Source organism: Hippocampus bargibanti, linkage group LG10 (genome assembly GCF_051943395.1).
Source record: "Hippocampus bargibanti isolate YZ-2025 linkage group LG10, ASM5194339v1, whole genome shotgun sequence".
Taxonomy (NCBI): Eukaryota; Metazoa; Chordata; class Actinopteri; order Syngnathiformes; family Syngnathidae; genus Hippocampus; species Hippocampus bargibanti.
Window position 1 is genome coordinate 12,963,441 of NC_142743.1, and position 131,966 is coordinate 13,095,406.

Genomic DNA, 131,966 nt, shown 5'->3' on the forward strand with positions numbered 1-131,966 from the left:
ATCACGGAAGCCCATTCTGAGTTTTTTTTTAAATAATTGACAAAGGAAATTAATAATTGTATTTAGCCATATTAAACGTTGGTCACGATAAACATTAAAATAATAAGTTTGAATAGTACATAGATTACTTTGCTTTCAATAGATAGATAGAGAACAAAAAGTAGCATCGTTGCTGGCTGAAGACGTGTGTTACAGGTTCAAGGAGATAAGCATGGATGGCGGTTAAGGGGGGCAGCTGGCCCTCACATACAAAGGATGTGCAAGGTGCTTTGCTGCTGTGAAATGTAAATTTCTCCACTGTGAGACTAATAAAGGCATATCCAATCCAATTCAAGGTGACCAATGCTGACTCGGCGGACGCAAATTGAGATCTCTCCGCCCCACCCTGCCTTGAGGTCAAAGGAACCAAATCAGAGGATGACACCACATATTGCACAGATCAGATAATGAGAGGGATCCAATGAAAAGTTGATTTCTTTGTTTGAGACAAATTTGAATATGCATGTAGAACCCTTAAAATATGGGCTCCTCAGTTTGGGTGTTGTTTCTCTCTTACTGATTTTGAGGTCACACAAATATTTTCTGTGTCAGGGAGCTGACACCCAGAATTCTGTTTTAGATCAAATTGTTTGGAATACATTCTCTGTGAGTAACTTGCCTGCTTTTTGGTTGTCTCTGTCACAACGAACGCACCAATTGTTAGGTTACAATGTCATCACAATAAGGTCATTATTTAATAATAATCCATTTCATTTACAAGCGCCTTTCAAAACTCTCAAGGTCACTTTACAGTCACAGGATCAGTTTTTCTGTGAGTGAACAGCGGCAGCCACACGCGCCAGCATTCACTCAACCCAAAAGTAACTCAAACACAGAGAAAGCTAGCTAATAGATAGCTAATCGCTAGATAGTTAGATAGCTAATCGCTAGGTCGTTAGGTAGCTAATCGCTGTCGTTAGGTAGCTAATCGCTATGTCGTTAGGTAGCTAATTGCTATGTCGTTAGGTAGCTAATCGCTAGGTAGTTAGGTAGCTAATCGCTAGGTAGGTAGGTCTCTACGTATATAATCGATAAATGCTAAAGGTAATTGTTAATGCAAATATTAGTGATATTTAACCTAACATTGACAAGATAATATTTCATATGATTTATGGGGCCCATGGAAACAAATCATGTGTCAACTGTGGCTAAAATCTGTGCCAAAATGTTACATTTTTATGTGTAACGGATCATAAACAATTATGATTATTTTTTGTTCCACTTTTTACAGTGTCTTCAACAATAATTTCAACTATTATCCTTGACTTTGGATTTTGAAACTGGCATGGCATAAATTTGTGGTGTATATGTCATAATACAATAAGAAAATTAAACATTTATTTAGTTTCACCGTTATGATGGACCAATGAGGGACGCTGGAGCTACAACCTTAATTATTTGGACACCTCTGAGTTACTGTCTGAGGACTTAAACATATCTGTTGTTGTTTTCTCGTGGAAAACTATGACTCATACCTGAAGAGGTGCTCGCCCATGCTGTTCAGAATGACCTCGTCTGCAGGGAAGAGCTCCAGTGCTTGCTCGTAACAGCCAAACAGGTCCTGAATGCGTCCCGCTGAGTCCAGCTCCTCAGCCCATTTAAAGAGTGTGAAGCGGAAGGACTCCTAGAATATAGGGAATTTTAGGTCAAGACACCCAATATTTTTTGTTTTTGACATTACCCTGGCAAAGTCCTTGAACTCAGGCGCTAGGTTGAGGACTAAAAGGTAGTGCACAAATGCGGGCCCATAGTCTTGGCTGAAGAGGCATTGCTGGGCACTTTCCAAGGAGCTGGCCAGCAGTTGGTTCCTAGCCGGGTCCTCTCGAGGACGCCTACGGGTTCTCCTGCCATTGTGCTTTGCGCTGGCATTAGGCATCCCCTAAAATTGTTACAGCACATTTCGGAACACAATCACATCCATACCCCATAAAATGGAAATGAAAATTGAATGTGTTGCTTGCATGCTTTTTGTCAATTTTCTTTTACGATTCTATTTTTCACACGTTGCTGTAAAACAAAGCATTTTTTGCTCAATGTATATTCCTCATTGTATGACCATTTCAATCTTGGTATGTTTTGCTCACAAACTTTTAATTTCAACCCAGCACATTTGTTGGTTTACTTCAGTGTTTCGCCATTTTTCTGTTAAATCTTGAACTGCTCTTTTTTCAGGCTACATTTTCAAATCACTGCTCAAGTGGTGCTGCTGTTTTGCTTATCATGGAATTTATTCATTAATCTTTGTATATGCGAAGAGTGTCACAGCGAGGGGCACATTTGATCTTGGACAGACCGACACTCCAATGAAATACACCAACATGATCTGAATCATGCGTCATGGACATGTATTAATTTTACAAAAATGCAACTCTCCGCACGTCACTGATGTTGACCCACCGTAAAAGAGTTTCGATCACAGCTAGGTAATCTCTGCAACGAGGTGCTTGTTGTCGTTTCAAGACCAAAAAGGAAACAGTACAAACGACGTTTTGGCTGACGTTTCGGGAACGCTTTTACGTCAAAATATGTCTTTCATGATAAGCCTCCGGAAGGTTCTTCTTCTCCCTGGGGGCATCTCGGATTCGGTTCCCAACAAGCAGAAAGAAACCACCAATACGTAAGGTTTCCCCCACTTCAATTCAAAAACACTGGCCGCGCTATAAAACGGAACTAAGGCACGATTGAGCTAATCGTTGTCCGTATGCTAAATTTACTCGGGTTTAAACACTTAAGAAAACCACGTTCCGCCTCAATACGTGGTCTCCGTCGTCTGAAACATTATTTTGCAAAGACATAAAACAATTCAAATACTAAAATTAGAAATAACCATGAAAATAACAGCGTTGATTCGTGTTTGACTTGAGATGTAGAACTATTTCATCGTATATCATTTTAGGCTTGTTCGTGGGCATTTGTTTGCACAATTCATTTTTATAAAGGGCGCCTCAGATTAGTTTGTTTTTACAATGTGCAACCCCAATATTCGTTTTTGTGATTATCCAAACGTATTTAAGAAGTATACGACTCTTCCCCTTTGTATGGCAAATACTGTCTTTTTGCGAACTTTAGTGCAATCTCTACAGGTAGGGAACGTCCACAGTTTAAATCAAACTGCCCGAGATATGTCAGAAAACCTCGGATGGGTAGATGGATGGATAGAAATGAATAAAAATAAATAATAAACAAATAAATAATGTGTGGGTCGAGGGTTAAACTGGGGGCAGATTTAGATGCCCTAATGCTCCTCGATAGCCCAAGAGAGTTCACTTTAATTCTCTTTCAGGACGTCACACTATCAGCCAACTCATAAAACACTAGGCTATTTGAACAACCAAGTTAGGTTAGAAGCCTCAACAGAAATAATGTTACTACTCGTGTTATTTAGTTTTTTTTCTGTATTACCCCATTATTTGTTTTGTTTGATAACAATTTGTTGGTTTGCTGTGCAAAAGGTGAAATGGTAAGGAGTAGTTTCTCTTAACAGCGCCGAGTACTCTTTGGTTTCAATTTCCACCTACACGCACGCAGTTGTCAGCCGAGTTTCTCAATCTGTCACTTTTCTAGGTGGAGTGAGTCTGTTGAGGGCAAAGAAAACATGCACGCGGCAGCTTTTTGACAACCGCCCTGGGGTGGACCTTCTTCAACCGATTCGACCTGTTTTCGAATAACACCGCGCCTCGCTTTTGCTAGCTCCTCTTTGCCCTTAAAATTTGACCATTAACGAGCAACACTCGCGCGCGCGTGATACGAGTAGTAAACCATGCTAGCCGCCGTTAGCCCATCCGAAGCTAACTAGCTATGCTGCTGACCCAAAAAGTGTAGGTTTTATCCAGGATTTTCCTTTCCCCCCATCCTTCAAAAGAAGCCGAGAAGCCTCCGGAGACATGGGACTTCACCCGCTGGAATTCAGCGAATGCTATTTAGACAGCCCCTGCTTTAGGGAAAAGATTAAGGCTCACGAAGCGGAGCTGGACAAAACCAACAGGTTCATTAAGGAGCTGTACAAAGATGGAAAGAACCTTATTAACGCCACCAAACGTGAGTATACTCGAAGTGGTCTATCTGGCCTCAAATGTATTGTCTTGTCTACTTATAACGCATATGGTTTGTAGAACAACCCCACCCCTTCATACCTGTTCAGTACGTTTGGATAATGTGAAATGCATTGAAGAGATTCAAATTATACCAAGATGTTTTGTTGGCATGAAGACACTATAACCATGTCTCATCAGTCACTTGCAGATTAAGAGAAAAAAAGTGTTGTAAAAAATATGATTTTATGAGTGCAACTGCCACCTAGTGTAGTTGATGTGCAATTGCACGACATTCCAGTACAACTTAAAATATGTACCCGGGGGGTCACCTGCCCCTTGCCATCAAACCATTCCGCCACTCCTAAAACGTGATGAATTAACTCAGATTTGCCCCCCCCCCCCGAAAAAAACAATGAAATTGCTTGAAACAGTTGCACACCTGACTAACCAAGACTCGTCTTTTCCATTTTTGGTTGACAGCAAATCGTTCGCCATGCGACAAGTATTTAAAAAAAAGAGTCTCAACGGGCTTCAGAAGTATACTTTGTTAACGTATATCTCCTCAAGCCTATTTTTCTTCACCTTTTACCCCCCCCCCCCCCCCCCCATCCCGCTGTGTGTGACTCGACGTCGTGCTTTGTGCGCCTGCGTGTTGTGTCACATCACGGGTGCTTTCAGTTCACATTAGCAAACTCAATTTGGTTTGTCATGTGAGCAAGAACATCAAAAGACCGGATAGCTTTCAATTTTGCGGGACGTTTTTGAAACCGGGGGCAAATTATGTCATCATGGATTCCTGTGGAATTCAAGGAGCTTGAAATTCTCATTATTTGTTTTTTTTGTTTCTCGTAAATTCAACAAGACTGGCAGTTACTCGTCATATTTCAAATTTAACATGTCACACCGGATACGGTGCTTAGTCAGTCACTCAGTAAAAGTGCACATTGTTACTTTCACAGCAGTTTTTTTGCTTTCCATTGAGGTGTTTTTTTTGTAACCTGTCCTTGCTGGATGCCATGTCACTGCTATCCTATTCTCAAAACCTGCTCGTCACATCAGGTACTTGGAAGCGTTCTCCAGATTCTTCTCTAAACCCCAAATTAAACTAATTTAACACTCATAAAATGATGATCCAACTATGGAGACAATAAAAAAAAAAAAAAAAAAAAATCTCAGTGTTCTAGAAAGCTTCTTGCCTGAGCCCTGATCCAGTCAGACCGAAGCCGATCCGGTACAGTAATAAAACAATAATCCAACTTTTAAGGAAGATTAAAATGCCACTGCCAGAAACGGAAAATTTCCTGGAATGTCCTTCTAAAGGCAATCCAGGACTAAAAACCTTTTAGAAACCAATGAAAAAAAGCTGATAACACAATCTTGGTCACTTCTTTAAATGCATTTTCATTTGAGTCATTACATTTTGGGTCACGGTCTGCGGTCTGTGACCTTTTGTTGTCTTTCATCCCGGGGGCGCACCAGGATGCCCGTCCGTCCTTTCTTCCAGTTCGCTCAAGATTTTGATGGTGAGGTGGTCAGGCCTCGGAAAGGATCCACAAAGTTAAAAAGGAGTTTGGTAGTATGTTACATTAACCTTAAACAAGGTGTGTCATTCTGGAGTTTTGCCATATTATCGTCATCATATTTAACCTCTTGTTCTTCTGCAATTTAGTCCAGTTTCAGGACACAAATGTACTTTTTAGGATGTTAATTTTACTGAATGAGGATTACAACCTCAAATCTCATATCAAGGTATATATTTTGGTTTTAAAAAACAAAAACCGCTGAAGTTTTTGACCTCCAAATGATCCGACGTTGCGATGGTGTGACGTCTCTCGCTCAGCAACTCCCTTCCATTCCCTCAACTGGGAGGATGTCCCGCTACGGAAAGTCCTTGGGTTTTTGGAAAGGAAACTTGGCATCGGGGATACCATGGCGGGGAGAGGGGTGTGAGGGACAGTGGCTTGACATGGAAGTGTCCACAAGAGGAGCAACAAGCAGATGGGCTTCTATTTCTTGAGCTTTCCTCCTCAGGAACCATGTCATGTCTATAACTGTCATCCTCAGGAAACATGGCGATCGATGATTTGTCGGACTGGAAAGAAAAAAAAAATTAAGCCGAATATCTGACGCATGGCCTTATTTTGACCTCTTGACCCCACGAGTGGAATTACTTGAGTATTAAAAAAAGGCGGCTTTGCAAGGGTCCGGGTAAAAAAAATGAAATAAAAACTAACCGGGCTGGCCTCCGTGTGCTTTGGCCCGCTCCGCCGCTTGCCATAATCGCACGACTTGTGGCAAAGAGCCACATCACACAGCCTTTCATTAAACTCGCATTAGCTTCATGTTCGTCTTGGACTGAATAAACAACAAGACGACAATTGCACTTTTGGGCATCGTCAAAGGTGATCGATCTTGGCGTGAAAAAAAGATGCACATCTACGTCCAGCCATATGGTCATTGTTGTCAGGAGCCTTTTCCAGCATGACCCCCCCCCCTCCCCCCAGACATGTTTAGAGAATCAGGAAGCGTCAGATGGACTAATGCATCCTCGGTGGGCAAGGGAGAACCGGATTGGGGGATAGGGTGGGAGGGTTATGATCTCTGAGCAAGGCCGCATTAAGGGCAAACGTCGGATGGGAGGGGAGGGGTGCTTTGGACTGGAAAAGATGGCAGATTGAAACAGGAAGGGGCTGCGGAAAAGCAAAGCGTGGTTGTCGCTCTATTCAACGTCCGGCCAACCAAACAGTTAAAGAAATTGCAGTTGATGCAGTACTCAATATATTTCGTTATACTCCTGGATATTTGTGATATTTATGACTTAGTCCGTAGTGCCATTCAAGCTGTTCTAATTTTGAAATAATTGTGATATAATTATCCACACTAAAGAAAGGGTGTCAAGCTCATTTTTTGCCACGGGCCACATTGTAGTTACGGTTTCCTCTCGGGAGGCTGTTATTAATTTGGGGAAGCCATTAGAATGTTTCATCCCCTCCATATATTACATATAGAGTGCATGACAAATTAATTCATTCACCACCAGACCATGTGCATAAATGTGTATACTCCCCTGCCAAGGTTTTTGTCATTTCGTTGTCATAAGTTCATACTGTATCCTTGCTATGTAATCTGTAACAGATTCCTTTACTACATACAGTCGCGTTATTAAATAGCACAGCAATACAGCTACATATATCAATATGCTTTTTTTATACTTGCACTATGTAGTTTTTTTTAAACATTTTTGCAGTTACAAAAAACACCTCAGTCTTCTTACATTTTTTATTATGCTTAGAATAGCATGTTTTTTTCTTTTCGCCCCCCCCCCTCCCGCCCCCAATTAAAGGCTTTCTGATTCTGATTGGTTGATTAATTACCTGATGTGTTTCGGCGTGTACTTCCGCCTTCATCAGAGTGTCACTGATGTTGTTGTGATGCGCCTTTATCAGCTGATATTGCTACAAGGGTGTGACCTACCTGTCATTTTCACTCAAATTGCAGCACACAGAATATTGAGTTTTAGGACTACATAAACATTCAATTCAGCATAAGAAACCTTAGACTCTCTTCTTTCATCAAAACATTTCAAAGTTATTTGGGTCTGGAGTTATCTGAGCTTGACATGGGGGCGACTGCATAGTACAATACGGTACATACATATTGATTTATATTGTGCTTTAACAACAGCTGAAGCTGTAACAAAGCGCTAACACGGACAAAAGGCAAATGCTGCCCCCTCGTGGAAGGGGAAAACATTGCCAGAGGTCGGACCAGCACTTACCCCCCCCCCCCCCACACACACACACACAAGAAAAACCAAGACCCGAACCAATTCGGGAATGGCACTCCATGCCATGTTTTGAATGAATAGCTAGTTTTCAATTTTGAAAACAAAAATTACTGTTATTGTTATTTATATGGGACAATTAAAAAATTGGGTTTGGATTTCAGCTAGCATTGTGGGATTTCACGAGTTTGATTTGCTCACGCGGGCTGAACAAAATTATGTGATGGGCCAGATTTGGCCCCCGGGCCTTGAATTTGACATTGTTGCATGCAAGATTTGGAAAGCAAAAAGCGGTGTGTGTTTATGTGACAAAACAAGGCCAGTTTGTTTCCGTACTTTCCAGGCTAGTCACAGAAAAGAAAAAGCTTGCCTGTAACATCAGATGGCTGCAAGGTGGAGTCAACTCATGACTCATCGCCTTGAGCCGGCGGAGTGAGGGTCTCTGGCCAAGTTTGACAGTTCCCAGTTTTGCCTCCAAAATGCCCCCCACCCCCTCAAAAAAAAGTCCTTGGTTTCTAGTTTCTCCGGGAACACGTGTAATTTTTTTTTGTGGTGGTGATTGTGTCTCATTGGTATAAAGACAACTTTGTGGGTGAATTGTTGGTATACAGACAACCTTTGGGTAAATGTGACTTTTTTGGGGGGATATTTTTTTTTTTCTTAAATCAATCAGGGACACAAACTCGATTTTGTTTCACTGAATGTTGCCTGTTGTTGATTAATTCCAGCGTCTCATGCTTTCATTCCTTGTGTTTTATGTCATGAAGTCCTCACAGCTTGTCCTAATAATGGCCTGTGTGAACCCACCCGCCCTTCAATCCGTTAGCCGCGCGTGCCAGACTTGCATCATCGCGCAATGGCCGCGGGCTTCATCTGCTCCATCGCATTTGCATGCCTTCGATAGAATACCACCTCTATTCATCTCAAATATTAATTTGACTCTTAGTTGTTAGCATTATTTTTTTAAACTGTCAGAAATGTGGTGTCATGGTTTAGCTAGTGTGTGTGTATAATTATTTATTATTGTTTATAATTGTATTCTATTTATAATTGTATTTTATTTATTATTGTGTCCTTGAGATCTTTGAAAGGCGCTTGAAATAAAAAGTATTTTCTCGCTGTCAAGGCAGCTAACTAGCATGGCTAACTTAGCAATTATTTTTTTTTTTTTATTTAGAAAATTCAATATATGTATAAGAAAGTTATTATATCTTCCTTATGTGTTGTCCATAGGACAATACCGCCAGTGACTTTTCAGTGTGACCTGGTGTCAAATCACGTTTTGTAGGAAGCGCCGTCTCTGCTTTGTCAAGGTGTGTCCCGAGTTCCTTGTCATGTTGTGAAAACATATTTGTGCTTTCAATGCGAGCAGATGAAGTTTCCACTCAAGAGTAGAGGGATTACCGGTACTTCTTTTCAAACTGTTTGCAAGGGGCAAATAACACAAAATCATGCTTGATCGTAAAAAGATAAACACGTTGCCCCCCCCCCCCCTACCGCCAATGAGACAGATAATGTGTTTTGCATGTTGGGCCAAAAAGATCCTCTCTTTGGGACTCCTCCTCGCTCGTCGTATGTAATGTTTGACAAGGTGGTCATTAAAAAAAAGTCTGGCAGTTGTGCAAGAGTTTGCGGAAGTAGTCATGTTATAGAAAACAAAATCAAAAATAAATTAAATAAGGGCATGGACCTTAAAAGTAGCGGAAGTACAAGGTGGCAGATTCACTGAGGGTTACCGTTAACAACCAGACGACACACGGTACAGTGAAGAAGAGCGATTAGTGCTGCAAGCACCATGACAAGAGTCACCTTTTATGGACTTGCACACCCTGCTCCGGATTCCAGCTCGGTGTGTGGTTAAGATTTGTTCTAGATTAACAAACGGTTCAAAGTCAATCGCAGGGGCTCCGTGGATTGTAATATCTTTTACTGCCAACAGCATTTTGCTGACGTGCGGTAGCTGCATTGCTGGTGGTGTACATGCTGTACTTGGCCGATAGATAGTTCTGAGCACTTTGTACAAAATACTGCACTTAATCATAGTCTACAATGAAGTTTCAAGTCACCCCTACCCCCCAAAAAATACAGTTTGTTTTTTGTATGTGTGTTGCATGTTTAGTAGATTGAAACCACATTTATCTTTAGGCGGCCTTGTAGGTGCTTTGCATTTTTTTACGTTAACATTCAAGCCTATAAATGTCCTCGCTGTTAAATGTGGCGCAAAGTGCACCTGTCATTTTGTCGCGTAAGCCTCAAAGTCTTTAAAAATAATGAGTTCAAGCTTTAACATTTACAGTTAAGACTTTTTGTACCGGCAGGGAAATTTTCAATGTTTGCTAGTTTGTTTTCAAGCCCAATTTTTATTTTAATTGTATTATTTTTAAATTTAATTGACTCAATAGCATACTTGATTTAATTTATTCGCTGGTTCGGCCGGTTTTGAATTTTAAATTAGATTCAATTAAATTAACACATTTACTGCCAGACAATGTGCAAAATATGGCCACTCCTGCTTTGTCATTTTCACTGAAATGGCAGGACCCTCAGACTATTGAGTTTTAGGATTACATAAACATTCAATGTAGCGTAAGAAACCTTACAATCTTTTATTTCATCAGAAAAAAGTTAATTCCTAAATTATATGGGTCTGGAGTTATCCTTAAACTCTTATTTCATTAGAAATAAAAAAGTTAATTCCTAAATTATATGGGTCTGTAGTTATCTGATCTTGAAATCGGGGCGGCTGTCTAAAAAGCAATACATATTGATTTATATAGCGCTTTAACAACAGACAAAGTTGTAACAAAGCGCTAACATGGCCAAAAGGCAAATGATGCCCCCGTGTGGAAGGGGAAAAGCATTGCCAGAGGGCTAACCAGCGCTTTATCGGCACCCCTCGCAAGAAAAAGTAAAACCCGAAAAATTCGGGAATGACGTTCTACGTCATATTTTCAATTCCTGAATAAATTAGGGAATGGCAGTGAATGAGTTAAATTTGATTAAATCAGATCAAATTAAATTCAATTAACCTTTATTAGGCTCACAGTGGAGATATTTACAATTCACAGCAACAAAGTTATGAAAGGGGATTTATTTGGTTCATTTGTTGATTAGCAGGTTGTAAATTTGGTTGTTTGCTTTTGTTAAATGGGGATAACTACTTGTCTGACTTATTCATCGTGAACACAATCATTTTTCTTGTCGCCATTTCTTCTGATTGACAGTTCATGTCCAACGCATTTCCTCTTCGTATTGCTAAAAAGGAACCCTAAAGTCATGCATCGGTGGTGTGTGTGTGTGTCCCAGCCCCCCCTCACGTGTTTGATGAGGCCATGTCATCCACAGCACATGTTTGCAAACTCTTCAGATCCCCTCGAAGCCAAAAGGTGACTCCCAACATTTTGTTGTATACGTGAACAGGAAGACTCTCTTTACGTTGCCAAGTTAGATTGTTTTCGTTGAGGCCAGAGACAACGCCAATGCTCCCTTGCGCTGCACTGCTCCGGTCTTAAAATACCCCCGTCTGCATTCTGCCATGCTTCTTCCCAAGAGGGGTGGGGTAGGGGTGAACTCTACTGCTGTCATATACATGCCAAGTCGAGGCGGGTGAGGGGGGTGTCCTCGAGATACTTTTTTTTTATTTTGCTCTGTGTGTGAATACTATTTTCAAAGTCCTTTTCATCAACCCACCACTTGACACAAGTTGCGACTTGCGGCCGGCCGCCCGAGCCTGTAAGACAAAACAGGATGTTTGCAAAGCGGGGTTCACCACAATGCATCGGAGGGTGACATGACGTGGTCGAAAAAGGACGACCGGGCAAGTCGATGGTTTCTGCCAAACATTCCGGAGGCAAATGGGCGTATCAGAAAAAGCAGTGATGTCATCAGTAAGAAAAGTCTGCGCCGATGCCGTCTGGTCGAGATGGTGGAGGAATGATGTCATTGTAACGCTCAGATTCTAGTTTCGTTTCCCCCCCCCAAAAAAAAAAAAAAACAACAACTCAGACGTCCTTCCTCCAAGTGTGGTGTATATTATTCTCAAGCACACTTAACACCAAGTCTGCTTACCTATTGCGGATAACGTTTTTTTACCCCCTCGGGTGGAAAATAATAATACATTTCATTTATAAGCGCCTTTCAAAACTCTCAAGGACACTTTACAGTCACATTATATTTTTTGTGTGGGTGAGCAGCGGCAGCCACACGCGCCAGCGTTCAATCAACCCGGAAGTGGCCCCCAACACTTGAGTACAACTCAAAACGATAAGCTAAGAAAACCGTCATTGGTCTCACAACTGTGAAATTACCTATTAGTGGCAGCAAAGTTACAAAAGGAAGTACAAGATCAAAATATAGGAGCTTCTGTAAAGGCAGCCATCTTGAAGTCAAAATTAAAAAAATAATACCCGTCACACAAGACACATGCAATCTGAACCATTTTTCTGCATCCTCTTTTTTTGTATACAATACAAATCAGAATAAAAAAAATCAGAAACACTTTTTTTTGGGTGGATGAAAAGGTTTCTTCAGCCGTCATCTGTACTTCTTTGAAGGTGTCGAACATTTTGCTTCTCATCCGAAAATCTTTGTCAGCAAACTAAAGTTGTGCTGGTAGCTCTGGCCCTATATAGGTGGTGGTGAGAGCTTACACAGACATACTTTTTTTGGTGCTTTTTTCCAGAGTTGGGGATGGCGCAACGAAAGTTCGCCCAGTGCCTGGGAGAGTTTCAGTTTGAGTACATTGGCGACGCCAAGACAGACGACGAGCGGTGCATCGGTAAGCACGACCTCAAATATATAAATACATTTTTTTCATACCTCCAGAGGATGACATTTTTTTTCTATTTTCATAATTGACACACTTTCTTGTGTATTAAAGCAGTGGTTCTTTGGAGCTTTGTAATGACTGGAACAATCAACGCTCGTTTCTGTTTGCTCAAGCTGCGTCAATGTAACAATGGCAAGTCAAATAACAAACATACGGTGACGCCTTGAGATAAGTTGTTCTGGGATCACACTTGGAAGTCAAAGATATGAATATTTGTGATTTCCAGAATCAGAATATAAAGACAGATGAAAGAATCTGGAATGAAATTCAAACCGTTTTCTTGCCGTAGCCACAGGAATAATGTTTTCATCATAGACAAACCAAGGGCCACCGCTACATAAGCAGCCATAGTGTGTGGTTTTCTTTCCACAGAGGATAAAGAATATATGACTTAACTCATTCACTGCCATTCACGAATTTATTCGGGAATTGAAAATATGACGTACATCGCCATTCCAGAATTTGTTTTTTTTTCATGCTCAAGGGGGCAGCATTTCGCTTGTTTCCCATTTTAGCGCTTTGTTCCAGCTTCAGCTGTTGTTCAAGCGCTATATAAACCAATATGTATGTACTGTATTGCATTGTATTTTGGACAGCCACCCTCATTTCAAGCTCATATAACTCCAGACCCCTTTAATTTGGGAATTAACTCTTTTTTTCTGATGAAAGAAGAGAGTCTAAGGTTTCTTATGTTAAATTGATTGTTCATGTAGTCCTAAAACTCAATGTTCTATGAGTCCTAAAATTCAAGTGACAATGACAAGACTGTACGTCTGGCAGTGAATGAGTTAAGAGCGAATATTTGTGTATTTTTATTAGCTTTTCATCTGTATATCTATTTGGTTATTTATTTGCTTATATATTTATTTATGTCTTTATATATGTATTTATTTACTTATTTATAATAATGCGTTTATAATAATTATTTATTTATAATAATTATTTAATAATTATTATTATGTATTTAAAATATGTATGTATTTTTTATTTGCTTTTTATCTGTATATTTGTTTGGTTATTTATTTATTTATTGATTTGCTTTTTATCTATTTATGTATTTGGTTACGTATTTGCTTATTTATTTATTTATTTGCCTTTTTTTGTGGATTGAGTTGAGTATTTTATTCCCCCTGTTTTTGCAACATTATCAGAAACCACCAAAACTCGTGTTTTCCAGATGAGTCACTACAGGAGTTCTCCTCATTCCTGAGGAACCTGGAAGACCAAAGAGAACTGATGGTGAGCGCTTTTGCCGACCAGTCAGAGCCTGCTTGCAAAAAGTCTGGGAAATACCTGCGCGCGTGTGTTTCAAGTGTGTGTATTTCCAACCAGGCAGCACATCCTAATGTCCATATTTGGTACTCGCATCTGTGAATATCCTGCTCCGTCATCCAGCAAAAGGTCCCGGGAGGCTAATTTCTTTTTTTTCCAGCAATAGGAGAGAGAGTGGGGGGTGGCTTCGCTGGTCACATGAATGCTGATCATGTTGCAAATCCTGCCTGTCTAAGGGTCACCGCCGCTGCGCCTTGACAAGCGTGGTCGTTACGCTCTTCCAAATAAAAATCCTGCAAGCTCCAAGGTCAATGTTGTTGTCGTGATGTAATTAGAAGCCAGTCACTAGCTAGCGACAACTGACTGTTTTTAGGGCCCCGCCCCCCCAAGACATTAGTGCGGTTAAAGTGTGAGATGACATCACCGTGCAGTAAGGAAAAGTGGGACGGGCTGCAAGCACAGACACGTCTCTGTGGCTGCAGTTGCAGGAGAACCCCCGCGGGTACTTGGGGAAAATATTTTGCCTTTATTGGTGGGAGCTTCAAATTGCCCCCCCTCCCAAACACCAAAAGTAACCCTAACTTCTATTATAACTAATTTAAAAAAATGGATCTCCTTTATTTATTTTCAAATGTTCCGTCTTTTTTTTCTTAACTCATTCACTGCCATTCCCGAATTTATTCGGGAATTGATTTTCTTACGGGGGTGCCGATAAAGTGCTGGTTAGACCTCTCGCACTGTTGTTTCCATTTCACAAGGGTACATTATTTGCCTTTTATCCATGTTTGCGCTCTGTTACAACTTCAGCTCTTGTTAAAGCACTGTATAAATCAATATGTATGTATTGTATTATATTTTATACAGCCGCTCCGATTTTAAGCTCAGATAACTCCAGACCCATATGACTTAGGAATTTACTATTTTTTTTCTGATGAAAGAAAAGAGTCTAAGGTTTTATATGCTGCATTGGATGTTTATGTAGTCCTAAAACTCAATATTCTGTGAGCCCCAGAATTCGAGTGACAATGACAAAAACCCCATGATTTATAATACTCAACTAACTTGAATAAGTCCTGATTGGGGATGACTAAAGTTGGTGAAAACCCTCTATAAACATAATAAATTGTATTTGTATAATAATGTAGCAGATATTTAATATGCAATCTTGCATTCATAAATTTACGGCCCCCTTGACCCCCGGCTGATCTGTTTCATTTTCCTCTATTTTAATTTCCCTTGGCTGGGATCCCTGAAACCCAAAATCGATCCAACTTTATATCTTGAAAATCCACTCAACGTTCTTAGCACCTTTATATTTAATTTAAAAAAAAGGAAAGCGATTCGTTGACATTTCAGGACATAACTTTTAGCTTTTAGCATAATCTTTTGCAGCGGGCATTGTCCGTAAACAAACGGAAACAATTCATGGAACGTTTCGGGTCTTGAGGAATTTAGCATTTTTGGGATGGAAGCAGAATTGTTTTTTAACGGCGTTTGTCTTGGCTCTTGTCTAGATGAGAAACATCACTGAAACCCTCATGAAACCCCTGGAGAAATTCAGGAAAGAACACCTCGGCACAGTAAGGGTACTGTATGATGGCAAATTGCCTTCTTTTTTTTTAATCTTCCCGCCCCCTTCTGAAATGAAAGCAGTTTGTTTGCCTTGCTTTGTTTCCTCCCTCTGCTGAGAGTGACACGGCTCTGTTGCTTGGTGCAGGCGGAGAGGAAAAAGTATGAGAAGGAGACGGAGAAATACTACAGCTCGCTGGAGAAGCTTCTCAACATGTCTGCCAAGAAGAAAGAGCCGCAATTACAAGAGGTATTTGGAAGCACGCTCATGGAAAAAAAACCTCTTGTAATTCTAAGGATCTTAATCTGTGGCGACCATTCGTGATATCACTCGTAAATCATTTCAGACCGAATATGTTCCCTTACTTTCCACGGTTGGTGTCACCTTTAATGTGCATCATTCAGAAATGAATGCGTGGGCGACCAAAAAAAACACAAGATGGATAAAAAACAAGACGCAGCAATGGTCGCGTTGGCAACTAACTTTAGGGTTGCACCGGCAATGTTTTTGATGTCAGCCGTTTTAAGATTTAACAGAAAAATTGTGGGGTGGTCAATCGCCGACGTGCACTCACATTCTTTTATGAAAGTTTGTACCGTGCACGTTTATATTTTTTAGGAATGTATATATTTATTTATTTATTTATTTGTTTTGTTTTTTTTTTTTTTTTGGTGCAATTTGAATAACCGAAAAGGCACATTTGAAAAACGTTTAAAGTTTTCTGAACAGTCTATATCAGGGGTGTCAAACTCTGGTCCTCCAGGGCCGCCGTCCTACATGTTTTCCAAGTTTCCCTATCGCAACGCAACTGATTCAAGGGAACGGGCTCATGTCAGACTTCCACAGAGCTTGCTGATGATCTGATCATTAGAATAAGGTGTTTTTTGAGCCTGTTCCCTTGAATCAGGTGCGTTGCAACGGAGACTTGGAAAACATGTAAGACGGCGGCCCTCGAGGACCGGATTTTGACAAGCCTGGTCTATATGAGGCATAGAAAATGCCCACGATGAGGGAACAAGGTTCTGCAATCATGGCCTTGATGTTTGAAAACAAGCCCCCCCCCCCCCAATAAGTAAATAAATAAATACATTAATTAAACAATTAGATGGATAGATAAAGAAAGAAAATAAAAAAAAAATGATGGATAGATAAATAAATATGATTTAGCGCAGAAGAAATAGAGGAAGATCCCCCACCAATGTGTCCACTGCAGGGTTTTTGTCATTGTCACTTGAATTTTAAGACTCATAGAACATTGAGTTTTAGGACTACATGAACAATCAATTCAACATAAGAAACCTTAGACTCTCTTCTTTCATCTGAAAAAAAGAGTTAATTGCTAAGTTATATTGGTCTGGAGTTATCTGAGCTTGAAATGGGGGTGGCTGTCTAAAATACAATACAATGCATTTTATATACATATTTTGATGCAGTTTACACAGCGCTTTAATAACCAGCCGAAGCTGTAACAAAGTGCTAACATGGACAACATCCTATGCCCTTGTGGAAGGGAAAAACAATGTCAGAGGTCTGACCAGCGCTTTATTGGCACCCAAGCAAAAACAAAACCCGAACAAATTCGGTCGTGTCTGGCGCTTTATGTCCTATTTTCAATTCCCGAATAATTTTGGGAATGCCAGTGAATGAGTTAATCGACATAAGTTAACCTTAAAAAACTTGTATAATTGGGTAATTCTTCCTGATTTGCAAAACATTCTTTTAGCCGTAGTAATTGTTTTTTTTTTTTTGTCATCTGTTTATCTTTTTTTTTTTTTTTTCTTCAAGTGACTCCACTCAAAGCCTTTGTGCCGCTCCCGAGCCTCTGAACGTTCTTGTTTAGTCAGGCCTTGTTTGGGCTGTGGTCTTCCGCCGCGAAACCTCGTTCGGACCACGTGTGGGCTACCGTTGACGCAACTTGGGGTGATAATTTTCCTCCTGGCTGCTTCGCAGAGGAAGCGTGCACTCTCTGTGACCGTAGCGCTGAGGTCACCCTTAGCCTGCTGCGGCGTGTGCAACAATCCATACTGCCGTCTGAATGGAGACCCCTGGTCACCTCTTGGGTTGCTTGTTTTGCTATCCCGTGTGAGTCCATGTAAGGTGATAAGCGAGGACACTCTAAACTGTTGACATTGCGGCTGTCGAAACTTTGTTGCCGCGCGGGCGGCGGGGTGCTGTGACATCATTTCGATGATAAAAACCGGTTGGGCGTTTGTCGTTTGCATGGCCGCTGTCACATCTAGGGCAAATGCTAAGATGGCGGTGCCTTGAGATGTGAGTTTAGTTCATTCCTTGACTACGCTTAAAACATAAAACATTCATGCGAGGTGGTAATTTGGTCTTTGATATTAATTATTTTTTAATGAAGAAAAATAGATTAATTTCTCCATTAACTCATTCACTGCCAGACGATGTGCAAAAATATGTCCATTTCAGTGCCAGGGTTTTTGTTATTTTCACTCAAATTGCATGACCACAGAATACTGTCTTTCAGGACGACATAAATATTCACTTCAGCGTAACAAACCTTAGGCTCTCTTCTTTCATCAGACAGAAATAGTGCATTCCTAAGTTGTATGGCTCAGAAGTTATCTGAGCTTCAAATGGGGGCGGCTGTATAAAATATAATACAATACATACATATTGATTAATACAGTACTTTAACAAGAGCTGAAGTTGTAACAAAGCGCTAACATGGACAAAAAGTCAATACTGTATCCTTGTGGAAGGGAAAAAACAGTGCCAGAGGTCTGACCAGCGCTTCATTGGCACCCCCAAAGAAAAAAAACACTACCCAAACATATTCGGGAATGTTTCTGCACGTCATATTTTCAATTCCCAAATAAATTCGGGACTGGCAGTGAATGAGTTAATTGGACAATTTAATTTTTAAAATGTTTTTATGGATTTTTTTCCCCAGTCCCATTATTTTAAACCAGGACTTTCTTTTAAGTTGACAGTGTCGAAAATGTGCAACCCGAAATTACAATTCCGTCACAGGCTTTGCGGAAAAAGTCAAAACAATTGTATTTTGATTTCAACACAGAACGCATGGAGGATGACACTAATATTTTACTCTTATAATTTTTTTTCTTGTTATTTTTATCTCTTATTTATTCTTTTTATTTTTTTACTCTTATTGTTTTTTACTCACAAATGTATTTACTATTGAGAAGCTGAATGACAAAAAATGTGAACAGTTTTTAAATTGAAAAGGTATGTTAAAAAAGTAACACAAATAAGTATAGTAAATACATAACTTAATAAATTAATAATAACTAGCTAACTAAATAAACACATAAATCAATGAATAGATGAATAAATTAAATAAATCTATTAGCCAAAACGTGTCGGCTGAAATGAACCCTGCTGTGACAAAACTTATAGCTAATTTGCATCATAGAAGAAATCATTTTCAAATCTTCTGCCTCCATTAAAGCGAACCCCAGAACCTGGAGAAATCCTCCCACAAGCTCTTCATAATTTTTATTTTTATTTTTATTTTTTTATTCATTCATGTGTAAACAACATCTCATGGCTGATGATAACCTGCCCTTTGATTCATAACACGCTCATAATTACAGTGATTATCTCGCCGGGATTTCCTCCAGTTGTAGGAACATGTACAGTATTCACCTAAAGTGGCGAGTCCTCTGTCCTCTTAGCAGTTTTATTTGATTTTTTTCCCTTTATTTCCATGACTACTTCTCGTATTTTTGTCCACAAACGAGACTTTCAAGTCACCGCCGGTTGATTTTTATCAACCTCAAGTTCGACAGAATGATTCAGACTCACCGCGAAGCATCACATATTTCCCCTGAAGCGTTCCCCTTCCAACTCGTTGACGGTGAATTCAAGCTGCTCAATTTTCAACGGTTTTGAATCGAGAAACGAGAGTTTAAGTCTTTGCGCCCACCGCAACATGTTCCACCCCATCCTAGGCTGTATCTGTGCACGATTAGAACGATCTTCACCATGTGTGTATGTGTTTCTTCTATCCAGGCGGACGTCCAGGTGGAAACCATGAGGCAGCACTTCCAGGAAGAGTCGTTGGACTACGTCTGCAAGCTGCAGGAGATCCAGGAGAGGAAGAAATTTGAATGTGTGGAACCGGTGAGTGACGTGCCCAGCCATGCACATTTGGAACTGTCTATACACTATTCATAATGCGCAAAGTCACCGAAACTAAAGTTCAGTGATTTTTTTTTTTATGGGGGTGTGGTAGGGACTGGCAGACATTTTGCTTTATTGACACGTCACCGTGAAGAAACCATATTCCAAAGCCCAATATTCAATTATTTGAAAACAAATAAATATTGTCAGACAATCCAACAAACCCAGTATGATAAAAAAATGAGATAAACAAAAATTAATACTAAATCTAATACAACTGAAATAAATAAGAAATATAAAATAAGTTGAAAAACTAAATATAATAAATCAACAAATAAATAAATATTAGAGAGGGGGGGCAGGGGAGAAACAGGGAGACAGAGAGAGGGCAGGGAAGAAAGAGGGAGACAGAATGAGAGACAGGGAGAGAGAGACAGACTCAGACAGATAGACAGACAGACAGACGAAACCAACTACTTTACCATGACTTTTTGTCAACCTCTTTTTGCAGATGCTGGCCTTCTTCCAGACGGTCTTCACTTTTTATCACCAGGGTTTTGAGCTCGCCAAAGACTTTGACCATTACAAACGTGCACTACAGATCAACATTCAAAATGTAAGTCCAATTGTTGCAAACCTCCTCTTTCAACTTTCTCCTCAAGTTGTTCCTACATTATAACGGCTATGGTGGAACCTGAATCTCTCACCTGTGCTACCATACATGCAGTCACAATCAGGCTCCAGCAATCTATTCGCTACAAATGTCACTTTCCACCCTTCCCCCCACACATCTCAGACGAGGAGTCGATTCGAGGGTACGCGCTCGGAGGTCAACGAGCTTATGAAAAGAATTCGAGAGACCCCTCAGGAGTACAGACAGACAAGCCCGATTAGCTGCGAGGGATACCTTTACGTCCAGGAAAAACGTAAGGATTTCTGTTGCGTTTGTCTTTTAACTCATTTGCTGCCATTCTCAAATTTATTCGGGAATTGAAAAGTGTGACCTGGAGTGCCATTCCCGAATTTGTTCGGGTCTTGGTTTTTGTTGTGGGATAGGGGTGCCGATAAAGCGCTGGTCAGACCTCTGGCAAATTTTTCCTAAAAATTTTCTATATTCTGTGGGTCCTGCAATTTGATTGAAAATGACAAAAACCTTGGCACTGAAGTGGAGAGACACATTTTTGCACATCGTCTAGCAATAAATGAGTTAATCATCACACATACTGTTTAGTGTCCATACAAACGTGCGGCATACTTTTTTGACTTGCTCTGACATGAACGGTAAAGCCCAATTTCTTTGTACCCGAAAGGCACTTAAAGCAACCGACCTCTCCGGAGAAGTTGTGTCCATAATTTGTAAAATCGCTTCAAATGACTTCTACTGAGCGTATTTTACAAAGATTCCACCGCATATAGCTATAGTTTACGTTTTAAGACTCGCGTTGAATATTCCGGAAGTCTTGTTTTTGAGTTGGTGACGAGTCCTCACGTCACGTTACTGAAGGAACGCTGAAAACTTCGTGTTGATCCGTGTTGATGGCGAAATTAGAAGGAAAACACATAACGCGATGGTGAATCCTTGTGTGTTGCACCGAGTATCTATATGTTATTCGCTGACAAAAATTGTAAGGACTTATTCAGCCCGTTTCCACGGACTTTGTCGCCATCTTCTGCCTCTTTTTGGTGCTACATCCCCCCCCCCCCCTAGATACCTCAAAATGACGGAATAAATTATTTAATCGATTGCAAACATTTATGCTTTCCTCTTCAGAATTATTTGAATCATATTCATAACTGGATGAGTAACAAGAAAGCATATTCTCTGAATCTGAAGCCATTGTTTTGATTCTCGAGCAAGGCAAGGTCTTGTCTTGGCGTGACGCCACGAACAAGGGGGCGGGACCTTCTGAAACTGGCCACTTCCGGTTTCAAATTTAAGTACTTTTTAGACACTTTAAGTCATTTTTATTGGTGTTTTGCATTTGACTAAAAATATCAGCCTGCGTGTTTTGGGTATTTTAGATGCTGTCAAAGGTTTTTCTGATGTCAGTTAGGAAACAAAAAAGTGATTGTCCTTTAAGTTGTCATTTTGAAATTTCAACTTGACCTTATTTTCCAACATGAACTCCTTCCCTCCTATTTTTTTTTTCATTTTATTTTGTTGAGCGGTGACGAGCATTTAAAACTTTCATATCAACTATTCTCATCCGTGGCATCTTTTTTTTTTTGTGGCGTTTTGTAGGACCGCCCCCTTTTGGTTCCAGCTGGGTAAAACGCTACTGCACGTTCGTCAAGGAGCAAAAGATCCTCCATATGGTGACTTTTGACCACCGATCTGGCGGAAGGAGTGTGAGTTAGCCATTTCACGCAGATCAGATGTTGAAACACCTTGCCATTTAGTTCTCTCATCCCGAATTGGTTTTCGTGTTCAGGGTGAGACGGAGTCGGTCACGCTCAAGTCCTGCGTCCGCAAAACGACAGACATGTTGGACAGGAGGTTCTGCCTGGAACTCGACATTACAAATCGGTAGGTTTTGATTCATTTGTCTTTTGAAACGGCCATTTTATTTGGACGGAAGTGTCTTATGAACGTACATTGCCAGTTTGTTTCAAATTATGTCAAATCTAATTCATGTTGAAACCAAAATTTAAAAAAAACAACACAGCTTGACAATTACTTCCTGTCTGAGTGTCTGTGGGGATTTTTTATCTTATTTTTTGCCACTTTGACCACAAGCTTTAGTGGCATATCGACATGTTCTTGGTGCTTAGTCAAAATCAAGCTTTCGGATTGTTTTAGTCATGTGGACTTGTCGAGCAATCGCATCCATAAACTGCCGTCGTCACACTTTGTCGATAACGCTCGGTGATGATTTTGGGTGAAAAAGCATCTCTTCAAAAGCTAGCCACTATTTATTGAAATACGCCGTTAGCCATGGCGTAAATGTGCTGCTTCTCTCAGGCCAGGCACAGCCCTCACAGTGCAGGCTCTGTCAGAGGATGACCACAAATTCTGGATGCTTGCCATGGGCGGGAAGGAACCTGTGAGTCAAAAACAACCTTGCACCATGTCATCAGCGGCAGCTCGCTCTGCTATGAAAGCGAAAGCAATTGTTACGCTGACACGCAGCTGCCCATTGACACAATAACAAGCATGTCTCGTTTCAGATCGGCCACTATCTCGGGAGGACATATTCAAAAGAAAGAGGAAGTAAGTGCAATAGCGACCGCACTGAGTAAAGAAGAGTCTGTGGAAAGTTTAAAAGAAAGTACTAATGTGAGGGGAAAAAAAAGGTCCTCGGTGACATATTTTTCTGTTGCAGTCGACGCTCAATTGGATGACGTTGGGCTGACTTTTGTGAAGAACTCCATCAGTGCCATCGAAACAAGAGGTGAGCATTGTTGAACAATTTCGTTCAAATTTGCCAGGGATATTACACGCTCTCAAATTGAGGAGAAAAAAAGGATGCTGACAATAAAACCGCGGAAGGCGGGGACTACCGTTGCACTGACTCTGTTTGCACACCAGGGGTCAGGCGTGCACCAGTTTTGAAAATGGCTTCCCCGCTCATCACCACAGTTGCTTGTTGCTGTATTTACATGCAAATGACAAATCGTCCTGCATTTATTTAATGTTTCTGCTCATTTTTATACAACCAAAGCCTTTTGGATAACACTTCAATGCGCCGTTTTATGGTTGTTACGCAGGAATAAATGACCAAGGCTTGTACAGAGTCGTTGGTGTCAGCTCCAAGGTGCAAAAGCTCCTCTCCTTAATGATTGGTAAGTTGTTGTTGCTGTAGTTTTTTTACGTTTCCGAGGTGGGGGGTTCCCACGTGCCTTAAAAACATGTGCCACCACCCTTCTTCAAAATATGCCAAAGTTATTTACGCCTAAGGCCGCAAGTCTGGTTTTAGTAAAAACCGAAGACAAGCAGATTCTGCTTGAACGGGTGAAGGCCAGAAAGAATTTTTACTCGTGTTAGCAGCACTTCATACAATTGTCAATATAGAACTGGTGTGCGGCGCAAGTTATGAGACGAGATTAGTGGTATTAAAAGGGAAATTTGTCATTTTTTTATCTTAATAAAGACCCCAACTTTGAGAAAGAAAGCCCTTAAGTTCTTGAGTTCTTGTATGACGATGAGGATGATTTACAGGCAATACATGAAAAAAAATAACTTAATTATCACATTGCGAGAATAAAGCTGCCAATTTTTTAAAGATTACCTGTGAAATTATTATATTTTTTTGTATTGAGATTTTAAAAAATGGCAGCGAATGAGTTAAAAGAGCAAAAATTAAGGCAAAATTGTGCTTGAAAATGTATGACAATCAAGTCCTAAACTTTTGAGCATTAAAAAAAACTCTCTCAAAAAACGAACAATATCGTTAGGAAAAAAATGTCCCACCCTCCGCATGAAATTATGGAAAGGAAATGTGATTTTTGCAAGCAAAATCACTTTGCTGCTGTGAAATGTAAATTTCTCCACTGTGAGACTAATAAAGGCATATCCAATCCAATCCAAAAAATTGGTAAAGCACGACACTCCCATGTACTATTCACACACGCACACGCATTCACAGAATCACCCCCAGTATCTATCCCCCCCCCACCCCCAGTTCTTCATTTGCTTCTCCCAACATTTACCCCCACCCCACTTCCTACTCCCAAGTTTGCCGCCTCCTCTGGCAGACACGGGTCTGACTTTTCCAGCTCTGTGTTCGGAATGGCAACAAACCCAAGCAGCGGGAGCAAGCAGCCAGGCCTGTCTCGTCTTCCACCAACGCGTTAGCCGACACTCTTGAGTCTACCCCATAGTCGAGCAAGTCAGGTCCAACGCCAGAGCTGCATCAAGAAAAAAAAAGAATGACACTTACTTATTCAATTTATTATTCAACCATGGTTTTATTTTTAATTCACATGATTTCGGATTTAAAATACAATCAATATAAAACACTTTTTTTCACTTGACTAGCATTTTTTAAACTCATTCACTGCCAGATGTGCAAAAATGTGTCCTCTCCAGTACCAGGGTTTTTGTCGTTTTCACTTGAATTGCAGGATTCACAGAATATTGAGTTTTAAGACTACATAAACATTCAATACAGCGTTAGAAATCTTTGACTCTCTTCTTTCGTCAGAAAGTTAATTCCTAAATTATTTGACTTGGAGTTATCTGAGTTTGAAATGAGGGTGGATGTCCAAAATACATACATATTGGTTTATATAGCAGTTTAACAACAGCTGAAGCTGGAACAATTGTTCCCATGGAAAAAAAGGAAATGCTGCCCCCTTGTGGAAAAGAAAAAAATATTGCCAGAGGCCATGGCCAGCGCTTTATCCGCACTCAAGCATGAAAAAACTAAACCCAAACAAAGTCGGTAATGGCGATCTGTTTTTTTCAATTCCTGAATAAATTCGTGAATGGCAGTGAATGAGTTAATTGTATTTTATTTCATTGTATTTATTTGCTAGCATTGCTGCTTTGTCGTATGAAAATATGCCTGAATGAATTTTGTGTGTCAGACAAAACTGACTCCACTGTAAAATGCATATGTGGGTAGACAGCAGTTCCTGGTTTGCGGTTAGCAAATAACTGTAACTCCTGCCAACCCTCTTTCAAAATTAGTTTAATTACGAGTATTTATCCCCCCAAAAAAATGAATCAAACTCGCATGAAAAAAAAGGTATCTGGGTCTGGGGTCTGCCCACTGTGGACCTGCCGCATTGCCCGCGATTAAAAAAAGAATGAGGTAAAATATGCCGGAAAATTGAGGACAAAAATAGATGACTAACGTTGGTTCCTGCGCCTGACATATGACGCAACACACTTCCGCGCCTTTCAATTCCCATCCCGAAAGCTCTCCAGAGTCCCTGCAGCGCCTCTGAAGTAGTGAGGGATTAATTAATCTTGTAATTAGTGTCGAACCGCTAACTTGCTCTCGTGTCCGCTGGGGCTCGAACGCGCTCCCATCTGCAGCGCTTTTATCGGCCTCCTACGTCTCGTTACAACTTTTACTGTGTATATTTATTCGCGCCTCGCTAAAGAAAAAAAAATCCCAATTTGCTGTTAAAATTGCGACTGCGTATTCCCAGAGGTGGCCAACACAGAAACTCGTGTTAAAATAAATAAATACTCTGGTTGAAGTGCAATTAGTCATTCCGGTACTTAAAAGTGAACTGAACGCAAACGTGCTATTTGCTAGGATGTGTTAGATGTGCCCTCACTAGTCTAGATTATTTGTATTTTTTCTCATCCTTTTCAGGCCAATAGCTCCCTCTGATGTCGACTAAAAGCGATGTCAAATTGCTCTCGGACTTGACTTGCTAATAATAATACATTTTATTTATAAGCGCCTTTCAAGCCTCTCAAGGATACTTTAGAATCACAAAACAAGCACCTAAATAAAACCACAGAAAATCATAAATTACAAATGATAAAATGTCGCGATTCAACTGTTCATGTGACATTCGCAATGGCAAGCCAAGTGCAGTTGTGAAGTACAAATTGACGAACATGTCAATTTGAAAATGTATTGATTTTACATTGACAATATCTGTGTGTTTTTTTTCAGACGAGAAGAGCAACGAAGTGGACCTGTCCACCAGCGAGGACTGGGACGTGAAAACCATAACCAGCGCGCTAAAGCTATACCTGAGGTAAGGTTCTGCCCAACAAAAAAAAAGAGAATTTTTCCTGATCAATGGCCGCTAAGGAGTCGATCGCGCAATGTTGCCCCCGTCGATTCGGCAGATTGACAGCGTGTGGGTGAAGCGCCGACATTAAAATGGTCTTTGGCTCCTGCAGGCAGTCTGTTGAAAAATATGGAAATAATTTGAAACTGAATTTGTATTATAATATTTGGTAGTTATTTTATTATTATTTTTAACTCTCCCCTTCATTCGTTCATTTGCAAAAGTTGTTGACTCTCGAGTAATGTATTTGAGTTGTTTCCTCAATATCTGTCCCGTCCGGATAAGACCAATGTCCTCACTTTCCGCCGAGATTTAAAGTGCCTCTGGACGGCGTCCAGCTCCGCGGTGAAAGTACCTTCAGATGAACTTGGTTATCTCAAAAAGGACGCTGTCTTAATCCCCCCCATCCCAACCCGTTCCCACCCCTTCGACCCTAGCCGCATTCATCATGACTGTGCACCCGTAAAACAGTTACGGCTGCTATTTCTGTCTCCCTTACTCCTACCCCTCTCACATATTTCGACTCTCCCTTCTACCCGTGCAGGAGCCTTCCCGAGCCACTGATGACTTACGGACTTTACAAAGAGTTCATCAGCCCGGCAAGTATGTGTTCCGAGTGCAATCAACATGTACAGGCGCACAAAAGAACAAAATGGTGGTTGCTGTTAAAATGGGAATGACTGTTTGATGGTTTAGCATTGGTGTGTTAATTTCTGTTATCCCATCTATAGTGTTTCACATATGCTAGCATCTTATGAGAAAGCCTCAGAGTGTAAGAAAATAACGTGGTTTGGTTTAAAAAAATGGTGTTTTAATGGGTCAATGTCTTTTCTTTCCAGTTTTATAATAAATTAGGAGTGACATCTTGAAGCAAACACGCTTGCCGCTTATTTATGCTAGCTTGGTTGAGAAGGGGTCCCGTATTTCCGCACTACGAGGCGCACCAAAAAGCCTTTAATGTTTTTCAAAAACTGAACATGTGCCTTAAATATGGAACAACGTGAGATTCATGTTTCTTTTGTGTGTTTACCGTTGAACAAGGTTAGTCGAATTGTGAATATGGACATTAGCACACGAACAACATTGCATTGTGATGCTACTATTGCTTTTCAGTCATTTGAGTTATTGTTATTGCTTTGCACTATTACGAGTGTTCCTGTATTGTGATTGCGCTCACATTTAATTTACCGTAACACCATCAATGTATTTTTTTGATGAGTTTACCAAATTTAGGGAAACTCGTTAAAATGTGTGGTATAAATGTTGCTCTACGTGTTCTACTTTGCTGTAGTTAAAAGATAACCAGTGTCATGAAAATACTAATACTTTACCGCTGAGGAAATGATAAAATAGTTTGTTATTCATTTTGGGAGATAATGGAGTTGTCAAAAAGCACCTTATTTATAGAAAAGGTTTTTAAATGTCATTAATTCAAGGTGCGCTTTATAATCCGGTGTGCCTTATAGTTTGGAAAATCTGGTACTCGAACTTAAAGGAGGGTGTTTTAATAAATTGTAATTGTGTTTTGAAAAGTTAAGTTGTAGTTAAACCATAGTTTTATTCTTGTTCACTCTGAAGCGACACCAAATGCAAAACCTTTTCATTGTCATGGATGTTTTTCATTTAGAAACAAGTGGCTGCTGCAGTAATAAATACCTGTGCGGGAACATAAGTGGCCAAATAATTGGTTGCACCTGCTCTAAATATCGTTTAAAAATGTTTATTATATTTTTGAGACAGATATTTTTGTATGATTGATTATTTTTGGTGGTCAATTTAACACATTTAGTTAACTTTTTTATTCAGTCGTGAGTGCATCTGAATTGTAATTCCCCTGCATCAAAATGGCCGCCATGACTAAATCATAAATACCATGTATTTATGAAAGCACTTAAGCTGAAAATCCACCACTTCAATCACACTTTGATTAGGTTTGACTTCCAAGTCCTTTACGGTGCTCGTCGAGAAGAGCCCCCAGCACGCCGACTGACTGGCTGAGCTTTTCTTAATTTTGTCTCGCGCTCGCTTTCTGTTCAGCATTTGTTCTTGAAACTTCTGGAGAGTTAAAACGTCAATGTGAAATGACATTCACGATCCACTCATCTATGGAGCACTCTTGTGTGTGTGTGTATGCGTGTGTGTGTCTTTACATTAAATCGCTTTTTTTTAAATATTTTTAAACCACGCTTGTGTAATGTTATTTCACATACCTACAAATGTTCCCTTCGACCTTGAATAGCAAGCATCCTTATTTCAACCGCCGTACGATTTTGTTTTTAATTAAATCTTATTCAAAAACAAGTGCTATAATTGGATGAGATTGACGGCATTTTTTTCATCAGCGGCTCAAAACGAGAGGAGAGGCTTTGAAAAGTGGATTAGCGGTGATTTTTATTTTCTTTATGTATTTTTTGGGGGGTGTTTGACAGATGACGCCCCCCCCCCCCCACCATGTCATCGTTTCCATAGTAATGCTATCTGGCGTGGGCGCTCAGATGCCCAAGTGTGAGGAGATATTTAAGCCATTCTTTTTTTTTTAAATATAAATCTGTCTCCTCTGCAAAGCCCATCGCCCACCCTCCACCACCCTCCCCTCCTCCATCCGCTTCTCCCACTGCCAAATTCCACCAGGCTTCACACCGTATATTATCATTACTCCTCTGAAACGGAAATGCATCATTCCCTTGCCCTTAACGCCACGTCCCGGAGCTTTATCACCCCTCCTTCCCCGATGATTGCGTCCTTAAAGATCTGCTAACTTTTTATTTTCCGTAATGTGTCCTATTAGGCGCTTGGGGCTAAGAAGTAGAATTGATTGGATGATTACAGTCTCTGTCCACTCTTGGCTTTCTGCCACTTATTTATTTTTTCGTTATTTTTTTTCAACAGAGGGCGGCAGTCCAGAGTCTCGCATCCAAGCCGTCCACTGCCTAGTCCACAAGCTGCCGGAGAAGAATCGACAAGTCCTCGGGCTGTTTATGAAGCATCTGGCCAAGTGAGTGATTCCCGTCCCCGTAGTGGTCATAAGTTCATGCAATCTGCATCCTCCCCAAGCTCGGAACTCGCTTCGTTCGGCCTGCCTGTCTGTCTGTCTCCTCGTTCTCACTCCACATGCTTCTTCTCTTTTCTCCCTCACTCCCACTCTTCAGTTCTTCACTCCCCCTTCCCTGCTGTCACTCCATCTCTTTCTTTGCCGCTGACGGCGCCAGCAGCCTCTCGCGCTTTAGCGTGTTTCTTTCGCCTTTTCATGTGTTTTGACAAATAACGGCCAGTGGGTTGTAGATTTGCTCAACTGCAGATGGGGCGAGGCATCTGCTCGACGAGCAGGCTAATATGAGGGAAGTTGTACGAATCAGAAGATTTTTGCAGAAATTCAGAATGATTTTACACTGAATTGAATTTAACGACCAGATAAGATTTTTTTACTTCCCATTTAGAGACACAATCGTTTTAGTCAAGGTAGCACTTCTTTCACTGCACCAATTTGTCAATCAAACGAACTCACAATCATCTGGGAAAAAAAAAAGATTTCACGTTCCAGCCGTCACGGGCAGACAAAGCGCGGAAGCAGTTTTGATGCAAATGAGCTAAATTGTGACATCACAATCCAGCCAAAACGGCTCGCTCGCTGTCACAATCCGTCAAACTATCCATGCGTCCTTTAGATACAAGCGATCAAAAAGTCACTTTTCCATTGATTCCATTTATATCATTTTTGCTATATAATATTCATCAAGCTTGAACTTCCACAACGTTATCTGTATCCTACTGCCAACACAAATTCTCCATGACAACATTTTCAGCCCCACCTCCCGACCGCACGACCGTTGGGTGATCAACAATTGGCGCATCACCTTTTATCAACCACATTAGATCAGCAAGAAATAATGTTAGCTAGCATTACAAGGTTTTACCTTGGCAAGCTTTTTATAAACCGAATATGAGCAAATTGAGGAAAAGTAAATAATCCCACTGCTCCCTGAGGCGGCTAACGTCTGCTATATCTTATTTCATAGAATCCCACTGCGGGATCAGGCTCTTGTTGCAGGCAGCGCTATTGAAATTTAATTTGGATTATCCGGCGTGAAATTCTCCAGACTGGGGACACTGAAAAAAATTATATACATGTATCTATATATATAATTTTGTATTTTTGTTGTATTATTTTGTATTTTTTATATTGCATTTTTATAGTATCATTACATTTTTATATTGTATTATTTAATATATATATATACAGTAAAGTTTCGTTATATCGATATTCAAGGGAGTCCGAAAAAATATCGATATAACCGGGACTATCGATATATCCGACCCTGTTTGCATGTAATTTTCTCCGTGCGTGCATAGAAATAGTATCGATATAACCGGGACTATCGATATATCCGATATCGATATAACGAGACTTTACTGTATTACATATATATATATATATATATATATATATATTTTTTTTTTTTTTTTTGGGGGGGGGAGGCTGCAGGAGCGGGGTGCTGGCGCACGTGCATGTCTTGCAGGGGAAACGGAAAGCAAAGCCAAAATTTCACACTCCGATCCGAAAATGGTTTCAGCGATGTTATAAATGCGAGTTGTCACCACTTTTTTTGTCTTCAAAGGGATCATCGGGAGCTATTTAAGAAGCCGTCCCCCCCAACCCCCCTTGTAGATGCGCCGCACTGCAGCAGAATTTGACTGTGAAATCCCTTCACCTGTCTTGAAAATAGTTTTTTGATCCCACTTTTTCCACCGCCTCACATTAACGAAATAACTTCCAATCATTTCACGATTTGACATTCCTTGTTTTACGCTTTGGGAAATAAATATGAGGACCTTCAACCTTTTAGTCTCTACAAATGTAAAAACAGGGATTTTTAGAAAGTACACCAACATTTCAAACATTTTTATTTGACATTACGATGAATGTAAACAATAGAAAGTAAATGCAGTGAAGTATGAAAAATGGACCCCTCAGAGGTAGTGAAAATTGTAACATCATTTTTAAGTTACCATCCATCGTCAGTGTCAATGCTACTTCAGCTCGCGAGCTGCCAGCTACTTATTAGCGGCTAACCCGCTACAAACCCTAGCCAAACTGTCTTTTTTTGTTTTTCTTCTAACTGCAATGTTTCTTCACCCTCCAGCGTGGCGGCCCACAGCAAGCAGAATCTGATGACGGTGGCTAATCTGGGCGTGGTCTTTGGCCCGACGCTGATGAGACCACAAGAGGATACGGTGGCCGCCATCATGGACCTCAAGTTCCAAAATATTGTGGTGGAGATCCTCATTGAGCATCAAGAGAAGGTGATAAATCTAATAAGGGGGGTTATCAAACTGTACTCCCCTTTTATCGCGTTTGACACATTTCAGATCTTAGGTGGGCAATTCTGGTATCAAGCCGGTGAAGTGGTATCAGTGGCAAAAGTATTGGGGTTTTTTTTGGAGTACAAAACATCCAGTAACTGGGTGTTCCTTCCCCAAAATGTTCTACCGGCAACGTGTGAGTCAGCACAGCAAGGCATTTTTAAAATAGAGTATGCGGCACAAAAAACAAACCACAATATTTTACCTATGTGAACCAAAATATCGTTGGTGTTCACTGTTAAGATTGTAAAATCCTTTTAGTGGGCAAAAAAACGTTCTCGTTTATTGATGGTTTGCTTTACGACAGATTTTACATGCATGGAGAATCTCTCAGCTGTGGTTCAAAAGCGCGACGGTCTCTCCACCTACGAACCAGCTAGGAAGCAAGCGAGCTCAACCCTTAATTAAGAAGAAATGAAACGCATCCAAACCACCATTTGAGCATGTGTGCCCCCCCCCACAATCTTGACAGCCGCAAACGTCAATCTGAATCCCAGTTATCGAACGCTGGTTTAAACAATGTAATACGGTTACGTGTTCATCTGATCGCCTAATCTCTCCATTCATTGTTACTTGCGCAGGAACCTCAAAGGAGGGAAGAGAGGAAAGGTTTGAGATTAGTTTTGTAATCTGTTTGGGAGCCGTGCTGAGATCAGACGGCATGCCAGCTAAGAGCTTTTCGTGTTGTGCGTGAGTGTATTTTTTTCTCTTTTTTTTTTCTTTCTTTGGCCTCATTAAATGAAAGATGTAAGGAGAAATCATACTGCTGGCAAATTTATCAGGAAATTACGGCAAATTCTTCTGCTGTTTTGTGTATATATATATATTTATAGCTACACCTTCCCCCACATTTTTCTTCAGAAATCAAATGATCTCTCATTTGTATTTTTAAGGTTGACTTTGTAAGATCTACTTGAAATACTGTTTCCGTGCTTTCGAATTATGATTTGTGCTTTTGAAAAAAAAATCATAAATTATGGATGTGGTGTGATCGCACCGATCAGTTTCCTGCAAATAGCTGTACAGTTGGGTGAGTAGAATCCCCTTCAAATACTATTTACTTAAATACAATAATCCTATCAATTGAGCAAAAACTGTAAATAGCCCACAATGAAAAACACCGTGCCCACACTGGTTAGAATGCAACGAGGAGGGACCTTTTGGAAGCTGGAGCGTGGAGGTTTGGATTGTGCGAGTGAGCGACTGACAGAAACTTTCCACACAGCCAGAGTCCAACTTCAGACTGTCAATGGTCTGCGAGAGCAGAGTAGCCCCATTTTACATTCACCTCCATCTGCCCAGAGAGAGGCAGCCCAAAGTCTCAGCCAAATCAAATTTCTCACTTTTCTGGCTCTCTCTCTCTCTCTCTCTCTCTCTCTCTCTCTCTCTCTCTCTCTCTCTCTCTCTCTCTCTCTCTCGCTCTCGCTCTCGCTGTCTCTGTCTCTGTCTCTGTCTCTCCCTGTCTCTCTTCCTCCCCCTCTGCCCCAACTCCCCTACTCTCTGCCTTGCTTGCTCCAACAAACTTTCTCTCTCATGCCATCCCCCCGTGTGTCTGCCTCGCCTGTTCACACTTGCATTTTCTCAGCCACTCGCTCACACACACACACACACACACACACACACACACACACACACACACACACACACACACACACACACACACACACACTTACTCGCGCCGCCATCCTCTTCATCCATCCCTGTGATCTTCTCGCAGGCTCTGTTGCTGAAGCTTCCTCTCTCCACGGCACGCCTGTCTCTATGTAAACACTGCCGGGGACCAAACCTTCTTTGAATCCGGAACCTGTTTGTTTTATTTTACCGGAGAGTAGGGCCAGTTTCCCTCAAGGGGATACTTAAGTTAGTTGTTTTTTTGGTCATATCTTCAACTCAGGTTCCTCTCAGCTCCACAGATCAGAATTGAATTGTGTTTCCCTGTGGATATGCACCTCCAGCATATCCTTGGAGATTCATTCATTTTTCAAAAACAAACACGTAGGCTTGCAATGTAAGCAAAAGTCTACAATAAAATGTTTTTTTTTTATTTATCTAGCTTGTTATCTAGCTAACAAGCTATCTATTTAACTATCTGGCTATCTGTTTAGCTATCTATCTACTAGCTAGCTATCTGTTAAAATTTTTTACGTAGCATTTATTTTCATTTTTCAATTCATTTATTTATTTATTTATTTATTTATGTGTTTATTTATGTTTTTATTTGTGTGTATTTATTTTTATATTTATTGTGTTTTTATTATATTGTATGATGTATTTTTATTATATATTATTGTATGATGTATTTTTATTTATTTATGGATAGGTTTGTTTATTTATTTATGGATGTATGTATTTATTTATGATTCCGAATTTGCATCATCTGCCGCATTCGATCCTCTCGGAAATGGGACAGCTGAATTTAGTTTCCATCTTTCCATCACAATCACCCTCGCAGGCACATGGAGTGTTTGAGCAGTTCATCATTTGTTTCGTCGATTTATTTGCAAATTATTTTGTGCATCAGCCAATCTGTTGTCGTTAACATTGCGACCGAATGACCCGATGATTGCGTTTACAGTTCACTCAATAACCCCCCCCCCCCCCCCACCCTCCAAGTTGTGAATAACTTTACAATCATTTTGTTTTTTCTGTTCTGCATTTCAAGTGACTGACATTTTGACAGCGTATTGATGTCAACGACGCCATTTTTGTGGTCACCCTTTTGACAACTCAAACCGTGACACAGGTGCCCGCGTATCGAGACTCGTTTTCCCGGCTCATTTTTTCCCTCTCTATTCAGATCTTTACAGACGCACCCGAATCGTGCCCTCTTTCACCTGCCGCCCCGTGCTTTGCCGCACCCACGAGGCAGTCCAAAAAGATGAATCGACAGAGCCGTCCGCTAGCTGTCTACAATCCGCAAGTTATGGACATTCAGACCGGTAGGCGATGAATCTTATTATCTTCCATCCGCTGCATGCCAGATTTGAACGAATCCAGACGGTCATTCTCACCAATCGCCGCGGTACGTTTTGAGATATCACCACATTTGACAAAACAATCATCTGCGTGACATTGCATCAATTCGTAGCCTTGTGCCGGAGGCGTATTGATGTTCTTTCCGTATCTGGAAGCTGTCGATTTTCTGGATGATTGAAAACGTATTTAGTTTAATTCTAATCAAACGGACAAGAAAAACTTGTTTAGAACACATTTGCTCGCCCAGTCAGACTTGAATGGTGTCAGCGGTTGTCGCAAGAGGCGTGGGCGGCGCAACCGGCTGGAGAAAAATCGAACCATTTATTTAGACCTCATGTCAAAAGCAAAATTGATCACTTTTGAGGTGAGGAAGTCACCACCATCCCATAATTGTTTGTTCAGAAAACCATTTTAATGAGAGCCCCCCCCCCCTGTCTCCTTGTCATTAGCCTGCGACACCTCCATCCTGGCCGCCGACGAGACGTCAATGGGCAGCAACGAGTCGGTGTCGTCGCAGTCGTCGTCGGCCTCGGTGTCGGATATCACCACGTCGGAGAAAAGCGAGCGTTTGCCTCTCAGCATCAGTCTCTCATCGGGTAGCAGTAACTCCAGGTGAGTCACGCGGCTGACGACCCAGCCCGCCGGCCCGTGAATGTCGTCCCGAATGTTGACGCAGCGAATGAATTGTGGGTTTGCGCTTGGCATTCTTCTTCTGCTGTGTCATGTCTCTGAGTTCACCTTGAAATCTTTTCCTCGTTCGTCCTTTCGCCGGGCTCCTGTCAGCGCCTGGCGGAGGGGGGGATTATGCGCTTCCTCTTTCATTCTGAACCCCCCCCCCCCCAGCTCCGCTTGCCTGTCTGCCTCGCAAGATATGCGTGGAGTCCTCCCACAACCACTATGTGTGCAGTTCTTTGCGATGCACGTCCCTCCCGTTTCGCATCGTCGAGACTCGCTGGGGGGGCGTGATGTTCTGCCAAAAATCATTGTTGGGCTTGGTGGTTTGGTTTTAAGGACATGCTTTGGATCTTATTCTTGCAAACAAAATACAAATCCGACGCATGCAGGAATTGTTTTAATGACATTTAAAATTACGTGTGAAAAAAAGTTGGCCGTCAAGAGTTCATAACAATCCAAATGATTATGTAAAACAATGCCAATTGATGTTGTTTCAAGTAAATTCACTCATTCGGTGTCAGCCATTGGTGTAATCAAGACCAAAAAAGGTTTGGCTGTTTTTGGTTTGAAACTACAGTCTACAAAATATCCCCCCGTAGTTGGCCCATCTGCGTCTGTTTTGTCACTTGGCCCGGAGGTCATCGTGAATCTTCTCTCGTACACCCAAAAAATGTTTTGCTGTGTTTGGTTTGAAACTACAGTCCACAAAATATTCCCCCGGAGTTGGCCCAAGTTGACCGTGATTTCGTCATGAATCTTCTCTCTTATAAAAAAAGAAGTTTTTCTGTGTTTGGTTTGAAACTTCTTTGTATTTTCAAGGGGTCGGTCGCCACAGCGAATCAGTGTCCTCCATCTTCAGAGGTTTGATTCGCGTGTTTGTTTTGGCCAAGCTTTTACGTTGGATGCCCTTCCTGACACCACCCTCAGTATTTATCCGGGCTTGGAACCGGCACAAGAAGACACTGGCATGTGTCACCTTCTCGCTACAGAACAAGCAACTCTATGAATTTAATAAAGGCGAAGACGCTCTGTAAAAGGCTCCCAAACACAAAATGGTCATCGGCATAGCAGCATTCAAACAAAGCAAAACGTGTTTTTCCTAAAATGGCGACAATCAACCAAAGAATGACTACTTCTGTATAACTTTTTTTAAAAAGTGAAGTTAGCGTATTTTCCGGTGTATAAGGTGCACCCAAAAGCCATGATTTTCCTATACGCAGGTGCGCTTATATGTGAAGTCATATTGAACCACAACTACTGTCATCAGCCACAGGAGCCACATACTCTACTGATCTCATATTAAAAAAAAAAACAAAAAAAACCATGGGACATTGATGTCATCTCCTAGTGGTGAACCAGTGAAGTTTCCAAGTGTGACATTTACAGTACAGTAGCGACAGATATTTCCCCCATCCATCACCTGTTAAAAAAAATGAAGTCCACTCATCAGTGGTGGTGAATGAGTGAAATGTATTTAAATCTGATGGCATTGGCATAAATGAAATGACAAAAATTAAGGGAAAAATAAAATCCCCTTTGTTTCAGACAATTCAAAAAAATAAGTAGCATGTGAACTACAGTCCAAAAAATATTCCCCCGGAGTTGGCCCGTCCGCGACTGTTTTGTCGCTTGACCGTGAGTTCATCATGAATCTTCTCTCTGACACAAAAAAAAATGTTTTGTTGTGTTTGGTTTGAAACTTCAGTCCGCAAAATATTGACAACATTCCCCCAACCCGCATTAATCAATTTTACCACCGCTGCCGCCACCCGATTTTACGCATGTACGTGTCCGCTAGTTGCTAACATAAGCGACAATTTATTTCCGTGGTTTTCATCGTCATACACCATTGAGGAATGTGGGTGACTTTCCCCTCATCTCACCCACTCGCTTGTGCCCGGAGGGTAGACCGTGGTTAATGAGCGGATTTGCTGCGCGGTAGCACTTTGTCCCCCCACACCCCCATCCCGATGCGGAGCTATGAATCACACTCAAGCCTGGTCCCAACAGAGCAGCCACCGCTGGGTATGGAGCGTCTGGGGAAACCGAAACGAGAAAGCTGCGCAGAATATACGCCATATTCTGCGCAGCTTTCCCGTTTCCCCAGCCTTTCCCTTTAATTCCCCTGATTAGCGTCTCTATGGAAGCGGCAGCTCGCCGGAAATTTGGCCCATTATGCGATGTATTAGCGCTGGCCCTGAGGCGGGCATGGGACGCAGAGGGACGCCTGGCTTCTCCTCACGCTCTCCTTGCCTCCAACTCAGCATTTACCTGGACCCCCCGCCTGCCGCTGTACGTCCAAAACCCGAGGAATCGGCAGTTGCGACAGCGGGCTACGTCAAGCACACCCGCGGCCGCTGATGCGCCGTATTAGGGTTGAATCCATTTACCGATAAACCCGTGATATCATTTCAGGCGGTTGGTGTTGGCGTTTCGAATTGTCACCATGGTTACTGACGTACTTAGCATCTCAGAACGTAGCAGTTGTCCTTTTTGGGAACAACGTGCAAAAGGTGGACGAAGACAAAGCCCAAACTAAGACAGCGTCACACGAGAGATAGTGGCAGATGTCATCTTGGCGTTACCCTTAAAAATATGACATTTACCCACGATTTGATGTCAGCAGAACCAAAAACAAAAAGTCAAAACTCCCCAGAACGTTTACAAAAAAGCTAGGCTAAACATAGCTCCTTCTGAGCTTGAATGTATCTTGAGATGCAAATCTTATCACATTTCTTTCTGCAGAGCGTCCATGGCAGCAGCCTCATGGTTAGGAGAAGGTCAAAACGTCTACACACCTGAAAAAGAAAAGCCACTTGAAAGGTATATAAAAAAATCTTACACTCTTGAATGTTGCCATTATTTGGATGTGCTACGAATGCAGCGGAAGCATCAAGCTCGGTCCCTTTTGTTGACAAAAGCGAGGCACCTGGGAACTCATTTGCCATTTTGAGTTGACCACAATGAAATTGGGGGCTGATTTGGCCGCTTTTAGATGCGACGCTGGAAATTGTAAACAGCTCTGTCCGGTCCATTAATCTTACGAACACAAATGTTGATGAAAATTGTTAACATGCAAACCTCACTGAGGCCTGTTGCTTTCCTTTTTTTCCCCCCAAAGCATCTTACCTTCCTTCATTGCGTGTCTGCAAGAAAAGAATATGAAATATTTATCAACTGTGCCGTGTGTTAGAAGCACTCGGCGCCTACCTGGCAGTGCTGCTGGCTTGGTGATAACAATTTGCGATGACAGGCATTTTTTTTCCCAGAAAGGACCAAAAGAAAATCTTTCTGCCATGTCTGTATTTGCGCTAGCCAAATTCTGAATTCTCCGCTCCTTATTTGAATGTTTTCCACACTTTGGGTTTAATGTGAATCCACTGCAGGATTGAGATCATGCAGTTTTCAGAAAAAAACGTATGGCAGCGTTAAGGGGAAAAATAAGAAACTCATGACATACAAAACCCAAATTAAAATCAGATAAAGCAAAGCAATTTGGAAAAAAATGCGACTTTGACAGTGTTCTAAAATGCAGATAATTGCCGACATGTTTAAATTTGACATCCTAATAGCAAACTCATCTCACATTATGAGCCTTAAAAATGATAGATGCCTTGATAGAATTTCCACTTACGACCCAGACTAAGCTCAGCTCCTCCCCGTCATTCAAAGGTTATTTCTCAGTCGTTTAGCTGTGTCACCTGACCCTACTTTCTTGACCCCAATGTACTACTTTCCTACTAGACAGGGCTTTGGCGGCATTTTGTGGCATCTTAGAGCCTTTCAGAAGGAGCACAAAAACATGGATAGGTGAGTTTTTCAGCTGAGGATAGGTGGGATAGGTTCCATAAAAGGAAAATAAAATGTAAATTATGAATGGATCAGTGTGAATATGCAGGGTTGTATTACCACAGAATAAGTCAGCGAGGGGCAAGTGCTAGGCCCCCCAACTAGACTTTGAGTGGCCCCATGATTAGTCTAAATGTCCCCTTTAATCAATTTAATATGTATATGTATTTATTGATTGGTTAATTTATTTGTTTATTTTTAAGCCCTAAAATATAAAAAAACACTGCTAAAATTTAATTGTAAAAATTCATTGTGTGTTTTCCACCAAATATGAGAAGGAAAAAAGTAAATGAAAAACTAATTCGAAAATTGCCTGAATAAATAAATAAATAAATACATAAATATAGTATATAAATAAAAGTATATAAAAATAAATAAATAAATATGGGAAAGTGAATACAAATACATTTCAAAATAACATTTGTGTAGGTGAGAGATTGCAGAGGTCGACTTTAGTTTTAAGTGATACTATTGTAATATGTCAATTCCCCTCTAGATGGCAGCCATTGCGGGTCCGATACCGTTCATAGGACTAATATTTTTTTTTCCAGTTTGGAATGTCATACAGGACGAACAAAGAACATACTAATTAATTATTAACCTTTGTTTTCCCTCCACACATTTGCCTTGAGTACAACCGTCCCCATTTCAAGCTCGGATAACTCCAGACACATATAACATGGGAATTAACTTTTTCGAAGGTTTCTTACACTGCATTGAATATTTATGTAATATTCTGTGTGTCCTGGAATTTGAGTGAAACACGACAAAAACCCTGGCACTGGAGTGGACACATTATGCACATTGTCTAGCAGTGAATGAGTTAATGTCGAAAATGAATTAGGTTGCAGTTCAGCAATTTTGTGCCATCCTTGAATTCTTATGGAAGCGAGCCCTCAAATTTTTATATTTTTATTTTGTTGTTTGCCTCAGGACAGTTGATCTTATACATTGAATTTTAAATTGCTAATGAAAAATAAAATCTATATTTTGTGTTTTTGTGATCATGAATGTGGCCTCCTCCAGTATTGAAGTTAATCATCCGTGGAATAGGTTATGTGCGTGTTTTTAGAGTATATACAGTATTATAGCAAAAAGTACTCTCACACACACGCAAACACGCACTCACAAATGTTAGCTCGCCGCATCCAATTTGAACCAAACCTGAAAGTCAAAACCAAAATATATTACCGAGCCATCGATAAACTCCTCACGGCCACCCAATCAAGCCATCGTTCAAGGGAATCATCAAACGCCCATCTCTCATTCTCTCGTGGTGCTCGGAAGGATCAGTTACAAGGTCTCAAGTCATGTTTGGACCTTTCGGCAATCCCCCACCAAATACCTCCCCGCTCAATGATTGCTTCCATTTTTCAGTGTCATCAGTAAGAAAGCCAAGGCGGTGTACCCGTGCGAGGCCGAGCACCACACCGAGCTATCCTTCCAGGTCGGCGCAATTTTCAACGCCGGTAAGTGTGATCGCGCAATCGCGGCGGGCCGCGGCCGACATTGGGATTGGGAGGAAAGGAAAAAAAATACGAACTCCCAATCTGATCTTGATCTTGAACGGAAAGATAAGATGGGAAGAGGGACGGTGGCGGTGGATGGCCGACTCATATTTCCTCCCCAGAAGTTCCGCAGAGTCTTAATCACTCTCGCAGGAAATGAAGATTAGGTTACCGTACGGATCCCACCATGCATTTCCTGTCCCCGTAATCCATGTTTTTTAGACACGTTTGTATCATTGGCATGCAGAATTTTCATACCACAATGAAATTATCAAAACTGGAATGGTGTGCAATTCTAGCAGTGCCTTTAAAATGCTCTTCATCTCAAACGTGCATCTTCCTTAAATCCGCAGATGTTTCAAAAAAATAAATAAATTGCAGTTTAGTGTATATGATGTAGTCCGATATGCCGACACTTGATGGTCATAATTTATAGCAAGGTCTTAAATTGAAATGAAGTGCTGTTAAAATATCCAAAGTGTGTCTTTATTAAATCTGTAGATAACATTTTATGGTTCTGAAGAAAAAAATTGCAATATACTGAGCCCATACTTGGTGGTTAAAAAAAATGTATGGATCACCTAAAATTGAAAAAAAATGGATACTAAATATGATGTAATAGCACGGGCAAGAAATTGGCATCATTTGTGAAAATATCATCCCCTATACTTCATTCCTTGCATTAAGACAAAATAAAAGCCGAAAACGCATAATATGCAAATCATGTTCAATCTATATTTATTTCCGGGAAATCACAACAAAGATTGTGAATGACAAAACTGATTGACGTAGTTTTTAGTAAAATAATCTCAAACGTAGAATTCCATGGCATGTGGCGGTCATGTTGCAAAAACAACGTGCAGTGTCTTAAGTGGCCATATTAGATGTGGTGGCCGTTCATGTGACACACACATTTTTTTTAAAATTCAAAATCAGGATGAACCCCCCCTAAAAAAATATACACTCACTTGATTCCCCTGTGCTCTGTTCTTATCTTACCCTCCGACCGCCGAACACCGTACTCCGCAAAAACCCCACCCCTGCCACCACAAACACCAACTCCTCCTCATCCTCCTCCTCCTCCTCCATGTCACCTCCTTCTGCAGTGACCCAGTCCACAGAGCCGGGCTGGCTGGAGGGGGAACTGGAGGGCAAGCGGGGCCTCATCCCTGAGAACTATGTGGAGATGCTGTAGCCTCCAAAACGGACACAATTATGGGATTTTTTTTAGTTGACGTCTTTTTTTTTTTCACCTGTTGTGTACTCTCAAGCCATGGACCTTCTTTTTTTTTCACACTTATACATGGTATCCATGAAACATCCCCCCTCCCCCAGCACCTCCCTCACAGCAATGCTGAATTTTAACGGGTATGAATAGCCGTAAATCATCCACAGGGTTTTGCTTGCATATTCCGAATGAGGCACACTTCGATTTTTTTTTCGGGCCTTCCAAAACTCATTTTACACCATCGGTGCACTTTTTTTGGCTTTTTCCAGCAGACATCCAAACATCACACCTCTCTACCAATCGTGCCTTTTTGTGTTTTATATCGTTCATGTCAACATCAGAAGGTAACTTTCTATTGAGATTATTATTATTGAAACTAACTGTTTTATCATTTTAATCTTTTTTTTGGGTGGTTTTTAAGCTTTTAAACTTCACGTTGCCTTTTCCGGGCAGAAACACTCCAGCAAAACAATGTCTTGATTTAATATGATTTTATTTCAACCAAAAGGAAAAAAAAAAAAAAATTATGTGAAACAAGCTCATAGAGTATTTCAATTTTATTTTATTATAATTTTTTTGTGCGCATGGTATCTTAATAATGAATGTCGAGGTTGCTTCGCAAAGTTTTAAGGTGGAAGCACATCACTTGAGTTTATCCCACCGGTGGTTGCAATAATTTCAAGTGTTGATTTGTGGTGGTGTTGTTTGTAAAAGCTTTTGGATTCATTTTTATACATCTTTCAACGGGGGCATCCTCTCAACCAATGTTCTATTAAAACATGTATTCTTGCAGTGAAATAAATGTTCCAATTTGCATTTTTTTTTGAAGGGATTGTGCTAAAATTGTTGTTTTCAGTTCCATTTTTTCCCCCTTAGTCTCTTTAAGAAATGCAGTCGAGTCAGTCATAAAAATCTTATCACACTATGGTGCCTTAATATAAATAAAAAACAATCCAAATGATAAAAAGACCCCACAGCTGGTCAAAATCCACTCCCAGTTGAAGTGCACAGTCAGACTAAAATACAAATCAACGAATTAAACTTTTATTTTGAACCACATCCTGGCCTTTCAGTTCGCTAGCTTCATGCTAATGCTAATTAGCGTCTATGTTGCGGTCGGTGCTTTCACCCTTGAAGCAACAGAACGCCCGAGTCTGTTTACTTGTTTATTGTTCGATAAAGTTGTAAATACATTTTTTGATACTTGGTTTATTAAAAAAAAAAGATACTGGTAACATCCGAGTTACAACATGGTTCCGTTCAGAAAAAAAACGGTAGTAAGTCGAGATTCATTCAAAATGGCCGATGTGACGTTTACACTACAGGATAGTATACGATGTCAATCTGTTGTTTTTATGCAACGTTTTCTATTGAATACTATTATATACCAAACTGCTGACAGTTAAATTATCCCATCTCATCTCATTTTCCGTACCGCTTATTCCTCATTAGGGTCACGGGGGTTGCTGGAGCCTATCCCAGCTGTCTGTCAAAGTAGGAATTTGCAGATGAGTCAGATAGCGTTGGGGGAGAGAGAGGAGGACCAACAGCGAAGAGGAGGAGGCGGAGACAACAAAATTGACAGTCTGGCTGGTGTCGGCGCTATGATTCAGCACTATTTCGGGGGTGGGGGGAATGAAGGGCCCAGAGGGTGGATGTGGCAGTGATTGGGGGAGGGGAAAAATCACCCATTTCATCAGTGGTAGCTTGCGTTATGTAATAAATGTGTGTGTGTGTGTGTGTGTGTGTGTGTGTGTGTGTGTGTGTGTGAGAGAGAGTAGCTACAGTAGATACAGTGTAAACACACTCGAGTGGATGAAATTATCCCAATGCCAAATATTTGCTCAGTGAGAATCGAAGGACTGCCTACACATTTTTTTTCTGAAAACCATTTTATCTTACGATGCGAGAATTAAAAAAAAAAGATGGTTTTTGACCGGTTTAGATTGTATGTGTATGGATCGTCACCACATGCCCGTTTTGTTCCTTGTTCCTCAAAATGATTTGGCTAAATTTAACTCTGTATTTATGATCTTGATTACGGGGTTCTGAACGTTTTCATTTTAAGTGGTGACAATAAGTAACGTGCAAAATTTCAAAACAAAACAACATGGAGACAAAAGCCATTCACTATTACTTTACCTAATAGGAGAGAAGAAAAATCAATCAATCAAAGCTACTCGTCGTTCCTTTATTTGAGCCAAAACAATACCAACAATCTTTGAAAACATTACAGCGCAATTTTTTTGTTGAATGTTACCAGACATTTTTTTTCAAGACAAACTTGGGTGAAGAATCCAAAACTGATCTCAGTTTTTCTCGATCACATTCTTCTTTTCCTTTCGGCTTTTCCCTTCAAGGGGTCGCCACAGCGAATCAATAACCTCCATCTTTAGAGGTTTGATCCGCATGTTTGTTTTGGCCAAGCTTTTACGTCGGATGCCCTTCCTGACACAACAACCCTCTGTATTTATCCGGGCTTGGGACCGGCACAAGAAAACATATGTCCCTTTGTGGCTACAGAACAAGCAACTCGCTCAGTCAAAGGCTCCCAAACACAAAACACTGAATTTTAACGTTTGATAAGAAAGGGGTGTGGCCTCCGTCTTTGAAACTTTAGATCTCCCCGAAAAATAGTCTGTAGGCCAAGATTGTATTCTCGCCAATTTAACGTTCGTAAGGTAAAAGTTCGTTAGCTAAAGCGTTCGTAAGCTGAGGTATCTGTATATTCTCAGTTTTTCTCGATCACATTTATATATACAGTAAAGTCTTGTTATATCGATATCGGTTATATCGATAGTACTGCTTATTACGATACTATTTCTATGAACGCAAGGAGAAAATTTACATGCCACAGGATCGGATATATCGATAGTCCAGTTATATCGATATTTTTTCCGACTCCGAGAATATCGATATAACGAGACTTTACTGTCTATACAGTAAAGTCTCGTTATATCGATATCGGATATATCGATAGTCCCGGTTATATCGATACTATTTCTATGCACGCACGGAGAAAATTACATGCAAACAGGGTCTGATATATCGATAGTCCCGGTTATATCGATATTTTTTCGGACTCCCTTGAATATCGATATAACGAGACTTTACTGTATATTATATTATCCAGTGACACACACACACAGTGATGCCTCGGTTTACAAACGCCATGGCTAACAAACTTTTCGAGTTACGAACGTTCAATTCACGAGAATTTAATCTTGGCATACAAATTATTTTTTTTCAGGATACACACGGAGCGCCACAATGAGTGATGTGTCGTTCGCGGTTTCCTATGGGAAATTAATGTTTGGGATGTATGTATGTATATATATGTATGTATATATATATATATGTGTGTGTGTGTGTGTGTGTGTGTGTGTGTGTGTGTGTGTGTGTGTGTGTGTGTGTGTGTGTGTGTGTGTGTGTGTGTGTGTGTGTGTGTGTGTGTGTGTGTGTGTGTGTGTGTGTGTGTGTGTGTGTGTGTGTGTGTGTGTGTGTGTGTGTGTGTGTGTGTGTGTGTGTGTGTGCGTGCGTGTGCGTGCGTGTGTGTACACACACACACACTGGAGAAAGCCAAGTGCGAAAGTGGGCCAAAGATGGCGCCGCCATGTGCACGGGCCTAGCCGTGTAATCAGCCTGATCCAATAGATTTTGTTTATCTGGCACCACTACAAGTGAAAGTGATTGAAAATCTGGGGGAGATTTGGAAAAAGGCCTTGCGGATCTGAATGGGATAGGGGGGAGGATAGAAAAATAAAGCAATACAGTCTGGCAAAGAGACGCGTTTGCAGATTGTGAGGTCAAGTGGTTTTATTTTTTTTTTTCTCCCCCTCCGCTCAGGCTTACCTTTTTGTTTTGTTGGCTTCTGAGTCGTCAAGCATGGCGGCAATGCAGTTGCTTGAAATTCAACCGTTATCAACAAAGTATGTATCTTCTTGATTTTTTTTTTTCATTCAGCCTCTTTGAACAGCCGAACTTGATTCGTGGTTAAAAAAAGAGTCACTTCAAATCTTGGAGAATTGCTTCCTCTCATTTAACATGATTGATTGAATTGGTTAATTGAGCATAGCTTCAACTGCAGTCATAGAGGGGTGTGCACACTAATTAGATAAAATTGATTACAGTATTTTGGGGTGGGTGGGTAGAGGATTTTTAGGCCAAAACGTTTTTTTTAAAAGATGATCAACCTCCAAATGAATTCAGCAATACACAAATATTATATTTTTTAATTAAATCATTCACTGCCAGACGTGCAAAGATGGGTCCACTACAGTGCCAAGGTTTTTGTCATTGTCACCTGAATTCCAGGACCTCCAGAATTTTGAATTTTAGGACTACATAAACATTAAATGCAGCATTAGATACCTTAGACTCTCTTTTTTCACCAGGTCTGGAGTTATCTGAGCTTGAAATGGGGGCAGCTGTACAAAATACAATACATATGGGTTTGTTTCGTGCTTTAACAACAGCTGAAGCTGGAACAAAGCGCTAACATGGAAAAAAGGGAAATGCTACCCCCTTGCGGAAGGGAAAAACATTGCCAGAGGTCATGGCCAGCGCTTTATCGGCACCCAAGCAAGAAAAAAACAAAACCCGAACTAATTCGGAAATGCCGCTCTACCTCATATGTTTAATTCCCAAATAAATTCGGGAATGGCAATTAGCTAATAGGAGAATCAGGTGCTGGACTGTAAGTGAGTTAGGGGTGGAGATTATACTGTAAACGTAGCGATTAAATAATATATTTTTCTCTGATTTTCTTGAATTGATTAAAAAAAAGGCAAATATGACTGCAACGAAATGTAGTGACTTGTTGGTTTTATTGTGGTGCTGGTCAACAAACTACTACAAAATAAACAACCCCCCCAACCAAATATAAATCAATCACTTGACACATTTTGTTACAAAAAAAGAAATACTTTTTTTGTCACATGAGAGGAAAATAACACACACAAAAAAAAACAGGGAAAAAAGATTGCCAATATCTTCTGTGTCACATTCAGATACTGAGTCTGTCACAATATAAATCGTGTACATTCATTTCTCCTTCCAACACAAAAACGCATTAGGGGGGGTGTGTGTGCACACATCCTTCCGTAGAAATTTTTTTCACTCAACACAAACGATTTTTTTGTTAAATTTGTCGTATGTACATTAGTGTAAATCGCATGTGATTAAAAAAAGGCACAAGTTTCCCTTTTTCGTTTTTTTGTGTCTTTAAATACAATGTAAACATCTTGTCATTAAAACGCATGCATATTTAGCAATATCTTACAATAAAAAACAAAAAGAGAAATTAGCTTTTTTTTGTTGACAAAAGTAATATTATTTTCCAGCAAAATATAATTCTCTCAAAAGTACTTTCCTAGTCAACTTTTTATTCCGACGTTTGCGCTGATTCCTTACGAAGGACAAACAAATGAGCGGGATGAGAGGCCTTCGCTTGAAGGTCCCTCAAAAAAAAGTTAATTAAAATCATTTAAAAATAAAAATATTGCATCATTTTCATTTTTTCCTATCGTGAATACAGTGAAACCTTCAAAATAGAACTGAATTTTTATTTTTTTCTAAACTATAACGTTGTCAACGGTTACATGAACTCGATAATGTCATATAATACTTTTAAAATTCCACTAGGTGACAGTAGTGTCACTGCAATCGTCTTGGATGCCTCCAAAGACTGTACAGTGATACCTCGGTTTACGAAGCCCTTGGCTTACGAACTTTTCGTTTTACGAACGTTAAATTTATGACAATTTTACCTTGCCATACAAACTTTACCTTGGCATACAAACTTTTTTCATACACGGTGCTGCCTCAATGAGTGATGTGTCGTTCGCGAACGAGCCTGTTCTTCTAACAACAAAATGGCAGCTGACTTTTTTGTCCTCTATTCCCTGCCCCCAGTCTTCGGTTAAAGCCACATGATTGGTCAGGAACGCAGCATTGAGGGGAGGTTTTTTTGTTGACAAAAGTAATATTATTTTCCAGCAAAATATAATTCTCTCAAAAGTACTTTCCTAGTCAACTTTTTATTCCGACGTTTGCGCTGATTCCTTACGAAGGACAAACAAATGAGCGGGATGAGAGGCCTTCGCTTGAAGGTCCCTCAAAAAAAAGTTAATTAAAATCATTTAAAAATAAAAATATTGCATCATTTTCATTTTTTCCTATCGTGAATACAGTGAAACCTTCAAAATAGAACTGAATTTTTATTTTTTTCTAAACTATAACGTTGTCAACGGTTACATGAACTCGATAATGTCATATAATACTTTTAAAATTCCACTAGGTGACAGTAGTGTCACTGCAATCGTCTTGGATGCCTCCAAAGACTGTACAGTGATACCTCGGTTTACGAAGCCCTTGGCTTACGAACTTTTCGTTTTACGAACGTTAAATTTATGACAATTTTACCTTGCCATACAAACTTTACCTTGGCATACAAACTTTTTTCATACACGGTGCTGCCTCAATGAGTGATGTGTCGTTCGCGAACGAGCCTGTTCTTCTAACAACAAAATGGCAGCTGACTTTTTTGTCCTCTATTCCCTGCCCCCAGTCTTCGGTTAAAGCCACATGATTGGTCAGGAACGCAGCATTGAGGGGAGGTGGTTTAAACATTAAAGAGAGGCAGACGACAGTGAGAGAGTTTCAACTTTGATAGTTCAAAGGCAGAGTGTAGACTGTAAGGTTAAAATATCTCATCAATCAGGCTCCACAAACAACCCGCACAAGCCATCTGTACACTTGATGCAAAAAGCTATCAACCCAGCTAAACAGAACACAATTGATGAGGAACCAGATAGAATTATCACAGAGAAAGCACCTACAAGGGATCATTCCTCAAGATGGTCAAAGAAGATTACGTTCCTCATTAAGTGTTTAATGCTGATGAAAGCGGCCACTCCATTCCATCAAGCCATCAACGACCATCACAAAGGTAAATAAAATGACTTTATTATATAGTACAGTTTATTTCTTTAATTATAATACCATAGCACATTTATACGTGAAATAAGGTATATTTTGTGTAGTTTTAAGACTTAGAAAATTAGAAAGTAGGAAATTATGTATTATGGGGACCTGGGAACAAATTATTCTCATTGTAATGGTTTTCTATGGGAAATTTATTTTTGGGATACACACCTTTCGCCTTACACACTCTGTCTGGGCACCAATTAAGTTCATAAGCCAAGGTATCACAATGTTATTTTTGTATTTTTTCGTCATTTATTTGTCCACAAGATGGAGCCAAAGTTATACTTTTAGTTGGGCCGTGAATAATTATGCCCTATGAACTCTGCCTAGCAACAAGCGCAACACCATTTTTTTCTGCGAAATGTCTTGAACATGACACAAGCTCAATTTATCATAAATTTTCGATCGCTTCATCTTTTTTTCCCGCAATTTGTTATCTTCATATTCGACATGTTTTATGAATGCTACAGAAGTTTGACTACGCCGACGAATTTATCGGCATTGTTCTCTGTGTGACAGTGAAAAAAAATAACATTCTAGCAACTTAAAATTGGAAGTTCCACTGTATTCAAAACAAAATGCATTAGGGGAGGGGCGTCCTTATTCCTTGCTGCACTCGTCCTGAATTGTCGACATAAAGGACGACAAACCCCGCTAGCTACTTCTCAACCCTCCCTCCTTTGTGAAAAAAAAAAAAAAAATAAGCAAACATCGATCAACAAATTCACATCATACACTTTTCACACTGTCAAATTTCTAGGGAAAGTAGTAGTTGGTGATCTTGGGGTTCAGGGGGTGGGGGTGAAAGGGGTGCAGAGATTGCATTAATCATACTTTTCAGTAGCATCACGGTTTCAGGAGAAGTCTGCGTCAGCCCCGATAAGTGTCCAAAATCATACTGTCATACCATAATGGGTTCCTCCAAACTTGATAATAGGTTGCGCTAGTTTGTTAGAAGCTGTACATGTAGTAATGCAGATTAAAGGACAACCGACGTCTCCGGACAAGTTGTGTCCATAATTTGTAAAATGGCTTCAAATGACTTCTACTCAGCGTATTTTACAAAGATTCCACCGCATATGGCTATATTTTACATTTTAAGACTCGCGCTGAATATTCCGGAAGTCTTGTTTTTGAGTTGGTGACGAGTCCTCATGTCACGTTACTGAAGGAACGCCCCTGACCGAAAAAAAGACTCATTGTAGCAGTCCTTCCATCATGTCATTGCATTTTGCTGTACTTGTTTGGTCTGAAAACTTCATGTTGCACCAAGAACAGGCAGAAGAGGGCGACAAAGCGCCGTGTAAGGAATTAATCAGCCCGTTTCCACAGGCTGATTAATTCCTAACACGGAGCTTTGTCGCCATTTTCTGCCTCTTTTTTTAGTTTTACCCTTATTGCCTCAAAATGGCACGTAAGGACTTCTTTCATCGATTGCAAACATGTATAATTTCCTCTACAGAACTATTTGAATCATATTCATAACTTGATGAGTAACAAGAAAGCATCTTCTCCGAATCTGAACTCTCTGAAGCCCTTGTTTTGATTCTCGAGCAGGGCAGTTTGTGACTGTGTATCATGGCGTGATGTCACGAACAAGGGGGCGGGACTTTCTCAATCTCGCCATTTCTTAGCTCATTTTATAGCAGTTTTGGGACACTTTAAGTCATTTTTCTTGGTGTTTTGTGCATTTGACTAAAAATATCAGCCTGTGTGTTTTGGGTATTTTAGATGCTATAAAACGTTTTTCTGATGTCCGTTCGGAAACAAAAAAATTGTGTCGGTTGTCCTTTAAAGTAACTACAAATATTTCGCCTGGCATCGGTAAGAAATGAAGCGTCTTTGTGTCAATGAAGCAGCTTTTCTGAGGGTGTGTGTGTGGGGGGGCGGGGGGGTACAATAAATGCAGACAAGTGTTATAAAAATGATTTTATTTGTAGGGAAGAGTCAGGTCACAAAGGGCCGGCTTTGCTTGCGCGTAAAAATAGACGTGAACTCAAGCGACAGCTGCTCTGGAGAGAACACAAACGGTCTGCCGCCATTACCGACTGCCCAGCCAGCCAACGCATTAGCCGCATTTTATACTTGTTTTTTTTCATGTAATTTTTTTAAACAAACTTCATCACTTGACATTATTGTCTTAATTGTATACCCTCACGAGTGACTCCATTAATCTTTTTGCATATAACTTTGGATTGTTTCGCTGCACCAAAAAAAAAAAAAAAAAATGTACCTATGAGTCCAAAATAATTCATGCCGCTGTCAGAAAATTTGACGTTTGAAGTGAGTGAACAAGGCTGGGAAGGAGACAAGAAAGTGATTTTCATCAAGCATTTCAATTTGTTTTGATTCGCATGTCTGATCATTTTTGACTCATTTAAAGGACAACGCCTCCGGTCAAGTTGTGTCCATAATTTGTAAAATCACTTCAAATGACTTCTATTGAGCGTATTTTACTAAGATTCCACCGCATATAGCTATAGTTTACGTTTGAAGACTCGCGCTGAATATTCAGGAAGTCTTGTTTTCGAGTTGATGACGATTCCAGACGTGATGTCACGGAGGGAACGCCCCTGACCGAGAAAGCGACACACATCGATGAAAAGGTTTCTTCAGCCGTCATCTGTACTTTTTTGAAGGTGTCGGATGTTTCACTTCTTATCCAAGATGCTTCTTCAGTGAACTAAAGTCTTACTGGTAGTATCGGCCCTAGTAAGACTTTAGTTCGCTGAAGAAGCATCTTGGATAAGAAGCGAAACGTCCGACACCTTCAAAAGAAAAAACCTTTTCAACGATGGACCACTCCTGTACGCCTGAGAGCTTACTCAGACGTAAAGCGACACACAATGCATTTTGGATACTTTGTTTGGTCTGAAAACTTCGTGTTGATGGCGAAATTAGAAGGAAACACATAGATAACGCGATGGTGAATCGTGTGTCGCTGACACAAATTCCCAGCAGACAAATCAGCCCATTTCCAACGGAGCTTGGGCGCCATCTTGTGCATTTTCTGGGACGCTACATTGCAGTCCAGATGCATCAAAATGACACGGAAGGAGTTCTTTAATCGTTTGCAAACATTTATGCTTTCCTCTTCAGAACTATTTGAATCATATTCATAACTGGATGAGTAACAAGAAAGCATATTCTCCAAATCTGAAGCCATTGTTTTGATTCGAGAGCAAGGCAAAGACGTCTTGGCGTGACGTCACGAACTGAGGGCGGGACTTTCTGACAATGCCCAATTCGCAGCTCAATTTTTTTGCAGTTTTAGCACACTTTTATTAATTTTTTTTTATTGGTGATTTGCATTTGACTCAAAATATCAGCGTGCATGTTTTGGGTATTTTAGATGCTATAAAACGTTTTTCCGATGTCAGTTAGTCGGTTGTCCTTCCATGTTTAATTAAATATCCCAATTATTTAAAGTAAAATTTACCAAAAAATCTCAGAAAACTGGGATGTATTTTTCTTGATTTTTTTTTTTCCATCCAGATTTCAAATGTTTACTTTCCCTCATAAAAGTAATTTCCTAAATTTTGTCTTTAAATTTAGTACTTTTAAAATGGTTTTTCCAGGAAAAAAAAGCTCTTTTTAAAAGGCTTTTTTTTATTTGGTGTTACGGTTTTCAAGTGTTTTTTTTTCTGTTCTTTTACAACTTTTCCCTCGTGAATTCAAAAAATCTATTGTGTCTATCTTTATTGTCTCACATGTGATTTAAAAAAAAGACCTTTTCTATCGAAATGCACCCGAAAAAAAATTAATTGTCAACTGAATGTCAAGTTATTTTCCTCACTTTTCCAATGTTGTCTCCTGCATTGAAAAAAAGAAGTTAACTCAGGGTATGAATCACTTTGGACATTGATAACACCAATTGAATTCGAACGTGAGCTCAATGTTAAGCATGTACATCTGTTATTCATACATGTAGCCCTTGGAATATATTCGATTGTTGACCTTTGGCCTTTTCGTCAAGTGTGGTGTTTGTTTATTTTATTTTATTTTTTTGTCTGCCCTGTAGTCCTACTGTAGATACGCTGCAAAGCAAATGTCTGGCTATTGGCATATATACCGTATACTTTATTGATTTGTGTATGTGAGAGGCTGTATATAAGCCGCTATTAACTCATTCACTGCCATTCCAGAATGTATTCGGGCATTTGAAAAGCATGACGTGTAGCGCCATTCCCGGTTTTGGTTTTTCTCGCGGAGATGCCGATAATGCGCTGGTCAGACCTCTGGCAATGCTTTTCCCTTTACCCGAGAGGGCGGTATTTGCCTTTGGTCCATTTTAGCTCTTTGTTACAGCGTCAGATGTTGTTAAAGCGCTATATAAACCGATATGTATGTATGGCGTATTTTGTACAGCCGGCCCCATTTCAAGCTCAGATAACTCCATACCCATATTATTTAAGAATTAACTCTTTTTTTCTGATAAAAGAAGACTGTCTCAGGTTTGTTACATTGAAGTGAATGTTTATGTCGTCCTAAAACTCAGTATTCTGTGGGTCATGTAATTGAAGTGACAATGACAAAAACCCTGGCACTGGAGTGGACACATTTTTGCACATCTGGCAGTGAATGAGTTAATTTGAGTGTTTTTTTTTTTAAGTGCATCTGTATCGTGGGGTGTGTTAGTGTGAACGTCGCACTAGCACATCCAAGGAAATGTATGGCTTTATCTCCGTTGAAAAGATTGTTAAGCGTCTTTGGGGTGCACAAGGGGGACGGGGGGTTTAGGGTAGGCGGGCGGCATGGTAGAGGGGTTAAATTACCGACTCCGATCCGACAATTCCAGTCTTTTTTTCTTTTTTTTTCTCCATCACGACGATCATTCTCGCAATGTTTTCCGCCCCTTGCCGTTTCTCCAAAGTTCTCGGCCAAGCGTTTGTGAATGTTTTTCAGTTTGACTTTTTCAATTCAAATTTTTTGGGGGGTGTGGGGGGGGCAGTGTCACTTCTTGTGGAAGTAGATGGTGTGGGTGAGTCCCGACTCCACCTTTGGTATCTGGTCGCTGATGATCTCTACCAGCATCTCGGGGAATGCCACTTTCAGGGCCCGCGACTCGCGGAAGGTGTAGAAGCAGAAATCCAGCAGGTTGGCCACCAACTGCCGCACAAAAAGGAAACAAATAATAATAAACAATTTTTTTAAAAATTATATTCCATACATAGTAGTTTCTGACTTTTTTTTCCATTGGCCAACGGGCCACATAAGTTTAAGCCTTTTGAATGATGCCAAGCAATCTTTTTTTTTATATATGACCCAGGGGGAAACAAAAACTGAGCTGCTCTGCTATGCAAGTCAAAACAAGTTTTTGTCAGCTAATCATGTCGTCCTTTAACAACTATTTTTTTTCCTTAAATCATTTTATGTGCTCTTAAGTGCTGATTTTTCCTTTCGGTTCTTGTTGACTTATTATTTGATTAATTTCTCAACAAGTAGTTTCTTCTGTAACTGGTAAATACCAATATATTGAAAACTTGATTCTGACCGATGAATTCTGCCTAGCAACAAGCTTTTTAATATAAGGGGAAAGAATGGTAAATATGTAAATTCACAAGTTTGTTTGTTGTGAAATCACAAAAAAAAATACTATATATATATATATATATATATATATATATATATAGAGAGAGAGAGAGAGAGAGAGAGAGAGAGAGAGAGAGAGAGAGAGAGAGAGAGAGAGAGAGAGAGAGAGAGAGAGAGAGAGGGGAGGGGGGGGGGGGGGGGGTAGATAGATAGATAGATCTCATCATTGTTTTGGTGTAATTTAGAATTTTTCTTTATTGGCAATTGTAGATTTTTTGGGGGAAATAGGAATTTTAATTACTTTTTAATGTCATCGGGAAGAATGATAAATATGTAAACTCACAAGTTTATCTTCGTTTGTTGTGAAATCACTGAAAATAATTTATGGAAGCCAAAATCTTATTACAACATATTACAATTATATTCCCCCGTATAAATTTTTTTGGGGTGTTTTGAAAAGTTTTTGATATTTTTGGGGGATATAAGAATTGTTGTTACTTTTTGAGCATTTTGATGCTATGATCGAATCTAAACTATTGGTGCAAAACTACAATGGCATTTCTACGTCCGAAAAAAATAACCCCATAAAACTGGGTTTGGATTATTTTGCAACTTCATTCTTACAAAACAATCTCTGCTCAAATAGAAATATGAAATATGAAATATTCATATTGCGATCTTGGCGTTGTATATTCTTGCGCTCCGATTCATACTGAATTTTGCAAAATTGCAAATGTGTCATTTTTGGTCCTGGAAGATGCACAAAAAATACAGAACACACTGACATTGGAAATCAACTCTTCTTTGGACTATTATGTAGAGAAATCAAAATGGACTCGGACTCTACTTTCGTTTTGAGTAGCGGAATGGACTCTGACCACTTTCTGGTTCAATCGACTTCATCCCACTTATGCACGCATTCACGTTTGCTGTCACTTGGCATTCACCCCCCTCCTCCCCTTCTGTTCTGGACAGGCCGAAGTAACGGCAACCCCTCAGGGGGCCAGATTGGGATGCGCTAAGTCTTATTTGGAGCCGCTGCATCAGCCAACCGCTAAGTATGATCCAAATCCTCTCTGCTGCCATTCCAGAAAGAAAAAATTCCAATGATATCAGCCAGCCAAATTTACCAGTGAGCACCTCCCATGCCTGCCAAAGTGAGTGGTGCGACCGGCGTGGTATACTTACACCGTGCATGGCGTCCAGTAGCTTGGTGAGCTGGAAAAAGCGCTGCCAGGTCTGGCCGGAGTTGTTGGTGGCCTTCCCCACGGCGCGTCGGAGCTCCTTGATGTAATTAACTCGCATTTCCTCGAACGCCGCTTGGTTCTTCAGACCCTCTTTGGGAACTGCGAAGCAAGCAGATAAGACAAGGTCGTCAAACTCATTTTTTTGTCGCAGGCCACGTTGTAGTGACGGTTTTCTCTCAGGGCGCGTTCTGAATTTGGCGAAGCCATGACAATGTTTCACCCCTCTTCCCCACATATTACATATATTAGCTATCTACTAGCTGGCTAACTAGCTTTCTATCTGTATTTTAGTGGCATTCAGTGTATTAGCTAACTAGCTAGCTTTCTATCTGTAGTTTAGTGACATTCAGTGTATTAGCTAATTAACTATCTAACTAGCTAGCTACATAGCTATCTAGGTGGCTAGCTATCTAGCGAACTATCTGTTGGCTATCTATTAGCTATCTACTAGCTGGCTAGCTAGCTTTATATCTGTATTTTAGTGGCATTCAGTGTATTAGCTAACTAACTATCTAGCCAGCTAGCTAGCTATATAGCTATCTAGGTGGCTAGCTATCTAGCGAGCTATCTGTTGGCTATCTATTAGCTATCTATCTGTGTATCTTAGTGACATTATGTGTATTAACTAACTAACTTTATAGCTATCCAGCTAACTAGCTATATAGCTATCTAGGTGGCTAGCTATCTAGCGAACTATCTGTTGGCTATCTACTAGCTATCTACTAGCTGGCTAGCTAGCTTTATATCTGTATTTTAGTGGCATTCAGTGTATTAGCTAACTATCTAGCTAGCTAGCTATATAGCTATCTAGGTGGCTAGCTATCTAGCGAGCTATCAGTTGGCTATCTATTAGCTCTCTACCAGCTGGCTAGCTAGCTTTCTATTTACTTCCATGATGAGTGAACGCTAGCGCGTGTGGCTGCTGCTGCTCACTCACATCAAAACTTATCCTGTGACTGTAAAGTGACCTTAAGAGTTTTGAAAGCCGCTTATAAATGAAAGTTATTATTATTATTATTATAAGTAGTAGTAGTAGTATTAGTAGTAGTCGTAGTAGTAGTATCATTTAGAATGAACAACAAATGAATGAATAAGTAGTTTTCAAATTTGAAGTCAAAACGACCGTTATGGTTGACATACGACAATTTGAAATTTTGGTTCAGAATTTTACAAGTTTGATTTGCTTTCGCGGACTGAATAAAATGATGTGGCGGGCCAGATTTGGCCCCCGTACCTTAACTTTGACAACTGTGTCTTAGGTGCGCAAGAAATAGTGTACGTGATCCACCCATCCAGTAATTCAGATGTGCAGGTTTCCCTCATCTACTGGAGTCAATTGGTTCTGTTGTTTTAGTAGTCGTCGTAAGAATTTAACTCATTCTCTGCAATTCCCAAATTTATTCGGGAATTGAAAATATGACGTAGAGCGCCATTCCCGAATTTGTTTGGGTTCTGGTTTTTTCATACTTGTGCTGATAAAGCGCTGGCCATGGCCTCTGGCACTGTTTTTTATTCTTTTCCACAAGGGCATTTCCCTTCCCAGCATTTCCCTTTTTTCCATGTTAGCGTTTTGTTCCAGCTTTAGCTGCGCTATGTAAACCAATATGTATGTATTGCATTGTATTTTGGACAGCCACCCTCATTTCAAGCTCAGATAACTCCAGACCTTTATAATTTAGGAATTAATTCTTCTTTTCTGTTAAAAGAAGAGAGTCTAAGGTTTCTTGAATGTTTATGTCATCATAAAACTCAATATTCTGTGTGGGCCTTGCAGTTTGAGTGAACATGATAAAAACCCTGGCACTGGAATGGAAACATTTCTGCACATGTCTGGCAGTGAATGAGTTAATCAATAATCGACCTGGCTAATGGCATTAAATATTCCATTCCCAACGAGAAAAAAAAAAACATTTCCTATATTCTATGACTATCGCTTTTGTTTAACTATTTTTTTTCCTGTCGTCTCAGTCGTGAGCATTAAGAGATATGAGGAAGTTTGATTTGCTTTTGCGGGCCGAATAAAGCGATGTGGCGGGACAGATTGTGCCCCCGGGCCTTGACTTTGACAACTGTTAGATAAGATAACCTTTATTAGTCTCACAACGGAGAACTTCCCAATTCGGAGCAGAAAAAAAATAATGGCCTTAGGAAAAAATAACTGGGTGAATGTGTCAAGAATCCGTGCCTTGATTGAGTTGGACGTCTGCCATTTTGTTATGGGGAAGCCAGTTTGGGGACGAATTCCATGAAAAAGTAGCTTGGAAAAATAGACAAAAATGAATTTATTGCGTTGAACACAAGTCACTGTTTTATTGCGCCATTTATTCATTTTTTTTAAATCCAGCAATGCTTTTGACGAGCCAACAACGAAGAAGCCCGTTGGCCACTTCCTGTCAGTTAGCATTGCATCCGTTTAAGGGCGCGACGCAGCTAAGGTCAAATGCTCGGGAAAGCGCTCGCTTGCGTATTCGTCTTGATCGTTTTTGGCTCTTTCGCGCACAGATGAGCAAATTCCTGGAGGCGCGGCTTTCACCAGGAAGATTTAAAAATAGACACGTTGTGTGAAGCGGGCAGAACTTATTTCATGGCTAACATGACAACAATGTGCTAATACCCAAAGCATGTGTTTGGGCGTTTGTTGTTTTATTTTGTTTTTTTCCTTGATTTTATTTCCTTCCTGCTAACATACATAACCTGAATTGAATGTGACCTGGCATTTAGGAGCGAGACAGAGGATGTGCCCACTCCACAGACCCCGTATAGAGGTAATTGGTGCCAGATATGTTTTCGCTGCGGGTAACGAAGCCTGTTTAGAGGCCTTGATATGCCTGAAATTTGATTTCAAACTTGCTCAGGGGTTAACCCTGGAAAATTTGGAAAAGTTTGGGTGTATTGTAGCGGTACATGAACAACATGGATCAAAGTCTGAAAATGAACTGTTTTAGTTTGGGTGAAGCAGCCATTTTGGGGAGTCAATTCCATTAAAAGAAAATGGCTATGGAAATACACACACACACACACACGCACACACACACACACACACACACACACACACACACACACACACACACACACACACACACACACACACACACACACCTATTTCACAGCTGTCGACACGAAACTCGCGCGTGAACGTGATTGAGCAGGAAGTCTGCCATTTTGTTGTGAGGCAGCCATTTTGGACCACTTTGATTAACCCTCTACTGCCCGAAATATTTTTTTGTAAGAAAAAAATGTTTTTGTTCAGTTTTTATGGTCATTGATGGATATAATAGCATACTAGTAGCTTCATTTTTTAATATTTTCCAATAATAAAGAAAATTTATCATGTGCCTAATTAGGTACAATCGTCATGAAAGACCTCAATTGAGTGGGTGCCTTTTTTGGAACATATGTCAAATGCAACTTCAAAGACTAGACTTTTATCCATATGACAGTTTTTTTTTACAAAAAAAATAAATATTTACATAAAATAGCAATATAATTTACATAATATATTTATATAAAATATTTACATAAAAATACATCGTTCCTATACAGATACAGAAAACTAACTAATGGAATAATGTTTTTTTAATGAAATTCTCATGAAAGACGAGTTTTTTAAGATTTTTTATGCTGTATTGAATGCTTATGTAGTCTTAAACCTCAATATTCTGTGAGTCCTGGAATTCGAGTGACAATGACAAAAGCCCTGGCACTGGAGTGGACACATTTTTGCACATCGTCTGGCAATGAATGAGTTAATAAAAATGTTAACAATTGTCTATCGACGTGAAATTTTCTCCACATTTGTTTTCGCAGAAGTCATAAATAAATACACACACATATATATATATATATATATATATATATATATATATATATATATATATATATATATATATATATATATATATATATATATATTTAAAAAGGTCAGGCTGGTGTTATGCAATCTTTTTTATTATTGACTATTCTATTGACTAGACAAAAAAAATGACGTCATCTAAGAGCGGGAGTGTGATTGCAACACGATTTATTTATTTATTTATTTATTTATCTGTTTATTTTTTATTTTAATATTTCAATAAATACACATATAGTGGTATATCTACTTGCAAAATGTTATGGTTCTGGAAGAAATTTCTTAACAGGAAGTGAAAAGGGACATGTTGTCCATGTAAATGCCCTAATCCGTTCCAAGCCACCCAAAATTCAGACAACTATTTCATAAAGCATAAAAAAAATGATTGAAAATATGTAACAAATGCATGTTGCAATTGGCTCATTGCGCAATAAATGACAGTCGTGCATCATGTAGAAAAAAATCAATCGATTTTATTTGTTGTCCTCTTTTAGACCATATTTTGGCTCAGAGATGTTTTTTGCCTGCCATTTTGATTTTTTTTTTCATAACACAAGCTTTTATTTTCCCGTTGAGGCGTTTCGTATCTTGAAAATTCCGTTTGAAGGGACGGACCGAAGTAGCTTTATTGTTCGAAGCGGTGATTCATTAGCAGCATCGTGTCAGTCTACGCGGCAGTGAGGTCAAAGCGCGACGCCAAAACGGGAGTCATCGGACACCGCGGATCTGGGTTGCAACCCAAAGCCAAGGTCAGAGAGAGCGTCAGCAGCTCTGAATCTTCCTCGGCTTTGCCTCGCTTTAGCAAATGCTCGAAAGTAAAAATGGCGGCAGCTTTTGGAGGTCGGCCGGGCCTCGGTGGCAAAGCTCCAGGCAAGACCGGACGGGGGAGGTTGCGGCAACAGAAGGCCCAGCCATGACCCCCCTACCCCCCTTTGACTCTTCTTTTGTCTTTGTTTTGTTTTTGTTTTTTTTTTTTTTTTTCGTTTATCCGTGTGTCATGAAATGTAGTCTGTTTTGGAAAAAAATCCACTTTTGCTTTTTATTGTATTTTTGTTAAACAATATCCAGTCTACTTTCAAGTCAAAAATTATCCAGGCAGGTTTTCACGATTTAGTCAGGTTTTTTAATTTTAGTTGTTTTACATTTTTTTATTCATCAGAATATTTCTGGCAATTGACCCAATGTGTCCCGTTTTATGGACAGCTGCCCTCATTTCAAGCTCATATAAGACCCATATCATTTCGGAATTAACTCTTCTTTTCTGACGTCTGCGTATGCTCTCAGTTGTACAGGAGTGGTCCATCGATGAATGAAAAACGTTTTCCAAATATAATATAGAAATCTATAAAATGTTTCCAAATATAAGGCACACCACATTATGAGGTTTTACAGTAGAGACTGAGGTTATGCAAAACTTCTAAAGGGGCGGGGGTATTAGTTATCTATTAGCTAGCTAGCTTTCTATCTATTTGAGTTATTCTGGGTTGAGTGAACACTGGCATATGTGGCTGCCGCTGCTCACCCATGGAAAAACTTATCCTGTGACTGTAAAGTGACCTTGCGAGTTTTGAAAGGCGCTTATAAATTAAATGTATTATTATTATTATTAGTAGTAGTAGTAGTAGTCGTACTAGTACTATTATTATTACAGTAAAGTCTCGTTATATCGATATCGGATATATCGATAGTCCCAGTTATATCGATACTATTTCTATGCACGCACGGAGAAAATTACATGCAAACAGGGTCGGATATATCGATAGTCCCGGTTATATCGATATTTTTTCGGACTCCCTTGAATATCGATATAACGAGACTTGTATTATTATTATTATTATTATTATAAGCTATCTATCTATTAGTTATCTATTAGCTAGCTAGCTAGCTTTCTATCTATTTCAGTTACTTCTGGGTTGAGTGAACGCTGGCGCTTGTGGCTGCCGCTGCTCACCCACAGAAAAACTGATCCTGTGACTGTAAAGTGACCTTGAGAGTTTTAAAAGCCGCTTATAAATGCAATATTATTATTATTATTATTATTATTATTATTATCAATATTACTTCACATATAAAGTGCACCGGCATATAAGGCGCAGTTTCATCTTTTGAAGAAAATCAAGGCTTTTGGGTACGCCCCGGAAAATCCGTTACACCAGGTCTTACTTGTGCTGAGGAGCAGCAGGACTTTCATGGAGAGGAACTCGTTGTAGGTGAGCTGCAGCCGAACAAACTCTTGGCTCACTTGCCTCATGCCCAGGCAGAGGCTGTACATGGCAGACTGCTGCATCCGCTCCCTGGAAAATACATCGGGGGAGGATCGTTAAATACGGCGGCGTTAAGACGAAAAGGAAGCGCTCCATTGTTGAAAAGTATTGCTCGATGAGATGCCAAACATCCAAAGACATGATGCCAAACATCCAAAGACTCACTTGAAATATTTTATTGTGTTTATAAAGTGGTTTACGAAGTATGGGAGGTCTAAAATTTAACATCTCACTCCCCAATTTGTTGTTGTTTTCAATGTAGTCTGCTGCAATTTCAGCGCAGAGCGCCAATACGTATGTGGAACTGTCGCGGCTTGGAATTGAAGCGGATTGACGTGGCACAAGAGATGTGAGACAACCTCTTTTCGTCAATGGATGCTACAGCTGCGTGTATGCTTTCAACATTTAGCTTTTAGCAGATGTGCACATTCCACCATGACATCCCTGATGCACTGGTGAAAAGGACGCTTTGATCTTCTCTTTTATCTAGAACTGCTTCATACAACAAAGAGGGTGCAGAAAGTGCTTAAGATTGAATGACTGTGTCTTTGTGTTGTTATTATTTAGTTATTTAGTTTTTTTTTTGTTTGGACTTCAAGATGGCTCCGCAGGAGTGACTGCCTTTACAGCAGCTCCTGTATTTTGTTTTCATACTTCTTCATTTCCTTTCCTCTTCCTTTCATTACTTTGCTGCTGTGGACTGTGAATTTCTCTACAGAGAAACTAATAATGGTTAATCCAATCCAATTTATTTATTTCATTTAGTTTGTGTGTGTGTGCGCGTGCGTGTGTGCATGGACCTACTCATTGAAGATGAGGTCAGGGGCAAAGTAAAGCAGCTGTCCGTTAGTGTGTTTGTAGGAGCGCCAGCCGAGACAAAATGAAGACAGGCACATCCACGAGTACTGGATCAACGTAATTTGGTCCTCGATGGGCAGGCCACGAAAACCTTCAGCAAAAATAAATAAACAAAAATACATTAATTAATGAACTGATTAATTAGTTGATTATTTTGGGTTGAGTCATATGTTGGGATTGAAATTGTTTACAATCGACTCATCGACCGCCGATTCTGTGAGCAGGTTTTTTTAAAGCAGATTTTTATTTACATTCAAATTGTCAGAGTAGCAAAAGTCCCCACCCAAAAACGGTACTATGATGATTAGGTGACTTATTTGCTCCATAACATTCCAAGATACGCAGAAATGTCGATTGTTGTTGTTTTTATTAATGACGCTAATCCCACTGCTAGCATAGTTGTAGTCGATTCATCAATATGCCTTCTAGAAGCATTTTTTTTCAACTCACAATTGATCGTTTCTGATCGTACACCAAACTAGAACTACTTTAAAGAATGACGTCGAATTACAATTGGGTGCCTCGCACATTTCTCCGAACGGTGACCAAAGAAAGCTAATAATTGAAAACAGACCAAAGTAAGTTAACAATTGAAAACAGACCAATGTAGGCTAACAGTTGGAAACAGACTAAAATAAGCTAACAATTGAAAACAGACCAAAATAAGCTAACAATTGAAAACAGACCAAAATAAGCTAACAATTGAAAACAGACCAAAGTAGCTAACAATTGAAAACAGACCAAAGTAAGCTAACAATTGAAAACAGACCAATCTAAGCTAACAGTTGGAAACAGACTAAAGTAAGCTAACTATTGAAAACAGACCAAAGTAAGATAACAATTAAAAACAGACCAAAGTAAGCTAACAATTGAATACAGACCGATGTAAGCTAACAATTAAAAACAGACCAAAATAAGCTAACAATTGAAAACAGACCAAAGTAGCTAACAATTGAAAACAGACCAAAGTAAGCTAACAATTGAAAACAGGCCAAAATAAGCTAACAATTGAAAACAGACCAAAGTAAGTTAACAATTGAAAACAGACCAAAGTAAGCTTACAATTGAAAACAGGCCAAAGTAAGCTAACAATTGAAAACAGACCAAAGTAAGCTTACAATTGAAAACAGGCCATAGTAAACTAACAATTGAAAACAGACCAAAGTAAGAAAAAATTTGAAAACAGACCAAAGTAAGCTAACAAAGGAATACAGACCGATGTAAGCTAACAATTGAAAACAGACCAAAGTAGCTAACAATTGAAAACAGACCAAAGTAAGCTAACAATTGAAAACAGGCCAAAGTGAGCTTGCAATTGAAAACAGGCCATAGTAAGCTAACAATTGAAAACAATGAAAATGAATGGAATAGCAGTTGTCCAGAGCGGGCCGCAATAGCTTTTCCTGAACGTCGTGTTATCTCTATGATTTATTTAGCCAGTCAGGAATAATGTCGCGTCTGCTGCTAAGATGCAAAACCCCATTGAGGGATTCCGTTTATGATGCTTTTGCGAGGGCCGCCATAAATAGACGGCGGAATGGGAACGCTGCCAAACTCTCAATCAATGCCTGGCGAGGAAATCCACATGCGCCACATAACAAGACCCCCCCCCCCCCCCCAAATAATAAAAAAAGCCAACTGAGGACAGAGTTATCCGCCAGGCGCTGGGACTATTTGCATCTGTGGGGATGTCGCCACGGTTATTTAGAATTGCTTCATGCGATCGGCCGCTGCCTCGACATACAAGTTCAGTTTGTATCACAATCGTTTTGCAGTTTTTCACCGGTGAAAATAACGAAAATGCCATCAAATGTGTTTCAAATGTTGGCTTGTCAATGTTTTGGTGTAATAAAAAAATTAATAAATAACAAGGCAATTTTGAAAATAATCAAGTACAGTGATACCTTCGCTTACGAACTTAATTGGTTCCCAGATAGAGTGTATAAGGCGAAAAGTGTGTATCCCAAAAATAAATTTCTCATAGGAAACCATTACAATGAGAATAATTTGTTCCCAGGTCCCCATAATACATAATTTTCTACTTTCTAATTTTCTAAGCCTTAAAACTACACAAAATATAGCTTATTTTGTGTATAATAAATGTGCGATGAAATTTTAATTAAAGAAATAAACTGTACTGTATAATAAAGTCGTTTTATTTACCTTTGTGATGGTCGTTGATGGCTTGATGGAATGGAGTGGCCGGTTTCATCAGCATTAAACACTTGATGAGGAATGTAACCTTCTTCTTTTACCATCTTGATGAATGATCCATTGGAGGTGCTTTCTCTGCGATAATTTTACCATTTTCCTCATCAATTGTGTTCTGTTTAGCTGGGTGGATAGCTTTTTGCATCAAGTGTACAGATGGCTTGTACGGGTTGTTTGTGGAGCCTGATTGATGGGATATTTTAACCTTGCAGTGTACACTGCCTTTGAACTATCAAAGTTGAAATTCTCTCACTGTTGTCTGCCTGTCTCTTTAATGTTTAAACCACCCGCCCTCACTGCTGCGTTCTTGACCAATCACGTGGCTTTAACCGAAGACTGTTGGCGGGGAATAGAGGACAAAATTAGCCCACCGTAAGCTAGAAAAATGAGTAAAAAAAACAAACGTCTTAGGAAAGTTTCTTTATCCGCCGGTCTGTGAAAATAGTGTCTGACATTAAACCGGTCCGTGGCGCAGAAAAGGTTGGGGACCACTGCTTTAAAGCATGTCAAATTCACACAAATGAAGAAAAAATATACTGTATTATAATTCTAAGGCACGTTCACGACTTGTGGAAAAGATTCAACATTGAAATAAAAAATATCTGACTATCAATAAATCCCCCAAAATATCATTTTACAAAATCTGGTTAATTCAAATGGAGATTTTATCCCGATCATTTGGTACATTAAAGCTATACAAACTTTTTATTCATGGGTCAACTTGTTGAGCACCACAACAGGATGTGATTTAATAGGCCTCCGACTTTGAAGCTAACCAGTTGATCTTCGCAGACGGAACATCCTTATCTCATTTCACTTCACTTTAATGAGACGAATCAGAGGCAACATCTGGCCAAAGCCGCCATGTAAAATGCCTTCACTCTTCTCACTCCACATTGCTATTTAACGCTCAAATAGGATTCCGTCGCTAATCTTATTGTAAGATTTACCAACCCGTTTGCGGTCTCTGAAAGGAAAGAGGGAGGGCGGGAAGGAGACAGGAAAAAAAAGCCTGGCAGACACCGTGCGCATGAATATCGCCTTCATTAAAATGTGAAATTGCATGAAAAGAGGCTTTGCGGACAGACACTTCATAGAAAGTGGAATATTCAAAGTGCAAAACTAAAATGACAATTTGTCAAATCGAGGAAAAAGGTTTCTTCAGCCGTCATCTGTACTTCTTTGAAGGTGTAGGATGTTTCGCTCCGCATCCGAAGCGCTTAGTCAGCGATTTAAAGTTGTGCTGGTAACCATGGCCCTATATCCCTAATGTACAGACGGACCCCTGCTCTGTTGGGTCCCTGCTCTACGATTGGGGGAGCAGTAGACCCTGGCTTTGGATTGGCTTAATGTTTGATTTAGACCGTGCTTACAACAGACTTCTTAGGCCACGTAGGCTTAGTCATGCTAATGAGGTAAATCAGGGCCAGGGATAGAACATTAGAGGTAATCGGATTGGCTAATGCGGTGAATCTAGAGCCAGGGACAGACCTATAGAGTAATCAGAGTGGAGAGGTAATCAGATTGGCTAATGAGGTGAAATCAGAGCCAGGGATAGAACAATAGAAATAATCAGATTGGCTTCAAGCAGTGGTCCACTGCTCCCCCAACTGTAGAGCAGGGGTACGTCTGTCCATTAGCGATATAGGGCCAGGGTTACCAGCACAACATTATTTCCCTGACGAAGCTCTTTGGATGAGGAGCCAAACGTCCGACACCTTCAAAGAAGTACAGATGACGGAAAAAGAAACCGCTTCCTCCATTTTTTTTTTTCCAGGAATCAGGATGTTAAAATCGTACCCTTATAGCACTCCGCCATATTTCATTCGTCACATCATTGTTGTTCGCATTTTAACGCACTGTTCAATTCAAGGTTATTGCTCGAAATAACATTCTTTTCAAATGAAAAATAAATAAACAAAGCTAAGCCCAAAATAGCATCTAGGACCCCCCCCCCCCCCCCCCCCCCCCCCCCCCCCCGTCCGCCTGCACTAACCTGGAAGTACTTTGGCCCACTTGACCATGCGCACCATCTGCTTGCCGGCCAGGCAGTTGAGGCTGGACAGCAGGTGGTCGGTGGTGTCGGGCTGCGTATTATCGAAGCCCGAGTACACCTCTTCGGGCTCGATGAGCTCAAGCACGCTGCAGATGGACGGCGGCAGGAAAGGTGTGACCACGCTAGCCCCACGGGGCATCAGGGCAGCGCCGGCGGCGTTAGCATTAAGCTCCTTCTCTGACGACAGGAAGTCCACGCCGGATGCCGGCTGGCTCTCCTTGGCTGCCTGTAGGTCCTCGCCGACACCCTTTAACTTGCCCAACTTCTTGGATTTGCGAGCTGTGGGAAGGTAGCGCAGTGTTAGCCGCAGTTCGCCAAGATGACACCCCAAAAAATTGGTTAAATAGGCTGTGAGTGACATATTTGACAGGATGGAACTACAGTAAAGTCTCGTTATATCGATATCGTTATATCGATAGTACTGCTTATTACGATACTATTTCTATGAACGCAAGGAGAAAATTTACATGCCGCAGGATCGGATATATCGATAGTCCAGTTAGATCAATATTTTTTCCGACTCCCGAGAATATCGATATAACGAGACTTTACTGTATTTTGGTTCTGTTCCGTTCGCCGAAGAGTTGCTGAGTCGTAATTTTCTTTGTGCAGCTTCACCAACTGATGTCGGAAAGCCGTACTTTTTCAGAAACTCATAGTCTCGTTTAGAAAGTATATCTGTCTTATATTCGCACAGTCAAAAGGAAACTTTGTGGCACTCGGATATTTGCTTAGCATGTAAATGGGAAATAAAATGGGACCTAAAATTGATCCTTGTGGTACACCAGAAGCAAGTCTTATAGTCGGGCGAGTCGTGATTACCGATTGGTAACGGCAATTAGGTTTGTTTTTCAATGAAAAGGAAAAGGGGGTGTTTTATCGCATTCGCATCTTAGCTACGGTACTTGAAATCCTCACCTCCGAGATTCATCCCGGCCTGGAGGCACTTGCGCACGCGGCACGCCGGACAGTTTTTTCGTCGGATCTTGTCGATGATGCAGTCGTTTCTCCCGGCGCAAAGGTAGTTGTGCTGGCCTAAGAAACAAATGATACATATCAGCATATGATGCGCTTTTCGGGGGTCAAAGTAGTGCAGTACTTAACATCGGGCATGGTTGTTGTGATTTGACCGATATTTGGATGACCGCAGCATACTTGCAAGTGAGCACTTATGCATTCACATACAGTCAAACCTCGGTTTTTAAACGTCTTGGTTCTCGACCAATTCGGCCACAATGTTAGAGTTTTTTTTTTATGCCACGGTTTGTAACTGAAAATCGGATCTCGACCAAACTGAGCGCACCTGAACGCATCACTCGACTCCCCTTCGCTTCCTTATACGTCACTTCATTGTTTCGCGTCTCATTGTGACCGACGCATTAGTGCTGTTGAATAACGTTTTTAACTCATTCACTGCCAATATGACGTGGAGCGCCATTCCCGAATTAATTTGGGTTTTGTTTTTTCTTGCAAGTTTGAGTTACTGGTGATCCAGCTTCGTCAGATGGACAGAGTCTCATCATGCGGCATCAAAAATCACAAAGTCAGAAGTCAAAATCAGCTTTATTGTCAAATATGCTAATATGTGTGATATACAGCACAGATGAAATTATGTCCTCTCTGACCCAGCATGCGAGGCACTTATAATGACTTTAACAAACATAATAAACATGAAAACGGCAATTTGCCGGGAGATTTGGCAACAGTTCAAAGTCCTGTAGAAAACCATGATTAACGATCGAGAGGAAACACTGCCGTTTTTATCCATAAATCACCAAAATATACATCCCGCAGACTGAATTGCAGCCATAAAACATTGAAATCCCTCTGTTGCAAAATGAAAACAGCGGGGGTTGAATTCTTTGTGGTTCAATTCTGAAATAATTTGCTCCCTCCTAAGTCGCTAGCTAACATGCTAGCTCTCCATCTTCCCAGAGCGCAAAGTAAACTAAATCGAAAATACAGTACAGCGCGCCGGTCGTGAAAAGCACCGTGGAACAAGAAGTGGACTCCTTCTAAAATTAAAGCAGAAAATTACTAAATATCAAATGAGGACTATGAGTCGCTAGCTCTGCATCTTCACTGAGCGCAAAGAAAACTAAATCGGAAATACAGTACACGGCGCCGGTCGTGAAAAACCGCGCCGAACAGGAAGTCGACTCCTTCCAAAATTAAAGCAAAAAAGACTGATTTCCAAATGAGGGCCATGGGAAGTGTCTCCAAGAAGCAGGCACGCGCAACAGAGATGCTAACTAGCCTCACGTCCCGCCCTCGGCTACGGCTAGTCGGGCTTTCTCCTTTATCTTCCTCTTCTTATCCATCCGTCCAGCATAATGCGCTCATGCTAATTGTTGCTAATGCTAAGTATGGAGAGCGGTCTATGAGTAGTGTTTTTTAGTGTGTGTATGCGTGTGTGCCTGTGTGTGTGTGTGTGTGTGTGTGTGTGTAGTGTGTGTGTGTGTGTGTGTGTGTGTGTGTGTGTGTGTGTGTGTGTGTGTGTGTGTGTGTGTGTGTGTGTGTGTGTGTGTGTGTGTGTGTGGAGTTGTGTTCATGTGTGTTTTTTCCACGTCCCGGCGTCCGTTGCTTTTTTTTGTGCCAATAGCCAAGGAGGCGAGCTGCAGGAGGAGAGGCAGCAGCTGTAGCCCCGCTTCACTATTTCTGGCAAAGTCACATGACCGTTACATAAGCACATTTTTTCCCGCTCTAAAAAGCAGTAAACTGCGACACTGGAAACACATAGAGCAAGCAGGAGCGGCCAGTGGACCCAAGACCACTCCCCTCCCCCTTCCTGCCCCCCATTTCGATGCACAACACAAACCCGCTCACACAAAACAGCATTGCAACTCTTGACCGTTGCGCTCATTTCCCCGAGTTGGGTTAATGATTGTGAAGTTGTCACGTGGGCAAAAGTCAATCAACGTGCATACGCTAGCAGATGGATGCAAGAATGACTGCAATGTCAATCAGCATCAATCTATATAATAATCAGGGCCTGTAAAGACCTGTAATTTCTTATTCAATACAACACATATTGTGCAAGGGAACTATTCTTAAAAAACCCACACACATATACACACAATTTCTTTGAAGTAAAGCGAAACGTACAATTCATTTCTAAACACAGTAACATTGAAAGGACAACCGACGTCTTCAGACAAGTTGTGTCCATAACTTGAAATGACTTCTACTGAGCGTATTTTACAAAGATTCCACAGCATGTAGCTATATTTTACGTTTTAAGACTCGCGCTGAATATTCAGGAAGTCTTGTTTTCAAGTTATGACGATGCCTGACGTGATGTCACGTCTGGAACACCCCTGACCGAGAAAGCGGCACACAATGCATTTTGGGTACTTTGTTTGGTTTGAAAACTTCATGTTGATGGCGAAATTAGAAGGAAAAAACATAAATAACGCGATGGTGAATCGTTGTGTGTTGCACCAAGACTACTATTTGATACTAGTTGACACAAATTCCCAGCAGACAAATCAGCCCATTTCCAACGGAGTTTGGGCGCCATCTTGTGCATTTTCCGGGAGGCTACATTGGAGTCCTGATGGCTCAAAATGATACGGAAGGACTTCTTTAATCGATTGCAAACATTTATGCTTTCCTCTTCAGAACTATTTGAATCATATTCATAACTGGATGAGTAACAAGAAAGCATCTTCTCCAAATCCAAAGCAATTGTTTTGATTCTAGAGCAAGGCATGATGTCCTGGCGTGACGTCACGAACAAGGGGGCGGGACCTTCTGAAACTCTCCATTTCTGGGGTCACTTTTAAGTAACTTTAAAGGACAACCAACGTCTCCGGACAGGTTGTGTCCATAATTTCTAAAATGGCTTCAAATGACTTCTACTGAGCGTATTTTACAAAGATTACACCGCATATAGCTATATTTTACGTTTTAAGACTCACGCTGAATATTCAGGAAGTCTTGTTTTTGAGTTGGTGACGAGTCCGTACGTGACGTCACTAAAGGAACGCCCCTGACCGAAAAAATGATGCAATGTAGCAGACCTTCCATCACGTCAATGTATTTTGCTGTACTTGTTTGGTCTGGGGACCTCGTGTTGCACCCAAAAGCCGCCAGAAGAGGGCGTCCAAGCTCCATAGAAGGAATTTATCAGCCTGTGGAAACGGAGGTGGCCACAGGAGGTCGCCATTTTCTGCCTCTTTTTGGTGAGACATTTCCCCTCAATGTTGCCTCATAATGGCACGGAATAAATCCTTTAATCGATTGCAAACATGTATGCTTTCCTCTTCAGAACTATTTGAATCATAGTCATAACTGGATGTGTAACAAGAAAGCATATTCTCCGAATCTGAAGCCATTGTTTGGATTCTCCAGCAATGCAAGACGTCTTGGTGTGATGTCACGAACTGGGGGCGGGACTTTCTGAAAATGCCCAATTCGCAGCTCAATTTTTCGCAGATTTTGGACTCTTTAAGTCACTTTTATTGGTGTTTAGCATTTGACTAAAAATATCATACTGCGTGTTTTGGGTATTTTAGATGCTATAAAACGTTTTTCTGATGTCAGTTAAGAAACAAAAAAGTGACGTCGGTTGTCCATTAAAGCCTAAAGGTAACAACAACAGGCGCCCCACTTGCCCCCCCCCCTTCTCTTCAGTACTAGCAAAGGCCATTCAGCGCCGCCGCTTACGTTAACGCAAAAAAAGCCGCCATCAATGTGCTAAAATCCACGTCAACCTGATGACGGATTAACACATTTAGTCAACCATTCATGACTCCCCCCCCAAAAAAAACATGTTTGTCCAACAACCCGAGGGAAACCAACCTGAATGATTGTTAGCGGCTAGCGCTGATAGCACTGACATTAAAGTTGGCTTTCTTGTGTTTGTTGCGCACGGTCTGGTACTCACGATTTGGCATTTTTCCAACCCCGCCAGGCTCCGCTAATGAGTTGTCGTTTTTCTTTTTACTGTAAGAATAAATCTTTTAACTCATTCACTGCCAGACATTTGCAAAAATGTGTCAATTCCAGTGCCAGGGTTTTTGTCATTTTCACTCAAATTCCAGGACCCACAGAATATTGGGTTTTGGGAAGACATAAACATTCAATACAGCCTTAGAAACCTTCGACTCTCTTTTTTCATTAGGAAAAATAGAGTTAATTCCTAAATTATATGGGTCTGCAGTTATATGAGCTTGAAATGAGGGTGACCGTACAAAATACAATGCGATTTATACATATTGATTTATACAGCACTTTAACAACAGCTGACGCTGGAACAAAGTGCTAACATGGAAAAAAAGGAAATGATGCCCCCTCGTGGAAGGGAAAAAACATTACCAGAGGCCATGGCCAGTGCTTTATCAGGACATAGCGCTTTATCTGCACTCGGGAATAATAATAATAATCTTCTTCTTCTTTTCCTTTCGGCTTTTCCCTTTAAGGGGTCGCCACAGCGAATCAGTAACCTCCATCTTCAGAGGTATAATAATAATAATAATAATAATAATAATAATAATAATAATAATAATAATAATAATAATAATAATAATAATAATAAATTTATTTTTAAGCACATTTCAAAGCTCTCAAGGACACTACAGTCACAGACAAGCATAGGTACTATAATAAATAAAATACAATCACAAATAGAATACAATCAATAAAATACAGTTATAGATCGAAACAAGAGAAAGAGCTACACAGAAAATGCCATTTTAAATAGGTGGGTTTTGAGATGGGATTTGAAAGTGGGAAGAGAATCGATGTTACGAATGTTGGGAAGAAGTGAGTTCCAGATTTTGGTGACAGAGCAGCTGAAAGCCCTGTCCCCCATTGTGCTGAGATGGGCAGGGGGGGGGGCATACAGAGGTGGAGGGAGGAAGAGGAACTGAGGGAACGAGAGGAAATGGAAATTTGAAGAAGGAATGGCACTCTACGTCATATGTTCAATTCCCGAATAACTTTGTGAATGGCAGTGAGTGAGTTAAAGGCTTTTTTCAAAGCCACTTAGCATGTTAGCTTAGCTTCTTGAGAGTCATTGTGGGGCTGGGGGGGCAGAGGGAGCTGAACATGCTTGCTGCATATTTTCCTGGCTGGCTAACCTGAATACCTTTGTCAATGTGGGTCACACACACACACACTCTAGTCTGAACACGCGAATGTGAGCGTCTGGAGCCTTTGCGATTACGACTTGTATGTTGCTAGACGTGTTGGCGAGGTGGCTGCGCTCCAGCTGTTGTTACATAATCAGCACACACACACACACACACACACACACACACACACACACATAACCTGAGCCATTTGTTTCTGTTGGAGACCCCGTCCCGAGCTGGGAAATAACAAAATAAAAAACGATTGGACGCCCGCCCCCGGTTAAGCGCAGGCCGGCGTCCTCGCCTGACCTTTCTTGAGTGCGAGACGTAAGCGCCCTGGCAAGCGTCCGTCCTTTTGGAGCGAGGCGCTGCTGGGCTGCTGCCGTCCGTAAATCTTTTCGCTTCAATGAGAGTGACTGGCAAACACCAGTTAAAAGGGGGGAATGTAATGACGAAGTGGGATGGGGGTCGGGGGTGATCGTGAAGGGTTTTGGGGGTGAGGAGGGGAATTTTAAATTGAATGCAGGGAGTATGAGGAGGTTTTTAAGGGCAGTGGCAGGGTTTTATTGTCGTTTATTTAGCTCAAATTTGAATAGGAAGTCGGCCATTTTAAGTTGAAGTGGCTCGTACATTTTTGGACACCATTATTCGCTTTGTTTTATTCTACTTATCGGCAACCCGGGATCTGAGTCAGATCGGGTTGCCGACGTCGCCTCGCAGGCACAGAATCCCAAAAATAGCCCTGCCCCAGCCGCTTCATCCAGCTTATTTTCAAGAGGGAGTACGAGTGTTGTAAAATATTTACAAAATAAACTACAGTGATACCTCGGTTTACAAACCCCTTGGCTTACGACCTTTTCGGTTTACAAACGTTACATTTATGAAAATTTTACCTTGGCATACAAACTATTTTTCGGGATACACACAGAGCTGCCACAATGAGCGATGTGTCGTTCGCGAACGAGCCCGTTCTCCTCAAAGAAAATGGCAGCCGTCTTGTTTTGATCCTTTATTCCCCGCCCCCAGTCGTCAGTTAAAGCCACGTGATTGGTCAAGAACGCAGCAGTGAGGGGTGGTGGTTTAAACATTAAAGAGACAGGCAGACGACAGAGAGAGAGAGTGACAAAATAGAGAGAAAACAGTGAAATTTGGACTAGTTTCAACTTTGATAGTTCAAAGCCAGAGTGTAGACTGCAAGATTAAAATTCCCATCAATCAGGCTCCACAAATAACCTGCACTAGCCAGCTGTACACTGGATGCAAAAAGCTATCAACCCAGCTAAAAAGAACACAATTGATGAGGAACTAGGTCAAATTATCGCAGAGCAATCACGTACAAGGGATCCATCACAAAGGTAAATAAAACGACTTTATTATACCGTCCAGTTTATTTCTTTAATTATAATACCATAGCACATTTATTCTACATAAAATAAGGTATATTTTGTGTAGTTTTAAGGCTTAGAAAATTCAAAAGGAGAAAATTATGTTTCATGTGGACCTGGGAACGGATTATTCCCATTTTAATGGTTTCCTATGAGAAATACATTTTTGGAATACACACTTTTCGCCTTACACACTCTGTCTGGGAACCAATTAAGTTCGTAAGCCAAGGTATCACTGTATTTTTATAACTTGTTGACCGTTCTGCTGGCTGGAAAACCAGTAAATGGCTAAATTCGTCAGCCAATCAGAAGAAAGCGATCTCACGATGCATTATTTCGAACAAATCACACCTCACGCTTTGATCCAAAAATGAGAACCGCCTTTGTCGTTTTAACCCTCCACTCTCGCTGGATTCCAACCTTTGAATGCTAATTACTTTTACACTAATGAGCTCAGTTAGCAGCCCAAACGTTGGCGCTCCCTCTCGGAAAAGAAATCCAAATGAGGGTCAGGTTCTTCTTTTTTTGCCCTTGTACCCATGCCCACTCTCTGCTGTTCCTCTCCATAGGCCACTCGGAGAAGGAAATCGTGCAATAAAAGGGTAGGCGGGGACATGGGGGGGGGATGCTGCTGACGCATGGCTTCCCATCCCTCTCCATTCCCCTTGTCTCGTTATCTGTCTGACTTTTTCTTTGTCCTTCCTCCCCGAACTGCATCGCCGTCCTCTGTCTCTCCTCGCCTCGTTGCGTCCCTTCCTCTCTGGAGTGGACTAGATGGGGATGGGGAGGGTCAGGCGAGTTGCGATTGCCCGGCAACCTTGGCGGCGTCACGGGCTGCCCTCATTATGCGACGAGTGTTAGTGCCGTCGCCAAACCCGAGAGTGATTCTTTTGTTGATGTTATTTTCGGACGGACGAGACAACGTAAAGTGGAGGACGTTGGATCGGTCTCCGTAAGGGACGGACGGGTGTCAAGTCAAATCGGCATTTGATTTGGAAAAGTGCTTTTGTTGAAATTGTCGGACGAGCACTCGAGGGGTGGGGGGTGGGGGGGGGTGCTGAGGCGGGTGACTGCACCGCTAGGTCTGGGTTTCATTCGGCAGATGTAAAAATAAACCCTGAAATGTCAAGCTAACCAATTCAACCTGCCCTCTCGTCGCCCTTTTTCACAGTGAATGCTTTAAATTATTTGTCTTTTTTATATAAGATGAAAAATGAATGAACGAATGAATAAATAAACAAATAAATAAATAAATAAATAAATAAATACATAAATACATGTGAATGAATAACCAAATAAATTATTAAATCAATAAATAGGTAAACAAATAAACAGAAAAACAAAGAAACAGTAGATGAATGAATGAATGAATGAATAAAATAAAATAAACAAATGTATAAATACATAAATCAGTAAATAAATGTCTGTAACTGAATGCATACATGTGAATGAATGAATAAACACGTGATTAAATAAAACAGGTAGATTAAACAAATAAACAGTAGCTAAATAAATTAACAAATGGATGAATGAATAAATAAATGCATAAATACATAATTCAATAAATATAACCATGTTATTGAATGAATACACATGTGAATAAATTAATAAACAGGTCGATAAATACATAAATAAACATTAAAATAAATAAACATAAAAATTAATAAATAGGTGATAAAAAATAAATGAACAGATGAATAAATGAATGAATGAATTAATGAATGAATGAACAAATAAATGAATAAATAAATAAGTGAATAAATAAATAAATAAATAAATAAATAAATAAATAAATAATATGAGGATATGGGTGTCAAGCACAGGGCTCGGGGCCAGATTTGGCCAGCCATACCATTTTTGACCGGCCATGAAAGCAAATCAACTTTCTACCCCCACAGCAGACCCCCCCCCCCCCACCCCCAAAAGGCTTCTTCCTGCCAGAATAGCCCAACTTCCTGTTCAGTTTTCCCTCCCCCATCTTTCAACAACCCGACAAAAATTGACCCACCCGCTTTTTTTCGCCGTCGTACAAGTTGGGCATCTTACCTTCCACGGCTCTTTTGAAGAAGACCTTGCAGCTGCCACACGTCACCACGCCGTAATGGCATCCCGACGCTTCGTCGCCGCATACGAGGCACACCTTGGCCGTCGAGGAAGGTTGCCTGAGCGGCGAGCTGCAAGGAAACAAAAAACAAACTTATGAAGCATTGCTTGAGGCGCCGGCAGTATTTGTGTCACGTTCAAAACAACAACCACGACCCGACTCCACAGCTTGAAAATATGGCGTAAAGCACCATTCCCGAATTTGTTCGGGTTTTTTTTTTTCATGCTTGGTTACCGATAAAGCGCTGGCCATGGCCTCTGGCAATGTTTTTCCCTTCAACAAGGGGGCAGTAGTTCACTTTTTTCCAGGTTAGCGCTTTGTTCCAGCTTCAGCTGTTGTTCAAGCTGTATGAATCAATCTGTATGTATTGCATTGTATTTTGGACTCATTTCAAGGTCATATAACTCCAGACCCATATCATTTTGGATTTAACTCTTTATGCCCTTTTTGTGATACAAGACCATTTCTGATTCAAATATCAACTCCAAAATTTGGTTAGTCGCCTCTTTGTGTACCAAGCCTTACTGGCCTTGAAAACTAAAGAAAAATATGTGTTTATGAAAATGGATCTTACAGGTGTCCTGTTCACCCTCCGCTTGCCTTTTCGGCAGCCTCTATTTTTATGTTATTTTATTTTATTTGGTTTTATTTTATATTCTAGCTATCGAGCTGGCTATCTAGCTGGCTACCTAGCTAACTATTAGCCATCTATCTAGCTAGCTGACTAGCTAGCTATTAGCTATCGGTTAGCTAGCTATCGAGCTTTTTATCTATTTGAGTTATTCCGGGATGAATGAACGCTGGCGTGTGTGGTTGCCGCTGCTCACCCACAGAAAAACGTATCCTGTGACTGTAAAGTGACCTTGAGAGTTTTGAAAGGTGCTTATAAATAAAATGTATTATTATTATTGTAGTTTTTCAAGACTTGTTTTAAAGTTCGTTCATACTTTAAAAAAAATTGCACGAGTTGGTGTTGGTGTTTTTTTCACGCATTCTGCCAAGTGCCCTGTATAGAAATCGAATAACCCTCACGCACATTTCATGCGGGCGCGCACGCATGTAGGTGGGTACACGGTGAGAACAACTTGTATCAAAACATCCAAAGTGGCCTCAGCTTCCCTCTTCTTTTTTCTCCACTAATTGCCTCCCTGCCATCTAAATCAATGAGATGCAAGGTGATTGTCTGGTTAACATTCTCCTTCCATCCTTCATCAAGATGGCTGCCAACGTCTCTCTCTCTCTCTCACTGGCGCTTCCTCCAAGCTGGGAAGGGCTCCCGGCGTCGGCGGTACACTCGGATGCAATCAGGAGCGCTGATCTAATTCCCCCTCATCCATCTACACACACATTCAATTTGTTAGGACGCTTCGAGGAGTCTCTGGTGAGGTGTTTTTCTGACTCTCTGGCACTGGGCCGTGTCATTTCCGCTAATGTGTGTGTGTGCGTGTGTGTCCACGTACAAATCCAATCCATGTCCAGCCATGTTTTTCAGCATGTTAAATCTACACAACAACACATGTGAACATACGCCGGACCTTATCAAACCGTGGCGAGCGTTGACATCGCAACCCAATCGCTCAGCACTGTGACGAAAGACTAACCACGACAACAAAAATAAAAACACACACAACATGTGCATCCCGACTCACATTAAGAGTGAGCCAGCCAGCCAGTCCCATTAGCAAGGTGACTTTCTCTCCCCTGGAGGGGTATATAGGTCACTCACTGCACGCTTACAAAAGCAGAGTTGACAGGCTAGGCTGTGGTGACTGTACACAAAAAAGAAAACAAAAAAATAATAAAAAATAACTAAACACCGCCCGCTACCTAACTAGACATCTGATGCATCTCTGTTTGCCAGAATTGAAATTGACCCATATGATATAAACAGGCAAGAAAAGAGACAATACATGAAAAAAGCAAACTAACAAAAAAATCCTAGATACTGCTTGCGTTAGCGAGAATCAATTCCCCTGTTAACTAACCAACTTTTATAGCCTGGAAATTAGCTTAGTATCTAAATTAGCTTAGCATCGGCTAAATCACGCAGCTCAAATGAGTTTGAGCTGTGTAAGTTTGAGCTTAGTCGATAGCTGTTTTTTTCTGATCCACTTCACTCGTCTCATTTTTAAGCTAATAAAAATGTAACACATTTAAGTAAAAGTTTAGAAAATGTCCAAAAAACTGAGAACAATTTCATGCTGAATTGTTGAAGACTCCTTTTCAACATGACACCACGCTATTCAAGTATGAAGCGCTACCATTTCAGACAACCTGGCTAGCAGTCCGCTCGTTAGCTAGATAGCACGCTAAATAGCATGCTAAATAGCTAGCCTGGAAGTCCACAAGACCCCTCTCTATTATGTAGATCCACACAAAACAGAAAATTTCATGAGTCGCTGAGTTAACCGCGGTCCCTGGTCCGCAGGCTAATGAGCTAGCTAGCGAGCCTCACAGGAGACACTTTTGGGGAAAGTTATTCGCCGCTGTGTTTATGAAACACATGTTTTACAGCCAGTGGCTCACACAACAGACAGTTGTGCACATGTGACCCACAAAATAAAACGTGTTTGAGTGTCAAGGCAGAATTTTTAGCGTATTTAGTGGACAAAACCACAATGTCGGGAAGCCTGAGGAGGAGGTATTTTTTTTAACACTGATGAATTTATTTTCTATTCATACACATTTGTCAAGCAGCTGATTCTCGTCATGTCTCCGACAACATAATTTTGCTCCATGATCACCCCACTTCTTTTCCCTTCTCTTTATTTTCCTTCCTTCCCGCAGAAAGCCCAAAGCTACCGCTCCATTGTTTTCTGCGTCCTTTCATCACTTAAAGAGAACATACAAAGAGAGCTAACTGGTGGAGCTGATGTTTATTTCCCCCGACCGACGCGAGTATACAAGGCCCCCCGTTTTCTGCCGTTTCTCAGACCGGCGGGGGCTGTTTTACAATGTGGGATAAGAATAGAACCGAAAGGCCCAGTGTAACACTAAAATGTTTGTGCCGTGACTACTCCTCGAGCTTTTCCTCAAGTCCTCCGCACGCTGGGAGAGAAAAAAAAACAAGCTCGTAGCAGGGAAGTCCCACCAGTGATTCATCACATCTTGCAGTCAAAGCCACTCTATCATGGACAGTAGAGTCACTTCGGGCCTGACGACATGGCGAGAGAAACTGCCTAGTCGGGTTGCTGATGGGTGCTGGTTTACTTAGTTTTTTTTTTAATTTCCCTGTATGACACGTTCCAATATGCAAAATGACAGGCTTTGCTAAGCATAGAAACCGCCTTGTCGAGCTGCGGACGGTTTCTGGGTTAGTTTGGAGTTCGTTTTTTGTTTTTCCCCGTGCACACTAACTAGTATAAAAAAGTGATGGACAGACTTTGGTCAGTGTAGAAATTACCTAGTCGAGCTGCGGTATGTTTTTTTGTTTTTCCCTACATTAACGAGTAAACAAAAGTGACGGACAGACTTTGGTGAGCATAGAAGCTGCCAAGTTGGGCTGCGGATGGTTGCTGGTTGAGTTAGTTTTTTATCATTTGTACTACACTATCCAATATACAAAATGATGGATAGACTTTGCTGAGCGGAGAACCCGCCTCGTCAGGCTGCAGATGGTTGCTGATTTAGTTAGTGTTTTTCCCCTTGTACTACACTATCTTGTATACAAAAATGATGGATAGATTTTACTTAGCATAGAAACTGCCTCGTCGGGCTGCGGATGGTTGCTGGGCTAGTTTGTTTTTTTGTTTTTTGTTTTTCCCTGGACACACTAATAGTATACAAAAGTGATGGACAAACTTTGGTGAGTGTAGAAACTGCCTTGTTGGGCTGCAGATGGTTGCTGGTTTAGTTATTTTTTTATCCTTAAAGGACAATCGACGTCTCCGGACAAGTTGTGTCCATAGTTTGTAAAATGGCTTCAAATGACTTCTACTGAGCAAGATTCCACCGGATACAGCTATATTTTACATTTTAAAACTCGCACCGAATATTCGGGAAGTCTTGTTTTTGAGTTGGTGACGAGTCCGTACGTGACGTCACTAAAGGAACGCCCCCTGACTGAAAAAAAAGACACATTGTAGCAGTCCTTCCATCACGTCAATGTATTTTGCTGTATTGTTTGGTCTGAAAAACTTGTGTTGCACCCAAAAGCCGCCAGAAGAGGGTGTCCAAGCTCCATATAAGGAATTTATCAGCCTGTGGAAACGCAGGTGGCCACAGGAGGTCGCCATTTTGTGCCTCTTTTCTGGTGATCCGTTACTCCCCAATGTTGCCTCAAAATGGCATGGAATAAATTCTTTAATCGATTGCAAACGTATGCTTTCCTCTTCAGAACTATTTGAATCATATTCATAACTGGATGTGTAACAAGAAAGCATATTCTCCGAATCTGAAACCATTGTTTTGATTCACAAGCAATGCAAGACGTCTTGGCGTGACGTCACAAACTTCGGGCGGGACTTTCTGAAAATGCCCAATTCTCAGCTAAATTTTTTTGCAGATTTTGGACACTTTAAGTCATTTTTATTGGTGTTTTGCATTTGAATAAAATATCATACTGCGTGTTTTGGGTATTTTAGATGCTATAAAACGTTTTTCTGATGTCAGTTAAGAAACAAAAAAGTGACGTCGGTTGTCCTTTAATACTACACTATTCAATATATGAAATGCCAGATTGACTTTGCTGAGCGTAGAAGCTGCCTCGTCAGGCTGCGGATGGTTGCTGGTTTAGTTTGTAGCTTGTTTTTTTCCCCCTGTAATACATACACTATCTTGGATACAAAAATGGATAGACTTTGCGTAGAAACTGCGTAGTCGGGCTGTGGATAGTTGTTTGTTTAGTTTGGGGCTTTTTTTGTAGTTGTATTTATTCATTCATAGAAAATTTGGATGTCATCTTTTGAGAAAAAAAAAATGTTTTATTCTCTTGTTCCGTGCCCCTGCAAACGTGCTGGTTACCTTCACCCATCCTTGACATTACAGTAGCACTACTGTAATATTTACACAACCGAGCACACGCGAGCATCCCAGATTCTATTTATACTGTCCTCGACTTTGCATATTGGCAATGGGAAAGGAGCAAAACTAAACAAGGGGTGGGGGAGAGCTTACATAAGACAGTCTAAACATTTAGGCTGATCCCTGCTCGACCGACGGGAAGAGAGTGAGAAAGACAGAGAGCAAGGGCGTACGAGAGCTACCGGCGATTCAGTTACGCTCGCCAAGGTGACCCTGGCATCATGCCCGACCGAGCGGCAAACCGGACGTATGGAAAGGCGAGACGTCCCCTTTTTGTGACTTTGCCACTTCCTTGCGCTCTCAAGGTGGACGCCGACTTTTGCTCATTTGCACATTTACATTGCAAGACATCAAATAGGCGCCTCCGAATCATTTTGACGCTACCATAAAGAGAACTTCAAATGTCTCTCAAATTTTGGGGCGGGCCAGCACAGGACATAAGCCAATAACATTGTATCGTGTTATTGTTACAGGCTTAGACAATGTAAACCAGTTGAAACCTATAAAATAAAAACAAAAAGCATCCCACCATGGATTTTCAAGTGTTGATAGACCAGCCCGGATATTATAAGTTGCCGGCAAACGGCCCCCTGCGCTCGACGCGTGGCCGACTGGGTTCACGCAACAGGTGACCTCCAAGAGCTTAAAGGTCCACGGCGGGAGAAATCCCTGGAGAGGAAGATTATCCTGAAAGGTTTTCAGCCCTGACCTGAGTGCACACACACGCACAAACAAAACACACACACAAACAACACACACGCACACACACTACTCATAGGCCACTCTCATACTTAGCATTAGTAATAATTAGCATTAGCAACAATTAGCCTTGCAACGACTAAATGATTGAGTTTTTTAACTCATTCACTGCCATTCACAAATTTATTCAGGATTTGAAAATATAACGATGAGTCCCATTCCCGAATTAGTTTCGTTTTTTTCATGCTCGGTACCGATAAAGCGCTGACCATTACCTCTGGCAATGTTTCTTTCTTTTCCACAAGGGGGTAAGATTTGTCTTTTTTCCATGTTTTCACTTTATTCCAGCTTCAGCTGTTTTAAAAGCGCTATATAAACCAATATGTATGTATTGCATTGTATTTTGTACATCCACCCTCATTTCAAGCTCATATAACTTCAGACCCATGTAATTTCGGAATTAACTCTTTTTTGCTGATGAAAGAAGAGATTCTCAGGTTTTTTATGCAGAATTGAATATTGATGTAGTCCTAAAACGCAATATTCTGTAGGTCCTGGAATTCAAGTGTCAATGACAAAAACTCTAGCATTGTAGTGGACCCCTTTTTTACACATCGTCTGGCAGTCTGTTTACATTTTTGGGTAAATGATTAATTATTGATTCATTTTGCTCAATCAAATTTGTCATTGGTCCGAAAACATCCATATTGGCCAACCTGGTGATCCTGCTTGTTTTATCAAAAGTCCACCAGAATAGGGACACTGAGGAGGACAAGCAGGACAGAAAATGGCCGGACGGATGACAGCGACCTCAACCTCGAAAAGCAAGTCAACCGAACTGATGCACAAAGGAAAAATTAACCCGGCAAATAAAAAGAATCCCTTTTCGACGTTGACCTTTGCGTCTCCGATGTGACTGTGTGGGGGTGGGGGGGGGACCAAATGTGGGTTAACATCAGCTGACACATGTTGCTGGCTAGCCTGCACAGTCACCATCACATGTCACCATCCCCCATTCCCACCAGTCATTTAGCATCCGACAAGAGAGAAGACCTTAGGGGGGGTTGAAAATGGGAGGGGTTACACACCAACTCATGCTCACAAACGCACACACACTAACCCCATTGTACAACCAAACGACGGCTAAAGTTAGCCGCGTCAGGGGTGTTTATTGTTTGTCCAATTAACAGCCGAGCGGCGGGCTGAAATCGCAGGGAAGCAAAAAAGAAAGAAATTCACGAATAAACCGAGACCAAAAGAAACAGGGCTGTTAGCAGCTGGCTCCCGTCCAGGCGGTTAACACCGCCACTGCACATTCTGCACGTCCGCTCGAGAAGTGCTCAATCGTCAACGCCTGGGAAGCAACTGACGACCCGTCAGCGAAGCACTCAGCTATGAAATATGTGCCGGGACAGAGATGGACGTGGTTGTCTTGCATCGTTTTATCAGTCCACTCATCTATTTTGAAAACCACCTATCCTAAATGGGCTTCTGATTCTAATGTCTCTGTCTCAGTTTCTCTCTCTCTCTCTCGATTAATCACATTCAAAAAATGAATGTAGGTGGTTTTGATGGATAAATAGATAGATAGCGAAACAGCTACCTAGCGAGCAAGATACGTACGTAGGTAGGTAGGTAGAGAGAGAGAGAGAGAGAGAGAGAGAGAGAGAGAGAGAGAGAGAGAGAGAGAGAGAGAGAGAGAGAGAGAGAGAGAGAGAGAGAGAGAGAGAGACGGGGGTATTAAGTAAGTAGGTATGTAGGTAGGTAGGTAGGTGGGTGGATAGATAGATAGATAGATAGATAGATAGATAGATAGATAGATAGATAGATAGATAGATAGATAGATAGATAGATAGATAGATAGATAGATAGATAGATAGATAGATAGATAGATAGATGGATGGATGGATGGATGGATGGATGGATGGATGGATGGATAGATAGATAGATAGATAGATAGATAGATAGATAGATAGATAGATAGATAGATAGATAGATAGATAGATAGATAGATAGATAGATAGATAGATAGATAGATAGATAGATAGTGAAATAGCTAGCTAGCGAGATAGAGAGAGCAAGACAATGAGCGAAAGGAAGAGAGACAGATGAGATTGGAGAGAGACAGACAGACAGACAGACAGACTGAGACAGAGAGAGATGATAGATAGATAGATAGATAGATGCATAGATAGATAGATAGATAGATAGATAGATAGATAGATAGATAGATAGATAGATAGATAGATAGATAGATAGATAGATAGATAGATAGATAGATAGATAGATAGATAGATAGATAGATAGATAGATAGATAGATAGATAGATAGAACTCAGCATCTGGACCTCTCACAGTAAAAAGCTTGCCATTACTTTTAGAAAAGGTCATCCGAGATTGCGAACCGTGAGCTAGCAAAACATGCACTCGGAAAAGAAAGTTGGATGGCAAACACACACACAAACGCAGGAGTGGTGTGGTGTAGTGCAGTTCGGTTAAACTAAATGTGTCTGCGCAGTGACCTTTTTCAAATTCAGTTTGCTCACCTCTGAAGGATTACAGGCCCAGATGGCCAACAGATGAACAATGCAGCACCTGCTGAGGGACATGACGCTATTAGCTTTGACTGAAAAAAAAAATGCGCAAGAAAAAAAGAAAAACCGCTGTCTGTGCATAATGGGCAGCATGTCCTTATGAGAGTTTTTAAAAAAATGGTCTAAGAAAAAAAAAAGATGAGCACTAAATAAAACTCCGAAAGTTTCAGAGCATTGTCAGTGACACCAAATACTTGATAAAAGTGATACTTGGCCACAAAAAAAGCACCAGATTCGAACGGAATTTGCCTTTACGTTATTTTTATCGCTTTTTTTGTGTAAAAAAAATGGTACACTGAACCTTGTTCAAACCACCTAATGCATACAAAAGGAGTTCGTAAACTGAGGTATCACTATAAGTAAGTAATCCATGTCAAAAAAATATTCACATCCAAAAACGCACTTGCTGTTTCGACCTGAGTAAATTGAAGGAAAAAAATGCATTAATCAACTTCTAGCTGGAACGCTGATGCGCTGTGGAAACGTTTTGAAGATTCGCTTGGACCCAGATTCATTCGCTTGGACCCAGATTCAAAGCCAAAACGGAAGCAAGCTAACACAGGTCACGTCAGTAAACTTGACTCAGGTGAGGGCCGCCACACACTTTTATAATGTTTATTTAATAAGGCGCTGCGTTTGCAGTGGTGCATGAGGCCGCCCTTTCCCCACAAGTCTCTCTGCAGGCCTGCAGGGGATTGTGGAATTGAAGGACACGTCAGACACGACTGAAGAAGCAGTAAACAAGTTCATGCAGAGACAGCGGAGGCCGGTTTTAAACACGAGGAACTGCATTACAAACATTTTGGGGCATTTTAAGGCCGCTTGATGAAGCATTAAAGGACAACCGACACCATTTTTTTTGTTTTCTAAGTGACATCAGAAAAACGTTTTATAGCATCTAAAATACCCAAAACACACAGGCTGATATTTTTAGTCAAATGCAAAACACCAATAAAAATGACTGAAAATGTCCCAAAGCTACTTCAAAGTGACCTCAGAAAGTTTCAGTTTCGGAAGGTCCCGCCCCCTTGTTCGTGACGTCACGCCAGGACGTCTTGCCTTGCTCGAGAATCAAAACAATGGCTTCAGATTCGGAGAATATGCTTTCTTGTTACACCTCCAGTTATGAATATGATTGAAATAGTTCTGAAGAGGAAAGCATACATGTTTGCAATCGATTAAAGAAGTACTTGCATATCAATTCGAGCCGTCAATGACAGCAATGTAGCGTCCCAGAAAGTGCACAAGATGGCGCCCAAGCTCCATTGGAAATGGGCTGATTTGTCTGCTGGGAATTTGTGTCAACTAGTATCAAATAGTAGTCTTGCTGCAATACACAACGGTTCACCATCGCGTTATTTATGTTTTTTCCTTCTTATTTTGCCATCAACACGGATCAACGCAAAGTTTTCAGACCAAACAAAGTACCCGAAATGCATTGTGTGTCATTTTCTCGGTCAGGGGTGTTTCAGACGTGGCGTCACGTCAGGCATCGTCATCAACTCGAGAGCAAGACTTCCTGAATATTCAGTGCGAGTCTTAAAACGTAAACTATAGCTATATGCCGTGGAATCTTTGTAAAATACGCTCAGGTGATTTTACAAATTATGGACACAACATGAGGTGTCGGTTGTCGTTTAAGAACTTTCAGACATGTTCTGACGTGTTTTCATGCTCAGCTGCGATTATCTTTTACTTTATTTTTTAAGAATAAATATATATTTACCATTTTTAGTGTCTGTTGATAATGTTTTTAATAGGTGATTTTTTTAGCACAGCTGGCCTAAATGATTCTTTATTGCGGGGTGTAATTCCACAAATGACCACTGGTTGGCGGAGCAGCATTGAGAGCAACAATATCAACTTGAAAGAGGAAGAGAGACCAGGAAGTGTGAGCCACATTATTTCCCCTAGAAAACATGAGCAAGAGAGTAATGTTTGTCTGAATAGCAACAGCAGTAGATTCATTTTTTATTTATATGTTTTACAACTTTGGTCATGATCATTGATGAACATTGTGAGGTAAGTTACATTTCTTAGTTTAAGGGTTATGGGGGGGGTGGAAAAATAGGGATATTGCTGTTCTAAATATGGCATTTGTTTTTTGTCATGTGTGTTATAGCTTGACATATTAGTTTACGGGACACATGGAAGGGTTAAAAACATTCTCATAAAACCACCCCCCCCCCCTAAAAAACATGTCTTGGGAATAGAAGAACAAAATATAGGAGCTGGTGTAAAGGCTCCTGTGCCTAATAAATAAATTTTAATGAAATAAAAACAAATAAATAACATGTAAGCAATAATAAATAAATGAATTAATGAATTAATACATGAATAAACATAGCTAATAGATAGCTCTCGAGAGATAGCTAGCAAACATGATAGTTATATAGCAAATGGATAACTAGCTCGATAGCTAATGGATAGCTAATAGATAGCTATTGAGATAGCTAGCTAGAAGGATGGCTATATTGCTAATGGATAGATATCTATCTAGATAGCTAGCTAGATAGCTGGCTGTCTGTCTTGATAGCTATCTATTAGCTATTGGTGAACTACTGGCTAGTTAGCTAGCTAGCTAGCTTTCTGGCGCGTGTGGCTGCCGCTGCTCATCTGCAGAGAAAAACGTATACGGTGACTGTAAAGCGACCTTGAGAGTTTTGAAAGGCGCTTATAAATGAAATGTATTATTATTATGTAGCTTGTTAAATGACATGTTAGCATTTGATGAGCAGAGAGCGACGCATTTTGGAGATCGCTGGGGATGTTGCCATTCGGGGGCCGCCGTCGTGTGGCGTCACGGTTGACAAAGACCTCTTGAAACGATCCGTATGTTGCCCTTGGGCCGGAATTAGCATTTTTGCTAAGCTAGCCTGTTGGGCTACTCACTTTGGTCCCAATGGAAGCGGAGCGCGTTGGAAATGCAACGTTCGACGCCCCGGCGTCATCTGACACCAGCGTCCTTGGCCTCTCGCTCGAGGCGGCTGCAGTCACGCGTTTACTCGTGTTTCATCGGCACATGTATGAAGCTTTTTGCCGCAAACTCGTCATTGAACCTTTTGGCTCCGCCTTTAATTTAAAGAAGAATAAAATGGGCTTTGCCACAAAGATGGCATTCAAACACAGCTTTCATCGGGGACGGGAATTCCAGCATGTTTCCAAGAGAGGAAGCCTGTCGAGTCATTCCTCTGTTTCCTCTGCCCCCCAACTGCTCCCCGCCCCCCGCACTCGCTCAACTTTCGTGTGCGCACGATATTGACTTCTTTATAAATACGTGAAAATTGTGTCAAAATTTGGGTGACAGATCATGGGTGGCAGAGCCACAGCTGCTCTGCCCTCTTCTTCTTCTTCTTCTTCTTCTTCTTCTTCTTCTTCTCATTCATTCTCATTATTATTATTCTTATTATTCTTCTTATTATTATTATTATTATTATTAAAATTTCAAGTCAGAAAAATTGTGGTGTTTGTCCAAATCACACAAAAAAAAAAGTTATGAAGCCCAATTGTATTTATTGATTTTGGGAAGGGGGTTGTCTTAAGTCGTTAAAAATCTTGAAAATTTGGCTAGAAGTAAAATATGTCGATAAAATCACCCAAAATCTCACCGAAATCAGCGCCGCACTGATGACTCAAAAGTCACACAAATTGCCACCAAATTTGGACAAAATCTTTCAAATTTTAAAACAGATTAAATTGCATGTCACAATGCAAACCCAGACAAAACCTCACATTTAACTCATTCACTGCCATTGCTGAATTTATTCTGGAATTTAAAATGACGTGGAGCGCCATTCTCGAATTTTTTTCGGGCTTTTGTTGTTCTTGCTTGGACTGCCGATAAAGCCCTGGTCAGACCTCTGGCAATTTTTTCCCACACCTCCACGTCTTTTCCCGACACTCCTGGTCGTCACTTTCGACTGCCCCGCTTTTGCACCCCACTGAGTAATAGGGAATACTTCTTCCCATTCGAATTAAAGCTATTTGCTGGAGGGTGACGTGCTCGCCAGACATCAATAATGGCGCGCCGTTAAACAAATCCATACGCGACGAGATGAACCGATGGCTGAAAACGCATCGCGGTTGAAAGGGCCTCGGCTGTCAGTCAAATCTGCATCTGTATTCATTTATAAAGAACTTTTCCCAGGCGATCTGAAAGTCGTGCACAACTTGTGTGCCAATAAGCTCGCAGCCATGTTTCCACCAAACGCGAGTCCAGTTCAATTCGTCGGGCTTTGGCTTCTGTAGGCGATCAGCTACGTCAATAGCATGGCAATGAAATATCTGCTTAGGCTGCCCGTGGTGCAGGACGGTCTTGAACTTTATGGGTCCGGAGAAAAATTAAAATACACAATAAGCCAAATTGAGTACATTCATTCACACTCACTAAGAGACGGCCATTTTGCTGACAAATGACAGATTACTTAAAAATAATCATCATCATAAAAGTAAAAAAATGGTGGACTCAGGATTGATGGAAGTGGGTTATCATCTGCCAGCGCTCATCGGGTCACTGACGGAACGCCCGTTTTTTTTTTTTTTTTTTTTGCTGACAACGAACAGAAACACGACCGATTTATATGTGGGAGTGAGTGTTATGTTTTCAAGATCTCTGCTTCGAGGAGGCGGGACCATCTGTGATTGGCTAAAGAGGCAGACCAAGGTGAGGTCACTTAACTTGACTCTGACGACGCATGTCTTCAATCTGCCGTACCTTAGTGAACTTTGTTGAATAGACACCTTCGCGGTTGCGGTTTTCTGTTGAATCTTGGTGAAATAATTATTATTCAAACCGTGTCATTCACGGGTCTGAATTGAATTGGAGCAACGTTGCTTCTGTTGACTAGCGATGGAAACATTCCTGTACAGTAGGTGGCGGTATACATTTATAACCGTAATACAGCAAAGAAGAAAAAGAAGAAGAAGCGGTAGCAGTTGTCCTTTTAGCGGTAGTGGTAGTAGTAGTAGTAGTTATTGTAGAAGCATTTAGCATTAGCGATTTTGAAAACAAAAAGTCATCCCACATGTCACAACATAATGATCATAATGGGATTATTGCGCGATGTGTACACAAACATAACACAAATAAAATTAATACATTAAATGGAAATACTGTATTTTTGGAGTATTTTGGGAAGATATGCGTCTCAGCCCTTGCAAATGCCCACGCAAATGACTAACAAGTCTGGTTTGTGACCGGCAAATTTGCTTTTGGCTCCTCATTGTGTATTAATGTCCAGATGGTTGGTCGTAATCTGCCCAGCTTCCTGTTTACAGACAGGTAGGGTTATAAAGTGTCTAAATATAACACAAGCTTGATTGGAAAGAGTGCAGACACGCTGATAAATGCGCTCCCTGGCGCTAACGGGGAAGGCTGAAAGCGCTGTTTGCGTTATTTACTGATTTATCACAGATTCATTTGAATTATTTTGCCAAGTTAAAAAAACTTTTAAGGCCACGATAACTCATCAATTAAGTCTGATTTATCACGATTTTAATCTCACTTTTGATGATGAATTTGTTTTGGTCTCCATTGGAAAACAAGCATGGAAAAACTGCCAATTACCATGGTGGCCACTGCTAGCTTTAGCATGACGTGGCTTTTTTTCCCCCAGTAATTGATGATGAACAGCATAGACTCCAGTAAAATGTGACTCAGAAGTACAGTACACTAGGAGAAGTACATAACTCTATTATACAAAATAGATATACAGTGATACATTGGCTTGCGAACTTAATTGGTTCCCAGAAAGTCTGTTTACGGCGAAAAGTGTGTATTCCAAACATTAATTTCCCATAGGAAACAATTAAAATGAGAATAATCCGTTTCCAGGTCCCAATAAAACAATTTTCTACTAAATAAGCCTTAAAACTACACAAAATAAACCTTATTTGATGTATGATAAATTTGCTATGGTATTGAAATTAAAGAAATAAACTGTACTGTATAATAAAGTTGTTTTATTGACCTTTGTGATGGTCTTTGATGGCTTGGAATGGAGTGGCCGGTTTCATCCGCATTAAACACTTGATGAGGAACGGAGCCTTCTTCCACCATCTTGAGGAATTATTCCTTGTAAGCTTTGGCAGCTTTATCGTCAGAACTGGCTGCCTCTCCATGATAATGACACTATGAATCCCTGTACGACGCTTAAAGTTCTCAAACCATCCGTGGCTAGCCTTGAAATCATCAATGGATGACGAACTTCCAGGTTGCCTCTTGACAATATCCAAGTGAAGTTGCCGTGCTTTCTCTGTGATAATTTTACCTAGTTCCTCATCAATTGTGTTCTGTTTAGCTGGATTGATAGCTTTTTGCATAAAGTGTCTCAAGGAGCTCTGGGTTGTACATCTTGGAAGTTGTGATATTGCAACAGATGCAGGCAGACACACTAGAAACTTCATTAATAGCTGGTTCCCTTGCTTGTCTTTTCTCTTCAAATTGTACAGATGGCTTGTGCCGGTTATTTGTGCAGCCTTATTGATGGGATATTTTAACCTTGCAGTCTACACTCTGACTTTGAATTATCAATAAAGTTGAAACGAGTCCAAATTTCACTGTGTTTTCTATCCATTTTCTCACTCTCTCTCTGTCGTCTGCCTATCCTCTATAATGTGCTGCTCTGTGCCCCCCCCCCCCTCACTGCTGCATATGTCCCCTCCCTCCTCTACCACGGATCTTGACCTATGACGTGCGGCTTTAACCGAAGACCGGGGGCGGGGAATAGAGGCCAAAAAAGTCGGCTGCCATTTCTACCTCTGAAGTAGAACGGGCTCGTTTGCGAACGACACAACACTCATTGTGGCGCTCCGTGTGTTTCCTGAAAAATAGTTTGTATGCCAAGATTAAATACTCGCAAATTTAACTTTTCCACGGTGAAAGTTCGTAAGTTAAAGCGTTCGTAAGCCGAGCTATCACTGTATCCTAATATTTCACATCTTAGATTATACCACATCTAGCAGTCGAAATATGTATGAATACAGCTTTTCAGACTCCTACAAAACTGAAAAGAAGAAATGCAGATTTATTTGTTTTTGCCTAAAAGCACACCAGATATTTCGGAAAAGCGGGGAGGTAAGAAATCCACCACTGAAGTAAAAATTAAATTAGAAAAGCACACAAATCACAACTACATTTGACCATCGTTTTTCGGAAAAACTAGCAGAAGGAAATCTGTTTGTAGAGCCACATAAAACCAGTTTTTTGTTTGGTCCTTGTTTTTTTTTTCAAAACCATTCAAATTTCAAAGGGCTGGGCTCGCCAGGGATAACACCGTGTTGTGTCAAATTTAAAAGACATTATTTTCACTTTCTAGGCTCTTTTTTTAAGAAGGTGTCACTTTTAATTCTTTGCATCTTGTGACGCTTTTCATCCCGTCGCTCACACACTTACTCCACTGTATGCACTTATGCATGATGAAAATGAGACTCGCTCTGTGAGCGCAGCTGCGCAGGCAACGTTTTCTAGGTCAAGCGCGTGCACGTGGCCATGCCGCACATATTTGCCGAGAGAACCTGCTTCCTTCCAATCTTCCTTCAAACTTTTTTTTGGTCAGGTTACGACGTTGGGGGGGGGGGGGAGCGAAGTCGCGGAGGGCCTGTCGATGGAAACGTCTCACGGGGATCGACATACTACGTCGGCGCCGCGTTCCGTGTCACTTCGTTTTAGCGTCACTGAGATTATGTCAGCGCTCACCCGCCCCCGCTAGCCTTTCCCCTCTTACTCCACCTATAAAAAACTCTTCCGACATCCACTTGGATTCTGAGGCTTACATGTCAGTCCCGTGATATCAGTGCCTTTCACATTAAGCGCCTTAAATGCGGTGTCAATGCATAAATGTGGGCCAATGAGTGGGCCCCGCTCAATCCAATTAGCCGTAATGAAGGCGAGGAATCTCTGAAGCGACACTTTCTAATCGTTTTCCGCCACATGACTCTGAGAAAATACGCCGGCTTTAAATAGCAGCCTTTATTGTCATGCATTGGACCGTATCCAATACAATCAAATTTGCACCAATTTACGATTACACCCATTCATGTTTGTTTGTTTTTTTGGGCGGGGGCGTATTTACAGTGAACGGAGACAAATTCCTTGTGTGTGCTACATGCTTGGAAATAAAGATGAATCTGATTCTGAGTGAATATTTGTACATTAAAAACCATGTCTAGTCATTGATGTAGTACAGAGTAGTTTAGGATTGTCTATCCACTGTGATGACCGTCATCCCGGAAAGGGTTAAAATGTCCGCTTCCATCCAAAATGTCAAATTGGAAGTATCTTGTCGATCATAAATAAGTCCATGAACCCTTTGTGTGGGTCTCATTAAGATCTAAGAGCCAGTGAAAAAAAATCTGTACGCCCTCTTATATCTCTCTCATCTCATCTCATTTTCCGTACCGCTTATTCCTCATTAGGGTCGCGGGGGATGCTGGAGCCTATCTCAGCTGTCTTCGGGCACGAAGCGGGGGACACCCTGAATTGGTTGCCAGCCAATCGCAGGGCACACAAAGACATACAACAGTCATTCTCACACTCACACCTAGGGACAATTTGGAGTGGTCAATCTGCCTGCCATGCATGTTTTTGGAGTGTGGGAGGAAACCGGAGGACCCGGAGAAAACCCACGCGGGTCCGAGGAGAACATGCAAACTCCACACAGGGAGGCCGGACTGGGACGCGAACCGGCGACCTCTGCACTGTGAAGCCGGTGTACTAACCACTCGACTACCGGGCCGCCCGCCCTCTTATATATGACCTTAAAATAACTATTTGATCAAAAATGATAGATTTTAATCCCTTTTTCGCCATCAATGATTTCTTGAGACTTTTTTGGGGTTTCCGGATGATCTAGAAGCTATTGAAAAAAAATCTGTAGAACCTGTTTGATATGACCTTAAAGGACAACCGACACCATTTTGTTGTTTCCTAACTGACATCAGAAAAACATTTTATAGCATCTAAAATACCCAAAACACACAGGCTGATATATTTAGTCAAATGCAAAACACCAATAATAAAGTGAAAAAAAAGTGTCCCAAAACTACTTCAAAATGACCTCGGAAATTGGCTTCAAATTCGGAGAAGATGCTTTCTTGTTACTCATCCAGTTATGAATATGATTCAAATAGTTCTGAAGAGGAAAGCGTAAATGTTTGCATTTGATTAAAGAAGTACTTGCATATCAATTCGAGCCGTCAGGACTCCAATGTAGCGTCCCAGAAAATGCACAAGATGGCGCCCAAGCTCCATTGGAAATGGGCTGATTTATCTGCTGGGAATTTGTGTCAACTAGTATCAAATAGTAGTCTTGGTGCAACACACAACAATTCACCATCGCATTATTTGTGTTTTCCTTCTAATTTCGACATCACCACAAAGTTTTCAGATGAAACAAAGTACCCAAAATGCAATGTGTGTCGCTTTCTCGGTCAGGGGTGTTCCCTCCGTGACGTCACTTAGGGGAGTAGTCTTGGTGCAACACACAACAATTCACCATCGCATTATTTGTGTTTTCCTTCTAATTTCGACATCAACACAAAGTTTTCAGATGAAACAAAGTACCCAAAATGCAATGTGTGTCGCTTTCTCGGTCAGGGGCGTTCGAGACGTGACGTCATGTCAGGCGTCGTGATCAACTCGAAAACAAGATTTCCGGAATATTCAGCGCGAGTCTTAAAACGTAAAATGGTGGAATCTTTGTAAAATGTGCTCAGTAAAAGTCATTTGAAGTGATTTTACAAATTATGAACGCAACTTGTCCGGAGGTGTCGGTTGTCCTTTAATACCTTTTTCGTCATGAATGATTCCTTGAGACTTTTTTGTGGGTTTCCGGATGGTCTGAAGCGATTCAAAATAAATCTGTAGAACCTGTTTTATATGACCTTAAAATGGATATTTGATCAAGAATGACAGAGCTTCATACCTTTTCGCTATGAATGAGTTCTTGAAATGCTTTTTGTGGGTCTCCTGAATACCTAGGAGCCATTAAAAAATCTATAGAACCTGTTTTATATGACCTTAACATGAGTGTTTGATCAAAAATTACAGATTTGAATACCTTTTTCGCCATGAATGATTTCTTCAGACTTTTTTGACTTTCCGGATGATCTAGAGGCCATTGAAAAGAAATCTGTAGACCCTGTGTTGATAGATCTTCATACCTTTTTTGCTATGAATGAGTTCTTGAGAGTTTTTTGTGGGTCTCCAGAAGATCTAGGAGCCATTGAAAAAAATCCGTAGAACCTGTTTTTTATTACCTTAAAATGACTATTTGATCAAAAATCATACATTTTAATACCTTTTTCGCCACAAATAAGTTCTTGAGACTTTTTTGTGGGTCTCCTGAAGACCTAGGAGCCATTAAAAAAATCTGTGGGGCATGTTTTTTTTTACCTTAACATGACTGTTTGATCAAAATGACAGATTTGAATAACTTTATGGCCATGAATGAGGTCTTGGAACATTGTTTATGGTTCTGCTCTTGACAAGCAAGTTAACCAAATATCGTGTTGCAAAGTCCAACCCATCTTTTTCATGTTGGGGGTGCTGCTGAGTCAATGTTTTGTTTAAACAATTTATTTGGCTTTGTGTAGTATTAACAAAATTTGATCCGGATGGACGTACTTTTGGACTTGACTTTAGCTTACGTAATATTGTGACAGTACAGATCTAAAAAGCAGATGTGTTGTTTACTTTGTGCACTTTTTAGACAAATAGAGTCTAGCGTGGTGGACACAACTATCAGTTGGTCGCATTGATTCTGGCACAACCCACTTACACGCTCATTTCCTGCCAAGTTTATCTGCACAAACGCCTGACGCGGCCACGTTTTCGAGGCCGGACGATGGTGCTGACAATTGGTTCTTTTTTAGCACCCGCTTTTGGCTCACTTTCGTCTTCCAAAACATGAAACGCTTTGGCCGTAGCAAGGAGAAAAGACAGACTCTGTGTTAAGTTGCAGAAGCTGGCGTTTGCCGTTTTTGACGGTTTGTCAAAAGGAGAAATGACAGGAAGGAGGCAAGCTACACCATGCGGATTGTTAAATGATCTTTTTGGTGGGTCTGAATGAAATTTGTTTTGAGACACTGCATGTATGTTTAATTTCGCCTGACTGTATGTTAGCGTTAAGTTAGCTTGTATTTATTAACGTAGCAGCTGTTTATAATTGATTCACTCCTAGACATGTGCAAAACTTTGTATACTCCAGTGCCAGGTTTACCGATCCATGCGCACCAAATCCAGCAGACATTTAAACAGCTTCTTCCCCCAAGCCATTAACTCTTTAAACAGTAACCCAAATAGAATTGTATAGTGCCTCTTTGCAATTTTTTGATGATGATAATAGTGCAGCGTGTTCTACCGGGAAAAAATTCCTTGTGTGTTCTACATACTTTGCAATAAAGTTGCAGGATGCACAGAATATTGAGTTTTAGCGTATGAAACCTTAGACTCTCCTTTCATCAGAAAAAAATCAATTCCAAAGTCTGGAATTATCAGATCTTGAAATGGGGGCGGCTGTCCTAAAGGCAAATGCTGTCCCTTCGTGGAAAGGAAAAACCATGACCAACGCTTTATTGGCACCCCACCGCAAGAAAAACTAAAACCCGAACAAATTCGGAAATGGCGCTCCATATCACATTTTCAATTCACGAATACATTTGTGCATGGCAGTGAATGAGTTAAAGACCAAAACATAGCAATGCTAATTTTGTTTTTCCATCTTTGAATTTGTTTTCTTGCAACATGAAATTTGGCAGCCTTGTCTATCATGCGAAGACCCACAAAAACTCGTTCTTGTCATTTTGTTCAAATGCAACCAAATTTTTGCAATGACGTGTCGGTGGAACATGGCCGTGAAGTTTGAAGACTCACAATGAATCGATACATATAGCAACATAAAATTTGGAAGCCATGTCTACCATCAATTGACCCACAAGAAAAGTCTGCCATTTTGTTTTAAGGCGGCTATTTTTGGGTCATATTGTCCAGTACCTACTTCAAAATTGGATTTACCGTATTTATTCGAGTGTAACGCAAAATTTTCTACCTAAAAAAGAACTCAAAGTATGGATGCACGTTATAAACGAGGCCTGGGAAAAAAAATCTCATATATTTAATGCTTTATCCCTTCCAGGAGGGGGCAGCATTTGCATGGCTATTCTCCATAGTCGAGCTTTGTTTCACCTTCAGCTTAAAGGACAATCGACACCACATTTTTGTTTCCTGACATCAGAAAAACGTTTTATAGCATCTAAAATACACAAAAGACGCAGGATGATATTTTTAGTCAAATGCAAAACACCAATAAAAATGACTTAAAGCGTCCAAAAAGTACTTCAAATTGAACCTGGAAGTGGCCAGTTTCAGAAGGTCCCGCCCCCTTGTTCGTGACATCACGCCAGGACGTCTTGCCTTGCTCGAGAATCAAAACAATGGCTTCAGATTAGGAGAAGATGCTTTCTTGTTACTCATCCAGTTATGAATATGATTCAAATAGTGATGAAGAGGAAAGTATAAATGTTTGCAATCGATTAAAGAAGTTATTCCTTGTCATTTTGAGGCATCTGGACAGAAATGTAGCACCCAGAAAATGCACAAGATGGCGCCAAAGCTCTGTTATAAATGGGCTTATTTGTCTGCTGGGAATTTGTGTCAGCGAATATCAAATAGTTGTCTTGGTGCAACACACAACGATTCACCATCGCATGATTTATGTGTTTACCTTCTAATTTTGCCATCAACACCGATCAACATGAAGTTTTCAGACCAAACAAAGTACCGCAAAATGCATTGTGTGTCGCTTTCTCGGTCAGGGGCATTGCTTCCGTGACATCAGGAATAGTCACCAACTCAAAAACAATACTTCCTGAATATTCAGCACAAGTCTTAAAATGTAAAATATAGCTATATGCGGTGGAATCTTTGTAAAATACGCTAAGTGGAAGTCATTTGAAGCGATTTTACAAATTATGGACACAACTTGTCCGGAGGCGTCGGTTGTCCTTTAAGGTGCCCTTCAGTTTTGATTCTCGGAAAGACCTGGATCATGTGCATTCTTTTATTTTTATTGTTGATTACCATTTCTTTAGCTACGCTTCATTTCCTTTCCTCGCCTCGCCCACACTCAAACGTGAGTTAAGCATTGCTGTTTTGCAGAGTTTCGATTCAGTGTTGACATTGTCAATAAATGATTTTTATCATGGACGCATGTGTTGTTACTTACAATTCTTTGTCTGAGCCGAGAAAAAGTCAATCAAAATTTTATACCGATTTTTAATTGAAAATTAGGGGTGCGCGTTATACACGTGCGCGCGTTATACTTGAATAAATACGGTATCTTTTGAGCTGACGACTCTGGATTTATTTCTCTCTCTCGCATTTCCCTCACTGGAATGCACAAAAAAAGTGTAAACTAAACACGAAGCACATGGTCACGCAACACCCGTCTAAAAGCTAAATGTATTGCCACCATGTGTCTTTACAATTCGCTTGCATGGGAGCTAATTGTAAGGGGGGGGGGGGGGGGGGGGGGCAGTGAGTTCAGACTGGTCTTTAATTTCATCAAGTGACCGTTTCTCCGAAGTGTAGATTTTTCCTAGTTGTACTTGCGCTTTCATATAATCGACATCTTTATTTAGGACAAAGCACCATTCATGGTAAAGTTCGAAGCATCGGTTCGAGTCATTAGCTTATTTAATGCTCCACCCAGTACTGAAATGTATCTTTGTTTTTTTTTAATTGGCTGTTAATGTCGATTTTTAACGCAAAAAAAAAACACTTCCTGGGATCAATAGCAAATGTGGGGGAAAGTTTGAGCCTCCTCAACATGTATTCATTCATCAACGTGCATTAGCTTCTTCATCTTCATTTTTCCTGCCGCTGAAAATTTTGCGCTGGTGTTTCTTACACGAAACAGCCAAACGAGTTTTCGGTTTGGATGCGGGGTGGAATAAAAAACGGTGTAAAGTGGGAGCCCGGCAATGTGGAAAAAGCCTGAGACGTTGGCATTGACACAGCTGCTGTTTACAAAATGTCACCAAGCTCACGTAAGCCCGTGCAGATCCGCAGGACCCAGGCAAATTTGAGACCTCCATCTGGATACAAAAGCCCACTTTTAGTACCCTAGCTTGTGATCTGATGGCTTAATACTTTGAGAGGAAGCCAGTTTTAGGTAAAGTTGTTTTTTTTAATATAATTTAAGAAGGCACTACAATAGTCCTCTAGGAAGTGGAGTTGGGTTTTCTCCGGGTACATGGATGACGGGCTGATGGAACACTCTAAAATTGTCCCTCGGTGTGAATGATAGTTGTCGGCTGTGTGTGCTCTGTGGTTGGCTGACAAGTGGTTCAGGGTGTCCCCTGCCGACTGCCTGCCAGCCCGTTGGATAAAACGGATTGGAAAATGGATGGATGGATTGATGAACTTTTGTTATTGCATTTGCATCATATGATAGCATTAGCGTTAGCTAATTTAGCATTAGCTAGCATTTATCTGCATGAAATTATTTGATTTGTCCCAATATTTGGGTATTTGGTGTTTAAATATACAAATTTAAATTATCTTGTTTTTTTAGCATCCGTTTGAAAGTAAGCCTCAACTTGGTAGTGACAAAACAGCGTGAAACAACCACGCCTTGCCTCTTATCTGGACAATTGGGATTGTTTTCATGTTTTTGTTTTCTCAAAGCGATATTGTACCATAGCCTTCGCCGGGTTTTTTTATGTACCGCGGGGTGAACTGAAACAGTGTAAATGACCCGACCCCATCGCTAGACATTCAGTACATGAGGCACATTCTCTTGAGGACACCTCGACCGTGACCGCAGATGCTCATAACGAACCGTTGACAAGTCAGAATGTTCCTGGGTGTCCGTCCTGTCTGGCGTACCGACAGCATCCCTTGAAATAGATGGGAGCCCTCCTAAAAAAAGAAGTGCATCGTTGTCACGCACGCAGTGCATCCAAGTTCTCGAGATATTATTGTGATATCGCAGTCATTAACTCATTCGCTGCCATTCACGAATTTACTCGAGAATTGAAAATATGACGTAGAGCGCCATTCCCGAATTTGTTCGGGTTTAGTTTTTTCATGCTTGGGTACCGATAAAGCGCTGGCCATGACCTCTGGCAATGTTTTCCCTTCCTTTCCCTTCTTTTTTCACATGTTAGTGCTTTGTTCCAGCTTCAGCTGTTGTTAAAGCGCTACATAAACCAATATGTATGTATTGCATTATCTTTTGTACAGCCCCCCTCATTTAAAGCTCATATAAGTCCAGACCCATATAATTTAGGAATGAACTCTTTTTTTCTGATTAAGAAGAGAGTCTAAAATTTCTAACACTGTATTGGATGTTTAGGTAGTCCTAAAACTGAATATTCTGTGGGTCCTAGAAGTGACAATGACAAAAATCCTGGCACTGGAGTGACACATTTTTGCACATCGCAAATTATTCTTGAAAGTTAAAATAATAATAATAATAATAATAATAATAATAATAATAATAAACAAAAATGGAGATGCTACAGTCTGCAATGCTAAATTTTTATTTTCAGAAAAAAACTGTAGGTCATATCAGTTAGCATTTTGCTAATAGCTAACATCAGGCACTAAGTATTTCAGTTATGAATATTAAATGACATTCTCACGTCATTTGTCAGCCATGAGTCAAAAAATAACAATAATAATTGGTATCTTTCCTTTCAGGTCCACCTATGTTAGATGATAAAAAAATGTATAAAATCATATGACGGTAAACGAAAAGCCACACCGGAATCCCAATGGCACCGCAGCTGAGTTTGTTTACAAGTACGTGTGTGTGTGTGCATGTGCGCACGCGTGTGCGTGTGTGTGTGTGTGTGTGTGTGTGTGTGTGTGTGCATGTGTGTGTGCGTGTGTGTGTGTGTGTGTGTGTGTGTGTGTGTGTGTGTGTGTGTGTGTGTGTGTGTGTGTGTGTGTGTGTGTGTGTGTGTGTGTGTGTGTGTGTGTGTGTGTGTGTGTGCGCATGCGTGTGTGGGTGTGTGTGTGTGTGCGCATATTAGTAACATGGGGACCAAAGCAAAGGCCCTCTAAGTGAAATCAATAAACCACTCATCCATATCACAGATGTTCAATAAATTCCATCATGTCAAAAGTATCAGAAACATTCTGCCATTTTCTTAAAAAAAAAATCAAGCAATGCATTTGCTACCTGGGCATCCGTGAGGGACTTGGGTTATCATCCTTTCTGCATCACCTGTAGCACAGGTGTCAAAGTCAATACCAAGGGGCCAAATCTGGCCCGCCACATAACTTTATTCGGCCAATGAAAGCAAATCAAACGTGAAATTCCATGATGCTTACTAAAGTCCAAACCAAAATGTTAAATTGTCCCACGTAAACCACAATAACAGTCATTATTTTGGACTTCAAATGTGAAAATTAGTTATTCATTAATTAGTTGTGCGCTCTATATGGAATATACTTAATTACAATGTGGCCCATAGCAAAAAAAAAAAAGATTTTCAACCTGTTAATCTCTGAAAATTCACGTGTCCTCCCTCTGAATCAACACTGATACCGCTAGCCCAAAGCACCGGTTTGTTTTGTTGTTCTTCTTTTTGGTAGCAACAAGCAAACCTATGTCGTGCCAAGGCGCATATTTTCAATTAGAAAAAAATGTCACAAAAAGTGGATTAAAATGTTATTTATGTACCTTCTGACATCTAGAGGAAGAGGATTTATTGTTCTGCCTGTCTGCCATGATATGTCGCTGGCATCAACAGATTTTAAAAAATGCATATCAGTATTTTAGCAATGCTATAAATTCCTTCTTTTTTGAATAGGTACAGCAGGTAAAGTGACCTTTAACTTTTACATTTAGTCCAATGGATGCCGAATTATATTTGGCTCGGGGCATGGCCTAATGAGTAGGTAAGACTTGCAAGAACTCAAGTCAGTTAATTCATCAAAACGTTGATTTTGACCTCACGCTATTACAGTAAAGTGTATTATAAGTGATTTACTCCTCGTCATTACTGATTGAAGTAAATCGCTGAAAGGTTGAATACATAAAAAAGACCACATCATTTTCCAACCACTTATCAAGTCTGTCGTCTTCCTTGCGGGCTGCGCAATTACTGTCACGAGATGTAATTCATGCTCCAATGAGGAGTTTCATGCAAATCCATAAAGTGAACCCGTCAACCTTTTAAAAAAAAAGAAAAAAAAACAAAGACTACATAAGTACAGAGTACAGTACATTAGCGCGAGCTAGCTTATGAAACGCAGTAAAAAAAAAAAAAGTGCCGCACAACAAACCACGTGATGTCGAGTTTGCTGGATAGACTCTCAAATAATAAGTGGACAATAACACAAATAATCCCTGATTTAACTAGGAGTTTTGTTTGATAATGTTAATCATTCTCTGGGCAAGCTAGCATAGCAAGATAGCTACAACTCATTTTTAAAATAGCTGAATGATTTTATTTTAAAGCAAGAATTATGATCATTTGCGTGTTAATGGCTAGCATGCTAACAGTAACCCATCCATCCAATTACATGCCAATGGTAGTAAATAATAAATGGACAATAACACAAATAATCCATGATTTAACTACTTTTTTTGGATAATGTTAATCATTCTCTGGACAAGCTAGCATAGCAAGATGGATATAACTAATTTTTTTTAATTAGCTGAATGATTTTATTTTAAAGCAAGATTTGTGATCATTTGCGTGCTAATGGCTAGCATGCTAACAGTCATACACACACATATATATATATATATATATATATATATATATATATATATATATATATATATATATATATATATATATATATATATATATATATATAGAGTGTTTAATATTTTAGAAATTACATATACATATGTTCTAATACCATTATATCAGGATTGTGATGATTACCAGGATCAATAAATTTAAAAAAATGGGAAGGGTTCATTCATTTTTAACTGAAGCGAGAACTTAAAATGTGTAGATGCCATGTGAACTGTTGAACTCCACAAGCAACAAAGATGGCCCTGAAACCTTTAGCCTGTTTGCCATCTCTGGCCCGCATCCAACTACAACATAGTGCCGATAAGCTTATCCAGCGAGGCAAAAATCTAGATCAACTTGGGAAAACCGGTTCTCATATGACAGAGGGGGGCCCCCAAGCCACAAGATTTGCATGCAGTGTCTCACTCGGCGGGTGATTTGTAACCGTATGTGTCTGATCGCACTGAACGTGAGGTATCTTTTTGTTTTGTTTTGTTTTTCTTCCCCCCCCCCCTCATGAGACAACAACAGGGGCAAGGCAGGTGAAGCAAGATGAGGCCACAATTAAATATTTAGGCCAAGAGTGTGATCTTCAAGTGAGACATTCCTGTCAAACATTGGCTTGACAAAAAAAATACATCCCATTTCGGATTTCTTTACTTGTCAGATGCTACGAAGCGTGCAATGTTTATTATTAATAAATAGGAGTATTTGTATCGTGCTGGGTGGGGGGGGATTCAGCCGCCGAAGACAGTTTCACTTAGCAACATGAAGCCTGGTAAACATTTCTATCTCAAGGTCGACACAGCTAAAAAAACAAACCCCAAAAAACCCGAGAAAAACCACACCACAGAAGACACAGAAAGTCAGCCAGTAAGATACAAATGTCTTATTTTGAAAGACTGACTTGATACAATTCTTGTCTGATGTCTAATAAATTTTAACCTGGCGGATAAGACGGCAAGGTTACCAAAATGGCGACTGATTCGCCTTTCCATCATTATACCAGACAGCAGCAAAACTTGCCATAAAACACGAAATTCCAATAAGTCAACTCGACAAGGTCTTGAACCCCCCCCCCCCCCCCCCAAAAAAAAAAACCCCTCCAGGAGCCAAAAGACGACATTTTCTCAAGTTATATTTGTCATGTCTCCAGGATTTAGTGCTTAATGTACACATGTCATAGTTAGCCACGAGCTAAGCTACTGGCTACGAGCAACCGGTAGATAAAAAACCTCGGAAACACCAAAAAGCCATCTGTCTCGTTTCACATAAGACCTGAGTTCAACCCGGCAACGGTGGTGCGACACAGGTGGACCGAAATCGTGACCCGCCCATCTAATTTGTCATCTAAAATATGCCTCCGGGCAGAGCATAACATTAGCGTGCTTGAGTATGATTACATCAAACTCCTGTAATTAATTTCGGAAAAGGTCGTGCACTGCCCAGTACTGTATGGTGCGAGTAGATCGTTTTTGTTTTGGGGTTTTTTTGGGGGGGGTGGGGGGGGGTGGGGGGGTTGCATTTCAAAGGACATGTAAGACAAACAGAGGGCCAGAATAATATTCACTCATTCACTGCCAGATGTGCAAAAATGTGTCCACTCCAGTGCCAGGGTTTTTGTCACTCAACAAACCCAGTTGCAGTGCAGACACATTGGAATTCCGGCGTGGCTTCTCATTGTTGGTCATATAATTTTACACGATAATTTTTTTTAGCCCCCTCACGATCGGGCGTCGGTGGACCTGAAAGGAAAGATACCAATTATGATTATTTATTTATTTTTGACTCATGACTGACAAATGACGGGAGAATGTCGAAGATCATTTTAGTATTCGTAACTGTAATACTTTGTGCCTGATGTTAGATATTAGCAATATGCTAACAGATATGAACTAATATGTTCCTTTTTCTGAAACTAAAAAAAATGAATTGAGGACTGTAGCATCTCAAGTGTTTTTGTTTCATTATTATCATTAATAATAATTATTATTAATTAGTTTATGTGTTTATTTTTTACTTTCGAGAATAATTTGTGACGTGGAAAAAGTATCCACTCCAGTGCCAGGGTTTTTGTCATTGTCACTTGTATTCCAGGGCCCACATAATATTGAGTTTTAGGACTACATAAACATTCAATTCAGCGTTAGCAACATTGGACTCTCTTCTTTCATCATAATAAGAGTTAATTCCTAAATTATATGGGTCTGGAGTTATATGATCTTGAAATGAGGGCATATATATATATATGTATACAGTAAAGTCTCGTTATATCGATATCGGTTATATCAATAGTACCGCTTACTACGATACTATTTCTATGAACGCAAGGAGAAAATTACATGCGCGCAGGGTCGGATATATCGATAGTCCCAGTTATCGATATTTTTTCGGACTCCCGAGAATATCTATATAACGAGACTTTACTGTATATATATATATATATATATATATATATATATATATATATATATATATATATATATATATCATCTCATTTTCCATACCGCTTATTCCTCATCAGGGTCGCGGGAGTTGCTGGAGCCTATCTCAGCTGTCTTCGGGCACGAGGCGGGGGACACCCTGAATTGGTTGCCAGCCAATCGCAGGGCACACAAAGACATACAACAGTCACTCTCACACTCACACCTAGGGACAATTTGGAGTGGTCAATCTGCCTGCCATGCATGTTTTTGGAGTGTGGGAGGAAACCGGAGGACCCGGAGAAAACCCACGCGGGTCCGGGGAGAACATGCAAACTCCACACAGGGAGGCCGGAGCGGGACGCGAACCGGCGACCTCTGCACTGTGAAGCCGGTGTGCTAACCATTCGACTACCGGGCCGCCTATATATATACAGTAAAGTCTCTTATATCAATATCGGATATATCGATAGTCCCGGTTATATCGATACTATTTCTATGCACGCACGGAGAAAATTATATGCAAACAGGGTCGGATATATCGTTATATCGATATTTTTTTCGGACTCCCTTGAATATCGATATAACGAGACTTTACTGTATATATATATATATATATATATATATATATATATATACTTTATTATACAGTACAGTTTATTCCTTTAATTATAATACCATTGTGCATTTATTATACATAAAATAAAGTATATTTTGTGTAGTTTTAAGGCTTAGAAAATTATGTTTTATGGGGACCTGGGAACGGATTATTCTCATTTTAATGATTTCCTATGGGAAATTAATTTTTGGGATACACACTTTTCACCTTACACACTCTGTCTGGGAACCAATTAAGTTCATAAGCCAAGGTATAACTATTTGAATTGGAAAATTCAATTTGGATATCAAAAATGTGAATCAATTGGATTGCTCCATTTGCTGTCACTGGGTTGTTATAATTCTTTCCACTGTGTGTATTTGGACAAAAGAACGGCAGACACTTTTTATTAAGACACGTTGAAGAGTGGTAAAACCCATAACTTTGTGTGTGTGTGTGTGTGTGTGTGTGTGTGTGTGTGTGTGTGTGTGTGCGTGCGTGCGTGCGTGCGTGCGTGCGTGCGTGCGTGCGTGCGTGCGTGTGTGCGTGTGTGTGTGTGTGTGTGTGTGTGTGTGTGTGTGTGTGTGTGTGTGTGTGTGTGTGTGAAGAATCCTTTGTTGTTTTTGAACACAATCATAAAGTATTTTGACAGTTTACTGCTTCCACTCTTACGACAACTAATAAAATAACTTGCACAGTCAATGTTTATGTGACGGCGCCATTTCGGCTGAGTTGGGAAATCGTTTTACAGGGGACAAATCCTTCGTTCCGATCCGCGCTTGACTTTCACTTGCCAAAGAGACCAAAGTCGCCGTCTGATTGATCACACCTCCTCCCCTTCTTTTTATGTTGAACTAAAATCTTCAATCGAGGAGAGTCAAACGGATGACCACAAGCGCCTATGTTCCACCCCGTCGCCGTCTGTGCTTTGGGATGTCGCTTACAAAATGGCGAAAGTGTTTGACGGATGTGGTACTGCCAACCGCCATTGCGTGCCAACAGCATCTTTTGCATATGATGGCATTCAGTCGGCATCATTAAAATACCTGAATATGCAGTTGAGGGCCATTTGTGGTGGGAAGTTCAAAAAAAAAAAGACTGAAGAAATAAATGGGAGGCAGGTCTGAATTAGTACGGGAGGGTGTGGCGTCCTTAATAGCGCTGACCTTTTTGGGTGGTGTGCCTTTTGGTGCCTCTGATTTGCACTCAGCATTTCTTCAACATTTTTTCACAGGCATCCGGTCTCATTTCATTGATGGCGTCATCATTTTTTTTCTTTCTTTCTTTGAACCTGTTATTGTTGTTATTCTCGGAAAATCTTTGCTATTCACTGTGTGTGCGCTCGGGCCAAAACAATTCACGTATTTTGGCGCCTTGTGATGGAGTCATGCTGCTATAAGATTTGATTTATTCAGGGTTTTTTTGGCCTGCCTTTTCGAAATCCTGTTTTATTTGTAGACCTTATGAGCAAACTGTCATTCACAAATGTATTCGGGAATTGAAAATATGACGTAAAGCGCCATTCCCGAATTTGTTCGGTTTTTTTTCATGCTAGGGTGCCGATAAAAAGCTGGCCATGGCCTCTGGCAATGTTTTTTTTCTTTTCCACAAGGGGGCATCATTTGCCTTTTTCCTTATTAGCGCTTTGTTCCAGCTTCAGCTATTGTTAAAGTGCTATATAAACCAAGATGCATGTATTGTATTGTATTTTGGACAGCCACCCTCATTTCAAGCTCATATAACACATGACCTACATCAGTTAGGAATTAACTCTATATTTCGAATGAAAGAAAATAGAGTCTAAGGTTTCTTATGCTGCATTGAATGTTTATGTAGTCCTAAAAGTCAATGTTCTGTGGGTGACAATGACAAAAAGCCTGGCACTGGAGTGGACACATTTTTGCACATCGTCTGGCAGTCAATCAGTTCAAACAAAAAAAAAGTTCATATCTATGTTTGGATTTTGTGAAGACAAGCAAATGGATCACATGACTCAATGTAATTTGCCAGTAGATATTTTTGTTGGGTTTTTATTTCACGAGTGGTTCGGAGTAGGAAATCATTTTGACAAAATAGCCACGACCACACACAGAGACGTTATTCATTTATACGTAGCTTAGCAATCGGGTAAATGCGGTTTTCTGAATCTCAGTTGTTCCGCAGGGCAACTTAGAAAGCCGGCGTGACACAGTGACCCAGCATGTAAAAAGAGGCTTCTGAGGATCAGATGGCAGCTCGAGGTTTTGCTTTACTGACTCTGTGACTCGGAATGAGATCACAAAATGAGTCACCATGCCAGTGGAAGAGGCAGGAAAACGGTTGCCATCCATCCGTTTGCTATCTGAGACGCTCACCCTAAATTGGGGTCGCGGGCCAGCAGGAGCCCTTCCCATTATTGGGAAACAACTAGGGGATGCACAAGTGCTGATAACGGGTGGTATCATTTTGAGTATTATCCCCCCCCCAAAAAAAATAATCCAGAGGAGGGGGGGGGGGGGGGGGGAGCAGGGGGAGGGGGCAGAGGGAGAGAGAGGGAGAGAGAGATGGGAGAGAGAGAGAGAGGGGTCTATATTTTTACTTGTCAAAAGTGCATTTGATGTCACCCAAAGTGGGCCGAGGGGGTTAAAAGTGGAACTCCAGCACCGGACGAGTACAGAAAGCCACTTCTCTTGTCACCCGGCTGTATTTTTTAGGGAGAGGTTCAAGAGAGGACAAGCATTCACACATGCTGGGAGACCCCACCCCCACCCCCACCGCAACCCCACTCCACCCTCCCCAAGCCAACAGGGATCACACTTTTATGGGGGTCCAGCCTGCACTGTGAGAATATTAATGCAGCTTCTTGTCTTAGCTTTCGGGTATGTGCACGTCGGCACTGGCTAAGAACAGCCCCCCCCCCCCCCCCCCCCCCCCCCCCCCCCACACACACACACACATACACAAACATGTGTAAAGGGAAAAAATTGCAACATGTGTGTTACAAGCGGCATTTGGGGGTCAACGAGACCAGGCCAGATTTTCGCGTTTCCCAGGTTACGGCAACTTTTTCGGATCAACAAGACGCCGGGCAGGGATTTCAAAGTTATTTCCATTACAGGGATACTCAACGTTTTTTATTATAATTTAGTCATGGGAAAAATATCATCATTTGCTGGCTTTTTTCCTCACTTTCTTTTCTTTTATCCTTTTAACCTTAACCTTAACTCTGTTGGGGTAATAATAACCAATATGGGTTGAAAAGAATCACACAATTGGTAATTGAAACATATGAAAATGTGTTTTGAATAAAACATATGAGCAAACGCAAGAATGTTATTTTAATATATACTGTAGATTCCAAATTTCCCCATTGTGGGAGAATTAAAGGCTTTCTGATTCTGACTTTCTCAGAATTAAAGATTTTAAAATCTCCATGATTTTTGTATTGTCTGTCATCATGTAAATTATCATATCGCATTGTGTTTACGCTAGTCAACACATTTTCCAGGTTTTATTAAATAAAGTGTAGATAATAATCATCATCATCATAATACCGATTATAGTAATAATAATAACAATATTATTAATAATAAAATATAAATACTAGTAATAATAATAATAATAATAATAATAATAATAATAATAATAATAATAACTTTGCTGCTGTGAAATGTAAATTTCTCCACTGCAAGATGAATAAAGGTACATTCAATCCAATAATAATAATACCAATGATAGTAATGATAATAATATTAATAATAATAAACTATTAGTAATATTATTATTAATAATAATAATAATAATAATAATAATAATAATAATAATAATAATAAATTTGTAAAATGGCTTCAAATGACTTCTTCTGAGCGTATTTTACAAAGATTACACCGCATATAACTATACTTTACATTTTAAGACTCGCGCTGAATATTCCGGAAGTCTTGTTTTTGAGTTGGTGACGAGTCCGTACGTGACGTCACTGAAGGAATGCCCCTGACCGAAACAAGGACACATTGTAGCAGTCCTTCCATCACGTCAATATATTTTGCTGTACTTGTTTGGTCTGAAAACGTCGCGTTGCACCAAAAGCTCCATATAAGGAATTTATCATCCTGTGGAAACGGAGGTGGCCACAGGAGGTCGCCATTTTGTGCCTGTTTTTCGGTGAGAAATTTCCCCTCAATGTTGCCTCAAAATGACAGGGAATAACTTCTTTAATCGATTGCAAACATGTATGCTTTCCTCTTCAGAACTATTTGAATCATATTCATAACTGGATGTGTAACAAGAAAGCATATTCTCCGAATCTGAAGCCATTGTTTTGATTCTCGAGCAAGACAAGACGTCTTGGCGTGACGTCACGAACTGGGGGCGGGACTTTCTGAAAATGCCCAATGCGCAGCTCAATTTTTTTTGCAGATTTTGGACACTTTAAGTCATTTTTATTGGTGTTTTGCATTTGAATAAAAAAATCATACTGCGTGTTTTGGGTATTTTAGATGCTATAAAACGTTTTTCTGATGTCAGTTAAGAAACAAAAAAGTGTCGTTGGTTGTCCTTTAAGTGATTGCATTTCATTCGGTGTATCTCAGGGTTCTGTCTTTGGCCCGTTGTGAATGAAATTGATCCAAAACAATTTTCCCAAAATGATTTTTTCAATATTTTAAAATCACTTCAATCCAATTTTCTGTCAGGTCTAAAGTGTATCCACCAAATGACTCCATGCACCACTTTATTTCATTTTACCACCAGTCCATAAAAGAAAAAATAAAGCAAAATTGACTTTATGCGTACAAATAAAGCCCTTCAGATGAGGAAAATTTGAATCTATTTTCATTTCGCTTGAACAAAGAAATAAAGAAAATGAAAAACTACAAAATAAAAAGAACAATTGAATTGTTAAAAATATAACCCAGCAAAAATAAGCAGTACTTGAGGAAAAACAAACACTACACAAGTATCACGCCACAAAAACAACAGGCGACAGCTCACAATGCACCAGGAGTCCGCTTGTGCACGCTCAAGCTTTAATTGCCGATTTAGTATCCAGCTGTGTCTGAATTCATCAAATCATTTGCATCCATTGATTTAGCGGAGGAACATACAATTAAAAGATGATTAGGACACTCTCTGGAGTACACCTTTTCGGGCCCTCGTAGAACATTGAGAGTTGGACGGCGTCCAGAGCGAGCCGCTCGCCTTGCTCGCTTCCATGGAACAGACGAGACGTTTTCCATCTTAGCATGTAGTGCACATGCTTTTAGCAATTAGCGATCACAAAAAGAAACACAAAGCACTAAATTAAAGAGGAAAGAGTCTAAAGTAGCGTAAAACATTGACTAAGAGTCAGAAGTAGCGTAAAACGTTGGCTAAATCTCAACTTAGGTAAAAAATATTTGTGCTCGCTGGGAGTCAAGAAGGCACATGTAGTAGAATGCATTGAATGAAGTCTAAATAAAGTGCAGCTGTTCTTCTAGTTGACATTATTTGGAAAATACATTTTTGTTTTTACTTAAAGGACAATCGACACCATTTTTTTGTTTCCTAACTGACATCAGAAAAAACGTCTTATAGCATCTAAAATACCCAAAACACGCAGGCTAATATTTTTAGTCAAATGCAAAATACCAATAAAAATGACTTTAAGTGTCCCAAAACTGCCACAAAATGAGCTCGGAACTGGGGGGATTCAGAAAGTCCCACGCCCTTGTTCGTGATGTCATACCAGGATACTCCTTCACCAAATGCATTGATCCAGAATCAAAACAATGGCTTCAGAGAGTTCACATTCAGAGAAGATGCTTTCTTGTTACTCATCCAGTGATTAATATGATTCAAATTGCTCTGAAGAGGAAAGCATACATATTTGCAATCAATTAAAGAAGTCCCGGATCAATTCGAGCCGTCAGGACTCCAATGTAGCGCCCAGAAAATGCACAAGATGGCGCCCAAACTCCATTGGAAATGGGCTGATTTGTCCGCTGGGAATTTGTGTCAACTTCCACCTCCTTTATGCGTGTTACTGCAATTGGCTGCGACACACAACAATTCACCATCACGTTATTTATGTAGTTTTCCTTCTAATTTCAACATCAACACTGTGTTTTCAGATGAAAAAAGTACCCAAAATGCATTGTGTGTTGCTTTCTCAGTCAGGGGCGTTCCCTGCGTGACGTCACTTAGAGCATCGTCACCAACTCAAAAACAAGACTTTCTGAATATTCAGCGCCAGTCTTAAAATGTAAAATATAGCCATATGTGGTGGAATCGTTGTAAAATATAGTCAGTAGATGTCATTTGAAGTGATTTTACAAATTATGGACGCAACTTGTCCGGCGGTGTCGGTTGTCCTTTAAGTTGTATAGTTCACGAGGAGTCAAGAAGATACACGTAGTAGAGTGCCTTGAAACAACTCAAAATAAAGTGCAGCTGTTCTTCGAATAGATACTACAGTAAAGTCTCATTATATCGATATCGGATATATCAATAGTCCCGGTTATATCGATACTATTTCTATGCACACACTGAGAAAATTACATGCAAACAGGGTCGGATATATCGATAGTCCCGGTTATATCGATATTTTTTCGGACTCCCTTGAATATCGATATAACGAGACTTTACTGTATTTGGAAAAGATGAAAATCCAGTTAAGCTGTATAGTTAATAGAATTTCTCTTTTTTGTATTTAAAAAATATATTTTTCAACAGGGGTCTATAAATGTTTTATGTTAATGTTCTATATCCACTGTATGTCTTTTCTTTACACTTCAATGTGTTCAAAAGTGACTGCCTGTCTCTTTTTGTCATTGTGTATTTTTACTTCAGAAGGCGGCCATTTTGTCACTTGCCATCACCTGAAAATGACATCACAGTTGTTAAGGTAAAACTGTGATGTCATTTTCAGGGGACAACAAATGGCAAAATGGTTACCAAATGAAATGGCAAACAAAAATCACGTAATTTTATTTTATTTAAGACTGCAAATACAATATAAATTAGTCAATGGATCATTTCTATTTCTTTTATTCCGACGAGGAAATACATACATTTTCTTATGCTACACTTTTAAAACACATTGGTCTTTGTTTGAATAGGCGCCATCAAACTCAACCGCTTTGCATTTCACTTCAAGTCTCATCATGAAATACTCGACAGCACGTTGCCAGCATGTGACATTTGCGTAAAACAAGTGAAAAATTATCCTCTCCTGGGGGTCTTTGGTTAAAACTCAAAGAATGCTCGGATGAAAAACCCTTTTTTTTTTTAATGAAAACCACTTCAGCGGAAACATAGAGTGAAAGAGAGGCAAAAGGGGAGCGAGGGGATTTCGCTATGTTATCCGAAGCTCTCGGCGGATCAAAGTGTGTAGGGATTTTGACTGGTTACATAACTTTTTTTCATGTCTGAAATATTCGAGTCCTGAATACAGTAGCAAAGATCTCTCTTTCTGTCTGCTCCGAGCATGTAGGCCAAGTCTTTAACTGACGTCCTGTCTGACACCAGGGCTAAGCTGGATGTCATTAAGACTTAAGGTGGCAGTGATCCTGTCGGCGAGAATATGAGCCAAAGTACGAGCTTTGGAATACGCACCCCCCTCAAAAATGGCTGCTCAAACCAAAATGGCCGACTTCCTGTTCCATTTTCGCCATAGGAGAGATTTCGATGCAGTCTGTTATGATCAACACGTACCACCAGCCAGGGGTGACTTTTTTTCAGATTTCAAAGGCCCCTTTTTCATGTCAAATCTTCAAAAAAAAAAAAAAAAAAAAAAATATATATATATATATATATATATATAGAGAGAGAGAGAGAGAGAGAGAGAGAGAGAGAGAGAGAGAGAGAGAGAGAGAGAGAGAGAGAGAGAGAGAGAGAGAGAGAGTACATATTACTTTCATTTTAATTAAAAAAGAAAATTTTAAAACTAATTTGAGTGGATTGAAGCTTCCAAAAAATTATACAGACTAAGTACATTGAAAAACAAATTACGACTCTGACTAGAACTTTTGTCGCTGCGGCTGCAGGTGGAGAGGTGATTGTGGCTGTGGTTTCCTTAAGCCTGTTCGCCTCCTTTCACAATCCAATCCTTGCCCCCGAGCACTCGTAATTGTTTATTTCGTCAGTCTGGCAACAAAGGCGTGTCATGAATCATTCAGAATTCATGACGCTGCCAACGCTCTGGCCCATTAAATCACATATTTTTCACCCAGTGAACGCCTTTCGCGCCGACAAAGCCTGTGCTCAAGACGTCAAATGCCCTACAGTCGACCACACCGTACAGTATAGTGCGCGGCGCGATGCTATGATCTCGTGGGAGGATTGATCCAGACGACTCCATTTTTAGCCCGCGTTTTTCCAAGCAACTCGCTCTGAGCGCCTCATGCTATATAGCATATGACTGCAACCAAGTGCCCTTCCTTCTTAAGAGACAACCTGTTGGAAATCCAGTCCAATATCCACGCAAGGCATAGGCATGTAATATTTTTTTTTTTAACAATACAAATTTTATATGAATGCACTCAACTCGTGTCTATTACGAGAATGACCTTTGATGAGAATAAAGTCAAATGATGATGACACAAAAATATCGGCAAGAATGAAGTTATGGAAAATAAGTTGTGATGCAACAAAAGGAAAAAAATAAGTGTCATTGTTTTCTAAAAATAAAGTTTTGTCGTAGAAATGGGTTGACGTAAGTTGAAATACGATGAGGGGTAAAAGTTGCTATGTTCCGTGAGAGAATAAAACGGGGGTTTTATATTATAGAGTCGAGAATTTGAAAAGAGACAAAAAAAGTGGTGAGAACACAGGTTAAACGTTTGAATTAGCAGAAGGAAATTTTAATATGAAAATAACGATTTGATTTTAAATCAAGCTAAAATATAGTGAGGGGGGAAAGTTATAATATTACAGGAAAAACATAATAATAATATGATAGAGTGCTTATGCACATTAGTAAACATATTATGTTATTTCATGCTTAGCTTAGTACATATTGTGATTATTGCATGTTTAATTTAGTTTACATAGCATTAACAAGCTTATTAGTTCAATAGTCCTATTTCAGTCTAAGGCCCTCCCAACACTTAGTTGTTCGTAGCCGATTGGACGGAAGATCGACTTGTCCGCAACTGATTGGTCAGCAGTGGGTGAGCAGTGGCAAACGTGCCAGCGTTCACTCAACCCAGAATAACTCAAATAGATAGAAAGCTAGCTAGCTAGCTAATAAATAGCTAGTCAGCCAGCTAGCTAGCTAATAGATAGCCAATAAATAGTACGATAGCTAGCTAATACTCACTTTGCTGCTGTGAAATGTCAATGCCACTGTGAGACTAATAAAGGCAAATCCAATCCAATCCAATCTAATAGATAGCAAGCTATCTGGACAGATAGCTAATAGATAGCCATCCAGCTAGCTAGATAGCTAATAGATAGCCAATTAACTAGCTACCCAGCAGATATCCAACAGATAACTATTACAAGCTAACCTCTTTCTAACTTCTGACTATAAAGTGGAAATATTTTGTAACTTGAGTCCTCATCTAAATATTTAAAACTATTTTTTATGGTAAACCTATCTGATAAAATTAGAATGTTATTGCAACAGGAGCTTGGTGTTTACATTAATTAAATAAAAACAATAAGGGGGAAAAATAATTATGTCATCAGGGAGGCGTTTTAGTGTTGAGATGCAATACAGCTACAGATATCAATATTCCTTTCTTGATACTTGCACTATGTACACTTTTTTGCACATTTACAGTTTACATATCAGTCTGCTGACATTTTTATTTTACTATGCTTAGAATATCTTGTTTTTCTATCCTTTTACCCCCCCCCCCTGCCCTTTAAAGTTTGCAAAAAAATGCAAATTTCCCCATTGTGGGACGAATAAAGGTTTTCTGACTCTGAAAATAACCCGAATACAAGCGGCCGAAATGAGGGTGTCTGGGCTCTCTCTTAGCGATAAGGTGAGAAGCTCAGTCATCTGGGAAGGGCTCAGAGTCGAGCCGCTTCTCCTCCACATTGAGAGAAGCCAGATGAAGTGGCTCGGGAATCCGAATGCCTCCGGCCGGTGAGGTGTTCCTGCCATATCTCACTGGCAGAAGATCACAACCCGGGACATTCTGGAGGGATTGTCACCCAGCTGGCCTGGGAACACCTCAGGATCCCCCAGGAAAAGCTGGAAGAAATGGCTAGGCAGAGGGAAGTCTGGGCTTTCCTACTGAAGCTGCTGCCTCCGCTACCCGACTTCGACCCGACAATCAAGCCGTCATTTAATCTTTTACCCAGAATAAGTTTTCAACACAAGAAATACGTCATTTCAGATGGAGAACACCCCAAATAATTTTACAAAATGATCGTGTATGAGAATCATCATGCAGAAGACCCAAATTGCCCAAAAACGTCAAAACCAAAATCCATTGCTTACCTGGCCATGCCGTCACCGATGCAGTTCTGACCCGGGAATCCGTCGCCTCGGGCCGACAACGAGCCCTGCGGCATTCCCGGCCGCGACTTCCACGACTCCATCAAGGCCGCCACCGGCGAAATTAGATTGAACAAGGGGTTGGACTGGTCCCGGATGTCGTGCCTCGCAAAGGACATTGTTCCCTGCGTTCCAATCTGGTAATGGAATGAGTGTCCGCTGGAATTAACTCCAACAATGGCCGAGGCGGGCACGCCGTTGCTCTCCTGGTAGTAGTCGGCGTCACTGGACTCTTGCTTCACCGTTTTGGACAGGACGTCGTTGGCGAACACGTCAGAGTCGTAATTCCCATGCAGGGACACCGGCGGTCCTAAGATTCCGGAGAGGCTGTATTCATCCACATTATTCCTCAGGGACAAGTAGGTGGTCTCGGACGTTGGGAAGAGGCCGAGCGGGGGCGATTCTTCGCCGTAGGACTGCGGATTCATGCAGCCGTCGCTTTTGTCCGGTTCGTTCTTGATTTGCGTGATAAACGGCACACCGGCGGTGTTGCATTTGGATCCCCCCGAGCACATGCTCCGAAAATCAGTCCCGGGTTCGTTCTTGATGTACTTCACCATGCCCAGCTGGTCCAAACCAACATTGAACACCTCCCCGTCCACCATTTCCACCTTGGGGAACTCAAAGGCCTTGAAGTCCAGCTCGTCGGTCAGAGCCGTGGCCTCGGGGCTACGGGTGTTGCCCCGCGCCAAACCCGGTTCGCCGGTCGGACTGGATGCCGGGAAGCCTCCCGAGGAAGGGTTTTGCGGGCTTCCGATGGCCACGGCGGGACTGCACGTGGGCGGCCGGACGGCGGCCGGGCTGGAAGCGGAGGACCTGACACTCCAGGACTGCGGGGACGTCATACTCCGTGGGCTGGACATGGGGGATCTCAGCAAGGGTGGCGAGCCCACCGTGCTCGACTCCACAGGGCTGCACGCCGACGGGTTTCTCCGCCTTGCTCCAGAAAGGGCCGGGTGGTTTACGGGCGAGCACGCCGGGCCAAAACCGGCCGGGGGGCTGGTGGTGGTCGACGACACCATGTTGTTACCGCCCCCCGGGCTGGAAGTTTGGGGACTACCGGCCAGCGACGAGGCTAGCATGGAAGCGGAGCTCGCCTGGGGGCCGACGTCGCCGTCTACGGCACTGGCAGGTGGGAACCCAAACCCTTTTAGCTTGGGGCTCTTGGCCGAGCAACGTTGGCTGTCCCCGAGAGGGCAGCCGCATACCGGGTACTGCATTTTCGGCGGGCTGGACGAGCCCCCGTGCTGGCCAAAGGCAAAGTCCGCCTCCCTGGCAGCGTTCATGTAAAGGCCCATGGATTCGGCTACCGTTTTGGAAAGCTCCTTGGAGTCCATTTCCGGTTTGGCAACGTGGAGGGAGCGGTTGTTGATGTGTGGCAGGCCGAAATGCTGGTTGGCCCCGTGACGAGGCACTGGTTGCTCGGGTTTCTTGGCACCGCCTTGTTTGGGCTCGGCGACATTGGCCACGTCCAGGCTGGAGTCCTCGGCGGCACAGCGGAACTCCATGGTACTGGGGATCTGAGCCCACCTTTTCTCGGTATCGCTCCCCTCAAAGAGACTTTGGTATCTTTTGGTCTCCATCGCTGGCTCATGGAGTCACCTTGCAAAAATAAACCAAGTAAAATTAAATTCAATTAAATACAAAATAAATAAATAACAATACATAAATAAATATAGATAAATAGATAAATCAAGTTAGGCCAGGAGGTTTTGGTATACAATCAGGATATTATCATGGGAGAGTAAAATATCACCGTTTGAAATAAAAAATTCAAGAGATTAAAGTCTCAATTTTGCATGAACTACTTTGAGGGATAAAATGTAAGGGTCGGAGAAAATTGAAGATATTTTAAGATAAAATTCTAACAGCTCGTTGAAACTTGACCAATAGCACCTCTGGTGGTCATAGCCTTGTACAGCATCCCCTATCACGTCAATACACAATTAAAGAAACGATTAATTCCAAAGGTCAATAAATAATTTGCTCACCAAACATCATCATGGCTGGAAATGTAGTGCCTACAATTATATTTGACGTTTATTTTTCTTTCATGATCTGAACCGCTTTATCCACACGGAGGGGGCGGGCGAGTTGGGGCCTAAAGAGTTTCTCTTTAATCGAAAGTAGGTTCGTTGTCAGATCTCCCAGGGAAGTGACACGCAGATGTATCCCAGAGCTTAGTCGTGGCGTGGAGTCGAGCAAGTCGTGCCGTGAAACTCCGTCCGATGCTGAGCGGGTCTCTGCGAGCTGCGTGTCTGAGTTCTGGGTCTGGGTCAATTCTGGGTCTGAGTCCGAGATGATTCTGCCCCGCCCGCAATTCCCCCAATCTCTCTCTCCCACGCTGGCTATTTATATACCTTTGGCCTACGTGGGAATGAGTCAGGCTCACTTGAAAGACATCAAAGGGTTGAAAGGCGCACTTCCGTGTGACGCCACGGCCTATCCCCGATGTATTTGGGGTGTCAGGGTGGTATACACCCTGAACTGCTTGTTGCCAATCAATTGCAGGCACATGTAGGTTATTCTCATTGACACCAATGAACAATTTAGCTGAAGTGATCAATTTAATTAAAAACCTATTGTGCATGTGTTTGAAATGTGGGTGGAAAACGGTCTACCGGGAGAAAGGCCACTCAGGCACGGGAAGAACATACAAACCCTTCACCCCTCTGCCGTGAGGCCCACATGCTAACAGCTATCCCGTCACGACTATGTCACCATCCTTGACTTAAACTTTTTTAAAGCAGATCAACACAAATATGTGTGTTATTTTCCAGGATAATTGACAGCTTGACAGGTGGTAGTTGCCCGGAAGAGTTAACGCCTTGACGTGACGTCAACCAAGGTGGCGTTTTTCAAAGTCAATCCCCCTGCCTCGCTCCCATTGGATGAGCGCACCGATAGCAAACGCGCCGATTGGCTTCCAATGCCCGTCAATCAGAAAGTTGCCAGCCTCGGCGGCCACAACAGTGCTGCGACACAAAGTTGGAACGCTTTGTTTTGGTTCGGAAAAAGACGACAAACACAGGGTTTACGTGTCAGAACGGACTAAAATAATCATAAAAACTGTTGATTTTAATTTTGTTACGGAAGTGGTTGAAATACGTCGCCGCACGTGGATGAGGAGTACACACCCCCTTTTAAAATAATTTCAAAAGAACCTACGCCACTCGCTGCGTGTTTTTTCATAAATACTGTAAATGCCATTTATATTACATCGTGTTTGTCAAGATGAAGTGAGTCATTTAGATCGTAAAAGGTGCCAAACGAACTCGTTCGCGAAAATAGATGTTTTCAAATGACAAGAACGGATCAAACTTGCAGCAGATTGGTCTTTTTTATGAGAAATATAAATTGACAAGCGTCCATTTTTAAGTTAGTTAACACTTATAAAGCGGCTCCACGCATGCACTAGGCCATAAATAGTCGATCATTATTTAATTAAATCTTTTTGCTTACCTTAAAGACGACATTCGGTGGGTGGTTGTCAGGTGTTTGCATCCAGAGGAACGCCAAGAAAAGCAAATAGAGAGAAAAAAGTCGTCATAAATAGGAGTCCAGAAAGAGAGCGTGGCGCATAGTTGCGCCAGTTTTCTTCCAACGCAGCTCGGCTCGGTAATAAGAATAATCATAAGAAAAATAACTACGATCCTCAGCGAGCTTTGCAGCAAAAGCGCAAGCGGGGTGCGACGGTGTTCTGCTCGGCGTAACTGCTTTGCTCGCTGGCTCGAGTGGAAGTGGAAGGAAAGGAGGAGAGGTGCGGGGCGGGCGAGCGAGCGAGCGAGGGAGTAAGGGAGGGAGGGAGCGAGGTGGGGGGGGGGGGTGATAGAGAGAGATAGTGGGCGGGGGGGGGGGACACTCGTCTCACTTGGTGTCCCGCGCCTTTGCTGTACTCTCCGTCTCGATGTCGTAATGAAGGGGGGGGGGGGGTGATTTTAAATTTAGAGTGCCTTGCGCGTGCTAGTATGCACGCGCGGGCGTGTCAGTTTGAGGTGGGTCTGTAAATCAAGTCTAATTTTTAGGCATCATCGGCGTGATTTCGTGATTACTGCTTGTTCTTCGTTTTTGACTGTATGATACAGTACAGTATGTGGGGAAAACTCTTTCGGAGAATCACCTGTAACGTGAACCTCCACCAGGGGGCGCGCTATTTCAATGGACTATTTGCAATGGCTTACGGATGGATGGATGGATGGGTGGAGGGAGGGAGGTAGGGAGGTAGGTAGGTAGGTAGGTAGGTAGATAGATAGATAGATAGATAGATAGATAGATAGATAGATAGATAGATAGATAGATAGATAGATAGATAGATAGATAGATAGATAGATAGATAGCGAGAGACAGACATGCACATCTTGGTGGCATCTAAATGATCTGTTTGTTGACCATTTGCCATTTTTTGGACTGAACAAGGTGGGCCACTTAGTTCCATTTCTACACTTGATCAAACTATTTCTCTTTGACATTATTGATACCCTTCAGTGGTATATCAGATTTTAAAAAATGACAAAGAAAAAAAGTGTTAAACTAAACTTCATCCATTACGACAGATTCCTCCAACAGGCAGACACTTTTTTGTCGGCCTGCTCATCTGCTAAAGGGCCTCACGGGGGGACAAGGGGTAGTGGGCACAGGTGAACTGGAGCGAACTAACTCTCCGACAACCCCCCCCCCCCCCCATCTTTCTCCCCACCTCACACCCGTACACATACTTCACCCTTGTCGAGATGTCTGCAGAAGGCAGTCATGAATTTGCAATATCACGAGGGCTGAGGAGCGGAGGGCAAGATTTGGAATGTGCATTACAGTACGCTTGCAGTAAATGGAGCTAGCTGCGTTGCTCACGACCATCATCATTTTTCATCTTTCTCTTATGATTAATTCAACAGAATGGAGAAGTCCGTTCATCTGTTTCTATAGCGTGTACCCTCATTAGGGTTGCGAGCTGCATCCTGTTCCAGTTGACTTTGGGTGAAGGATAAGGTTCACGCACCCTTGACCTCTGGCCAGGGAATATACGGTGGCTGGCTGAAACTGGACATTTCGTGGAGCATTTTGAACCTTGTCAGCGCTCTATTAGCATTATAAATCCTCATTGTTTATTAATTCAAATTTTACTTTTTTATGTTGTTTCGAGCTAGAAAACATTCCAGGTGGTCAGAGGCAGCGCTGATGTCGTCATTTCAATTGAGATGGGACAAGCGAGCTCTCGTGTCCGACTGGAAAATGCTAAAACTAAGATGCTAATGTGATGACATGGTCTGCTGTCCAGTGTAGTCCCCTCTGAAAGTTCATATTTAAAAAAAATGGAGGGTGGTTTCTAGATTTGGTGGTGGACTGACCCAAACTACATTTGGGGAAAAAAAATATTGAAAATCTGCCGTGAACAAGTGTCAACAAATATCCAACAAGTCAAAAGTTGTGCGGTGACACAGATTCCTGTCACCTTAAACTGCCCCACGACCAGGATGTCACGGCCGATCTAAACGCTGAATGAAATGCGTAGGCGCACCTCCGCCGTACTATGCGCGCACCACCTGGGGTTTGTTCACGCACCTCGACACGCGGGCTACGGAACTGGTTAATGGAATAACATGTTTACCCCGTCGGAGACATACATCCATATTCAGCGGGAACACGGAATTTATAGGTTGCCGGCAGACTTTGGATCAAACCATTAGCATGCCAGGAATTATCACTAAATAATATGTTTGGCATAACTGTGTCAAGTCGATTACGAATTGATGTTCCGGAGTTGTAAACACCCTTTTTGTCGTGCAGATTTCATTGCGGGGTTCGTTTCCAGCTGTGCGGACTTTGTAGATTCTCCTCATGCCTGCGTGGGATTTCTTCGGGTGCGCCGAATTCCTCACGCATTCATGGCAAGTCAAAGGACAACCGACACCATTTTTTTGTTTCCTAACTGACATCAGAAAAAAGTTTTATGGCATCTAAAATACCCAAAACACACAGGCTGATATTTTTAGTCAAATGCAAAACACCAATAAAAATGAGTTAAAGTGTCCCAAAACTACTTCAAAATGACTTCGGAGATGCCGAGGTTCAGAAGGTCCCACCCCCTTGTTCGTGACGTCACGCCAGGACGTCTTGCCTTGCTCTAGAATCAAAATGGCTTCAGATTCGGAGAAGATGCTTTCTTGTTATTCATCCAGTTATGAATATGATTCAAATAGTTCTGAAGAGGAAAGCATAAATGTTTGCAATCGATAATAGAAGTCCTCCCGATTCGAGCCATCAGGACTCCAATGTAGGATCCCAGAAAATGCACAAGATGGCGCCCAAGCTCCGTTGGAAATGGGTTGCTGGGAATTTGTGTCTTGGTGCAACACACGATTCGCCATCACATTATTTATGTGTTTGCCTTGTAATTTCGCCATCAACACGAAGTTTTCAGACCAAACAAAGTATCCAAAATGCATTGTGTGTCGTTTTCTCGGTCAGGGGCGTTCCAGACGTGACGTCACGTCTGGCATCGTCATTAACTCGAAAACAAGACTTCCTGAATATTCAGCGCGAGTCTTAAAACGTAAAATATAGCTATATGCGGTGGAATCTTTGTAAAATACGCTCAGTAGAAGTCATTTCAAGTGATTTTACAAATTATGGAGACAACTTGCCCGGAGGCGTCGGTTGTCCTTTAACGGAGCATGCTTTATTTATCCCGAATGAGACTGAGTGTTTGTCTATCTATGCACTGTGATTGACTGCCAACCAGTTCAGCGTGTACCCTGCTGGAATGGCTTCCAGAACACATGCGAGCCTTGTGAGAAGAAGCAAATTTGAAAATTGATGGATGGATAGACATCCGAGAATGCTGTATTTTTTTTTTATTTTTTTTTTGTGTGTTTGCAATGGTCGCTTCGGGTTGCCCCCAAGATCCCCACCACCCAATCTCCGAAGCAATTTGATTTCAAGACCAAGTTAACATTTGTCGCATTAATTATGCCCCACTTGCCTGCACTTTGCCTCAGTGGTATCCCTTCATCTATTCGTAATCCTAAACTCACATTACTTCCACAGTTGGATGGACTGCGAGCGCTTTCCAGGACAGCGTCAGGTGTATAAATAGAGCGTTCAGACCCACAAGACACTTTCTCCCAACGTAAAGCCTCGTTACGCACGAAAAAATTTCTCATTGGGTTCCCCTGAGTCCAAAGAGATAACAAACAACGTCCCGCTAATTATCCAGCAGCAGTGTTTCTTGTTTCTTTTGTTTTCACCCCCTCCCCGCCCTTCTCGCGTGCGCCACCTTGTGTCTGATAATAATCTGACAAATGGGTATTTTCTGCACCTTTTCGTTTCGTGGGCTGCTGAACCCCCGGAAGTGAGTGGTTGGGGGGGGGGGGGGGCGACTGAAATGTGACGCCTGTGTCATGATTAATTTTGCAAGTGAACAGGCTCTGCGATGTCAGTGGTAATTAGGCATCACCTATTGCATAACACACCATGTGTCAGTGTGTGTGTGTGTGTGTGTGTGTGTGTGTCAGAAAGAGAATGAGAAAGAGAGATATTAAAAGAGAGAGAGAAAGAGACAGAGAGAGAGCAAGCGAGAGTGAAGAGAGAGAAAGAGAGATATTAAGAAAGAAAGAGAGCAAGAGAGAGAGAGCGAGAGAGAGAGTGAATAAGAGAGAGACATGGAGAGAGAGAAAAAGACAAACAGAGAGAGACAGACAGGGAGAGGGAGAGAGAAACAGAGAGAGAGAGAGAGACGGAAAGAGAGAGAGCAAGAGAGAGAGAGAGAGAGAGAAAAATAGAGTGAGAGAGAAAGAAAGGGGGAGCAATAAAGAGAGAGAGAGAGAGAGAGAGAGAGAGAGAGAGAGAGAGAGAGAGAGAGAGAGAGAAGAGAGAGAGGAAGAGAGAGACCGGGAGAGAGAGCAAGAGACAGAGAGAGCAAGGGAGAGAGAAACAGAGAGACAGAGAAAAGAGACAGCGTGCAAGAGAGAGGGAGAGAGAAACAGAGAGAGAGAAAAAAGTGAGACAGAGAGCCTCAAAATGAGACGGAGGTACTTCTTTAATCGATTGCAAACATGTATACTTTCCTCTTCAGAACTATTTGAATCATATTCATAACTGAATGTGTAACAAGAAAGCATATTCTCCGAATCTGAAGCCATTGTTTGGATTCTCGAGCAATGCAAGACGTCTTGGCGTGATGTCACGAACTGGGGGCGGGACTTTCTGAAAATGCCCAATTCGCAGCTCAATTTTTTGCAGATTTTGGACATTTTAAGTCATTTTTATTGGTGTTTTGCATTTGAATAAAAATATGAGTTTTGGGTATTTTGGATGCTATAAAACGTTTTTCTAATGTCAGTTAGGAAACAATAAGTGATGTCGGTTGTCCTTTAAGTGCACGTGTTCCGTGTGATTGCTCGCTCGGGAGAGCACACGACTTTTCACATTGTAAAGATGTCGTGGTAGAGAGATATCCTACACAAGAGTAATAGTGGAACGGCGACGTCTCTGGATGGAGGGATAAAGAATTTGTGGAATTGGGCATGGTTAGAAAGACAAGTCGACGGATGCCCGATTTCAGATTTCATATTCAAATATAAAAATCCGGGGAAAGCCCTTTGCAGTCTTTGCGATGAAAAAGTGATCAACTTTAGTGGCAAAGGTTGCCTGTCACTCAAACAGCATTGTGAGAGAAGCAAACATGCAGAGAAAAAAAAAAAGATTGAGAAAGCAGAATTACAAACTACCTGGTGAGTCATTCACATTCATAATTTTTTTTATTCTAATTAAGGAAATTATGATAAGGCATGTTTAGTACTGTTGACCTGTATGTGTACCATGATTTTAATTATGATTTATATTACTAAACTAACTATACTAGACTAACTTGAATAAGACCTGATGGGGGATGACCAACGTTGGTAAAAAAAACTGTATAAACATAATACATGGTATTTGTATAATTATGTATGTATAATTTAAACCTGAATATCTTTTTTCAAACAAATGTCCGAGTCGTTATCCAAATGCCCTGAAAGGCAGAGTCTCATTGTCTTGCCGTGATATAAAAGTTTTATTTCGCCCAGCATTACCGCATCTAATTTTCAGCAGTGACCCGCAGCTCACCTGGCAAGCTGCCCCCCCCCCCCCCCCAAAAAAAACAAAATAATAATTCAAACTTTAAACCCTCCGATTAACCACAAACCCTTTTATTAATCCCGTCTAAAACAAACAATGGGCCCCGTATCAGTCAAATGAACGCAGATTGGGATTTGAGGCGCGCCTCAGCCAGATGGCCGAGCTCGCTCGCTCGCTCTCCCTCTCTCTCCCTTGCTCACTCGCCCATGGTGGCAGCTGACGATGAGAAGCACTTCCACAACGGATTTCGAAGAATCTAGGCCAAACGAGAGCCGCCCGTTAGTGCAGCCATGTTGTCACGCGCACTTCCTGTTTTAGGAGGACGCCGCAAATTGTGTTGCGCTTTTATATATATCAATTAGTTTGTCTATCATCATATTTGATCCGACTCAACGTGGACAGTTTACCGGGAAGGCGTACAAAAAAAGTGAACATGTGCAATTTATTTATTTACCGCATGCAACTGGATTTTCCAAGCGCAGAGCATCTGTTCCGACACACAAGTGAGACTGTGAGCACAAAAACACCTCGCAACCAACACAAAATAAACAAAATAAATTATTAACGAGAATAGCATTCACCCCCCTCTCGCCACAACCACACAAAAAATGGATTCTGGAATATATCGTATTTGCGCTGTTTCTGTAATCAGCAATATTACAGAATGAGGCAGCAGATGGCAGATCGCAAGACACCCCCCTGCCCCCCTACACACACTTCTTGGACTGTTACAAGAAATAAAAAAAAGTGTGATCAAACCTCTTCCGCTATCAGCAGTGTGCATTATGACGAAAATGAGGCAACAGGTGGTGAGGTTTGACCGTCTTTGGCCACACCACAATAATCACAAGAACATCAATTCCATATGAAATCAAATTACAAACTTGAATGGCAACCGAGCCGAGAGTAAATTTGGACCTGAGCTTAACTATTTATTTATTTATTTATTTATTTATTTATTCATTTATTTATTTGTTTGTTTGTTTGTTTGTTTGTTTTATATATTTATTTGTTTGTTTTTATGTAGTTGTTTCTTTTTAATCCTTTTTTATTTATTCTTGTATTTATTTTTCTTTTTTATGTATTTGTTTATTTATATTCCTTTTTTATTTATTTATGTATTTATGTATTTATGTATTCATGTATTGATTTATTTTTACATATGTGTGTTTATTTATGTATTTGTTTATATATTTATGTGTTTGCTTTCGATGAGAAGGTTTCTTCAGCCGTCATCTGTACAAAAGTGAAGGTTTCGGACGTTTCGCCTCCTATCCAAGAGACTTCGTCAGCGAACTAAAGTCTGACTGGTCGTATCGGCCCCATTTATATATCCCTAATGTCCAGACCTAGTGGCGCCGGACACAGCTATGATAGGTCCCTACTCTCAGGTTGGGGGGGGCGCGGGACCCCCCCCTGTGGCCCCACTGATTGTTCCTACATTCCTGACTAACGATTGGCCTATTACCCCCACTCCCCCCGGTATCACCTCATCAGCATAACGACCCTCATCAGCATTGCGAAAGTTGCCTAACCTGTTTTGCCTGAGCAGGCTATTGTATGAACGATCCAAATTGAACCTCACACCACCCGACCGGTTTAATGAAGGATTTTGTTGTTTTATAAGAATCGCCTCTTTTACCCCCCTTTCAAACCATCTATGTTCTTTCGCTAAGATTTTAACCTCATTGTCGTCAAATGAGTGGTTAGTAGCTTTTAGGTGCAAATGTACTGCCGATTGAGGCCCACTAGTATTATCCCTGCGATGTTGATAAAGTCTTTTTTTGAGAATTTGTTGAGTCTCCCCAATGTACTGCTCTTTACAATTTTCATTCTTACAATGTATGGAATAAACTACATTACTTTGTTTTTCATTTGGTAGCCTATCTTTTGGATGCACTAATTTTTGCCTTAACGTGTTTATCGGTTTGAAATAAGTAGGAATTTTATGTTGCCAAAGGACTCTTTGTAATTTTTCAGAAACTCCTGCAATGTACGGTACTGCTACTCCTCTCCTTTTAGAATCTTGAGAATTATTGGTTTCGTTCGCTATTCTTTCTTTCTGACATTTGTTGAATGACCACTGAGGGTACCCACAGTTAGTGAGTGCTCTCCTGATATGTTTTGACTCCTTTTCTCTACCTTCAGTGCAAGTTGGTATTAGTTTAGCCCTATGCTGGAGGGTTCTGATAACTCCTAGTTTATGTTGTAAAGGGTGGTTAGAGTCAAAAAGTAAGTATTGGTCAGTGTGCGTAGCCTTCCTAAAGACTTCTGTTTTTAGCGCTCTGTCCTCTTTTATAATTACTTTACAATCCAAGAAGGCTAGTTGGTTCTCTTGAATGTCCTCACGAGTAAATTTAATGTTGAAGTCTACAGAGTTGAGATGATCTGTGAAGGATTGAATTTCTTGTTTCTTAATTATGACAAAAGTGTCGTCCACATATCTAAACCAGTGTCGAGGTTTTGTCCCTGGGAAGGATGTGAGGGCCTGTTTCTCCATCTCTTCCATGTAAAGATTAGCCACTATGGGTGAAACTGGTGAGCCCATAGCACAACCATGGATTTGTTTATAAATTTTTTCCCGAAATTGAAAATACGTAGTATTAAGGCAGATTTCTAATAATTGGCAGATGTGATCCGGTTTCAGTTTGGTTCTTTCATGCAGAGAAACATCCGCCAGCAGCCTCGTCCTCACCACTGAGACTGCTGCTGGGGTTGGGACAGATGTAAAGAGAGAAGTCACATCGTATGATGCCAAAGTTTCCTCAGGTTCCAATATGAGGTCTTTGATCCTCTCTACAAACCCTGTGGTGTTCTCTACGTGGTATTCTGTGTTACCAACCAACGGAGCTAAAATAGTTTTTAAATATTTGGCTACATTGTATGTAGAGGAGTCAATGCTACAAACAATGGGTCGGAGGGGGAACCCTTCTTTATGTATTTTTGGCAGGCCATAGATACATGGCGTGGCCTCTCCCGGGTATAATCTAAAATACATCTGTTTATCTATATGTTTTCCTTTCTCTAGCTTTTGGAGACAGTCAATCATTTCTTTCTTGTATCTATTGGAAGGGTCCCTTTTTAGTTGCTCATACGTGTTAGAATCACTGATTAACCTATTTATTTTGTCTTCATAATCCAATGTGTTGAGCAGCACTGTGCATCTGCCCTTGTCTGCTGGCAAAATAGTAATATTTTTGTCTTTTTGTAGAGTAGTTAACGCCTTTCTCTCTTCTAATGTTATGTTGGACGGAGGAAGTTTGGCACTACTGAGAAGAGCTGATATTTTAATGCGTAGATCATCTGCCTCTGCATACGAAAGTTTGTTATTTTTAATAGCCGATTCAGTAGCTGTGATATAATCTATTGTCGGTATAGTTTTAGGAGTCACTGAGAAATTTAAACCTTTGGTAAGTACTGCCTTTTCTGTCTCTGAGAGATCTCTGTCTGACAAATTTTTGATCCAATTCTCCCTTGCAAACTGTTCATACCTAATTTTACGCGTGTTTACCAGTAGCTGAGATTGTTTCAGTAAAAGTAATTTTTGAAATTTACCGTTTTGTCTCTCTTTGGTTTTGCTGTGGTGCCTCATATAACCGGATTTAGTAAATTCACACACTTCCTGATAGATTTTGTGGGTAAGATTAGTTTGTAATCGCTGATAATAAGTTTCTATTTCTGACTGTTTGTTTTTTATCTCTATGTTAAGTCTCCTAATTCGCAAATTTAGAATTTTCCTAGTATAATTTTGTTGCATTTTATCGGCTAAGTATCCGGGTTCCAGGGGTGCTTGCTTCAAGCATTTAGGAATTAACCGGCTCTGTCTACATCTAAGATTGAATCTGAGGTGGTTCTTTAAATCAGCTAATTTAAAGGTGGCCTTTTCTAAGTTACGTACCAGCAGAAGGATGTCTCTCCCAAAGTTGGCAGCAATACGTCTGTGTAAGCTCTCAGTCGTACAGGAGTGGTCCATCGATGAGAAGGTTTCTTCAGCCGTCATCCATACAAAAGTGAAGGTTTCGGACGTTTCGCCTCCTATCCAAGAGACTTCGTCAGCGAACTAAAGTCTGACTGGTCGTATCGGCCCCATTTATATATCCCTAATGTCCAGACCTAGTGGCGCCGGACACAGCTATGATAGGTCCCTACTCTCAGGTTGTGTTTGCTTTGTATTTATTTCTTTTTCTTTTTTATTTACTCTTGTATTTATTTATTTATTTATTTATACATATGTGTGTGTTTATTTATTTATATATTTATGCATTCATGTTTTTGTTTCTTTTTATTTCTTTTTTATACAGTAAAGTCTCGTTATATCGATATCGGATATATCGATAGTCCCGGTTATATCGATACTATTTCTATGCACGCACGGAGAAAATTACATGCAAACAGGGTCGGATATATCGATAGTCCCGGTTATATCGATATTTTTTCGGACTCCCGAGAATATCGATATAACGAGACTTTACTGTATTTTCTTGTATGTATTTATTTATGTTTGTGTGTTTTTTTTGTTTATTTATTTATGTACAATTTGTTTATTTTTTAACTTATTTGTTTCTTTTTATTTCTTTTTCATTTATTCTTGTATTTATTTATTTATTATTTTTTATTTCTTAACAATAACTACATAAGACTTGTTTATTTCAAGTCATGGTCGTCATAACAACAAAAAGGATACACTACATTTGCATGAGAGAGAATCTCCCCAACGCCGAGCCAGTTCAACCACAATACAGTGGGACTTTGGCTTACGAACTTAATTGGTTCCCAGACAGAGTGTGTAAGGCGAAAAGTGTGTATCCCAAAAATTAATTTCCCATAGGAAACCATTAAAATGAGAATAATGCGTTCCCAGGTCCCCATAAAACATAATTTTCTACTTTTTAATTTTCTAAGCCTTAAAACTACCCAAAATATACCTTATTTTATGTATAATAAATGTGCTATACTATTATGATTAAAGAAATAAACTGTACTGTACAATAAAGTCATTTGATTTACCTTTGTGGTGGTCGTTAATGGCTTGATGGAATGGAGTGTCTGGTTTCCTCAGCATTAAACACTTGATGAGGAACATAGGCTTCTTTCACCATCTTGAGGAATGATCCCTTGGAGGTGCTTTCTCTGTCATAATTGTATCTAGTTCATCAATTGTGATCAAAGTTGAAATGGGTCCAAATTTCACTGTTTTCTATCCATTTTCTTACGATTTTACTTTTTTTAACCCCCCTTTTTTGTTTCAAGCTCTGTCGTCTCCCTTTCGTGTGTGTGTTTTCGCTCTCTCTGTCTGCCTGTCTCTTTAATGTTTAACCCCCCACCCCACTGCTGGGTTCTTGACCAATCACGTGGCTTTAACCGAAGACGCCATTTTTTTTTAGAACTGCCTCTCTCTCTCTCTCTCTCTCTCTCTCTCTCTCTCTCTCTCTCTCTCTCTTTCTCTCTCTCTTTCTCTCTCTCTATATCTCCCTCTCTTTCAAATTATGCCAAGGTAAAATTTTCATAAATGCAACGTTCGTAAACCGAAAAGTTCGTAAGCCAAGGGGTTCGTAAACCGAGGTTCCACTGTAGTAGATATTAATTGTGGTATGATTTTGTATACAATAAGTTAATTTTTGATGAAAACACAAATTTTGTTTTTAAATATTAGAGGAGGAAAAAAAATCTGTTAAAAAGGTCAAATCAGCGTCCAAGCTCCTCGCGACTGTAAAAAGCTAACATAAATCGCAGAGTGTAAAGTCAGTGAAACGTAAGTGCAAATCCAGTCCAGGTGAGAGGAAAACGTGCTTGCTTGGCAAACATTCCTATCCAAGTTTTTTTTTCCACTTTGTGAGTCATTATTCAGTTGCCGAGCATCCATCTGGAAAGTGGCGAGGTTTGGCACTGCCATCGAGGGAAAAGTGTGCGAAATTGCGAGGATTCGTGTGCAAAAAGGTGTCAATTTGTCTAGTTTTGATGACCATTTTCTTTGCCGCTGCTGCCACTTTTTTTTCCTTCTCGCCAACAAGGAAGGGTTAAAGAAAACTTTTAGCAGGTCAGGAACACTTTGGGGAGTTGTTTCTTCAGAATGGTAAAAGCAGGGGAGGAAGATAGTCAGGTTCTCTAAAAATATGGACTCTTTTTAGCTGTCTGTCATCTTCCAAAGTGAAAGCAACCAAGAGAATATTTCTGAAATAATCATTACAAAGCTTGAACTCCCCCAAATGTTACTCAACTTTTGTCATTAAAGCAACAATTAGTCGAACTTGAACTTTTAGCATCTGATATGTTGCAGTTAGTGAGTACTGGGTGATTTTTTTTTTTGGCCAATATTTGTCAATACTAAATTCTGATTACAGATAATTCTTCCTATGAATTGAAAAAAAACATAATAAAAAAGGTTACTTGTTTTTGTTCTTGTCATGCTTACAACAATCAAAATATGAACCACAGACAGAAAATCTGAGTTTTACTGCAGTTTTTCTTAACAAAACACAGAATACATGTCATTTTTGTAATGGTTTCTTATATGAGGGCAGTGTTGATCAAAATTGCGTTTGTTTTATGTTGTAAAGTGTTTTTTTGTGTGCTGTCTTCTTTTTTAACAATGATTTGAGAATATTTAATATTTATAATATTGATTTATGTCATTGGGTTGCCATTTTTGCCTTAAAATTTGACGTCAAAATGTAACGACTCCTTAAAGGACAACCAATACCTTTTTGTTTCCTAACTGACATCAGAAAAAACGTTTTATAGCCTCTAAAATACCCAAAACACGCAGGCTGGTATTTTTAGTC

At 40.8% G+C, this 131,966-nt stretch overlaps 3 protein-coding genes across 6 annotated transcripts in view; 1 reads left to right on the plus strand and 2 right to left on the minus strand.

Moving 5' to 3' along the window:
- The window catches only part of prmt9 (protein arginine methyltransferase 9), a 14,718-nt gene extending 11,998 nt beyond the window's left edge, over positions 1-2,720 (minus strand). The window contains exons 1-4 of one of the 2 annotated variants that reach the window (XM_089006495.1): positions 2,437-2,720; positions 1,721-1,918; positions 1,515-1,663; positions 1-16 (exon numbers count right to left, since the gene is read on the minus strand). The exon at positions 1-16 is cut by the window's left edge and continues 221 nt beyond it. In XM_089006495.1, the coding sequence (XP_088862621.1) occupies positions 1-16; positions 1,515-1,663; positions 1,721-1,915 (360 nt within the window). In that variant the 5' untranslated portion in view covers positions 1,916-1,918; positions 2,437-2,720. The remainder of the gene's footprint in view (positions 17-1,514; positions 1,664-1,720; positions 1,919-2,436) is intronic. The other variant, XM_089006496.1, reaches the window with a different exon arrangement.
- An 851-nt stretch (positions 2,721-3,571) lies between these two features.
- arhgap10 (Rho GTPase activating protein 10) lies at positions 3,572-42,749 on the plus strand. Of its 3 annotated transcripts, XM_089006129.1 has the most exons (23): positions 3,575-4,077; positions 12,539-12,634; positions 13,863-13,924; positions 15,472-15,543; positions 15,675-15,776; positions 19,527-19,637; positions 20,149-20,253; positions 20,434-20,563; positions 21,880-21,986; positions 22,070-22,164; positions 22,600-22,681; positions 22,806-22,848; positions 22,961-23,029; positions 23,346-23,420; positions 26,216-26,300; positions 26,881-26,939; positions 29,226-29,331; positions 31,478-31,637; positions 34,495-34,636; positions 35,123-35,285; positions 38,094-38,171; positions 40,575-40,666; positions 41,812-42,749. In XM_089006129.1, exons 1-23 carry the CDS (start codon positions 3,924-3,926, stop codon positions 41,898-41,900), a joined length of 2,277 nt encoding a protein of 758 aa, XP_088862255.1. In that variant the 5' UTR covers positions 3,575-3,923; the 3' UTR covers positions 41,901-42,749. The 3 variants fall into 3 exon arrangements, with proteins under 3 accessions (XP_088862254.1, XP_088862253.1, XP_088862255.1); XM_089006128.1 differs by having other exon boundaries at positions 3,572-4,077; positions 15,472-15,537; positions 40,575-42,749; XM_089006127.1 differs by having other exon boundaries at positions 3,573-4,077; positions 40,575-42,749.
- Positions 42,750-53,488: 10,739 nt separating this feature from the next.
- nr3c2 (nuclear receptor subfamily 3, group C, member 2) lies at positions 53,489-119,812 on the minus strand. Its single transcript, XM_089007146.1, has 9 exons — positions 119,530-119,812; positions 116,011-117,669; positions 76,447-76,574; positions 67,857-67,973; positions 66,879-67,217; positions 62,618-62,762; positions 61,713-61,843; positions 55,641-55,798; positions 53,489-54,029 (listed from the first exon to the last, which is right to left on the minus strand). The coding sequence occupies exons 2-9, from the start codon at positions 117,648-117,650 to the stop codon at positions 53,874-53,876; spliced, it is 2,814 nt and encodes a 937-aa protein (XP_088863272.1). The 5' UTR covers positions 117,651-117,669; positions 119,530-119,812; the 3' UTR covers positions 53,489-53,873.
- Positions 119,813-131,966: the final 12,154 nt, after the last annotated feature.

Coding starts and splice junctions, on each gene's coding strand:
- arhgap10 (XM_089006127.1), top strand. CDS start 3,924: ATGGGACTTCACCCGCTGGAATTCAGCGAATGCTATTTAGACAGCCCC. Junction 20,564..21,879: donor CCTTTACGTCCAGGAAAAAC/GTAAGGATTTCT, acceptor GGCGTTTTGTAG/GACCGCCCCCTTTTGGTTCC. Junction 23,030..23,345: donor CAGTGCCATCGAAACAAGAG/GTGAGCATTGTT, acceptor GTTGTTACGCAG/GAATAAATGACCAAGGCTTG.
- nr3c2 (XM_089007146.1), bottom strand. CDS start 117,650: ATGGAGACCAAAAGATACCAAAGTCTCTTTGAGGGGAGCGATACCGAG. Junction 55,799..61,712: donor CCTGCTGCTCCTCAGCACAA/GTAAGACCTGGT, acceptor CTTGCTTCGCAG/TTCCCAAAGAGGGTCTGAAG. Junction 54,030..55,640: donor TACTGGACGCCATGCACGGT/GTAAGTATACCA, acceptor TTTGTGCGGCAG/TTGGTGGCCAACCTGCTGGA.